The sequence below is a fragment of the Canis lupus genome, chromosome 21 (assembly GCF_011100685.1).
Source record: "Canis lupus familiaris isolate Mischka breed German Shepherd chromosome 21, alternate assembly UU_Cfam_GSD_1.0, whole genome shotgun sequence".
Lineage (NCBI taxonomy): Eukaryota > Metazoa > Chordata > Mammalia > Carnivora > Canidae > Canis > Canis lupus.
Window position 1 is genome coordinate 44,780,455 of NC_049242.1, and position 121,896 is coordinate 44,902,350.

At 40.4% G+C, this 121,896-nt stretch overlaps 1 long non-coding RNA gene across 2 annotated transcripts; it reads left to right on the top strand.

Annotated features, from left to right (window-relative positions):
• The first annotated feature begins 17,158 nt into the window (after window positions 1-17,158).
• LOC102153391 lies at window positions 17,159-119,901 on the top strand. Of its 2 annotated transcripts, XR_005375843.1 has the most exons (5): window positions 17,159-17,307; window positions 18,341-18,506; window positions 39,601-39,779; window positions 113,049-113,194; window positions 114,438-119,901. It is a non-coding gene; the product is annotated as an uncharacterized LOC102153391 (long non-coding RNA). The 2 variants fall into 2 exon arrangements; XR_005375844.1 differs by lacking the exon at window positions 39,601-39,779 and having other exon boundaries at window positions 17,165-17,307.
• Window positions 119,902-121,896: the final 1,995 nt, after the last annotated feature.

Genomic DNA, 121,896 nt, shown 5'->3' on the forward strand with positions numbered 1-121,896 from the left:
ATATTTATTTATAAAATAGGTTGGACCTGCTGACACAATAAAAAATACAACATGTTTTGTTTGTTTTGTTTGTTTTACTGTTAATAGATAATAATGCTTATCACTGTCACCAAAAGAGTAAGGAACAAAATAGAGTCACCTGTAACTCCTTCACCCAGAGATAGCCATTGTTAACATTTCCCTTGTTATATACATTAAGATAAAATAAAAATAGGATAAATTAATCACTATTTGATATCTACTCTTCACGTAGCAACACATCATTAAAAGTGTCTTTCAAGAAATTATTCTTTCATTTTATTTTATTTCATTGTATTGATTTATCCAATCATCTAGGTTACATTTAGCTGGATTAAAGAAAAACTGTTATAAACATTGCTGCTACGAGCATTATGTAGCTGCATTTTGTTCAAGTGTCTAATTATTTCTTGAAAAGATTGTCTCCAGGAAGATGGTACCAACCCATTCATCCACCAGCCCTATGAATGTTTCACCACACCCTCGGCTGCACTGGCTATTATTAAAAACAAACCAAATCCTTACAAAATAGCATACCTTTGCTATTTTAATATACGTTTTCTTCGATTGTGAATGAGCACACACAATTTTGTCCTTCAGGGTCATTATTGGTAATCACTCACAATCGAAAGGAGTAGCTCTTTTATCCATTTAGCTCCTTGAATGCCACTCTGCTGGGCACCCGGAGAGGTCATGGCTAGAGTGACTATTTCACCTTCAAACATTAACTATAGGTGGCAGAGAGCTCGAAGGTACTCGTGTAGTATTTCATATATAATAATTGTACTGAGGGTTTGCATCTCTTAAAACTGAAGCCTCCAAGATAGAAAGCTTCTGCACAGCAAAAGTAACAGTCAACAAAACTACAAGACAACCTACAGGTGGGAGAAGGTATTTGCAAATGACCTATCAGATAAAGGGCTGGTCTATAAAGAACTTATTAAACTCCACATCCAAGAAACAAACAATCCAATCATGAAATGGGCAAAAGACATGAACAGAAATTTCACCAAAGACCTACATATGGCCAACACGCACATGAGAACATGCTCCGCATCCCTGGCCATCAGGGAAATACAAATCAAAACACAATGAGATCCCACGTCACACCAGTGAGAACCGGGAACATTAACAAGGCAGGAAACAGCAAATGTTGGAGCGGATGTGGAGAAAGGGGAACCCTCCTGCACTGTTGGTGGGAAGGTGACCTGGTGCAGCCACTCTGGGAAACTGTGTGGAGGTTCCTCAAAGAGTTAAAGATAGACCTGCCCTATGACCCAGCAATCGCACTGCTGGGGATTTACCCCAAAGATACAGATGCAGTGAAATGGCAGGACACCTGCACCCCGATGTTCACAGCAGCAATGTCCACAATAGCCAGACTGTGGAAGGAGCCTCGGTGTCCCCCGACAGAGGATGGATCAAGAAGCTGTGGGCCACGTATACAGTGGGATATTCCTCAGCCGTCAGACAGGACGGACACCCACCATCTGCTTCGGCGTGGAGGGACCTGGAGGGTCTGATGCTGAGTGAAGGAGGTCGGAGAAGGACAATCATCACCTGGTCTCCGTCATACGGGAATAAAGACATAGTGAAAGGGATCATAGGGAAAGGAGGGGGACTGAGTGGGAAATAGGGAGGAAGACAGAACATGAGCGACTCCTAACTCTGGGAAACAAGGGGTAGTGGAAGGGGAGGTGGGGGGGGGAGGGTAGGGGGAGAGGGGATGACTGGGTGAGGGGCACCGAGGGGGCACCTGGCGGGAGGGATGAGCACTGGGGGTTATACTATATGTTGGCAAATCCAACTCCAATAAAAAAATACAGATAGATAGATAGATAAATAAATAAATAAATAAATAAATAAATAAATAAATAAATAATAAATAATAAATATTTTTTAAAAAGCAAGCCGAGGCCCCCAAAGGTGAGAAGGGTTCCAAGGTGGGTGGCGGCACTGAGGGGAGCTGGTCCCCCCCAGGAGCAGGCCGGTCCCGACCCCGCCCGGGCCCTCGGGCGACCTGCCCTGAGCCCCGTAGGTTCTGTAGCTTCGGGACGGGGGGCGCTGAGCCCCGGCAGGAACCTAAGCCCCGCGGGGACGGCTCCGCGACCCCCACCCCGCGGTTCCCCGGAGGGCGCGGGAGGGCAGGGGAGGGAGGCGGTTGCCTTGGCGACGCGGGTCGCACGTGGCGCGCGGGGGGGAGGGCGGGGGGCGGACCAGGGGGGCGTGGCGGCCGGGCGGGGGCCGCTAAGAGGGGGCTGCCCCCACCCCCGCCCGGGGCAGTGCCCCCCGCCCCCCCCCCCGCGGGAGGCTGGCAGCCCCGTCAGCAACGTCCAGGCCTCCTGCGGGAGGGGATCGGGCCGCAGCCTGCGATGGGGGGCGCCCCGCGGTGGGGGGGCGAGGGGATGCCCCGTGCTGGGGTGGGGGATGGGGGGACTCCGCGATGGGGTGGGGGATGAGGGGGCCCCCCGCGATGGGGGATGAGGGGGGCGCCCTGCGGTGGGGAGGAGGGAGGGGGTGTCCCGCGATCGGAGGGTGAGGGGGGCCCCCGCGATGGATGGGGGATGAGGGGGCGCCCCGCGGTGGGTGGAGGGCGAGGGGATGCCCCGCGCTGGGGTGGGGGGATGAGGGGGTGACCCTGCGATGGGGGGGTGAGGGGCGCCCCGCGGTGGGTGGAGGGCGAGGGGATGCCCCGCGCTGGGGTGGGGGATGGGGAGGGGACCCCGCTATGGAGGGGCGAGGGGCGCCCCGCGGTGGGTGGGGGGCAGGGGGGCCGCAGCCTCGGCGGCTCAGGGCGGCGGGGCGGGCGGAGGCGCGGACGGACTCCCAGGGGCGAGGCGGGGCCTGGGCCTGTGTCTGCCGCCGGGGCCCCCGCCGCGGCCTGGCCTGGGCGCTCCCCTCCCCTCGCGGCTCCCGGGGACCAGGCGCACCCTGGCTTGTGGCCCCAGCGCCTGCGTTATCCTCGGGGCCTTGGGGGTGCAGAGCGGGGCCCCCATGACGGTTTGCTGTATTAACATCAGACTCGGCCCGCTTCAGGCTTTTCATTTTCCACCCACCGGGTGGGGGACACGCAGCCGTGGCAGTTTGAGGGTCTGCACTGCATTTTGGGGTCAGCTGCAAGGCATGTACTTTAGTTCAAGACTGGTATGATTTTTTGGGGGTTTTATTTTTTTTGTTTTTTTTTTTTTTTGTTTTTTTTGACAATTGGGACACCGGGACTTCTGTAATTACAGTGATGTTATGGAAAGGGAAGTCCTTTGGGGGGCAGGAGCTTAGGTGGAAAAGATTATCAAAGACAGGGATGACGTGGGCGGGAGGTATGAAAACGATGACAAAGCACCAACATTTCTCCTGCCTTCAAACTAGGAGCCAAGCTCATGTATAATTCTTATACCTACAGAATCTACGGGCTAGAAAACGGTTCGGTGAGATCATCTTGTCTAGCACTGGTTTTTCAAAGGGAAAAATAAAGAGTTGAGGAGGTCAGGAATTCATTTCCCTGGTTCACAAAGGCCTAGGAATACGGACCTTCTTTTCTGGTTGGGCCACACTAAGTCAAAAAAAGCACTATATGGGATTTTCTACTCCATTCAACCAGGGGTTCTCAAACTTTTCATCTCACACCCCTTCACGGTCAAAAAATTATTAAGGACGCCAGAGAGCTTTTGCTTTTGTGCGTCATATCCATCAATATTTATCATGAGAACTTAGAAGAATAAAAATATTTATTGATCCATTTAAAAATAGAGATAAAAAGAGCACATGTTAACAGTACATTTTTGTGCAAAAGATGAAAGAAAATAGTGGGAGGGCATAGTTTTAACACTTTTTGAAAACTATGATCTGGTTTGCAGTTAACTCACAGCTACTTCTGCGTTCAATCTTTTATGATGTTTTAGTTGGCGTCCATGGAGAAGATCTGGCCTCTCACATTAGGGGGAGTACTTGCTAGGCCGCCTGAGAGAGTTTGGGGAACCCTCAGAAGGGTGCCAGTAAAGATCTTGATTGCCAACTCACGGGGGGGGGGGGGGGGGGGGACACCCAATGTGCATCATTTGCCAATTTTCCTGGTGTAAATATTCTTCACATGGCTGAAAACACAGGGCCGGGAAGAAATGCACGGAGGCATACCAGGGTATGAGGTCTCTTCCATATAAATACGATAGATGGAAATAACCTCAGGAGCCTAGAGATAGTAAAATGTAGTAAAATATTTAGGAAGTGACGGGTTTTGAGTATTTATTACCCTTATTTTAATATAATGTGTTTAATTGTATGTTTTTACCATCTAATTTTAATAATTAGATGGTAATCATTAAAATGATATTTGATGATATCATTTGATATCGTCAGTGATAAGATGATATTTGACAAGGAGTCAGAAAGTTCTCCAAACCTCGGTGTCGGTGAGAGGGGAGAAGCTGCCCTAGCACACCACTGCTTCCAGGAGTCCTCAGACTAGACTTTGGGAATCACTGTAGTGAATAAATGGCACAGAAATGTATTAAGCACTTATTTTGTGCCAGTGTCTGAATATAACACAGATGGCTAATAAATAATCAGCAAATGCATTATTTAGGATAATTTTAAACCCTCTATTAATAACTTAATAACTTATCTGGCTTCTTTAATATCTTCCTCACCCCACTAAATGATACTGCCTTTGCATTTCTTCCGGAAGAAATACATGTCATATTTTACATTTTGTCGTCAGGCTGTCGGCTAAGACACTATTTTCATCTGACAGCTGTGATCTGGACATAAGATCTCTCTAAAGGCAAAATATCATAGAAGTGTATAAAACCACCTGATTTATAAATCTAACCTTCTGTGCCACAGGCAGCAGGATTTGTTCGGTCTTCCTTACACCCATAATGTTTCCAGATTAGAGGAACCGTACTCATGGTAAATGCCTGAAATACGTACTGGCATTTTGGAAAATTAGTCATTCGATGATTATGTATTGATCATCTGCTCTGTGCTAGAAGCTGGGGAGCTTAGCTCTCTAAGTAGCCACTCAGCACTTAAGAATGGCTTGAGCAAGGGAATTTCCCTGAGCACTGGGCCTGGGGTGAGAGAAGTATGGTCCTGAGCACTGTTAGGGCGAAGTGTAGGAGGCATGACCCCTTTTTAGGTACCTGGCCAACTCCCCAGCTGTGCTACCCTGTGAACACACCCCTGAACAGATCCTTGAGTGACAGTTTGATGTCACATCGGCTTTGCAGCATTTTAAATGAGTTACCAATAAAGTGTTTCTGTTGTTGGCTTAAGTGTCATAAGTAAAGGAAAAGTAATTAAATTTTACAAAAGAGCCCTGGCAAGGGGCTTTCCGAAGCCTTTGTTCTGGAAAGACTTGCAGCCTCTACCAAGTGCTGGAAATGCCCGAATGTGACCCCACTTCAGGTGCTGCAGTCTGGATAGCCTGGGGCCTGCCGGGTGTAGCTGGGTGTCAGTCGTCAAGCCTCACCTCTGAAAGACGTGTGACCTAGTTGTCAACTTTGGAAAAATTTCTGCTGTGGTCAGAAAATTAAAGCCCTCAACCTCAACTAGCGTGCCAGGCCTCCTTCACCACCCCATTGCCTCTCGATTTTCTGTTTCTTTGTTTTGTTTTGTTCCTTCCTCGCCATCTGGGGTTTTAGAAAAGAAAGTGCTGGGGATGATGCAGGAGAAAGGAGAGCAATTTCCCGGGATTTCCAGGGCCGTGGTGCCACACCTATTGCCTTAATGGAAGCTCGAGGGCTGTTTCCCAGCTACATGAATAAGGAACTCTGTGACCCGGGCTAAGTCTGCGAGAGATGGGATGAAGTACCCTGGAAGGGGTCCTATAGAAATGACTTCACATGGAGGTGTCTGGCTGGCTCTGTAGGGGGAGTGCGTGCCTCTTGATCATGCCCTTGTGAGGTCAAGCCCCATGTTGGGCTTAGAGCTTACTGAAAAAACAGTTAGGGGTGCCTGGGTGGCTCCATGGGTTAAGTGCAGTGTCCTGATGGAGCCCTCTGTCGGGCTCTCTGCTCAGTGAGGAGTCTGCTTGTCCCTCTCCCTCTACCCCTTCCTCAATTCATGCTTGCTCTCTCTCTTTCTCAAATAAACTTTAAAGATTTTTGTAATAAAATAAGTGTTAAAATCATAAAAAATGAAATATAATGATTTCACTTCAACCATAAGATGCTAGAAAAGTTCACAAAGGCTAGAAGCCCTTCGATATTAAAACTAGCTATCCATGTGACAAGACCACTTAACAAATCTTCGCTGCAGAGGCAGTTTGGTGCAGCGATTCAATTAAGAGCATCAGCTTTGGGGATCCCTGGGTGGCTCAGCGGTTTAGCGCTGCCTTCAGCCCAGGGTGTGATCCTGGAGACCCGGGATTGAGTCCCACGTTGGGCTCCCTGCATGGAGCCTGCTTCTCCCTCTGCCTGTTTCTCTGCCTCTGTGTGTGTGTGTGTGTGTGTGTGTGTGTGTGTGTGTCTCATGAATAAATACTTTTTTTTTTTTTTTAAGAGTATCAGCTTTGACATTGGTGTCGAATGTGAATCCTTTAGCTACTCACTATGTCTGTCACTTTGGGTACTTAACCTTAAGTCTTTAAGACTAAAGTTTCTTCATCTTTCAAATAGGGATTCATTCATGCAACCAAATATTTATTGAGCACCTAGTATGTGCCACTCTTATAGGCATAGGAGACGTCGATAAACAGGCCAGAGGTAGGTCCATCTCTCATGGCCAACAATCTGATGGATAGGTATAGTCAATAAACAATAATGAAAAATATACACTAGAATGTAAGCTGGTAAGGACTTAAGAAGTGGTAAATTCTTGAATGTTCATGGTGATGTAGAATCTAAAATCATACATGAACTTGGCATACCATTGCCATAAAAGCCACCGGTCTGGCACTTCGAATGGAGCTTTCATCTGTTCATGATTTTGTCATATCATGCGTTGCATTGATAATTTGGAAAATATTGGTTCACCGAGTCATGTGCATCTCCCCAGTATTGGCATATTGCATGATATAATTTTTTTTTAAATTCACATTTGTTGATATTACCACAACTTTCATCAGAAAAGTCTTCAGCATTTGGAAGCCTTCAGGCTCCTGATGGCACATAGAAATTTTCTGAAATTCTAATTTTCCTGGAAAACTCAAATTTTATTATTGGCAACAAATATTGTCAGTTGTTTCCTTGAAGTGACAGGCTCACTTTTTTATTTTTTAGAAAATATCTGCCAAACAACCAAGGTTGTTCTTTTGAGTTGAAGTGCTGTTTCATGAAAAACTAGCTAATTCTGTTTCCAGTTCAGTTATACTAGTGCATGTCTTTGAGATAGATAATCATCATACTTTGGTACACATCAAAAGTGCCTTATGAGTACTTCCCATTTCATCACATAAACTATTGAAAGAGCGCATATTGAAGAGTAGAGTTTTAATAAGAATACATTTTACTGCTTCATTAATGATGTTCTTAAGTGACGTTTTTGGTTTTTTTCTTTTCATTTTTTTGTTTCTGTGTCCTGTGACTGCATAGTATGGAAGAGTACAATGACCACTCGTACAGTTTGGTGCCAATGCTTCGATTCATACTAGGACACCAAGGAGCTCATCCACTATTGGTCTTACACCATTAGTGCAAATGTCAATGCAGCAGAGAAAGCACATGACATCTTTGTATTATCCTGAAAATATCATTCTCCTCAGGGAGTCCCTAAAAGGATCTCAGAGATCCCCACAGGACTGCAGAGTACCTTTTGAGAGCAGCCGCTATAAGGAAAATAAGTCAAGAGGAAGAGGTAGAGAGTGACCGGGGCAGGGGTGGGGGCAGACAGCGGCTTTAGCTTGGATAGTCCAGAAAAGCCTCCCTGAGAAGATGAGATTTAAGCTGACACCTGAAGGATGAGAAGGAACCAGCCAAGCAGAGACTTGAAATGAAAAGCATTCAGATGGAGGAAGCAGCTAATTTCAAGAAGCTCCGAGATGGGAAACTCAAAGATAGAAAGGAGGTCATGTTGCTGGGACAAAGGGGCAAAGGGAGATTTCAACAAGATGAGCTTGGCCAGTGGAAATAATTACAATAGCTCAAGTACAGAAGTGGTATTTAAATAAAACAACGCTTGCAGAGTGGTTAGCTTCATGTGTTTTCCCTAATTAGCACCCAAGAAATGGTAGCTGTGTTCCTCAGGCATGTGGTGAATCGAAGTGCTCTATAAACCCCGAGGATGTTTTGCCCTTGCATGCACAGGCCTTGACACATAAAAGAGCAAGATTATGGTCTTCCTTTTTTAGCAAAACAGTGCCAAGGCTGACATGAAACTCACAATATTCTAACATTCAGCTCACAAAATTTACAGTTTCCACAGTTGAGTTAAGGAATATGGTTATTCCTTATCCAAAAGAAAAAATATGGCATCGTTATGTTTCTCGAGGTAAAGGTTTAGCTGAATGAATTTGGAGATATTTGAGATCCCCAAATGCTAGAAACTAGTTGAGGACATAAAAAGAGATATGTTCCAGAAGGAAGAGGGATATTCTCTCGCTTGCTTAGTAGAGATTTTTGTGTGTTACATTATCAGATAATCAGTTCTGCATGGTTGCCTCAGATCCTTACACATTGAATAAGCAGCAAGTAGCCTGTTGGCCATGCTTTGCTCAGCCTCATCTTATGGCAAGATCTGGACCTGATATCATCTCTGTCCATCTGATTATTAATTCATCTAACCATCATTAATTGGTGTCCATTGTGGATTAAAGGTTATTCTAGAAGCTAGCGATACAATGCAAGACATATTTACAAATCAAGGAACTCCCATTCTGGAAGATGAGACATATAAGCAAAGAGAAACCTGTTTTATTTGAGGTGTGAACCTCCCCCATGGTGTGGAAGTTGAGAAGAACGACAATCAAATATTTGCGTGAGAAAGTAGCCTGGAGATCATTAGGAGCTCCTAAAAAAAGCAGACAATTAAGGTGACTCTGAAAGACTCTGTAACAATTACCCAATGCAAAAAAAAAAAATATATATATATATATATATATAATTTTTTTGAGAGTGAAGTTTTTTTTTGTTTGTTTTTATTTTTATTTTTATTTTTTTTTTATTGGTGTTCAATTTACTAACATACAGAATAACACCCAGTGCCCGTCACCCATTCACTCCCTGTTTGTTTTTATTGAAATTTGATTTGCCAACATATAGTATAACACCCAGTGCTCATCCCATCAAGTGGCCTGCTCAGTGCCCGTCACTCAGTCACCCCATATGGACCAGACAAAGTTTAAACAGGCGGATGACTCTTAAAGGCTGTAACAATAAAGGAGAGAGGCCGGAACTCAGTCCCAACTCAACTCCACTGAAACATAGAGTGGCAGAGGTTTTAAGTGGTGTTTGGGGAAGCGAGGGGAAAAGTACTACAAGGCATTCGGGGCAAGTCCCAGGCCCCCGGTGTTTGCTAATTGGCTTAATTGGAAGGAAGAAAAATCTTCCCACATGTTTATGACAGGATGTAGTCTTGCAACTTGTAGCAAGGTGCTCACCAAACTTGGGCACCTACTATCCCCCAGAGACTAGGAGAAACAATCAGAACAGTTTTTTTCCAAAGTGATTGTATCATTTTATATTCCCACAAACTATGGGAGTCATAGTTGCTCCACATCCTCACCAGCACTTAGTACAGTCATTCCTTTAGGTTTTGGTGTCTTTTGTGGGTGCATAATGGCGTCTCATTGTTGGTTAGTTTGCATTTCCCTAATGAACAATTCCTTCCTGTGCCTATGGGCCTCCCTTGTGGTCTATCTATTCAAAGGCCTGTCTATCCCTCCACTGTTTTTTTTTTTTTTTTCTATCATCCTTGATATCAGTCCCCTGGCAGGTAAGTATCTTGGGAAAACCCTCTACTAGACAAGATGGGCTTTCGTTAATACATCACTTCATAAAATCACTATATATATTTTTTAAAGATTTTATTTATTTGAGAGAGAGAAAGAGTGCACAGTGGGGGAGGGAGAGAAGGAGGCTCCCCACTGAGCAGGGAGTCCCTTTGCACGGCTCTATCCCAGGACCCCAGGATCATAACCTGAGCCAAAGGCAGATGCTTAACTGACTGAGCCTCCTAGGTGCCCCTAAAGTACTATCTTCTACTAGGAGATCAGTTAACAAGGACATATCACAGGTTTGAAGATAGACTTTGAAGCAGTTTTTTAAAAAAAAAAAAAAAAAAAAAAACCATTACTACTTTCCCTCTGAAGTCTAGAGTGGTTTTATGGCGCAGGGTAAGTTAGCTTACACCCTGTAGCCCTGGATATACCCTACTGGACCCACATTTGCAGACACATAGTTTCTCAGTTGTTAATTGAAATTGACATCTCTTTTCCCAGTCAGGTCAAGACTTTAGGCTGTTATTTGTCATTACTTTTTATAGGTTCTGTATTCTTACATATTCCTATCACTTGTTTATTTCTTCTAGCTCCTATTTCTAAAGCAGCACAGAAACTTCCAGCCAAAGTTTCTGGAAAAATTATTTATGTCAGGAGAAATGCCAAACATCCCCATAGGTATACATTACAAAAAAATAAAAATATACTCTCTCTCTCAATCTTACCTTGATCATTGCCGCCTTACTCCAGTAATGAAAGCACATTCTGGAAAAATGATTCCATTTCTCTGTGTTAGAAATGTAAGAAATATAAAGAGTTCTTTCTTTATCCTCTCAATCAGTTTTATAGGTGTAATTTTCCCTCCAATTCTCTTTCCTAGCTACAGGAAAATGTTCTGTTTGAGAAAACTATCTTTGCTCATCTCACATATTTAGACCCTTTATGAAATAAGTGGGTTCAGGAGGAGATCTCGTTAGTAACATGGATACTGCTCATTTTTGTTTGTGTTGAGACCTGAAGACTATCTCTCCCATTTCTTCCATTTCTATCAGCAGAACCTGTCGTTTCTCAATAGTTATTTTGCTTCTTCAGCATATATCAAAAGAGAAAATTGTATAGGAAGAAAAAAAGCATAGCTTCCTCATTCTCACATATTTTTAAGAATTGGGAACTTATCAGTTCCTTGATTAAACCTAAAAAGACAGGAAACTCTTTGGTCTCTTCAGTTACCTTTCTTGGCACTCTAGTGAAGTGATTCACACCTTGGCCCTCCCACCAATTGGAAATCAATACACTGGCTAATGGAGCCCCAGTTTAAGCAACTGACTTAGAGAATTGTACTTAGAAAACTGTTAAAATATGGGACACGAGTCCTACCTTACTGGAGTTGTTGGTCTGAAACTGAAGTATTCAAAAACTTTGAATTTCATAAAAAGTATTGTGGAATTTTGGAGTAAAAGATAGAAGACTCTAACCAGGTATGTACTTGCCTGAAGCTACGGGATAGACAGGCTTGGAGAGACTGTTAAGACTTTATTCACTTGGGCTCAGTTGAAGACATTAGTACAAAGTCTCTGGAGCCTCTTGGGGTTCCTCATTGTTCAGAGTCCATGTACTTTTTTTCTCTCAAACTGAGACTCTCTCTAATTGTTTCCAAACTCTATCAAAAGTCTACTGTAGGAACATAATACAGAAAGTTCATGCACTCTCTAAAATAAAAAAAAGGACTTGGTAGATTAGAGACCTCATTTGTTCATTGATTAAATATTTATTGTGTCCCTATAATGTTCCATATGTCCCTGCTCATTGCTGGAGCACACATCTCATGTCTACTGAAAAGTCATAAATATACAAGGTTAGTTAACGGTTTTCTGGATATTAGATATAGAAATGTGCAGAGAGAACTATGGGCACTCACAGAAGATTGACCAATATGCGTGAGTGTGTTGGGGTGCGTGTATGTGTGTGTTACATGGGGTATCAGTAGTAGTTGGGGAAGTTTCCTGGAAAACTTGATATTATCAGATAAATTTTGAAAGGATGGGTAGCAGTTAGCCCGATGAGTAGTGTAGAAGGGGTCTTTATGGTAAGAGGGATGGCATTTGCAATGACGGAGAGACTCGCGAGAATATGGAATACTTAAAGATCAATATCTTAGTCTGATTGGAGTTTAAGTTTCAGTGGAAAAGAATGGAGAGGGATGAAGCTGGAGATGTTTGCCAAATCACGAAAGTTGCAAGATGCTGTGCTAAGGAGTAATGGGTGGACTTTCAAAGAGCAGGGAAATGTCATGATGTTGAGACCTGAGGTTGAGAAATATTTTGGCAGGGAAATGCATGGATCTACAAGTGGCACAATAGGGACAATAAGAGGAAATATTTGATGAGTATTCAGCATGCACTAACATTATTATAATTTTGTGTGTTGATTAGTATTGGTATTCCAGATGAAGAAGCGAAGGAACAGAACACTAAAGTAACTTGCCTCGGTCCACTCAGATAATAAATGGCAGAACAAGAATTCAAACTCATCAGGCTGGCTGTCCAAGCCCTTGCCACTATGTTAGCTTACCCTTCAATAATCACTAACATTTATTGAGAGCTGTCCCTATGCCAGGCAGCAGTCTAAACACGTCATATGAGTCTCCTAAGGCATTTAGAACTACGTTCTGAGGCATGTATTCTTATTATCTTTGTTTTATAGATGATATAACTACAAGGAGAGAGATTAAATGATTTATGCAATATAGCCCAGGGAGTAAGTATTCAGAGCTGGAATTCAAATGATTTGAGATTAGAAATAAGTCTGAAACATCAACCGGAGCTCTCCACCCCTGTGTTGTGTGGATATAGATTGTTGATGAGAGTTGAAATAATCCAAGCAGAAACCACGGTGGCCTGAAAGTAAGAGTGACAACGGAGGGACAGGATATAGATCCAAGGCACAGTAAGGAAGGAGATTTTATAGGATTTTCAATGTTTGTTGAAAGAATGGTGGGGAGTGAGGACAAGAAATTAAGGATGACCTGAGTGATGGTAGCACCAATAATTAAAGTGGAAAATAACAGGAGAAAAACATATTTTGTAAGAAAGTTTATAAGTTCGGTTTTGGACATTTTGACTTTCACATGCTTGTGGGACAAACGGAGATGATCAATGATGAGTCAAGGTTTGAGATACGTCTAGGAATGTGCCTTTGGGAACTATAGAAGTAGAGAAAGGTAGTTATTGATATGGATTTAAGTGTGGTTTTTAAGGGAGAGTGGGAAATCTGAAAAGAGATACATGCCAAGGATGGAACCCTGAGAAACACCCACACTGAGAACATTGGCGTTCCAATCAATTTTTAGCTGGGGAAAAAGTTGTGTAGTAAGTGCAATAAAATTGTATAAAGAATCAATTTATAAGAGAGATCAAGACAGAACTTCTCTGGTTGAGTGGTTCTGACAGTGGCAGAGAAGGGGGCTGTGCGTGGAGGCTGGAGGCTGCGAGCGAGGACCGCGGTGGTAGGAGAGGGAGCGGTGGGTAGTCAGTGAAGCCTATCAGTCAAGTGTCTGTATTAGTTCTCTATTGCTGCGTAACAAGTTACCCCCCAATTTCACAGCATAAAACAATAAACATCTGTTACCTCAGTGTCTCTGGGTCAGGAATCTGGAGAGGCTTAGCTGGGTGCCTCTGGCTCAAGGGTCTCTCAGGTTGTTGGCGACCAAGTTGCTGGTCATGCCTGTGGTCTCACCTGAAGGCTTGACCAAAAGAATGTTTTCTTTCAAGTTCACGCGCCTGGGTTTGGGCAGACCACTGTCTGTCTCTCATCACATGGGCCTCTCTTAGGGTTCACTCATGACCCCGCAGCCAGCTCTTCCGGGTTGAGGAATCCAAGAAAGAGCAAGAGAGGACTCTTTCAAGATGGAAGCCATGGTCTTTTTTGTTTTTTTTTAAGATTTTATTTATTTACTTGAGAGAGCACAAGACAGAGTACAAGCAGGGAGGAGGGGTGGAAGGAGAGGGAGAAGCAGACCTCCTACTGTTTAGGGAGCCTGAAGTGGGGGCTGGATCCCAGGACCCCTGGATCATGACCTGAGCCGAAGGCAGATGCTTCAGGCAGGCACCCCAGCACAATCTTTTTATAGCCTAATCTCAAAGACACGTCACATGTCATCTGCAGCATTCCATTCACTAGAAATGAGTGAGTAAATCCAGTCTGCACTTGAGAGGAAGAGATCATACAAGGATAAATACCATGAGGAACAAGCCACAGGGTTTCATCTTTGAGGCTGCCTATCAAAATTCTTATTACCATCCCATCCCCTTACAACGTGATCATAATGCCCTATTTGAAAATCGCTGATTTAAATTCTAGGCAGAGAAATCAAAAGAGAAACTGGGACATGAGAAACTATAGAGGTAAGAAAGAAACAGGAATGGGGAGAATGTCCTCCAAACCACCAAAACAAAACCAGGATGCTTCAAGAAGGAAGGAGAGGTCAAGATTGTCAAATACGATGTTGGTATCAGAAGCCACGCTCAGATCTATCACTGGCAACACAGGCAGGGGCAATTGCAGTGCATCGTTGTCCAGATTCCTGTGGATAAAAGCGTAGAGTCAAGGAACAAAAAGAGTGAGAAGAAGTGACTTTAAAAAAAAAGGGTATTGTAAAAGGAGGAGAGTGGTTGCTAATTAAAGATGATCTATGCCTAAAGAAGACCTTTTTTTTATGAGTGGGAAATATCAGAAAGGGAGACAGAACATGAGAGACTCCTAACTCTGGGAAATGAACTAGGGGTGGTGGAAGGGGAGGAGGGCCGGGGGTGGGGGTGACTGGGTGACGGGCACTGAGCGGGGCACTTGACGGGATGAGCACTGGGTGTTATTCTATATGTTGGCAAATTGAACACCAATAAAAAAATAAATTTATTTGTAAAAAAAATACTTTTTTTTTTTAATGAAGATGCAACTTATGAAACACTCTATGGTGATTATCTGGCCGTGCAGTATCAGTAGCAAAGAAGGAAATAAGGCGATCTGGGGCACGGTGCCCTCCTGCTTCATCCCAGGGCCCAAGGGCTCTGCAGCCTCCCGCCAGAGTCACGGAGGAGCAGAGCACTGAGGCCCTGACTCAGACTGATCTGGAGATAAAGACGACTAATGAGTCCAAAGAGAAATGCAAGAGTGTTTTCCAACATTTAGTCTCCCCCTCTGATAATTTATGGCAACGTTCTGAGGCACTGCATTGTTGTTCTTTTTTTTTTTTTTTGCATTGTTGTTCTGTAGTAGGGTGTTCATTCTGCATATTTGGATTTTTCGAGACTTGTTAGGGAGGTATGAGGCACATCCTGATGCACCAAATACAATTCAGATTCCTAAGTAAGTGCTGGGAAGAACATTTCTTTAACCATGCTTCCAACCGAGCTTGTTGCCTCCGTTCTTCATCTTCTGCTGTAATAAGAACTCTTCTCCTTAATTTGCTTGGCTTAAGGACGTACCATCTTAGAGAGGCAGCTCTACTGCAGTGGCGGAAGTCACAGACTCTGAAGTTCGACTCCCTGCTTCATTTTCCATCTCTCACAATGATGCGCTGCGTGCCCAGGTCCTTGGGCAAGGCACTTAAGCTCTCTGTGCCTCAGTTTTAAGACTTGCCAAGTGGCAAACAGTTTACCACCTGCAATGTGGTGAAATCTTTCTCGCTGGGGCTGTTATGAGCATTAACGAAGTACCTGCAGCTTGAAGGATGCCTGGCTTGGAGGCAACACTCAACAAATATTTGGTGTTGTTATCGTTGGCAACAGTGTCGCTATCAACCTTTCCTGGAAACCTGCAGTGATGTCATCGGTCCTCTTTCTTCATCCTTCCAAATTTGCCTGGCTATTCAGTCTATGGTACTTTTAAAATAGCTGTTGAACTTGTCTTTATTAGGAAGCTTTTAGCTAGAAAGGTTAGATAACAAAGCTTGCCTACTTGGAGCTGTGACACATTATCCTACCTTCGCCTCAAAAATGGTAAATCACATCGATTACTGTATCCGGTTGAATAGTATTCCCTAAACTTCACGTCCATTGGGAACCTCAAAATGTGATCTTATTTGGAAATACTTTTTTTTTTTTTTTGCAGATGTAATTAGTCAGGGAGAGGTCTTACTGGATTAAGGGGGCCCTAATCCAATGACTGGCGTCCTTATTTTTTTTTATTTTTATTTTTTAATTTAACTTAATTTTTTTTTTGACTGGCATCCTTATAAGAAAAAGAAGCAGAGAAACCAGAGACTCAGAGAGAAGACAGCCATGAAAAATGGGAGTGATCCGGATACAAGCCAAGGAATGCCAAGAACTGCCAGCTAGGAGGAAGCAAGGCCGGATTCTTTCCTAGAGCCCTCAGAGAGATAGATCCTGGCCCTGCCAATACCTTAAATTTGGATGCCGGTCTCTGGAACTGTGAGAGAATAAGTTCCTGTGATTAGAGTTAACCACTTGGTGCTGACTTGTTACAGAAGCCCTCGGAAACGAAGATAGTTAGTAGTAGACGTTTCCAAACACCTTAACTTAACATAGCACGCAGTGATCTGACATTCTGTGCCCTGGCCAGACTCTTCTATGGGCAGCCTTTCCGCCCAGCAGCCAGGCTGGTTGCTCAGCTCAGCAGGCCCGCACTCCATTCCCCATCCCCAGGGGATGGGTTGCATCCCATGCACGCAACCAGGGCTCTTGCTTGGAGGCTCGCATCAGCGGTGCTCTCTGTATTCCATAGTATGTGGCTGTTACCTCTATCACATAGTTTTTTTTTTTTTTATTAAGTTTTACATTTTAATTCTAGCATAGGTAACATACGGTGTCGTATTAGTTTCAGGTGTGCAGTTCTACACATTAGTTGGTGTTCATCATACGTGTACTCTTTAGTCCTCATTACCTATTTCACCCACTCCCCCACCCACGCCCCTCTTCTAGCCCATATTTTATGTCTTTGGGTTTTGTGTTATAGATATGTGTTGATAGGCCTGCCTCTTTTTGTCAGGCTGGAAGTCTCTGTAAATTAGGATATGTGTCTTTTTCATCTCTGTGTCTGAGTCAGTAACGAGCACAGTGTTCTGCTTATCAACATTTATAATGTGTCTGTTAAATGAATATAGGAGTGAGACGGTGACTGATTTGCAGGCAGTGCTCTGGCTTCCGATTTGCTGGCAGACATCCCTCTTCCTTGGTCAATCAATGGTGGTGAATCCAGAAATCCCTCCATCCATGCTTTTTTTTTTTTTTTTTTCTTTTTTTTTAGGTTCATGTGTTTTTCATGGTTCTTGTGACCTCTGCAGAAGCCCCAGCTCTGGAAAGAAAGGAGCTGTTAAATCCAGAACATTTTCCTTAGAATGTATTTATCAAATCAGAGATGAAAAGAAAATGAAGGAACTGGGCCACAAGGAAGAAAAGAAGGTAAGATGACAAGATGACAGTACAGGTTTTTTTGTTTTTTTGTTTTTTTGTTTTTTCCTGCGGGATGAACTTCTTCATGGGGTTTAGACAACCGAGGAGCCAGGAAACAGGCTCCAATCAGATTTTTTTTAAATCACATTTTTAGGGCAGCCCTGGTGGCTCAGCGGTTTAGCACTGCCTTCAGCCCAGGGTGTGATCCTGGAGACCTGGGATCGAGTCCCACGTCGGGCTCCCTGCATGGAGCTTGCTTCTCCCTCTGCCTGGGTCTCTGCCCCCCTCTCTCTCTCATGAATGAATAAATAAATAAAATCTTAAATAAATAAATAAATCACTTTTTTATGCGGGAGGCAGACGACGAATGATGCTTAGTCATTGCGTAGTTGCTGCTGCGTGACAAGCAGCCCCTTTCATGAGTAAGGACATCCTATATCTGAAGGGCTGGGGTTATGCAAATGAGTGACAGGTGGAGGAGGGTCCTCTGGTGTCCAGGTGTGGTCTACACCCCAGTGCATTTGAGTTGGGACCTCCCTCTGTACTGCAGTCCCCTGAGGGAGCTGTTACAGTAGCTTTAAATTCATGTTTTCCCAAGTCCTGTCTATTCTAATTGCACCTCCTGCTCTGGGGGGAAGGGGCACTCCAGCGGGGTCCTGCAATTATTTGGAGGTTTGCTGAGGCAGAGGGTTCCCGAGCTGAGCTGAGCTGAGCTGCTCCTGCTCCCGCAGCTGGCTGGGGGAGCGGCGGGGCTCTCTGTTCTCCATGGGGGTGAGCAGTGCAGCAGGAGGCTTTCTGTAGAGGCTCTTTGACTAAAAAACCAGAGGCCTGTCTGCCCTCACCATTATGTCTGGAACCCTCAAGGCAGTATTTGGAATTCATGCTCCCCACCTGTGTCTACCAATACTCTCCCTGGGGCAGGATGCAAAATTATTCACATGCCAGTGTTCTGGCCTAGACCAAAATGTTATTATGGTTAAAAATTATTTATGTTCCAATTACACTTCATTACTTTTTAACTAAAGATCTCATTTCACTCCAGTGAAGAATCCAATACAATCTGGGTCATTTCAAACCAGCCACAGAGAACCTGCATTTGGGGGACATATTTCAAGGAAGACACAGCCCACCATTTAGAATCCTCCCGAATCTATGAGACAAAGTGCTTCGGTGAAGCTCAGAGACTCAGTTTGGAGTTGCTACCAAAGGTAATTTTTTAAAAAAATTATTAGAGCTTTTGTTAATTTCTGGCAATATCCATATTCAGGAAGCGGTTTACTTTTTTAGTGTTTTTGTTGTTGTTGTTTGCTTTTGGTTTTTGTTTGTTTTTGTTTTGAAACAGGTTTTACTCCTTCCTTTGATACTGTGATTAAATCCAAATAATGTTTCGGTAGACCTTTGCTCCCACAGTGTCTAAGCTATCAGCCTGACTTCTGTGATTCTGTTAGAGAGAAAGAAATTCTACTAGGGCTTCTCCTCTCCCACAGTCAAAATAAATTGTTTCAAAGGAGAGAGATGTCTTGGACGGCTTAACAACAGCCTCAGTGAATTAGTTTCCCCCTCATCTCAGACTGAAATCTCATTTTTTGGCTAAAGCTTTCCCCAAGGAAAAGGAGTACAACATGTCCTTGAGGTTCTCACTGCCAGGGTTTAGCAAGAGAACTGATCTTTTTTTTTTTTCCCTTTTCTTTTCTTTTTTATTTTTTTCTCCCCCCCACACACACCCCCCTTTCCCCCACAGCAGTCTACAGAGTCCTGGTTGAGAAGATCCACCTGAGAAATTGTTTTCCCTCACATTTCTTAAAAGTGTTACTTACCTCTAGCTTTTGTCTTGGTTGGGAAATCTTTAGAGCTTTTCTTAGGGGTGTTTTTTGTTTGTTTGTTTTAATTTTCTGTGGGAAAATGTAGTTTCTGTGGGTGACTTTGTGTTGATTTTCATTTGTGTGGCCAGGTGGGGATGGGCACTTCCGCAGGGTTAGCTTTGTAAAGACCCAGTGAAAGGCCAGAACATCGCAAACGTTTGATCCACTGGTGAAGCTACCCCAGTTTCCCAGGTCCACTATGGACCGTGGCCATCTGTCCCCCCCACCCCCATGGCTGCATCCAGATATGACTGAATGTGACCTTGGAGAAGACCTTTATCTCTTAGGGCTTTGTTCCCTATTTTTTAAACCGCAGACATTGGACCAGAAGTTCTTTCCCTAATTGCTCTGTGGAACACTGTGCTCTTCGTTCGACAAGGCAGTCGGGGCCCCGCACAATACACAAAAACTAAACTAAAATAAAGTAAAAACTTCTGTGGTCAAATACGCGTGAGAAAGTTTTCCAATATATGCCTGCCTTGAAGATTCATATTTTCTATTATTGAACATTTCTGTGCTACAGAAACCTGTATAAATCTGCGTCCTTCAAACACCACTGGCCTTTGCGTCAGTCAGTGTAGACCAGGTTATGCGGATAGAAAAAATACAACCAAATTTCATAGGCTTACAATAGGAAAGTCTCTCTCTCTCTCTCTCTCTCTCTCTCTCTCTCTTCCCCCCCCCTCCCCATACTCTCACTTCTCACTCTCTCATCACATTTGTAGTGTGGTTTAATGGGACTCATGTTCATAGTCACTCAGGGACACCAGCCAATGGAGTAGACATCATCATGAAAATTGCAGATCATTTTGGCAGAAAGAAATGAGGAAGTTTAGGAGGGTCTCAAACCAGCTATTAAATGTTACAGCCCAAATACGACACATCTGATTCCCACTCAAAATTCATTGGCCAGAACTAGTCACACGACCCTAGTCAACTATCTGGAAGGTAGAAACTGCACAGAGGAAAGGAAAGCTGGATTATAGTGAGCAGAACTAATGACTACTCTGACTTTGGAATCCTTTCTTAGTGCAAAAGCTATAACTTAGAAAAACATTCTGGAAAATTCTGTAGTGAATGCATTTTTCTAAAGCCCTTCCAGTTCTGAGAGTCTTTGATTCTATAATGCAGTTGCAGAAAACCTCTCCTTTTTTCTAGTTCGTATGTGTGCTTCTCTGGGAGAAAATACCTTATTTCTTTTTCTTTGTTTATTGGGATAAAATACATATAACACACAAGAAATACCTTTATTTTATAAGCTAAACCTTTAAAAGATGAAATTTTAAGTCGACTGTAGGATCTTTTAGGATAGCTGGTCATGGCGTATCTTCCCTCCAATCACTGAACATTTATATTTTGAATACAATTGCATACCCTTAGATTATTATTATTATTTAGATTTTATTTATTTATTCATGAGAGACACACAGAGAGAGAGAGAGAGAGAGAGAGAGAGGCAGAGACACAGGCAGAGGAGAGAAGCAGGCTCCATACAGGGAGCCTGTGTGGGACCAGATCCCAGGATCCTGGGATCACGACCTGAGCCAAAAGCATATCCTCAACCACTGAGCCCCCCCAGGTACCCCAACATACCCCAACATACCCTTCGATTAAAAGGGAAACTGAGGTCTTCCTGCAACTAAATCCTGCTGAAAACAGAATCTGGACACTCAACCTCTTGGAGGAGGGGTCATTGCGTATTTGTGAGCGCTTTGGTTGGACCCATTTTCTGTTCCACTTTCTGCTGCCTGTTAAAGTCCCAAGCATGGGAAGGGAAAGAATTCACGTTCCAGAAACGCTATAGCGTTTCTGGAATATATATATATAATACATATTCAGTTAATCTGAATGCTCCCTGCAGTTGCTGGGGCTGGAAATGAGATAATGTTCCCACCATTCCTCACCCACCTGTGTTTCCTGCTCTCCACCTATGCCTCATGACTTTTTTTTTTTTTTTTTTTTTTTTGCCTTAATGCTCTTTGTCTTCTAAGGAAATCCTAAGACTACAGTCTTGCAGCAAGGAGAGGCTTGCCTTGAGCATGGTGTAATTCTCTTTAGGGACTGGGGGGTACGATTTATAATATTTGGGTGAGCTGCTGACTTGTCACCAATAAGGGAGGTTCAATCTATCCACAGTTCATTCTGACCGACTGTCTGGCGGGGACCCCAGTGGCCAGGGTGCTATTTAATTTGTCACAGAGCAGCCGGCGGCTGTGATAAATTCATAACCTTCTACTTCCCTTCCCTCCATGTACACACGATTTGCTGATGGGTTTATATACCGCTCTGAGGACGGAGGCAGATTTATAAACATTTTGTGATGCAAAAAGGAGCTGAGCACAGAACGGTGCACAGTCACGGCTTGTGAATTGCTAATAGACCACGAGTCTGGCTTAAATATACATCACATCCTGCGACATTAATCAATTCCTAGAGCTGAACCAACGCAGGGCTTGTCCTTCGGGGACACAAAATGCCTATTTTGAAGAAAGGAATTCTAATAAGGAGCGCAGAGGCATTCTAGACCTTGAGGCTCTTAGCAGCAGCACATCTTTTGTTTCATTTTTGAATGAAAAGCATTTACAAGAAGACACTTGTGTTGGATTCAGTCTGACTTTTTTGAAAAGGATAAATATAGTGGCTTTGCATCTATATGAAATATCCAATTGTTTGGCAACTTACGGGTTCCCAAATCTTCGGCCCTTGGACGGCATAAAAAAAAAAAAAACAAAAACTAATATGTAAAATCTCTCCAAGGCTAAGCCCATCATGAAAAATTAATGGATTTACGAGTGGGAGAAAACAGAATCTTTTTTTTTTTTTTTTCCTCTCTGCTTCACTGTCATATACTGTTAAAACCTGGATGGTTTCTTTTCCTTTGCCTGGAACTCCTAAGGCATAAGATCCTCTCATTATCTGTGTAATTAAAATACGTGTGAAGCCCTTGGCGATGCCACACCTACGTGCACAACACCTTCAAAGTGCTTTGACATATATCCTTTGGCGATGTGACCAGCATCACATGAGACATTTTAGGTCTCATCACATGAGACCATCTTCCGCATTGGAAAGACCTGATGCCTGAGATTTAACTTAAATGACCAGTCAAGGATATTTAGCCTAGAAAATGATTGGATTGGGACTGAAAATCAGATCCTCAGGTTACGAGTCCAGGGCTTTCCAGGACTGTGGTAACTATTCTTACAATCAGTTCTCTGGTTAAGCGCTTTAGTTATCATTTGTTTATGAAGCAACTCCTTAGGCTGAAAGAAAGTAGGAAACCCCTCCATAAGAATATGTTGCAAAAAAAGGAAAATGCATCCGTAAAGGAAACAATTTGTTATAGGGCATATCCCATACCTAGAGGGTGTGATGACTTTCAAAGTGACCTTTTGTGTCTTTGTTCCCAGAGCCAACATTCTGGACAGATGGGCCGGGACCTTGGGTTGCAATGGTCAGGATTTCTCTATGAAACCGCTCCTCCAGGGGAACACTCCTCCCTACCTCGAGATGCTTTCTTTTATGTGGGAGGCACTCGGGGCGTATATACCCTCCCCTGGTCTGCCTCTTGCTGACTCTGACCCTGGAGGAGGAAGAGTGATCTGATTAATACACTTGTGACGAATGAATGAGGCATCAGCAGACTCAGCTCAGCCGCCCTGGTCCAGGTCTTGATGTGGTCTTTCTGCGGGGCTCCTCCGGGCGTTGGCTCTGCCCCCCTGTGGGGCAGGAGGAGGCCGGCCCCTACGCCGTGGGGCTGAACCTGGGCGGACAGCCTGCCTAATTCTCTGTGCACACACGGGCTGGCCCAGCCCAACTTTTATCTGTCAAAATGTCATGCTTGGACATCCATCTGCCGCTCCTTGGCTTTGTTCTTCTTTATTTGTTCGGACCCTAAGGTGATTACAGAGGTGCCATTTACTGAGTGTGCTTGAAGATTTCAATAGCCTTGATCCCTGTTTTTTTTTTTTTTTTTTTTTTTAATTTTTATCTGTGGAACTACATGTTTGTTTTGAACTTTGGAGCAATTGATGGAATAATGGGCTCCTAAAGCCTGAAATATAGTTAATAATAATAATAATAATAGCAATAGTAATAGCAATGGTTGCAGCTGACAGTGTCTGATACTATGCCAAATGCTGTACCTGCTTTATCTCATTTAACCCTCATTGCAATATTTTTGATGAACTTCTAAATTATCTTTAGCTTCGAGATAGACGATTGAGGTGTGGGTCCAGTATCTTTGAATGGGAGTAGCTCCTTTTATTGACACAGGAGGATAAAAACTGTACTTGTCTAAGAGCAGCAAAGGATGCTTGGAGAGGGGAAAGGATTCAGGGCAACGTCTCCAAGGTCCTTCTGTGGGACTGAAGTGTGTCAGCCCCAGAGAAGGATCTCTGGGACTGACACAAGCTCCTAGTCAAGCTGCTAGGAGGCTCCGACTGCCAGCCCTCAGGTGGGAGGCTGGCCCCTTTGGGGGACCAGCAGCGGAAGTCAGGCAGTTTAGGCAGCAGGCTGCTGCTCCTTGCTCTACACAGCGGAAAGCCATGGAAGGCTTTTGCACAAAGCTCTGAGACCATTATTCTCCACCCCATGGCAGATCATGCCAAGCCCATTCTTCCCCTCTTTCAGGTTCAGACCCACGTCTCTTTATTCATTCTTTTGTTCATTCATTTATTTGTTCATGCTCCTTCCTTCCTCCCCTCCCTGCCCCCTCTTTACCTCTCATCTATTATTTATTTGATTAATATCTTGCTGACATTTGTTCTTTGCCTGTTAGTGAAGCCGTCATCCGGATCATTGAGTCTTTCCCCCTTCTGCTCTGACTCGGTCAACAACTGCAGTTTTATTCCCTAGTAAATTAAACCCCGGCCATTATTGGCAGGAAAGCAGCTCTTAAATGGCAGTGTGAGTTATTTCATGGTGGGGCTCCCCCCGACTCCAGCCCCCACGTTGATGAGATAATTGGAAATAAATCTGAGACCATAAAAGATAGAGGGGGTGAAAAAGACACTGAGATAATTTTGCAGCTGACTCTATGGGAATCTCTTAGAACTTTTAACCATCCTGGGTAAATAAACTGAAAAAATGGCCAAATTCCCAAATAAACTTCTTATATTTTAAAAACTATGCTTCTGGGCTGATGGTGTTTGAGAATGAAGTACAACTCACATGGTAAAATACTGTAGACTTTATTGACCTGTCACAATTGGTCCTGATTCAGAAGTAGCACATTCTTAATTATTTGACAATGTCAGAGATTGACATGTTCTGCATAATTCAAAATTCTATTTCCTGAAGCATTACCAAATATTCTATGTACAGATCATCGATTTAAAAGAAGAAGGAAGCTTTGTTAAGATTTATACTGGGGGTGCCTGGGTGGCTCAGTCGGTTAAGTGCCCAACTCCTAATTTCGGCTCAGGTAGTGATCTCAGGGTTGTGACCTTGAGCCCCATGTCTGGCTCCACGCTGGGCATGAGGTCCCCTTGGGGTTCTCTCTCTCTCCCTCTCCCTCCGCCCCTCTTCCCCCTCCCTCGCCCCACTCACATGCACATGCTCTCTCTTTTTTTTACTCTTTGAAAAAAAAGATTTCTACTGAGGAAAAAAATTTTTTTGATGTTTCAAAATTATTCAGCTGGTTTGGAATCCCAGTAGTACCACATCCCTGGGAGTATCTTGAAACTTTGAGGCCTCGTTGACCTCGTCTGTAAAGTGGGAACTAGAGTAATCCCTAAACTCATAGAGTTAGGGGGCAGGGTAATATGCCTAGAGTACTTTCTAGCATATTAAGTGTCGTAGATTTAAAATATGTTTTTTGTTTTGGTTTGGTTTTTTAATTAATTAATTAAGTAAGTAAGTAATTTTTATTCGAGTTCAGTTTGCCAACATATAGCATAACACCCAGTGGTCATCCTGCCAAGTGCCCCCCTCATTGCCCATCACCCAGTCACCCCCACCCCCTGCCCACCTCCCCTTCCACTACCACTTGTTCATGTCCCAGAGTTAGGAATCTCTCATGTTTTGTCACCCTCATTGATACTTTCACTCATTTTCTCTCCTTTCCCTTTATTCCCTTTCACTAATTTTTATATTCCCCGAATGAATGAGACCATATAATGTTTGTCCTTCTCCGACTGACCTACATCACTCAGCATAAGACGCTCCAGTTCCATCCATGTCGAACCAAATGGTGGGTATTTGTCCTTTCTGACAGCTGAGCAATATCCCACTGTATACACAGTCCACAGCTTCTTTATCCATCATCTGTCAATGGACACCGAGGCTCCTTCCACAGTTTGGCTATTGTGGACGTTGCTGCTATAAGCATTGGGGTGCAGGTGTCCTGCCGTTTCACTGCATCTGCATCTTTGGGGTAAATCCCCAGCAGTGCAATTGCTGGGTCGTAGGGCAGATCTATCTTTAACTCTTTGAGGAACCTCCACACAGTTTTCCAGAGTGGCTGCACCAGGTCACATTCCCACCAACAATGCAGAGGGTTCCCCTTTCTCCACATCCTCTCCAACACTGTGGTTTCCTGTCTTGTTAATTTTCGCCATTCTCACTGGTGTGAGGTGGGATCTCATTGTGGATTTAAAATATGTTTACGGAGTTTTTAATACTCCTCCCTTCAAGAGGTAGAGCTCAACTCCACGCCCTTGACAGCTGGCTGGACTTAGTGACTTACCCCCAGTGAATAGATCACAGAGAAAATGATGATGTATCATCTCCCTGATGCTTGGCATGATGTCTTAGTTGCTCCCTTGGATCCTTGGCTCTGGAGGAAGCCAAATGCCATGTTGCTAGGGTACGTAAGCTGCCCAAGGCACAGGTGTGTTGGTGAGGAGCTGAGGCCTTCAGGAAGCAGCCAGCAAGGAGCCAGATCCTCCTTCCATCACCCTGTGAGGGAGGTTTGAAGCAGATCCTCAGCCTTTGGGTGACTGGACTGGTCATCATTCTGACCATAACCTCATAAAAGACTCTGAGCCAGAGCTACCCAGCTGCTGCTCCTGGACTCCTCTCAGCATGTTTTTGCTACCTCATGCCATTGAAGAAGGAAAGATGGGCTCAGAGCCCAGGTTCCAACTGCATCAGGAAGCCCTGTTAGGTAGACTGTTTTGCTAATGAAGTAAGGAACTTAGGCTTGTTCCCCGCGGGAGCTGGTGGTCCTACTTTCTCATGTGTGCAAGCGCACACACATACACATACCCCCACACACGTAGTAAACCACAGTAGAGACCACAAGCCTGATCCCGCTGTGACTACTTTCAAAGGTCTGTGGAAGGTTCTGGGTGAGAAACTGAGGAGGCCAGAGGAGACTACGGATGACTCAGCATCCCTCTCTTCCCTAACACTTCCCAGATCTGCCTGCAGTGATCCAGGGTGTCAGAGCGAATGGAGAGCACAGAGGAAAATGGAAACAGTTCAACACAACACATCCTGGTGTCCATTAAATATAGAGATTTAGTGTTATTTAGCCACATTCTCCGTGAAATAAGATTTCCCATGGATTTTTTTTTTCACTGAACAAGGAGACAAAGTTACAGCCTAAATTTGCATGTATATCTATTTTTAGGAGGAGGAGAGGGGCTCTAATCTGGTTGCTTTTCAATAGCATGGACAACTTAAAAAAAAAAACAGTCTCTCTGTCTACTAAGGAATTTGAATGATCCTTTCTCTAACAAATGACTTGACATTTCAAATTTATGGATTTATTATTTTTTTTAAAACAGTCATCTCAGCCACCATTCACTTAAAGAAAAAGAATTCTGTTACTTCTTACCAAACAGATACTTCTCATAACCAAGATGCTAGTAAAGTTCTAACTACTGCTTAGTCACAGAGGTCTGGTGTCTAACATTCGGCATATGACCCAAAAAAGTAAACCCAGAAGCTAATTATCATATGGCCACATTTCCAGAAATGCTGGTAATCGTTTGAATCAGTTTTAGAATCCTGAAGGACTAGAAGGCCACCACTCAAATGGCTCTTTACTCACTGGTCAGTGTGATCATGAGATACCTTGTTCAAGCAGTAGCATAACCATCTAAGGGGGTAGAAAATGTAGATATTGGCTTCATTTCAAGCATCAGGAAAATTCTGGGGCTAGTTCCAGATAGCTTAACCTTTTTGAGAATTACAAAAGGGAGCATTTGGGAACGGAGTTCAAAATACATATATTATCCAGGGAACAGGGCGTTTGGGAAAACAGAATATTCCCGTTTTATTTCTTGCCTGAGACCTCCAGAAGACGACTTTTGGGTTTGACGACAGAATCTGCCATTAACTTGCTGTTTGACCTTAGATAAGCCGCTTCACCTCTTTGGGGCTTACTATCCTCATCTGCGGGCAGGGTGATAGTAATACCAGTCACATAGGATGTTATGAGGATTTAACAAAATCATACACGTTAAAGTGATTAAAAGGATACCTAGTACTTGTAAATATAAGCGGTTAAGAATAATAACAGCAGTAACATGAACAACTAGTGTCAATTTTTTTAAATGTGAAACCTGATTGTTTTTCAAAAGGAGAGCAGGGTCGATATGTCATCCTTTGCACCTTTGCATTGAGAATGAGAAATACTGTGGGGTGGGGGGCCTGCGACGGAGCAGAAGGGCTGGTGTGCACTTGAGACAGACCCTGTATGGCCCGGGCACCCGATGATGCTGACTTAAGAGGCCTTGCCGGAAGGCTCTGCTGGCCCTGTAGAGCTGGCTCAGGCTGCCATGGGTATGTTCTCAGGCTTTGCCCGGTGTAGCCGCAGAGTGTGCAAATTCATACAGACCGTGGTGAAAGACGGGGTCCCTGCTTGGCACAGGGTCTAGGATGACCCTGATTGGAAATAGACTCCCAGGAGTGCAATGGGAAGCGAGAGCTGACTCAAGTTCCACCACACTTCCCTCTCAGCGACATTTGACATCGCCTGTCATCTTCTTAAGACACTCTTTGCCTTTGGCTCCTGGACCTAATGTCTCTCGGTTCTCTTCTTACCTCACTGATCACCGCTTCTCGAGCTCCTTGGCCGTCTCCCTTCATCGCCTCAACGTCTCATTCCTAGAGCTCCCCGGGACTCTGTCTTGGACCACTCTTTCTCTGTCCATGTTCACTCCTTGGTGATCTCACCTACTCCCCTATGTCTGAAGGTAATTCTATCTCGATCTTTCTAAAATGTATGTCCCCAACTCAGAACTCATTCTGGAATTCCAGGATCTAGCTGAACGGCCTGCGTGACATAACCACTCGATGTATGAGGCCTCGCAGACTTCGTGTCCCAATCGAAACTCCTGAGTGTTCTCACCAACTTACCCCTGCCTCTCCCGTTCGTTCTGCAGCCTTCCCGGGGTGCCAGCTCTAACCTTCCACCTGCTGAGGCCACAAATGCTGTAGTCGGTCACAGCTCTTTGTCCCACTCTGTGCGGGACTCACCTATCGGAAATTCTATCAGCACTAACTTCTAGTAAAAATGGAATCCAACAGCTTCTCATCTCCCCTGCTTCTGCCCAAGACCAACTTACTTGCACTGTTACATGTGGATTGTTTGTAATAGCCTCTCTCTGTGTGTGCTGCCCTGACCATCTCCCGTCTGTTCTCAACTCAGCCGTTTTGTGGGGGGGCATTCCAAGATTTTGACTGAGATCTTGTCACTCATTTCCTTTGGTTCTTCCAGCAGTTTCTCATCATATTCAAAGCCAAGCACTCACAGCGGCCGACAAGGCCCTTGAGATCTCTTTCCTCTTCTCCAACCTCTTCATTTCTCATCCTCTCTGATCCTCTCACATTATTCAACCTCTTTTTCTAGCAAACCAGTCACATTCTCACCACAGGTCCTTTGCACTTGCTGTTCCCTTTAATTGGAACACCCCTCTCTCTCAGCTCAGTTGTCACTGTATATGTGAGGCCATCTCTCTGGACATACAGGACATAATATATAATATCATAAACCTGGACCTACTATATAAAACCATAAACCATCTATCCTTCCACCTTCACCTCAACTACAGTCTCACTCTCTGTATTAATCTGTTTTTGAAATTTTTCCTTCCATAGCTCTTACCACCCCCTGATTTGTTAGGTAAATAGATAAATATATGCATACATATACACTGACGAGTTGTTTATCATCTATTTTCCAGTTTACCAGGAAGTAAACTACATGGATGGCATTTTTTCCACTGTTTTTCTTACTGCTGTATCCCCAGATCTTAGAACAAATGAAAAAAAATCATATATAATAATCAATAAATATTAATTAGATGAAATGTCTCTATTAAACTATAATTACTCCTTTCAGGGGGGCTACTCTTAGAACATGATCAATCATGCTCTTTTTCTCAAGTTGCAAGGGATCTAAGACATTCCGGGTACCCTCCCAATTTAACAACAGATGATACAAAGACCCAGAAAGGGATAAAAATTCGCTCAGGCTTTGCAGTACATTTTTAGTAGAATATTCAGGACCAGATTGTCCGTCTCCTGACTCTTACTCAGTCTGGTGCTCAATTTATATTCTAAAAACATGTCAGAAGTTCCCAAAGAAAATATTGTGGACTTGTCATGGGAAAAATATAGATATTACTAGGACAAGTGCAGGACTTGACAAGAGCTTTGGAACCACCAATGAACAGCTGGGTTCACTGCAAAATTAGGGCAAGAATAATTTAAACAGGAAAGTGACTCAGAGGAGGTCATAGAAGCTGAAGAAAGTTTCCAGGCCTGTTCACTGAGAATTGATTGGTTGGCATATTCATTCATTCACTGCTCATGCTCATGCCAGTTACCATGCCAGGGTAGTTAAGGGACTTAGATAAACTGTGCCAGCCATGCCAGGTGCTGATAGTGTTCTGTGCTGGGTGAGGAGGGTACAGTCAACAAAGTGTGCATTAGGAGTGCTTCCCTGGAGAGGTGATAGCTGAGTCGAGTCTGGAAGAGTAAGTAGCTCTTAGCAGCTAGAGAAGAAATGAGAAGGCGGGAAGATGGAGGGAACAGCATGGGCAATGTCAAGGTGGTATGAAAGTACATATATTCAGGGAATTGGGATTAACCAAAGAGTCTAGAGTGGTAGGTTAGTCGGGGTGGGGGTGGGTAAGAAAGGGAAGGAGGCCTGAGAAGACAGACTGAGGCCAGGTGGTGAATGGACTTATAGGGTGAGCCTATAAACACCTTGTTGCAGGAGGGACATTTTCCCCCTAAATCTCAGGGCTTTTAATGCTATTCTGATATTCCGTGTGCTTTCTTAGATAGCAACTTTTTTAAATTATTATTTTCACCCACAGATTCCACGCTATTTCTCACGGGCTTTTATTCTGGGGAAAAAAAATTTGTATGATTTTTTTTTTCATTAACATCTGTCATAACCACAGATGGATTTTAGTAGAGCCCAAACCTGGTTCTGATGTATGGGCATATTGTGAGCGAAGATAGAAACAATAAAAATATATCCATGTTGTGCCTTCCAAGTTATAATGCTTCTTAGAGAAGAGAAAAAAATATATATATATACTTAAGTCTAAACTCAGAGTTGTATTTATGTAATAAAAATCCCAGATGAGGAGCCTACAGCGTGATTTTAGAGCATTGAAAGGAAGCTGCGAAGTTTACATGGTATAAATTACATCCACGGAAAAGAAAAGTGTTAGATTGATGTAACACTGCTTTCCTTTACATTACCATAAAAACGGAGGAAACAATAAAACTCCCCCCAGATTCTGGAAAGCCGACAATTCTTTTTAATAAAAGATGAATGTTCTGTGATATTGCTGCGATTAATCAAAGAGATAATGTTTTATTTGCATTCGTCTGGTTAGGTGCTGGAATCTTTTTTTTTTTTTTTTGGTTGATGTTTGTAAAGATAGGAACACAAAATAGCCAGGAGCACTGCCTCCTTCCATTTAGTCAACAAATAACCCCGGACAGAACAGTTAGAAATTGGAAGAGCTCAGAGAAAGTGGATGAGCTCTTCCCAGATGATGCACAGAGTCGCCTTAATGGGATTCGGGTCACGTAGTGCACAGCTCAGACCTGCTTTGGTTTAATCAGCTTCCAAACGTTAGAGTCTAGTGCGGCCGTGCTGATGCAGGCCCTACGTGGTAGCCTGTGTCCCCAAATTAGGTCTTTTTGCTTCCCTTTGTGTGACACACTCTGGCAAGCTGCAGCCGCGGCCTGCAGGGTCGGAGCAGGTTACGCGTGTGTCTGGGCAGACTCCGGGTGTTCACACTCCTCCCGGGAGTGTGCAAAGGTGCAGCACCTCCCCCCGGGGCACCCAGGGGGGACAGCACGGCCGTGGAGGAGCCGGATCCCACTTCCTCTATTTGGACACCTTACTAGGGCACCACTTTGCTGAAAGTAGGGCCGCCCTGGCAGGACCGGACAGCTCCCGGGGTGCCCGGACTCAACCCCTCATGGGGTGTGAGTAGGATTAAGTAAGTACTTACTTAAATACTTACTTACTTAAGTACTTACTTACTTAAGCACTTACTTAAGTAAGCACCGAGTCCTTAAGCCCCCGGGGGGACAGGCCGCAAGAAGTGACCAGCACAGCAGAGTCAGAGACGACAGGCCCAAGGATTCTGGACACGCTTCCTTCCCAGGCTTTTCAGAAAATTCTGGCCCAAATCTAATTAATGACTATGCTCCAGCTTTCTGTCTTCCATTGAGAGAGTGAAACCTGGAAGAGTGTAAGGAGGGGAGGGGTCAGCATCACCCCGAATCCAGACCACAGTGTCCTCCGCTGAGGGCAGGTGATGCTCGGCGGCCAGCAACCCCGGGGCAGGGCCACAGCCAGAGCCAACGCCTCAGCTTTTAGCACCCAGTAAGGACACAGAGAGATGGATCTCGTCTGCATCCCATGCACGACTCTCAGTGTGATTAGAATACGGTTCAAATAATAGCTTAAGAAAACTAGGCCTCTTGACCATTCTTTCCAGAGTGGCTACGGGGGGGCCAGTGCTCTTCATATTCTTTACCCACCAACACATCCGGCCTCGCAGTCTTACTTCGCTCGTTCCTGACGTTGTGAAAGAGAAGCTGGTTTTCTGAGGTGATGATATTTATAGTTTGGCATCATCAGAAAGCAATTCCTTGCTTATTTGGGACCCGAAGGCTCACCGGGACTCCCTTGTGACTCACTGTGTCTGCGCTCAGGGCTGCCTGCCTGCCTGCCTGTGCTCTCATGAATCCTTAATTCCATCTGAACCCAGCAATGCCACACTCACTCTCCATCAACCCGCCCGCCCCGCTGGACCGCGCCAGCCTCTTCTGTGCAAAGCCTCACACCCGTTCAAAGATTGATTGGGCGTCGGGCCACCGCAGCAAAGACAAAGGAGGTCAAACTCGGCACCTGCGGTTTGCTCTGAGGCCCGATACCGTCATCCTCCCTTCTGACTTCTGGAGCTGACACTGATGACATTTTCCGGGACTTACTTACATAACCCCGTGTCTCGGTTGAGCCAGCTCTATCCGCACTTCATCACCGATAATAATCCCTGAAATATTAATGATGTGCTACTTGCACCCTCTGACTGCATAGCACACGGTTGAAACCAAAAGGACGTGGTGAGGCTGGAGCAGACCGATGTGTAGCCGGCCCTGCATCGTGGCATCTTTCTCATTCTTCTGCTTTGCTCTTCTCTGGCATGGCTAAAGTGCTGGCCAGATGTCCAACAGGGGGTGCAGCTCGAGGCCCTAGAGACGGCAAGTAAGGCAGGCAGGGTAGCTGCTCCCGGGGGTCAGAAGCATGGGGAAGCAGAGAGCAAGCTCAAACCCAGTCCTTGAGTCCACAAGGCAAGCGCAAAATGAAAGCCTGGTGACCAAGCCAGAGGATCATGTGTAAGAGACGGATATAGACTCAACACAGGAGCAAGGGCAAGGGCAGGGAAGCTGGATCTGAGACAATTACCACCACCCGGGCTGGTGGGAAGGTGCCTTTTATCAACTGGTTGCCCGCAGAGTTGGGTGTATTATTAGCGTTGGCCTAGTTTCGAGGCTCAGCGTAGAGGGTTGGCAATACACAAAATATTGGAAAGGTTGAAAACTTATTTAGAGAGTATTGGATTATTTGAGCTCTCCCCAGTGGGCCTTTAGAAGCTGTGGCTAGAGATAAGTCAGATGTGGTCCCCGCCTTGAGAAGTTCAGCACCTGCCACAGGAGACGGGAATGTAAATAAAAAAATTACAACACTCACAGGATTCCTGGGAAGAAATGGTCTCATTCCGCCAGGAGGGTAATAGTAGTAATCGACATTTTTTGAAAGTTCACCATATACCAACTGCTGCCTAAAATACTTTACAAATATTACCAGTGATTTTTTTTCAGTCTGTTTTATAAAACAGGATAAGTGGAAGCTAACAAAGGTGAAACAATAATCACCCTGGGTTGCAGAGCTATTTTTTTTTTCAGAGCTAATTAATGTTAAAGTCTGATTCTGTGACTTGCAGCCTGACCACTAAACTAGTCTTTTCTGGGAGACATGTTTTAAGATAGATATTGAGGAATATGGAACTTGTCAGGAGAGCAGCAAGGATGTGGAGACAGGAATTCATGATTTATGAGCAAGTCTCCTCTTCTCCTCTTCCAATGGGTCTGATGAGACTCAATCCTGGAGTAACTGATAGACCCTGGGTGGTTCTGCCAATGAACAACAACAAAGTTAAAGCATCCAAAATTGTTTAGCTTAGAGAAGGATTTAACAATCCAAAACTGTTTAGCTTAGAGAAGGAATTTTATAGGTATCTTCACCCATCTGAAGGGCTGTCATGGGGAAGAGAAAAAATAAAATTTGTTCTCTATGATTTTAATGAACGTAACTGAGACCAACGACCAGAAATTCTAGGGGCCAGATTGCAGCCTGAAAAATACTTTTCCCAACCACTAAAGCTGACAAACATAGAAGCTGGTCCCCGGTAGGATGAGATCTTCATCGCTAGAGGTGTTCACGTAGAGGTGGGCCACCTTCTGTTGAGAGTGGTAGTTCTCAAATTGGAGGGTTCAAGAGATTCACTTGCACTGCTTGCTGAAAACTGTTAGTTTCTGGGCTCCACATTCAGAGATCTAATTCGTGGGTCAGTTGTGGGTATCAGGAATCTCTTGTTTTTGATAAAAGTGTACTAGAAGATTCCGATGCAAATGAGAAATATGAATCTGCAGACCATAAGCAGAATTTCCATTTTGACGGAGGTTAGATTACACGACAAAGTTTCCATCCAGCTCTATGTCCTCATCGTGTTGATCTATCTCTACCCAGAATTCAGATTTTTCATATAATCTGCATCACACAATTTAATAGCTAAGGTGCACCTGGGTGGCTCCGGCAGTTGAGCGGCCGACTCTTGATTTCGGCTCAGGTCATGATCATGGGGTCATGGAATCAAGCCCTGCCTCAGGCTCCATGCTGAGTGTGGAGTCTGCCTAAGATTTTATTCTCTCTCCTTTTCCCTCTGCCCCTCCCTGCTCATGTGTTCTCTCTATCTAAAAAACAAAAAACAAAACAAACAAAAAAACCACCTTAGTTAAATGTTGATATTTTATCTTTCTCTTTTAACTAGTTCCTTCATCCAATCAATGTATTCTGAGCATCTGCTATGTGCCAGGCACTGTTCCAGGCATGAGGGAGACAGTAGAACAAGGCAGGCATAGCTCTTTGCCTTTGTGGAGAGGGTAATCCAATGAAGGGAGATAAAGAAGTAAAATCAGTTATTTTGTAAATTCTCCCTCTATATAACCAGGCATGAACTCTTTTGGGGAAGGACTATTTTATTTAGTATTTTGTAGCGTCTAGAACAATGCTATGCAAGAATAGCGACTCAAAAGCATACATATATGTGTTTTAAAGATTTATTTATTTGTTCATGAGAGTCACAGAGAGACGCAGAGACACAGGCAGAGGGAGAAGCAGGGTCCCTGCGGGGAGCCCAATGGGGGCACTCGATCCCAGGACCCCGGGATGATGCCCTGAGCCGAAGGCAGATGCTCAACCACTGAGCCGCCCAGGCGTCCCTCCAAAATATACTTTAAAGCAGCCGTAAGACATCGAAATAAGACTTGATTTGGAGGAAAACTACAGAAACTTATCTTTAGAGGCTAATCTCACTAGTTTAACTGAGGATGGCTTTGTGCCTTGAAATTTTTGTAAGCCAGCAGATTTTTGCTGCATTAGGAGAAAGAATATCCAGAAAGAAGGGACACCTGCTTCTGAAGTTTGGAAGGGTCACAGTCTTGGAGAGGGAAAAACTGACAGGCATCTGGGAAGGAATAAAGATGATGAGGGGACTTGACCTGCCACGGTGTAGGGCAGGGGCAGCCAACTTTTTGTACACATATAAAAAGGACCAGATAATTAAATCTATTTTTGGCTCTGTGGGCCACAAGGTCTCTATCACAACTGACCAATTCTGTCTGCCATTCCTGTGAAAGAATTATGGGAGAAGCTACAGGTAATCCGTAAATAGTTGGACGTGCTCTAATGAAAGTTTATTCACGTGTGTAAGTGGCAGTCTAGAGGTGGCCCTCAATTAAATAATAAAGGTGGCCCTTTTAAAATAACTAAAAAATAAATAAAATAAGCAGAAACTAAAAACTAGGTAAACATAAATTCTATTCTAGCAGGTTGATTTACAGTTTGCAGACCCCTGCTATAGGAGAAACAGTTGAAAGAACCTATACATTCAGTTTGAAGGATACCGAAGAAGAACACCACATCTATTTTCAAATATTCTAATGAATGCCATACAGAAAAGAGATTTAACCTCTATTATATGACCGAGGATCTGTAACCAACACATGGAAGCTTATGTCAACATATTTTTGCCAAGTAAAACAGCATTTTTACTAGAATCCTCGAGGGCAGTAGTGAGTTTACCATCACCGGAGGTGTTCAAGCAAATATCAGATGATGACTTAGGAATGTTCCAGAACAGGCAAAGGACACTGATCAACAATTCGACTAAATGTTCTCTAAGGTCCTTGTCATTCAGGAGATTCCCTAATGGATTTAACGCACGTTGGCAGGGCACAAAGCAGGTTCAGGTGGGCACGGAGCCACAGGGAAACGCACAGGTTACATTTTATCTGTGATAAATCAACTACTGGGTGAGACGCCAACTCTGCTAAACAGTAGGCACGTAGAGTAACAAGCACGTTTAAAATAACTAAAAAATAATAAAATAAAATAAAATAAAATAAAATAAAATAAAATAAAATAAAATAAAATAATAAAATAATAAAATAAAATAAAATAAATAAGCAGAAACTAAAAACTAGTTAAACATAAATTCTAGTCTAGCAGGTTTGATTTACAGGAAGACTTTAAGATCATATCTGGCAAATGGGTCAGTAATTCAAAAACCAAGTGGATGTCTTATGTCTTTCAGTCACACAGATTAAAAAAAAAAAAAAAAAGGGCCTAGAGAATTTCTTTGAATTTTAAAAATCCAGGGGTTTTACATTTCTGATTCTCGTTTTGGACTTTCTATAGAATTCTTTTTTTGTGCCTTCTGATGCTGTGTATTTATAGGGCTGTAAATGCTGAAAACAATGCTCCTCCCACGTGGAGGTGTAGACCCATAAAATTAATACACGGAGTGATTTATTCAGGGCCTATTGTCCCACTGATGAAAATGAGAACCAGAGACAGCGTCTGACGGATGAACATGACAAGGAGCTAAACGGCTTAAAATTTGTGGCCGTCCTTAACATGCTACCCCCACGTGTGCCAAAGAAGCAAATCCTCAAGCAGCCGGGCCTTGGTCCCCACCTCCCAGTGGAGGGTCGGAAGGGGTGAGTGATTCCAATCAATATCCAGTTGTTAGAGTAACAGCCATGTCGGTTCTGGATGGCCGACTGGGCGAAAACATGTTTGTTCTACTTAATGTGACAGTGTCCTGTCAAATTAACAGCCACGGTGGCAGGAGCAAGCTTGCTTAATGGGTTGGAGTCAGTTCCGCAGAGAATTCATCATCAACATGCAACCGAGGGGAACCCCAAACCTCATTACCAGGGTTTATTTGGAGATAATAACTGAAGGTATGCCATGTACTTACAGCAGGATTTGTTTGCTCTCTGGCCACCCCTGTTTCATGTTCTTTATCAAACGCTGCCCTCTTGACTCCCACAAACTCTGTAGGATCATGCTTGGCCCGTGTTTAAATGCACCAAGTGGAGAGGAACGTTTAAGCAACTGGGCCGAGATCTTTTAGCAAGATAAAATGAGGGTCTGGAATAACCAAGTGGTTGATGTCGAGGGCAGCAGAGGAGAGAGACGACCTGGACGGTCGTGTCACCCTGCACTTCATTGTCAGCACTTAAAGGCGTGTTTCCTTTCCAGGTAAGGTGCTGTTCCAAAGCCATCATGACCAACTCTTTGCCAAGAGCTTCCCACAGCTAGTTTGTGTTCGACACGTAGAGTATAAAAAATTCAAACAAAATATCCTGTACCACTTAAAACTGAAAAAAAAAAAAATTCACACACAGTCCTGGATGTCTTCTCTGAATTAAAACCTCAGAGGAAGAGGCAGCGCAAGCCAGCTTTGCACATGGCAGTGGTTGGCTGGAGCTGTGTGGCCGCCTCTTTCGCTGGGCTGAGTGTGCCCTGTGGTGCCCTCGGGCCCTGCTTTGTTCATCCACGTGACCGACGCAGCCCCCCCAAGCCTTGAAGTCTTCCATCCTCAATGTGAAGATTAAGTCTTAATTTGCTTCATCATGAGACTCCTGGGTGGAAGATGCAATATGGGGGCATTGCCGCCCATGGATAACGTCAACACCCTCTTTGCTTCTCTCTTTCTCCAACAGCCCAACCTCCACCAGCGCCTCTCGGTGTCTGAACCAGTGGAAGCCCACTGACAACAGAGGTTGGGTGGGGGAGGTGGGCAGCCCTTCACAGGACAGTATAGGAATGGCAAGGAGAAGATCGGGGAGCGTAAGCTTAGAAACTGGGAGCCAGGACACATGGTTTCTCACCCACTAATTGACTCTGTGATCTTGGGAAAGGGCTTGAACCAACTTGATGCACAGCGTGTTCCATGTGTAAAGTGAAAAATTGAGCAAGATGATCCCTGTGGTGGGGGCTTGGTACACTGGCTGTGCATATCCGTCGGGTGCTCCAGAGATATAGCACCGTACACCTTGAGGCACCTAAGTAGGCTACGTTTGTGAGGCCCTGAGATGTTTTAGGGGAGGCAGAGGATGTAGCTCGGCTGATAATAAAAACATCTCTGGGTAGCTTTATTTAAAAAAAAAAAAAGTGAAGGGAATCTACAAAGGTTGCTTTAGCTGGAGAGCTGCTTGGAATGAGAAGATGACAATGCGATCCCTGGCCCCCAGACTGGCCTGAGGGCTAAGGATGTGGTCCTGAGTGACTGTGACCTTAGCTGCTTTCCTAGTCCTCAGGAACCCGAGGACACCTTTCAAGCGAGAACACTGAACAGACAACAGTGTACTATTTTCATCGTTTAGATCACAAATGGTTTTCCCAGAACGATTGGCTCCAATTTCAGAAGGAATCTGGAAACGGGTCCAACATGCAGTCCAAACTTGCAAGTTCCCCATGAATCATGAACTCATTTCTGCTTGTCTGCTGACACTGAAGTATGGACGTTTGATGGCGAATTCATTTCTCTTTGTGGGGCAGCAACTACGTAATGAATTGGGGGAAAAATGGCAGTGGCTTTTATAGCTTCATTTGCTCCAGACAGGTAAAGATCTTTTAATTCCACCTTGCGAAATGTCACATCACCCGCCAATGACAAAAATCGAAACCTGCGCTTTCACAGGATTTTCTTAAGGAGGGTATCACCTTTGTAAAGGGACAGCAATATTTTAAACAAAAGTGAACACACCCTTAAAAATAGATCCATTATGGGGCCAACTGAGATCACAGTGATTTAGTAATTTTTCTCTCTGAAAATGGGGCATTTCAGAAACAGATCCAGACTCTTCTGTTTGTACCTCATGTGGAACTGACGAGAGGGACCGAGGCTATTTCCTGGCATGTAATGATAGGCCCGACACTGACATTCTTCCAATGAAGTCACTTGCAGTTTCTCTCTGACAGGTATAAAGCCTCAGAAATTAATTGTGGGAGCTCGTCCTGATTCACCCAGGATGGCTCAGCAGCTGCAAGAACACTTTTTTTTTTTTTTTTTTTTTGTCAAAAGCTTAAAGCTGAACCAAGTTTGCTTGTTGAAATGTCCAGCAAATAGGAGAATAAACACGGTCACATATCCCATTTTGAACTGAAAAGTTCAGATGACGTTAGAGCTATTAAGGAAGAATCAAAAGAGAGACTAAAAATGTTAACAGTCTGCAAGAGAACCTGACTTTAATGAATGCATTATTTATTGTTTCAGTAAAACCTTGATTAAGTGGGAGAAGTGAGGAAAAGAGATACCTGAGCAAGGAAAATTTTTGGCTTGGCTGGAAAACCAACTCTTTTTTCTTGTATTTGTAGCCTTCCCATTGGAGATCTTCCCAGAGAGATGATCCTTCTGCCTTCAGTTCAATTGGCCTTTTTGGGGCGCTTCATGCTTGTTGGCCATGACGGTAGGAGGCTAGAGAGGCCACCGAATGAATGCTCCCCCTGCTGTCAAGGGATTCCTAGACTCGAAGTGTCAAGTATATTGAACATCAGTGAGTAGTTTTGACAAGCATTTGTTCCTGGGCCTTCCAGATTGATCGTTTTGTGTTTCTGTTTCCACTGCTTCGTGATGGAGATGGGGAAGGATGGGAGAAGGATCGCTGGATGTGGATAGGAAAGTCTTGAGATGAAATGAAATGAACGAATGCGTGTGAATGTTATTAGCACAGTGTATGCTACTTATAAATGTCAACAACATGTGTGTATTTTTTTTATTGTATCAAAGATAAGAGGAAGACATTATTTAGATTAACTCCTTGGTAAGAGCTTGGAGGTGGGAAGGGAGTTGGATGTCAGTTAATTTCTCTTAGTCAACCAGCCAAACATGTACTGTGTGTATCTACCAGATATGGTGGAGCCATATAAACCAGGCTGCTGCAGGAACACATGGGAGGAGGGACACTAAAACCAAATCTGGGATGCCAGGAACTGACTGGTTAAAGAAACTGATACTTGAAGAATATTGTGATAATTTTTGCAATTTCCAGTAGTTGCGTCTATGAAATAAATGAACTATTGGTTCAGAAACTCAGACAGCTGTCCAGTTTCCTAGATAGCAAAATGCATTTATTCCAAAGTCGAAAGAGAATCCTTCCTTTATATGAAATTTTGTCACAAAATGCTGGAATGAGCTTCTGCAGTGTGCATTTTGTGTGATATGATTGTTGAAGAATGAAATCGTAGCGTCTCTGTCAGTGTTTAGTGGCAATTAATGAGCCTTTAATTTACCAGAAAAATGTACTGAGCTTCTGTTATATTGTTAGAGCTCTCAGGTGAAGAGGAAGTAAAATATATGTATATATATATTTTTTTCTTTTTTTTTTAACAAAAAGTTTTTAAAGTTGTCTCTCTCCTTCAGGAATTCACAATCAACTGGGGAAGATAGATTTGTATAGACATGACTGAAATATTAGGTTTGAAGTAGAATAAGTACAAATCATTGCTATACAGGTGAAATAAAGTAAGGAACCATTATTTTTACTGTATGTTAAGGATTTAGAGACAATTTTATAGTGATGAAACAAACTGTGAAGATGAGCAGTGACATTTAACACTTATTCTCGAATCATCTCTGAGTATTTGAAAATTACCTTATGGAGGAATTGTTTTTATACTCAGAAATATGGATATTGGCCTTCCTCTCTCCCTTTCCATTTGTCTAAACAAGTTTTTTACAATCATAGCTTCTCTGCCCACCTCTTTGCCTATGGGCATTTGTAATCCTAAAAAGGATGTGCATTTTTCAGTGTTCTGTCAGAATTGGATAGCTTAGGATCTTCAACATCGAGAAGTGGGTCTCAGCTCCAGAACGGCTGAGGAAGGCTAACGCACATTTGAGGTGCTCTTCGCCATGGAGGGCATTTAAAAAAAAAATCTATGACTTCAGAAAGAATGAGTATCAAAAATTATTTTCCTATTGTACCTTTCAGAGAAGGGATATTGTGATTCTGGATGAATGTTGGCTTACACCTCTACTGTGGTCTACAACACTCTAGATGGTCTGACTCTCGCCTGACTTTCCATGTGTGTTTATCCCCTACTGCCCTTCATTCACTCTTCTCTGACCACACTGCCTTCCTTCTGTTCCTCAAGAGGCTGATGATTATTTCTTCCCCCCTCTAGGGTCTCTATATTGGCTGTTTCCAAATCCTCTAGGTGACCAGTTGCCTCCTTCTCCTCATTTAGGCTTCGATTCCAATGCCACATTTTCAGAGTGGTCTTACCTGACCACCCAACCATTTGCTTTCAGGTCCAAGTGAAAGAGAATGTGGTTCAAATCCACTTAAACAATAGAAACACACAAAAGGAAATCCTGAATGGGATTGAGTTTCATGTTTCCTTTTCTTCACTCTAGCTTCTACAACATCATCTCTCTCTCTCTTTTTAAAAAAGATTTATTTTAGAGAGAGAGAGAGAGGCTGGGTGGGGTGAAGAGTAGAGGAAGACAGAGAATTCGAAGCAGACTCTGTGCTGAGCACAGAACCCCAGGCAGGGCTCCATCTCACGACCCTGAGATCACAACCTGAGCCAAAACCAAGAGCTGGACGCTTAACTGACTGTGTCACCCAAGCGCCCCAGCATCATCTTCTTTCTAAAGCTGGTTTCTTTCATGATTGTACAATGAGGCCAGGAAACATCTGGGCTATCGGTTTCTTATTAATACCAGAAGGCTACTTATTGCTCACGACTGTTTCTTTAAAATAAAACCAAAACTCTCAAATGCCTGCATCAAAATTGTTTTTCATTCATTGGCTAGAGCTGTGTCACCTGATTATGCTTGACCCAATCATTAATAAGGTGAGTGGGGTGTATTCATAATATTAATAGCCTGAGGTCCCTTCCTCAAATCACATTGTTGCTATTTCTCTAGTGAAGGTGGATTAAGTGCTAGGGAGTCAACCGAAATGTCCACTCTCCTCTCAGGCACAATCCCTTTACCTTTTTAATTTTTTACACTCACAATAATTTTAAGCTATATATTTATATTATTATATATGGTCATTATCTGTTTTCCTCACTGTAATTAAAGCTTCACAAGAGGATGGCCCTTATATTCAATGATGTATTTTTACTTAGGAAAATAGGATAGTTAGTACACAATAAAAAAAAAATATGTGTTGAATCAGTGAGCTACTGCATCTCTTTCTCTTATAGTCTTTTGATTTCATGAGGATGAAAAAATTTTCCAGTTTATAATAAATTGACTTTTTCTTTTTATTACCCAGAGACACTTATTTCTCAGGAGGCCCCAGCTATTGGATAAAATATGAAAATTCCTAAGAAAGTGTTGATTTTATCAGTTTTGGGAATGAGACTTTGAAGAGTGAATAAAATGAAAAGTATGTCAATTATTTAAAAAGAAATAATGGGAAAGGTGTATGGGGAACGGGAACAGTAGCAAGGCAGGATAAAATAGCACAGGGGTGTGCTGAGAAATGAAAGCAATCCAGTGTGGGTGGGACTAGGATGTGTTGAGTGACAAGGGCAGGGGGGCAGGAAGGGAGGCAGTGAGACTGACTTTCTCCAGGTGGTCCTTCTCAGTTATTTCCACCATTGTGATTACCCCCGGTCACTACCTTATTCACTTTAGCCCATTTATCATTTGTTTTACATTAAATTATCTTGCAAATAACCCTATTTCCCTAACCCTGATCCCTTAGGTATATTTTGCTTCTTTACCTAGTTTGTAAATGCACTGATGGCAATGAATAGTTTCACTGTGTGTTAAAATGGAACTGAACTGACCCAGCCATGAGGTAAGCTTCATAAGAGCAAGGACCTTGAGCGACCTTTTCACCACTGTATTCTCAGTGCACATAGAAAGCACACATTAATATTGGTAGAATAATTGAATGAAAGAGGGAATGACTCAGACAACCTGTTTCTTAAATCAGGCTTCGCCTTCACTCATAGGATCTTGAAAGAGAGTCCCTGAATCCCTTTTAAGTCTCGATTTCCTTATCTGTCAAGTGGGGATGCTTCTGATGATAAAGCATAGCTGGGACAGTTAAAGGAGATTGTGAAGTCACTTTGGGAAATGAAATGCTATACTAATGTATATATTGATACTGAATATATCACAGTACTGGGCATTATTCTGAAATCAATAGCTACACTCTAGGAACAGAGATGGGAACAGGAACAAGAGAGATCATCAATTTGGCCTCCAGATGAGAAAAAGTAACACATCCTTTGGCCTTTCTCGAAGATTTCAAGTTACCTCTACACTATTGTTTAAAAGTTGCATATTTCACAATAAGAAATGGAGGTAGACAATCAGCTGAATAAATAGCTGTAGAGATCCAAGCCTAAAAACTTCTGGAATATCAAGATGTTGTGTTAAGTAAATGTTCTTGAGTTGGAATGGGCCCCTTCGTAAGCAGATATCGCTGGGATTCATGGCCTATGTCAGATGGCACTTCCGTTCCTCCTCTCACTCTCACCTGAGAAGGAACGAAGAAATTTTCTCACCTTGATGTAGAAAAATGATCACTGCATCAGGGGCCAGGACATGAATTATAGTACCAGATGTCCACTAATTTCTTATGTAACCTTATAGTAACTTGCGTACCAGTCTTTCCTCTATAAGATGAAGGAACTGTGTGAGATAAACTCCGAGGTTCTTCTATACTCTAAAATGTTATCATCGCTAAGCATTCAGAGGAAATAACGTTTCTGATCCCAGGCAACTTTTCACGATCACTCAGCTTCCTGAGTCCCTTCTTCTACCCATATCTGCCCCCTTCTGCACATATTTCTACAGGATACTTTCATTCTGGCTTTAAGAGGCTTACTTTGGGGAGTCATTCTGCTGGCTAATTTAGGTCATTTCCTGTTATCCAGCTGGATGATAATAATAATAATAACTACCACTTACATAAGTTACATATAAGGCACTATTAAGAGCTTTCATATATTAGCTCATGTATTCCTCATAATAGCTTTATGAGGTAGATGTTATTGTGATCCTTACCTTATATATGAGTAAATTGAGGCAAAAGTAGGCTAGGTAATTTGTCCAAAGTCATACTACTACTACTAAGTACCAAAGTAGCAATTCAGATCCAGACTGCTTTATATCCAGACTGTGTGCTAAAGTAATAAACTATACTTAATATGGAGGATAGGAGGAAGGCTCGCAAGAGAGGGTCGACAGCTAGGAAGCACAGAGCCAGGCTTCGAGACACTTCAATGTGTCACGTACGCGGGACAGGTAAACTATCCAAACCAAGGAGGGAAAGCAACCAAAAGTCTGAGATCTATCCCACAGGCCACTTTGCCCCCCAAATTTTGTCTTTGGGATTGCCTGCCAAAAATGTGACTTTAAATATAAAACTAACAAAATGAAATCACTTCTTGGAGAGCATTTCTGTGGTTCACTACGGAATGCCAAGTTAAGAATATCTGTCTTACATTTTCAAGCACATGTGTTGTAGTAATTTTATGGGGTAATGAGTTGGCTTCCATTAAAGATATTTTATTTTTACGGGGGCTGGGGCTGGAGAAATGTTATGTGGCAAGCAGTGAAATACCTTACTTTTTCAGATGGCTTTAGCTAATCACCTACAGGTGAATTTTCTAGGAACTCTGGTTTTAACCATTTGACTGCTCTAGGTTTCAGTGGGTTGTGACTGAAGACTTTAGACATAATGGCATGGGACTCAACAGTGAGCGATGGAGGAGTTCAGGATGTGAGGGAAGTGATCAGGGTTTTGTGGAAGAAATACAGGATTTTTGTCTCAACTTTAAAACTTAAATGAGACTTAAAGATCATTCATTGGATTCAATAGAAAATAATTCAAAATGTGACCATAGCCAGTAAATGGAGACAGATGTAATTTATAAAGCTTGCATAGTCTCCACTTCCCAGTTTATCATGTGGCAGATGTTGCTAGTTATCTGCACAATATCCATTCCCTCCTTCCTTGCTATCAGAAGCCAAATTTTGCAACAAAAACATTTTATGCCCCAGACGATCTCACAACTGGAGGTGGCCATGTGACACTGTTACGTGATAAAAATAAGAGAGGATGATGGCTGGGGTACCTGGGTGGCTCAGCTGGTTCAGCATCGGACTCTGGATTTCAGCTCAGGTCATGATCTCAAGGTCATGGAATCAGCCCCATCTCTGGCTCTGTGCTCAGCCGGGGTCTGCTGGAGATTCTCTCTCTCTCAAATAAATAAATCTTAAAAACAAAAAGAGTGGATGGTGGCCAAGAGAATCAGCAGCTATCTTGTAACTATGAGGCAGGAGAAACGAGTGGTACAGAAATGATGGTGATATGGAGAGATGGAAAGACTTGGATTCTTGATTCTGTGTGGAGCTGATGCAGCCTGCCCTGGACTGCTTAGGCATGGTATTCTTGTCTTCTGACAGTGAATTACATCTTCTTGACATGTAAGCAGTTGTCTAATTCTGCAGTTAAGGGACATACTCCTTCTGTCCTTCTTCCTCATACCCACTCCTTTCCAGTGCCCCAACTTTTAGGACTGACATCTGTTTGCACCTCATCATGTCTGTGGGCAGGGGGGTGGTGACATAGGGTCACATGGCATTTCTTCCCTTGTGACTGTTATTCCTGAATAGGGCAAACTACTCTTGGGGTTCTCTGAGGAATAAAAGGGTCTGACCCAAGATGAGATCAGTGGTACTGATATGCTGAATTTCAACATAACAAACCTATTAGTCAGTGGAGTAACACAATCTAATGAGCATTCTACCAGGAACAAGAAAGAGTTTGGTACCACAGCAGGGTATGGAAATATCACCCAAGAGTCGTTGTGCCCTCCTGATAGAGAAAAAGTGGCAAAAGGCTGGTGGCAGATTTCAATGTTCATTTCAAATGGGGCCTGAAGTGGAGCCCCATTGAGTAGGATTCCTCTGAGGCTAAGAGCTATTGGGTCCGTAAATGCTGTTAAGGAAATTTTAAAGAACATTAAGGGGAAGAGTTCAAGAGTTACTGGAGAGTTAAATGGGCGCTGTTGGTGTAATTCATCTGATGTTCCCAAGAAAACACAAGCTTGAGGCAAAAGTCTGCAAGTTAAGGATGGCAGCTTAGAAAGAACTTTGATATCATCATTACACTTAAACTAACTGGCCTGGGGGCTTCTTTTCATATGAGCCCAATAAATCCTTACTTTTTAAAACTGTTTGTTGGGTTTTCTTTTCTTTACAATTGAACGTATTTCACACTGACACATCCCTTCTCCTTCTTTTCACTGGGTGAGGTGACCCACATATATTTAATAAGGTGGAGAAAGATATCGGGGTGAAAGACCTCATGTTAGAAGACTTTGCTTATGATTATGTAGGCCTCTGTGAGGTGATTGGGATTTTTTTTTGAGAGAGAGAGAGGAATTTAGGCTCAATCTATGTGGATGAGTTCCATGAATATCAGTTTTTTTACAATTTGAGGTGGGTCGAGATCTTCCAAAGAACTGTGGGCATTTTGATTTTCTGAAGACAGTTTAAGAAATGCAGGATGGAATACAGGAAGAAGGAAGGGGAGCAAAGAAAAGAAATAGGCGGGAGGTGAGCTCCTAAAATGTGCCTGTTATGATACAAGTCATTATGTCATCTTATTTATTCCTCAGCACTGTTCTTCAGGCATATTTTGCTGAAACCATTTTTACAAAATCAGCAATCTGAAACTCAAAGTGAGCAGAATACCTTACAAATCAGTGGGAAACCAGATATCTTCCTCAGATGTTTTGACCGAGCATCCAGATTTTCTGTGACCTTTGCCCAGGAAGGAGACATCTCTTTCAGTATAGTGGACAGTTACCAAACCTGACTGTTGGTCTGAATGGAGACACTATCTCTATCTTCCAAGACCATACAAATATCCTCCAAGAGAAAACATGGAACTAGGGCAAGCAGCCTAGTTTTGTCTTTGCTTGCAAACAGTGCAAAAATAAGAAAGGTCCATAAAGTATTATCTCCCCAAACCTTCTACCATCATGGTCCTCTTCCCTACTCTCTCTGACACCCCTCACCACAGTTTCACCCCAGTGTCCCATTCCCTTGGGGGCTTCAGGGTTTTCAAGCTCTTTACTCCCGCCTATCACCAAAGAGAAGTTTAAAAAACACATTTTAGGCAATAAAATATTCAGAACATATTCTAAGGGGTTTTTCCCCATGATCTTTTCAGGCAACAAAAGCATAAGCATTAATTCATTAGCTCATTTATTTATTTTATGTTTATTGCATAACTACTATGGAGCAGGCACTAAGAGCTTTCATTAGAGAGAAGACAGGTTTTAATAAATAAACAAATTAGCCATTCAGACCGGAGATTCTTAGTGAAGAAGAAAACACTAAGATGTATGAATTTCCTGGGGGGTGAGGTTCAGTGCTTTTACACTGAATGTTTCAAGAAGGCCTCTGTAAAGAAGTGAAATTGGAGCTAAGAACTCAAAGATAAGAAAGAGCCGGTTATGAAAAGAATCTGAAAAACAACGTTTCATTCAAAAAGTATTTGTAACAGCAAAGACCTGACAACCAAGGCCCAGATGTCTCTGGATGAACCAGGTGCAGCTGCGAATGCTGCACATGCAAACAGGCAAATCTTGGAAATCTTGGGTAGTTTGACCTGTGCTAGCAGGAAAGTAGTCAAGAATGTTGTGTGTTGCTGAGTATTCATTTACTTAATATCACTGAAAATAAGTTTGAAAATTCTACAACGTGTTACTAACTTTGAAATTAATTCAATGCACACAAGTGCAAACACTGTACTTTTCTGAGGGTTTCTTTATTAATCAATAGGTTAAAAGTTTCAAGAAAATTGCTGAACTATTTGCAAGAACTCTGAGAAACCATAGACAAACGTGAATGCAATTTTAGAGCACAGATCAAATGACCTCTTAGACCCGAATGACTTGAGTTTAACTCTACAAGAAAATCATTTCAGATTAAAAGAAGAGAAAGCAGGAGGAAAAACACAAGTTTTTTGGATATCCACAAATTTTAGTCACCATGAAAGAGTTTAACAGAGAATACGAGGGTTTTTTAAAAAGATTTTATTTATTTATTCATGAGAGACACAGAGAGAGAGGCAGAGACACAGGTAGAGGGAGAAGCAGGCTCCATGCAGAGAGCCCGACGTGGCACTCGATCCCAGAACCCCAGGATCACAACCTGAGCCAAAGGCAGGTGCTCAACCGCTGAGCTCCCCAGGCGTCCTGAGAATTTGAGTTTTAATTGTGCGTTCTATGAGGTAGAACGTTAGAAATAAATAAAATATTTCACTAATAGCTGGTAAATTATGTTATGCAGTATCTGTACTTTGTTGAAAATGTGTATTTGCCTCTAGGGACAGTTATTTCCCGAGACCTTGTGTGGTGGTAATTGGCCTTACCCATGTGAGTAAGCCTCATCCAACCCTTCGGATGTCTCGATAGAACAAAAAAGAGTAAAGGACAATCCCCTCTCTTTACCTGACTGTTTTCTGGTTGGGACAGCAGTGTTCTCTTGCACTCAGATCACACCTTGCATCACTGGCTCTCCTGAGTCTAGGGCCTTCGTTGAACTGAAACTATGCCACTAGCTGTCGTCGGTTTCCAGCTCGTAAATGGCAGGTCCTGGGACTCAGCAGCTTCCATGATTGTGTGATCCAACTCCTTATAATAAATCTGTGTCATTGTGTGTACACACATGCGCACGCACGCGCACACACATACACACTCACATACAAGTTCTGCTTCTCTGGAGAACCCTAACACTTTGTGCTAGTGATTTAACATGTCACTTTTATCAGGAATGCTGTCGTTAAAAACATAATGGTGGGATTTTCCGAGGCAGCATTTTACAATAGGAACAGCCTCTGTAAGGTAGCCCTTCAATTATAGAAACTAAAATAAACCCTTGAGTAATTAAGAGATGAACTTGAATCTGAACCTTGGCTCCGGTAAGTAATTGCCGCTCTATGAGAAAGTAGCTCAGCTTAGTGTCTTCATCTGTAAAATAGGAATAACAGTATCTCAGAGAACTGTCCATCTTAGAGAAGTGTCACAAGGATTAGGTCAACTCATGAATAGAAGTTTTCCAGCAGAAGTCTAACACGTGGTAATCATTAAATGTTAACAAGTATCATTGCTGTTGTTATCATCTATATAAAGTTGATTCTGTTTGAAATTATTCTAATAGCTTCTGATATGCTCAAAGATTAATAAGATTAATAAAAAATGGGGGGGGGAGCGGGCAGGGGCAGAAGCTGTTTAGGTAGAGGAAGTAGCATTATCCTTTAGATAAAAAAGGGTAAGAGGTCTCACATTTCCACAGCCAGCCAGCATCAAGTGGAGCAAATGCCCAGCAGCTCCCACAGCAAATCGTAATGGAAGTTGGTGACCCCTGGGCTAGATCACTGAAGGAGGCTCCATTCAACTGAGTTCCAAGAGGATAGGGCTCAGCTCATTTTTTGGTTTGTTTGTTTTTTTCCCTCTGTTCTTAGTGTCTGCCAAGACAGAGGCACTGGCTCACACACTTCTCGCAGGTTTGCTCAGAATAACCCGATGAGGTGTATATTATTATTGCCCCCATTGTACAGATGAGAAAACTGAAGCACGCATGGAGTTAGAGGCTCCTTCCAAGTCAAACATGGTAACTGGGGAGCCAAGTCTGGAATCAAAGGCCACGTTCTCCACCACCAAGCGGGACTGCCTCTCATTGCCCGTTGAGTGCATCTACACGTGTGGTATAAAGGAGGCTTCAGAAGGGAATCTTACTCTTTTTGCAACTTTAAATCTAACCATTTATTCCAGAATGGAGAAGAAAAGAGATTACTGACCTCATAAACGCATTCTCAGACCTGATCATCCAACTTACACTCATTGAACACGTATGGGTCCCATGTCAGTGACTCTTGAGCACACCAACTCCTCTGAGAATTGAGGAAAACTATGAACACTCTATACACAAAAATTCTGTTGCACTTTTAAGGACTTCACAGTCAGCCCGAAGGCGGTTCAAATATCTCAGGTTGTGAACCCCCCGTGGTATCTCACCTCGTTCTCAGAATAATCCTGAGGAAGAGTCATGCCTATACCCATATACCAGTGAAGAAATTAAGATTAGAGATTGAACGTCATTTGCTCAAAGAGACATCATTGATGAGGAGCAACACGGAAACTAAACCCAGATCAATCTGGGTCCAAATTTGATCTCTTTAACTTATAACTTATATAACTCCCTAAATTATAGCCTACAGCTATAACTAGTGATTTTTTTTTTCTTTTTCGATTTTCTCTATCACTTGGCTTATCTCCATTTTTTTCTTTCAATTTAGAGAAATTAAAAGAGAAAAAGATCGTATTCCTCTGGTTGTCGTGTGGCAATTAGGATTTGAACTTTGAAACCTGGAGTATAAAAATGAAATGATTAAAAATGTCTGTCTACTAGGAGGTTTTGACTTTAGGGAAAAAATGCCTCATTAGCTGACACAGGAAGGCATTCTTACTGCATGTCTTACTTTGATTTTGCACACTGGGCACTGGTGTTATGGTTTGATATAGCTCTGGGGTCACAGGGTTTATGGTAAGTTAATTTAGTTCAGAGTTTGGCCTAAGACAGGAACTGGCTTTAGATGCAGAAGTTTATCCAAACTGTACGGAATTTTAAGCAACGACATACAAATCAGAAGGTACAATTAAGTTACTAGCATAAAGTTGGAAATGACTTTTGGCTTGGGAAGTGGGTCCAGGTCCAAAGGGATTGTGAAGACTCCGGGCTTTGAGAAAGCATCATAGCGACATTAACATTTCCACAGATGCTTGAAAAATTCTGATTGAAAACGGGAATATCAATCAAAGAACAAAGAACATCTCATTGTTTATTGTTTTTCCCATAAGGGGAAAAGTCTGGAAGAAAAATTCATAAATGAATTCAGCCATCAACAGGCAATTTACAACTAATTGACATCTTACCTATAGTATGATTTCTATGTGGCCTTGATCTTTAATAAAAATGAGAATGGTATGTTGTATTTTGCTCCTAATTGGCTGTTGGGGAAAAAAAATGTTTGACAACATCCTTTTAAAATTTTGAAAGAAATTAACTTTGTGGTCTTGAATCAAAACCAAACAGTGCTGAAAAAAGATTGTTAGAAAGTCATATTAGAAAGTCACCTCGGATTATGTTTGAGTTCTCCTGAGAACCAATGTCTTATTGTCAATAGCTCATTTCAGAGTTGTTTTCTAATGACCAGAAATACTTGTAAAATAAACTTAATCATTTCCATAAAGGAATATGACCTACGAGGGAGGAGAAAGTGTTAGGATTCATGGGTTAACTCTATCATGACTTGCTATACTATTTCTTTTTTTCTTTTTTTTTCTTTACTATTTCTTTTCTTAATGTCCCCCCCTCATAGCTTTATTAGGCTGAATTTATATAACGTAAAATTCACTCACCTAAGTAGACAATTCAATGATTGTTGATACATTTATAGTTATACAACCATCACCATAATCTAGTTTTCAAACATTTCTATTATTCCCAAAAGTTCCTTTGTGTTCCTTTGCAGTTTTTAATCTCCCAATTCCATACCCAGCCTCAGGCAATCATCTATTTATTTTTTTGTCTTTATAGCTTTGTCTTTTCTGGATATTTCACATCAATGTAATCCCATAATTTGCGTGTGTGCACGCATGTGTGTGTGTGTGTGAGTCTGGTTGCATTTAGAGGTTTTCGAGGTTCATCCATGCTGTGGCAGGTCAGTAGTGTGTTCCTTTTTCATCGCTAAGTATTATTCCATTGGATGGATAGATTATGTTTTGTTTATCCACTCACCAGTTCATGAACATTAGAATGGTGTCATGTTTATGTCCCTTACGAGTGACACTACTATGAATATTCACATACAAGTCTTTGTGTAAACACATATTTTCATTTCTTTTTGGTGGATAAATAGGGGTGGGATTGCCAGATTGTGTGCTACATGTTATAGACTGAATTGCGTTCCTTTCAACTTTATATGTGACTCTACTTGGGGAGAGAGCCTTTAAGGAAATAATTAAGGTGAAATGAGATTGTAAAGGTGGAGCCCTAATCCAATTTGATTAGTGTCTTTATAAGAAGAGAAAGAGACCCCAGAGCTCCTCAAGTGTAGGGGAAAGACCACATAAGTGCACAATGAGAATGCAGCCATCTGCATGTCAAGGAGAGGGGCCTTGAGAGAAACCAAACCTGCCAACACCTTAGTCTTGGACTTTCAGCCTCCAGATCTTCAAGAAAACGCATTTCTGTTGGTTAAGCTTCCCAGTCTGTGGTAATTTTTTAATGGAGGCCCTAGGAGACTATTTCAGAAAGTTTAACTTTTTTAGTAACCTGCCAAACTGTTTTCTATGCTAACTGTACCACTTTGACATTCCCACCAGCAATATATGGGAGTTCTGTTTCCTCCACATCCTCACCAACACCTGATGCCAGTCGCCTTTTTGATTTTCAACATTCTGGTGGGTGTAAAGTGTATGGTGTGGTCGTTTTGATTTGCATTCCCCTAATGGCTCATAATATGGAGCATCTATTCACATACTAAGCCATCTACCTTCTTTATTTTCTTTCATAAATATCCGCTCATGCCTTTGACCATTTTAAATTGTGCTATGTTTTCATATTGAGTCAAAAGAGTTCTTTATATAGTCCGGACAAAAGTCCTTTGTCAATACATGATTTACAGATATCTGTGGGCAGCAGACACCTTATCTTTTCCTTTTCTAATGATACATTTTGAAGCATAAAATAAATTAAATTTTAATGAAGTCCAATATGTACATTTTCTTTTTATGGATTTTGCTGTGGTTTTCCTACCTGAGATTCTTGGCCTAACCCAGGTTTTTCTCCTGTGTTTTCTTCTGGAAGGTGTATAGTTTTAGCTCTTATGTTTAGGTCTGTGATCTATTTTGAGTTAATTTTTGTATATTATGTGAGATAAGGTTCTAAATTCATGCTATTTCATATAACTATCTAACTGTCCCAGCAAAATATCCTCCACTGAGTAGCCTTGGCACTTTTGTTGAACATTAATTGATCATACAGATAAAGGTTACTTTTTATATTTTCAATTTATATATAATATAATATAATATAATATAATATAATATAATAATATAATATAATATAAATTTGTATATTTTCAATCCATTCATTAGGATTGCTTATCCTTATTTTTAAATTACACTATCTTAACTACTGTACCACCTTTATAGTACATTTTGAAACTGGGTAGTTTAAGTCCTCCAAATTTGTTCATTTTTTAAAATTGTTTTGGTTGGGGCACCTGGGCAGCTCAGTTGGTTAAGCATCTGCCTTTGGCTCAGGTCATGAGCTTGTGGTCCTTTGATGGAGCCCCACATCAGGCTGCTCAGCGCGGAGTCTGCTTCTCTCTCTCCCTCTGCCTCTCCCCCTGCACTCAAATACATAAATAAAATCTTTAAAAAAATTGTTTTGTTTATTCAGGACCATTTGTATTCCCTTACAAGTTTTAGGTCCAATTTGTCAATTCTTACAAAATTCCTGCTAAGATTTTGATTGGGGTTATTTTGAAACTGTAGATCAATTTAGAGAATTTTATCCCTACTAATGTTGAGTCTTTCAATCTATCTTTTATTCATGTAGATCTCTCTGTCTCTTTCTTTTTTTTTTTTTTTTTTTGAATGGGAAATAGGGGTGGGAGGGGCAGAGGAAGAAGGAAAAAGAAAGAATCATGAGCAGGTGCCACACCCAGGGGGACTTAGGGCTTGATCTCAGACCCTAAGATCATGAACTTGAGCTGAAATCAAGAGTCGGATACTTAATGACTGAGCCATCCAGACACCTCTAGCACCCCTAGATCTCCTTCAATTTCTTTCAGCAACGTTTGTAATTTTCAGTATGTAAGTCTTTTGCTTCCTTTGTCAAATTTATTCCTATGTATTTTTTTGTTTTTGATGTTACTGTAAATGAAATTGTTTTCTAATTTCATTTTCAGACTGTTCATTGTCAGTATATAGAAATAGAGACAATTTATGTATATTGATCTTATATTTTGAAACCTTGATGAACTATTTATGAGTTCTTATATTTTAAAAAATATTCCCTTAATATATTCTATATGTAGAACAATTTTATCCGTCTTAAAGACAATTTCACTTTTTATCCTCCAATCTGGATGCCTTTAATTTCTTCCTCCTTTCCTCTTCCCTTCTCCTTCCCTTCTTCCCTTCCTTTCTCCCTCTATTGTTGTCAATGGCTAGCATGTACACTACAATGCTAATAGCATGCTTTTTATCTGATTTTAAGGAAAGCATTCAATCTAAACATTGTGTGTATTCTATTTTTGATTTTCTTTTTTTATTACATTCATGTTTTTATCTTGTCCTGATGCCACATGGTTTTATTTTTATTTTTGCCACATGGTTTTAAAGTGTGAATTACTCTAGTTTTATAAATAATATTGATGTCTAGTAGTCTGATAGAATGATTCCTATTGCCTTCCCGCCTGAATATTGGACTTGACTTTTCTAGGTTCATTACTTTTCCATGTAAATATGTGATCAACTTTTTAAACACTTTGTTGGAATTTGACTGAAATAGCATTGAATTCATAGATTGATAAGGAAAATAGACATATTTAGAAAATTAAATCACTACATCCATGTGCATGGTATCTCTTTACACAATTTGATCTTACATTTTGCTTTTAAGTAAACTTTTACAATTGCCTCAATTAAGTCATGTATTATATTGATAGATAATTCTTAAGTAACTTTTAGTTTTGAGGTTATTATGAAGGGATTTCTATCTGTCACTATATCTCATTGGTTATTGATAAGTTTTGAGAAAGCTACTCACTTTTTTTCTATTAATTTATTGGCCAGCCACCTTGATGATTTCCCTTCTTATTTCTAGGAGAATTCTAACTTCCTTTTGGTTCTTTTTGCTATAAAACATCATCTGACCTGTGATTATTCCTTTCTGGCTTTCTAATTGTTTTACCACCTATTTATTTCTTTATTCTCTTATTGCACTATAGAATTAACATTACAACTTTAAAAGAAACAGCAAAACAGCTCTCAGGTTGGTTACTGACTCTAAAGGGACTTTGGAAGTTTCATCACTAAGAAGGATGTGTTTTTTTATGCATGGCCTCCTGACCACTAGGATTAAGCATAGTCTTATAAATAAAATTGACTTATAACTTTTTTCTCATGCTTTTCAGAGTAAATACCAAGCATGTGCAAATTTATAAAATGAATTCAAGTTTTCTTTTTCTTTAAGATTTTATTTATTTATTTATTTATTTATTTATTTATTTATTTGAGAGAGAGAGAGCCCGAGCATGAGTAGGGTGGAGGTTGGGTGGTGGGGTGCAGTGAGAGGGACAAGCAGACTCTGTGCTGAGCATGGAGTCCAACTCCAGGCTTGATCCCACAATTCCGGAGACAACAACCTGAATGGAACCAAGAGATGGACACTCAACTGACTCAGCCACCCAGGCACCCTGTGAATTAAGGTTTTCTTTGTTTCAACTTTATTCTTTTTAACAGGACAAAATAATATGAAGTAGTAACTGCCAGTTATTTGAAAGTTTGCTAAAACTCACTTCTGTAACCCTCTGGGCTTGATAACTTTTTTTGTGAGTGAATTTCTGGTTACTGATTTAGTTTCTTTAATAATTCAGAGGTCCATTTGAATTGCCATTTCCTTCTGGAGTGAATTTTGATAAGAATTTTTTTTTTTAAATAGGGGTATCTGGGTGGCTCAGTGACTTAATTATCTGCCTTCTTCTCTGGTTATGATCCCAGAATCCTGGGATGAGCCTCAGGCTCCTTGTTTTGCAGGGAGTCTGGTTCTCCCTTTGCCCCACCCCCTGCTCATGCTCTCATGCTCTCTCTTTCTGAAGTGAATAAAATCTTTAAAGAAAAAGAATTTTCAAAAAAAAGTTCTTAAATTTTCAAGTAATTTCTTCTAAATTTTATTTTATCAGCAGCCTCTTAAATTCATTTATGTGCCTTTCCCTCATCTTGTTCTACTATGATTACAACTACCATCACCACCACCATACTACTACTGGTCCGCCAAAAATTTATCTAACTTTATTAAGTGTTTTCAAAGAAACAGATTTGGGATTTGTTGAGATCTTTTATATCCTTAATAATTTTTTGTTGAATTGATTTAGCAATTTTGACAGAGGCTTCTTAATCCTCATCTTATTGAGGATATTATTCCATCGCCTTCTGACTTCTTGCTGCTGAAAAATCGAATTATTATTTCTTTTAAGGTAATCTAGTGTTTCTCTTTGGTTGCTTCTATGATATTCTCTTTGAATTCAGGGTTCTGCAATAGTTGTTGTTTTAAGGTTTATTTATTTGAGAGAGAGAGAGAGAGAGAGAGAGCCAGCCTGGAGGAAGGGGCAGAGGGAAAAGAAGAGAGAGCATCTTCAGCAGACTCCCTGCTGAGCACATAAGCTCCATCTCAGGACCCTGAGATCATGACCTGAGCCAAAACCAAGAGTCAGATGCTTGGCCAACCAGGTGCCCCAAGGTTCTGCAGTTGTGTGATAACATGTCTATGCAGGAACTTATTTGTATTTGCCCTAGTTCTGCCCTAATGTGATTTGTAAATATAAGGATTATGCTTCTCATCAATTGTGAAATAACCTCAATCATTGTCTTCTTGACTATTAATTATCTCCCATTCCTTTTATTCACCCTTCAAGGACCTGTATGAAATCTATATTGAACCCAAACCCCTTCTACTAAATTTCTTTTAACCAAAGTTTTATTTTTGGTGGAAGACATTCTTTTCCACTCAAAGGCAAACATCTTGCCTTTCTCTTGACTGGGAGTGTTTTAGTCTCACACAGGTGAAGGAGGTCGCTACAATTACATCCATGCCCTATGCCAGGCCCTCAGTTCCAGCCTAAAGCTGCTGCTCTTCTGCCCCTCGGTAAGGAATAAATGTTAGATCTTGGATTAAAGGACCTATTTCAGGGTTTTCTCTCTTACAGAATGTTACAGGCTAAAGCAGTTGCTTACCTTTTTTCAATATGAGTTCTCTTATTCTTTTCTGGAATCTAAGATTTCCATTATTTCTTCTGAGTTCGGCCATTTATGTATTTGTTTATTTACTTATCTTTATTAAATTCTACGTAACATTACTATGCCATTTTGAGGAGAAGACCCTATATTAGATCAGTTATTCATATTGCCAAAATCACAAGTCTCCTTTCACATGTTCTTATATATTTCATTTTGTGCATAATTAGCTTCCATTGCAATGGGCTTTCCATGGATAATCATTGAAAACTCAATGGCTAATGTTATTACAATCAGCTCACTTATCTCGTACTAAATTTATAATCTACCATCCCCATTTACCATTTAGAGTCATATTATTGTGGAATCCCCTCCTTTAAACGATTAAAAAATAATAATTTCTTTAATAATAATAAAAATATATAATTCCTTTAATAAAAAAATATAATTCCTTTAATAATAATTTCTGGGACGAGCCAGAATTTTTCTAAACAGATGAAGAGCCCTAAATTAGATTTAAATCAGCTTAAAGAATGTGGTAGAAATAATTGTTGCTTTCCCATCGTTATATCAATGTCTTCTTTGACAAATTTTTAAGGTTCCACTGAATTTTAGTTATTTGCTCCTAGGTCCCTGAGCACTGCTAATAAGTAGGAAAAAAGTAAAGAGTGAATATAAGAAGGAAACTCAAGTCATAAATATGCCAACTGCATATAAGCAGCATTAATTAGAGGCACTTGTGAATGACAGAAAATTAAAATACCCTTCTACAAGTTGCTTGAGTTTTAAGCCTCCACTTGCTCTTTTATTAAAATACTTCACTGTGTACTTTGGCAAGAGCTGCATGACATTACTCAAGGTACCTAGAGCTGGAACACCAGATTCAGGAGTCCAACCCTCAACCTTCTTATATACTGTGGTCCATTGGGAGACTGCTGTTTCTCTCATGGATTTTATTGAGGCCAAATGGCAGGGGATAGTTAAACTGAAATTTTCTCAAGCTTTTATATTTTGCTGGAAATGGTCATTATGGATTTATATTATACCACACATATGCCTAAATACATGCAGAATAAATGATTTATTTAACTTAAGTCGAACTTTAGGCAGATAATCCTCATTGTATAAGATTTCTTGGGAGTGAGAGAATTATGTGTGGTCGGCAGAAAGAATATGTGGTGGAGTTGGAAAGACAGGAGCTTTGTCATTCATCACTAGATGCCCTTTGTGTGTCCTGTTATAGAGACTATCAGCTTCCTTACTTGGAGAACAGAGAAGGAATCTTCCTCACAGGGTTGTTGTGAGAATTTAAAAAATAAAATAGGTGCACATCATTGCACTAGCCCTAGGTGCTCAATAAATGTCAATTTCCTTCTTTGCTTTCCTAAAAATTTGAATTAAGTGTTCCAGTTAAAAGACAAAGACTTTTTTAGATGGAATTTAAGAAATACCCATTGTGGGCTGTTTACAAGAAAAAGACAGGAAACATGGTTTCAAAAAGATTGAAAATAAAAGAATAAAAAAAAAGATATGCCATGGAAATAGAAAATTGGTGTCGTTTTCATGAGACAAGTACATTTTCAGATAGAAAGCATTGTATTAGAGTGGACCACTTCATGATAGAAGGTTGAACTCGCTAGAAAAGATAATAATTCTTTGCAATAAAATTGCAGTTCCTGTAAGCTTTTACAAATCTGTGATTTGTGTGGTTGCTTATCTCATTCTAAGTAAACTGGTTTTTGTACCTGAGAATTTTTGAATTAATTCATAAAATTTTGCACCTGGAAATCTGAAAAGAACCCTTAGAGGTGTTCTTTTCCAGCACTTGTTAACTGGTGTGGAAGCTAGGACATACAGAGGAGAGCACATTGGCGCAAAATTACCTCCTGGACCCACTTCTGATTCCATCCTGCGTATGTCACCAAACCTAATGGCTTTGTGCTTTCTCTATTGTTGTTTAATACAAAGGAAATTTGTGTTAGCCCTGTGAAATCAGAGGATGTCTTTTCCTGTCAGATTTAAAATAATATCACTTGCCCTTTGTGATGCTGCTCGTGTCTCGTCTGCACTCTCCCCCTCTCTGTGCACTGCTCTGTTGTGCGGCTAGCTACCTCAGAGACTCACCTCCAGTCCCTCACCTCAGCCCAGGTACAAAGGATTCTGTGGATGGAAGTTCAACCCCTCCCCCATGCACAGCCAATACACAACCTTCTGCTCTGAGGAAACAGCCAGAACTATAGACTCCAAGGGACAGATAAAATAAAAAGACAAAAAACAAAAGGGGGAGAAGGTTCTGCAAAAGGTCAGATTTCCACAGACGCTCAGGGAGAAAATGTCTTTCTTTCTCTATGGGGACATGAATGAGCTTTTTATCTAAACCAAGCTCCGGAGATGGAATAGCTGCAAAATGAAGAGCATTAATAATGTCTTCTTTTAGAGGTGTGACTGTAAAATTAAAGAATGAGTCATATTCTACTGTTTAGTCTATGAAACTAAGAACTGGTTTTTCCTTTGTTTCTTTTTCTCTTCCCCTCCTCAAAGGAACACACAGATGATTTAAACAGACTTGAATTACAACATACCTAAAATAATAAAGCATTTGAGGGGGGAAAAATCAGCTGAAGGTGTAAACCCCCTCCAGGCTGAATGACTGCGGCATATTTCATCCTCTCATTCTAAATCAAGGCTAAGCAAAGCACAGAAATGTTTACCTTTGTCTGATCTCTAATTCCCTAAATTTATGTGGAATCATGCACAGATGCGCTGGAAACCAGCCTGGAAAAGCCTGGCATTTTAATTGATCCCAGAGCTTCTTGCCTCATGGCTCCTGCTGGGATGAAGACTCCTACTTGTTCCAAAGATTCTCCGCCCGGTTGCCTAGCCACCGGCAGCTGGCCAATCAAGGTGTCCACCAGCCGTGGAGGAAGTAACCAATCAATTTTTTAATTTCCTTCTGTAAACGGGAGTGAATCAGGATGGATTTGAAATCTCATTAGTCAAAAGTAAGACGTGTAGTGTGCATTTTAACATATGTATTAGTTGAACACGTTTGGCGTTTAGTCGGAAATTCTGATGAGTATCTGAAAGCCCATTTCAGAGAAGCTTGAACCTTGCGTTACTAACTTGTTTTGTTTTGTTTCAGATCAGTTTTATATTCTTACTAGCCCAGTCTATGCGCACAATTTCAATAGACTTTTCCTAATTAACACCCGCCTCTTTGATAACCGGCTTCTTTTCAATTCTGACCAATTCTCACGTATTTCCTTCTAGACACAATGGCATTTTTTATTCCCACATCATCCAAATTCAGTATATTAGAGCCATAGTCAACTAACTTTTTGTCTTCATCCCCCAGTGCACCCAGTCATCTGTTTTTGCTTTTGGTTCCTGCCTCCACCTCTATTTTGACCCTGTGTCTCTATCCTCATGACCCATATAGTCTGGTCTACAGCCCAGATTTCTTCACATTTGGATTCAGAAACCGCCTTTGGCTCTAGTTCCTTGAATGCATTCTATCAGCCATCATCAGCTGTCATCACTTCAATCTTCTTCTGGAAAACCTTTCCTGAAATACAGGCAGACATGAGTTGAAGTCAGTACTTCATGATCGGCATTTTCCGGTAAGTTGCCTTGCCTCTCTGTGCCTGTTTCCTCATCTGTAAACATGGAGATAATTAGGTTGAAGGAGATAATGTCTGTGCTTAATCTGGCTCATGTTGCATATATATTATATTTATTGTATAATTATATATACACATATATCTTTTTTTTAGAGAGAGAGAGAGAGAGAATGTGTGCATGGGGTGGCAGAGGAGCAGAGGGAGAGGGAAAGAGAGAGAATCTTAAGCAGGATCCACACCCAGGGGGACTTGGGGCTCAATCTCACGACCCTGAGATCATGACTTGAGCTGAAATCAAGAGTCTGATGTGCTTAACTGACTGAGCCACTCAGGCACCCCAACACATATATCTGCTACTTAATTTTCACTACTATTATTTAATGGCTCCTGTTTTGTTAACCTTTTCCTTGTATTTTCAAGGTCCTTCATAATCTGGCCTCCATCCCATCCATCTGTCCACCCTTATTTCTAATATCATCCTTCCCACACCTCTCTGCTCCCTACCATGTGTGCATCACTTTAATCAGACAGTCTCCTCGCTGAGCCTCACACTCACCATGTCACTCTCCTTGGGGCCATCCTCTAACTTCTGTTTGTTCTTCGGATCTCAAAGTCAAGTACCGCTTCCTAGGGAAAGGTTCCTTTATTATATGCTTTCAAAAGGCCATGTTCATTGACTTGCTAAGACTTTTCTCAGTTTGTAATCATACGTCACCAGTACCGCTATTTAATTAATTAATATTTGCCTCTGCTCCTTTTCAGACATCTGTGAATACAGATATTTGTGTTAAGTTTTTGTTTACCACTCTATTCCTAGTGCCTAATACGGTAACTGTGGTATAAATATTTGTATGAGAATGTTGTTGAGTCCCTATTAGCTGAAATGGCCTCTATCTCTCCCTTCAGATCTCAAAAATCTTATATTTTGAAGCCCTATATGAATTTCATTAGAGGGACCAACATTCAAATTCATATTAATTGTAAAAATTCTGTGTGCCCTATATTATGTGGGGCAATACAGAGGGATTATTTTCCCAGAGTTCATGAAGCGATTGAGATACAGTAGAATGGGAGGTGAATATAAGTAAGGAGTAGAATGAAACCATGTCGTCTAGTGGCAAAAGAACAACGGATTGAGAATTAAGAATCCTGCCATTTGATTATTTGATCCCGGAAAAACATAATTCACTTCTCTATGCCTCATTCCTTTGTCTGAACACTTCGGACCAGTATTCTTTAAAATATCTTCGGGCTCTGGAGGTCAAAACACAACATGTGATGGGATTAACAAATCAACTGTCTTTTTTTCTTGTAATTCCTTTCAGTCTGAGTTTGTAGAGATGAACGCATGTATTTAATAATCTGGAGTTAGATACTATGGTGGGATTTTCTCTTGAATATAGTAACATAGGGATGTCTGGGGGGCTCAGTGGTTGAGCATCTGCCTTCAGCTCAGGTCGTGATCCTGGGGTCCTGGGATCGAGTCCCACATCGGGCTCCCTGCATGGAGCCTGCTTCTCCCTCTGCCTGTGTCTCTGCCTCTCTCTGTGTTGTTTCTCATGAATAAATAAATAATGTCTTAAAAAAATAGAGTAACATAAGCATTTCTCATGGTGCTACAATAGATTCTACAACCTTTATTTTTGTATGTTTTTATCATTCAATCAATACATACTGAGCAAGGACTTTGTGATAGGCATCGTGTGAGGTACTGGATGTAAAATGCAGAATGGGAGAGTTGTAGTCTTAGTCCGTAGGGAGCTGCTAGGGTGGGCGATATCCAGGGAGTATGCATTGTATATTGGAGTCACCCTTTTTTAGAGTTACAATTTTATACATGTCAGTATGTGAATATTCATAATTTTTTATTGGTCTTGGTTGTAATTTATGTGCAAGTATTGTATTCCCATCAAAGTTATAAATTTCTTAGAAGCTACATTGTGTAGGAGTGTTCTTAAATCTCAGAATTTCCATGTCAATTTTGATATTCAATATTTTATTTTGTTACTATAAATGCATTTAAGATTTGTCAGACAACGTATCCTAATATATGTTTAGAAAACTTAGCCCTTGGGGCACCTTGGTGGCTCAGTGGTTGAGCATCTGCCTTGGGCTCAGGTTGTGATCCCGGAGTCCTGGGATCAAGTCCCACATGGGGATCCCTGCAGGGAGCCTGCTTCTCTCTTTGTCTCCTATGTCTCCCTCTTCCTGTGTGTCTCTCATGAATAAATAAATAAAATCTTAAAAAAACAGAGAAATACTAAATATTCTGAGTTGTTTTGGTAGCCTTTGGTGAATCAATCATACCCCTCAGAAAGGAGTCTGAAAGTCCAGCTGGCTCTCTCAATCTTAAAAGTGAGTTTTTTTTCTACAGTAAGCTTTTTTGCTAAAGGGTTAATCTGGGAGGTGAATCCCAAGACTGAGAGTTTGTAAACTTCCTATGAAGATAAAAAACTCAGAGGACAAATATGCATGAGGAAATTTTTTGTTTGTATCTCAGAAACACGAAGATGACTGCGTGAGAGATATCTGGGAAGCAAGAAGGCAGATATGAAGGACGGGGTGGGGATGTGATGGTATCTAGGGATTACTAGAGTGCCTGCTTCTTCACAGGTATTTGCTAAATCCCTAATGAATTAATAAGCACATAAAGGGATGAATGGATGAATGAATGGATGAGTGAATGAATGAATGAGTCATGTCTTCTCAAACTTGGTAAGGAAAGGTTAAAGAAGAAAACTTTAAAGAAAAGCTTGCTGAGGAATTTAAACAAAAGGAATAAGACAGAGAGACTTTATGACCAGGGGACTCCAACTGTCAAGAGATTAGCTCGACTACTCCCTGGTAGTGCTGCTGACCGTGCCTTTGGTCAGGCCAAGAGGCCAAACTGACGCTAGCCCTCCAGCCAGTGCCCACCCCAGCCAGAGCCTGCAGAGGCACATATAGGTGTAAGTGCTCCTGGCACAATTCCTCCAACAACCCTGCGACTAAGTCTCCCCAGCTCAGCGGGCCTTCCCCTTGTGTGCCTTAGAGGAGAGCAGCGTGGAGCCCCCCAAACCCTTGATCTTTTTGGTTTGAATTGACCAACCCACTTTTAGCCTAGGAACCCCAAAGCACTCTCCTCCCAGACCCTCCTAAGGGCAGGTGCCCGGGGCCTGGCTCTTGCTCTGTGTGTGCTCTGCTCTGACCTCTGACCCCGTGTGGTCCCTCGAGGCATGCCCCGTACTTCCCGCAGAACCTACGAGCAATAAGCTGCTCTATTGCAATTTCCCTCGCAGTCTTTTCTTGAACCATGGCTCTCCATTTGGCATCCTGTGCTCCACTTAATAAATGTGAATTTAACAAAGTCATAACAGTAACATTATTCGGACACTTCAAGTGTTTGGCAGGGTTAGCAAGAATTTAAAGATTCCCAGTCAGGACAGCACCTTTTAGGCCAAAGGTGGCAACGCTGAATGTCGCAGGGCACTGGATGGACAGAGCCGCCAGTGGATGTAGCAGGTCAAAAGGATGAACGTGGGTGGAAAGTGCACAAAATCTACAAGACATAGACAAACGTTGGAATTATCTACCATGATCAATTCCCTCCCCAACTTGCAGTCCATTCAAGTCTTATTTGAACCTTCCTTTCCATCTTCACATCCTATTGCTTTCTCTCAATGAACTGATTATCCTAGATTATTTGTTCTTTCCCCAAACTGCATATAAATGTGAATGTTATGTCTTCTACCTGGAATGCACTTCTCACCCTCTTTTCCTCCTTTCCTGAAAACTCCTCCTTGTTCCTTAGGACTCAACTGAAATGTCTTCAACGTGTCTTTCATTTCTATTCCTGACCATCGAGCAGAAACAACTTTTTTCTCCAACATAGTCCCCACTGTCATGTTACTACTCTAACCATGTTGTTTCATAATTACATTCACATCTTGTTCTACTCAATTAAGAATTCTTTGATGGCCATTAGGTCATATTCATATTTGACTCCCTAACATCTACCATAATGTCTGGCATCCAATGTGTGATAAATCAACGAATGGATGCTTTGAAGGATGAATGATGAGTAAGTACCTTTGAATCACTCTCACGCACTCTCTAGTCACTCATTAATTCAGTCAATCATGCATGCGTTTAGTTGGCCACAAAATAGGTATCAAATACCTCCTATGTTATTGTTTAGAAGTCCTATTTATATCATTAGACCATATTTTTTTTCTAGAAGTATTCTTTACATCATATCATTGAGAGGACTCATTTTTTCAGACATTCAATACTCACAACCCTCCTCCAGATCATCTCTGGCATCGTGCGCTATTCAGTCTCCTGGTCCACGGTCTCAAAGAGCTTTCTCCCCTGCTCCCTTTACCCTGGTGACTATTCTGCTGCACAGCTTGGTAGCTGAGTTCTCCAGGGAACTTGTTTCCGGTTTTGATTTGTGCCTGAGTGAAACCCCTGTAGCCACTTGGAGGTAAGGTCAATAGTTCGGTGAGTGTTTCTGCTCTTTTGATACTGTGAAGGGCCAGCTTATGAGCAACATGGCAAACTGGACCTAATAGAAGCTAATGAAGCCAGCACACATTTCCCTGGCAAGCACTCTAGACCCTGTTCTCCATCTATCTGAGCTACGTTGCCTCCTGCTAACCTAATGTGGCTCAGATGAGAGAACACTGCCTGCTGGATATGAAACAACTGGGGGCAGAACCAACGAGTGCCAAGCACTCTGTGAGTGCACTTCATGACGATGTAAACATCCCTGAACATCACAGTAGCCCTCAGCAGTAAGGATGAGGATGCCCTGTTTACAGAGAATGAAAATGAGGTACCAAGAGACCGAGCCACGTAAGTGAGACCACTACTAGTTAGTGAGGGAGTCGGGGGTTAAGGCCAAACCTCGTTGGTTTCAAGGTCCAAGGGTGCACTATTTTTTTTTTTCTGTACAATCACCAACCCCTCTGGGAAAGCTGATCTCAACTCCATGTGAAGCAAGGCTTTAAAAATTAAAGCTATTGGATAAATAAACGTCTTCAAAACATAGTGAATTCACTAAGCAAAATTCAACCAGAGGTCAGAGGAAAGGAAATTACCTTATTTGTTGGAATTCCAGTTTATGGATTTCCCTCTTTGCCTAAAATTTATGACTATTTATCAATTAAAGAGAGACTACACACACTCATGCACACATACACCCCAAGTCCTCATGGTGATGAGGTAACATAACAAGCTTAAAACTATGTGTGCCCAAAATACAAATATACCTAATAATTATAATACGTATGATAATATTAGGTAATATTAATTGAACTTCTAAGCCATACCAGTCACACGTGTCATATAGTATTTTGTTTAATTGGCATTATTATAATAGTAGTCACCTTAAATGACTATTATAAGAATTAAATTAATATACATAAAATGCTTAAAACATTGCCTGGAACATAGTAAATGTCAATTGTTCTTGTTCTTGCTATTATTCCTTGCAGCAAAGAATAATATAACACCAATAAGCCACAAGTGCTGGAGACTACAATTCAGTTAGGAAGCAGGGAAAGGGAATGAGAAGAAAAGAGAGCAATATTCCTATATTTATTTAATAGGAGTAAAGCAAATTGGTATTTTTAAGGCAATATGTAGCGATAATTGGTATTTTAAAGCAATATGTCCAGAATAAGTAGCTTAGGCAGGCGTCTTAATATTACAAAGCTTCATTTTCTTCACCCTTAAAAAAGGAATAGTTATAGCACCTACCTCATCGGGTTATCTTGAAGTTTACACAGTATTATGCACCCAGAGCACTTAAGATTGGCACTTGGAAAATAGATGCCTTTAGAAAATTCTCCAGATGTTTAAAATAATTGAGATTCACTAGTATAAAATATCTTTCTGGGTTTTTTTCTTTCCGTTCTGTTTCCTTTCCCTCCTACACACCATTCCATGGAATCTGATATGGCTTAATGGAGAAAAACAAAGATACATGTGGTGTTCCAAAATAAACTTTCAAGATCCTTCTAAAAATATAATCCAATAAGAATTTATTGGGCATTTATTGTGTTACAAGAATAATTATATTTTGTGCAGTGATGTGAAGGAAACAAGGGTAAATGGAAAAGTAAAGCATGGGAAAGGCTTAGCATGACATAATGGTCAGAACCTGGCGTAGAATCCCACATATACCTTGCACCATCTATGGGATTTCAGGCCAGTGTTTCAACTACTCTAGGCCTCACTTTTCCCATTCATTAAGTGGGGATGACAGTAGTATTCATCACATATAAAGTAGTTGTGAGGTTTTGATAAAGTAATCCGCAATAAGCGCTGGGGCTCGTAAGAAGCATTCCACATACACTAGTCACTGTGTACAGTTCACGTAAGGACAAACATTTTTTTAAAGATTTTATTTATTTATGAGAGACACACAGAGAGAGGCAAACACCACCAAGACATCCTGAATATTTAGTATTTCATTGTGCATAGGCCACTTTCTGAGAAATCCCAATTCTCTGCTCACTCCAACCTGCAATTACATGCATCTTCTTTTAGACTACAGGTTATTTATTGAGAAATGCATTTTGCATATCTAGCATTATCTTTCCATGAAAATGAACGTTAATGATGGAAAATAAAGTAAAATTTTAAATGGTTAAAAAAAAAAGTCCAAACATTCCACTGAATGTTGAATGATTCAAGAGCATTAAAAAATGTAAGGTATTTACTGTGGAGATTAATTTTGGAAAACAAAATGGATGCTAGTATATAAAAATCTTATAAACCCTACTTTTTCTGAAAGTACTTAAACCGTTGTTTATCACTGTTTTGCAAATATGGAGAATATATGACCAAATTTATTTCCCTTGTGCAGGATGCTCATTCACATGTTTAACGTGATGCTCATGTCCTCTACTTTTTCAAGGTAGATGCACAGCTGGTCACTCATTAGTTTATCAACTGAATTCACTAGACAGCTCCAGTTGGAATGTGATTAGCTTGGAAAACACCAGTACCTCCTGATTATGTTAGAACACACTATTATTATATTTTTATAATTGGCAAATATATAAATTTAATGAGTAAAATACTATTCCACATTTTTACATATTCAGGGGGGAAGTACAATTTATCTAAGATTGAGTACTTCATCAAGAGTGTAAATCACTTCAGATTTGTCCAATTACTGCTATGGATTTGAACAAAATAATGAAAAGTTTCAAAATAATTTACTTTATCACAGTCCATGTTTGACAGCACCATGCATAGCAGTTAACGGTCTCCCATTTAATAATCGTTTTCAGAAATGTTTTGTGTGTATGACATTAAAATATCTTTTCTGCAATTTGCCATAAGAACATCAACAATACTTAACACTTGTCAACTTACTATAATATTTACTTACTGTAATTCACAACCTAGAATGCTAATAAATATACTGTAATTCTGTATATTTTTTATATTTCACACGAGTGTTTTCTAATTCATTAACCCCACATCTGGGTATTTCAGAATTTAACAGCAATGGGGGCCCCCACCAAAGACCAAAGCATCTATTATTATTGAATAATGTGATCTTAGGTGGTGTTTATAACTGCATCTAATAAAATAAGATCTTTATTTAGTGGTATTTATTTTTACGCACACGAACACTATAAGGTGTTAATTTTTATCAGCTCTATATGGCATGGATTAGTGAAGATGTCAAATACCCAATTTAATGGCAAAATTCACAGGCAAAAATTGAAAACACAAGTCCAGGTTAATGGACTGACATCACCTCGTTACCAAAATGGAGTTTTATGATATCTTTTAGATTTTTATTTTGTATTATTTCATTTATCTTTTTTTTTCAGTTTAGTTTTTATTTGCCTGGGTTCCATATACTTTACTTATAATTCTCATCCCCTCCCCAAAAGAACTGCAATGACAATCATGGGAGGCAACACATAGAAATGTATGTTAGGGATTATAAAATTCTACAGGTTATAGAACTGTGATTCTTCCTCATTCGCCAAAAACATTTAGTAAATACATCTGATTTGTTAATAAGTAATATATTTGTCTCTGCAGCACCAAAGGAGATTAGCCATTACTGTAGATAATACATATAGTTTCTTCTAAATAATTCAGTTTACAGAGCTGATGTTGACAAAATAAGAAATTATAAGTAAAACACATATTTAAAGAGAAAGGGTTTTAAAATTCATAATTGTAATAATCTGTTATTCTCTATCTTTGGTCTTTATTACGAGAATATCTTTTAAAAGCACCAGTAAAAGCGTTTTTGTAGTTTTTGGCCTGAAAGGAACAAGTCCCATAGTGATCACAACGTGCTCGAGCCCTTCCTGCTCTGTGAGTTTTACAATCCTGAGTTAAATAGAATACAGATGTCTGCAGATGAAAAGAAAACATATGAAATTCTCACTCTCAAGCCAGGAGAATTCAAGCCAATCCAAGTGTGAAGGCTAATGTCACAGCTGAAATAGAAGTCAAGAGGGTAGCTTTGAATATAATTAAGATATGACAGTTTCACTCAGATCCAAAACCCAGGCACCTAAAAGCAGAATTTTCTCAAAAGGTGTGAAGGTGAAAATAAAATGTTTCTGGGAATTGGGCTGTGATCCAAAACTAATGAATTTCCCACCGAGTTACTAATCATCTAGAGCCATGGTCATCAGACAAGAGGCCAGGGAGATGACAATCCTCATTTTAGAATTTTTTGAATCTCTTCTCTCTTTGAGGCCTGCAGAAAGTATTCCTCTGGTAAAGAGATAAAACCAGAGGATCAACAAGAACAGAATTCAGATCTTGTCACTTTCACGCCATCTCTAACTTCTAGGCATACCGTTTGGGTTGACTATTTGTCAAGCCTGCCAGTTGTCATCCGGAGGATACCAGCACAGTTAAATAGTCACATCGTATAACCAGGATACGGATCTTTTGTTCTACCATAAGCTACTCTTTCCCAGATTTCAACGTTTTAAGGGTTACACAGAAAGTAAAACTAAATCAAATGAACTGAAGATCTTTATTTCATGGTATTTATTTTTAGACACACAGACATATAAGGTGTTAATTTTTATCAGCTCTTAAAGCACAGAAAAGATTAGTTATTTAACAGAAGCCAGGCCATACAAACAACAACAACAACGACAACAAAATGTTGGAGAGAAAAATAGGTAGCAGGATGGGAAAGGAAATGGAAGAAAACAGAAAGGAAGTGAAAGAAACCAAGAGAAAGAAAAAAGAACCTGGAACACAAAAAAAGAAAGAAAGCAGGAAGAAAAGCAGAGAAAGAGAAAAGGATGAAACTTGGGTTTTGGGGGGAGGTTTTGTTTTGTTTTGTTTTTAACCTGATCCTTAAAGTTAACTGTGTGGAACCAATGAACAGATTAGACTCCAACTAGGTGCCGACGACTCTATGTTAGAGACCCAGGTGAATGAGACCTGGTGCCCGTCTCAAGGGGTTTACCATCTGCTGAAATGCTGAGCTGTAAACGAAGGCCAACCAGTGTTTATAAGAGCCACGCAAGTCCAGGCACAGTGACAGGTGCTGTAAATACGTCGTTTTATCCACGCACAGTCAGCATTACATTCCACTTTTACAGTGTAGAAACCAAGGCTCAAAGAGCCCCTGTTCCATGATGGAAACAAGAATAAAACAGCTTTATTTGATGACAAAGCCCATGCTCTTTCCACTGTATCTTGCTTGCAAAATGATAAGTACTATAATCGAGCTATGACCACGATGCTTGTGGGGAGCAGAGAAGAGAACAATTTATCCTATCTTGAAAATGTCAGTAGCCATTCATTTCAACTCTTATTTCTCCAGGCGTCATGACCAGAATTTAGAGCAGTGTTGACTAACAAATATTTTGCAAAGTTCTAACTCTTCAATTTATTGGCCGATGAGAGGTTCAATGGTCAACAAACATATAGGAAACTCTGCAACTCATATACTTCTTTTGAAAATCCTCCTTGTCTGTTGGTCTCTTAAGCCTCTAAGATCTCTTGTTAAATATTATTGATTGATTAAGATCCAAGATTAAGTTAGTCCTGGACTTTTGGAAATGCTGCGTTAGAGGCCAAGTCTTGAGCGAGAAAATTAGAACATCTCACAACGGTGTGCTGTCAGCTATGACCAGAATTAAAATTCAAGTGATTATTTTTCTTTTTCCCCCTGAATTAGTCTTTATGCAAAAAATGATAGATTATTGGTATAGTAAGCCAACAATTAATGAGCATTATTATAGTAAATGATTGGCTTGCCACAAATCAATGATTACCGTTCTTGCATTTGCATCATCCAGGGGTGTTTCCAACTGTGTCAGAGAGTTTCTAAATCATAGAAATCATAATTCATTATCATAAAAATAAACCCAGTTGATATTCATTAACCAAATAGTTCTGTTGGGACAGTCTCAACTCCACACTCTCTACTTAGTCCCTGTGTCCTGATTTTTTATTAAAATATATGGTCTTAATTTCAAACTAGCCACTTACTGTTCACTTTTCATTAATTTATATACTTTTATTATTGAAGAAATGCATGTTCATGGTAAAAAGGAAGTCAACAATGAGAGAACAGAAGAGAACAAGATGAAAAATTTTAAAGGGTCCTTTCTCTACCCTCCAACACTACTTCCTTTCTTTAGATGTCAACTACCTATTACTTGCTTATATTTTTAGAAAGGCACACGCATATGCATATAGACAGTTTTTTTAAACAAATAGATCATTTTATACATATTATTCCACAATGATTTTGACATTTGATTCTATATCTTGATTATCTTCCAATAATCAAAACATATTAGTTTACCTTATTTTGAAATCAATTTTATTGGGATATAATTTACCATAAAATTCACCAGTTTTAAGTGCACATTTTGACGTTTTTTTAAAAAAAAAGATTTTATTTATTTATTTGAGAGAGAGAGAGAGCATGAGGCAGAGGGAGAGGGTGAAACAGACTGCCCACTGAGCAGGGAGCCTGATGTAGGGGTTGATCTCAGGGCCCTGAGATGATGACCCGAGCCAAGGGCAGCTGCATAACCAACGAGCCACCCAGGCGCCCCCACATATGTGCACAGTTCATATAGTCACTGACATAATCATATTTACATTACTACAGAAGTTTCCCTGTGTAAAGTGGCAACCAAGCTCCTTCTAGTCTTTTGGAAACCATTGATCTGCTTTCCATTTCTATTGGTTTTACCTTATTTAGCAATTCAAATTAAAAAATGAAATCATTCAGCTAGTAATCTTCTGTGGCTAGTTTTTTTTCCCCCTCAGCAAAATGCCCTTGAGGTTCATCCAAGTTACTGTATGTATTAATAGTTAATTCTCTTTTATTGCCAAATATTATTACATTGTGTAGATATGCCAGACGTGTCTATCCATTCATCATCTGATGGACATTTGGACGCTGCCCAGCTTTTGGCTATCGTAAATAGAGCTACTGTGAACATTCACATTCCACACCAGTCTTTGTGGAAATATGTTTTCATTTCTTGGGTAAACACCTAGACATGGAAGCTGGTGTGTGTTGATGAGAAACTGCCACACTGTCTTCCACCAAGCTATTCTTCCAACTGTACATGAAGGATCCAGTTAATCTATATCCTTGTCAAACCTGGTGATTTTAGCTATTTTAGTGGCTACGTAGTGATACCTCATCGTGATATTTTTATTTTGCATTCCTCTAATGACTAATGATGTTGAGCACCTTTTTATCTGCTTATTTGCCATTCGTATATTTTCTTGGTGCGATGTTTCTTCAAAATTTTTGCCCATTTTTAATTGGGTTATTTTTATTCTTGTTATTGATTGGTAAGAACCCTTTATATATTCTAAAGACAAATTCTTTATCAGATAAAATACAGGTTTTGCAAATATTACTCCCAGTCTGTGGCTTGCCTTTTGATTCTCATAACAATATGTCTTGAAAGGCAAATTGTTTTTATTTATTTATTTATTTTTAAAGATTTTATTTATTTATTCATGAGAGAGAGAGAGAGAGAGAGAGAGGCAAAGACACAGGCAGAGGGAGAAGCAGGCTCCATGCAGGGAGCGGGATGCAGAACTCAATCCCGGGACACCAGAATCATGCCCTGGGCTGAAGGCAGGCGCTAAACTGCTGAGCCACCCAGGGATCCCCTGTTTTTATTTTAATGTGATCTGATTTATCGTCTAGGGCTTTTTGTGCCCTAGATATCTTATTCAACTGAAGATCACAAAGATTTTCTCCTGTATTTTCTTCTACAAGTTTTGTACGTGTGATTCTTGCATTTAGGTTTATTACCCAATTCAAATACCTTTTGTATGTGCCATGAAGTAAGAGTGACATTTCATTTCTCATGAGGTAAGAGTGAAGAAGAGTGTGTTGTTATCCAATTGTTCCAACACAGTTTGTTGAAAAGATTATATCTCGTATTGCTTTGGTGACTTTGTTGAAAATCAATAGGTGACATAAAAGGGGGCCTATTTCTGGACTATCTCCTCTGTTCCATCTATGTATAGTCTATCTTTACATCTTTCCATTAGTACCACCCGGTCTTGATTACTGTAGCTTTATATGAAGTCTTGAAATCCAGCAATGATATTTACTTAATTCTTTTTCAAACTTATTTCTTTATGCTCTTCACATTTTCATATAAATTTCAAATTCAGCTTGTTAATTCCTACCCAAAAAAAAAGGCTGCTGAGATTTTTAATTGGTATTGTGTAGGTCAATTTGGAGAAAACTGACTTCTTCGCAATATTGAATCTTCTGGCCCTTGAGTATAGTGTTTCTTCCTTTATTTAGATCTCTAGTTTCTTTCAGTAATATTTAATAGTTTTAAGTGTATAGCTTTTGCACATATTTTCTTAAATGTATACCCAAATGTGTCCTAATTTTGCTATTTATTTATTGTTATTGTATTCATAAATGTTTAAATTTAAATTCAATTAATTAACATACAATGTATTATTAGTTTCAGAGGTAGATCTCAGTGATTCATCAGTCTTATATAATAACCCGTGTTGTATTTTAATGTCAAGTTCTGCTTTTTGCTAGTAAAGAGAAATACAATTGATTTTTGTATATACACTTTATATCCAGTAACATTAAACTCGCTCATTAATTCTGGTAACTTTTTTCTTTTAGGTTCCATAGGGTTTTCTATGTGAATATTTATGTCAATTGGATACAATACAATTTTGTATGTTCCTCTTGTCTTAGACTTCTAATACAATGTTGGATAAAAGTTGAGAGAACAACCTTGTCTTGTTCCTAATCTTAGAGAAAAAACATTCATTCTTTCACCATTAATAATTATATTAGTTATGGATTTTCATAGATCTCTTTTTTTGGGGGGGGGAGGATCTTAAGCAGGCTCCACGCCCAGCACAGGGCTCAATCTCACAACCATGAGAACATGACCTGAGCCCAAATTGAGGCCATGCTTAACCAATTTAGCTACCCAGGGACCCCTCATAGATATGGTTTATCAGATTGAAGACGTTTCTTTTTATTCCTAGCTTGCTGAGAGGGTTTTAAAAAATTTTTTAACTATCAATGGATATTGAGTTTTGTTAAATAGTATTTCTGAATTTGTTAAGATTATCATATAGTTTTTACTTTGAATCTGCTAATATGATGGTTAGAGTGATTTACATAGGTATGTACTATAAAAATGTTTAATATAATTCATACACTTTATATATATTCTATAACTCGTTTCTGACATTTGTGTAAATTAATTTTTTTCTTAAGCAGTATTACTAGAACTAGAGTTCCTGGGTCCAAGCATATGTGCATTTAGTGTTTTGGCAGATATTGACAAATTGCCTTCCAAAAAAGGATTCAGTAAACATTCCTACCTATAATTATTAAAAATATTTTTACTTTCACCAATACCGCAGACATTTAAATCCTTGCCAGTGTGACAGGCATTGTAGTTCCTTGTTTTAAGACTGACCGTGCCTTTCTTTATGAATGATGAAGAATGATATTATGGTATCAAACAAGTGCTGATTTGCTATTCCAGCTCCAGAAGGTTGGATGTGAGGACTGTATGCACAAGAATAATAACAGCCATCACTTGAGAAGAATTTACCATGTGCCAGACACTGCCCTCAGCACTTTTCTCATATCATACCATTTAATTGTCACCACAACTCTAGGACATAGGTAACGGATGGTGGAAATAAGATACCTGCCTAATCTCCCTGTGTTAGGAAGAGGCTGCTCATATTTCCCACATGTTGAAACCAATCAACCAACAACCAAAGTAAAATGCCAGTCCCAGCTAATGGGATAGGAATTGAAACTTCGACTTGAAATCTTCCTAAAGACAAATTAAGGAGTCAGCTAAATCATGTCTTGAACAACACCCTGTTTCTTAGGGCAGGCACATGTGCTCATTTTTTTTCTAAATATGGGAGGTAATACCTCCAACGGCTGATTTCTATGTTTTATTCCAAAGCTTTCACAACAAGTGTTCGATTCAATGTTGAATAAGGGTGTTGCAGTGACAAACGGTTTCACTTACAGGCCTCGGTACTTCCCCAACCCAACTCATTAGGTTTCGAGTGCTACAATTAGAGTGGCATGGGGGATGGTCTGGTAATGGGAAGACCAGAGAGCTCACAGGAATTGCAATTTTAATTTTAATTTGTGGTCCTTCACTTCCGATTTCTTCTCTTTTCACTTTCAATCAGAGCCACAAACTACTCCTTACACGCTTTCTGCAGCCTTCTCGGAGGTCCCCGAGGGACGTACACTTGTTTTCCTCTCCATTCATGTGAGATTTCTCCTCCCATTGCATTGTGCACAGCTACAGAGGTGATGTAATTGAAAGCGCCCCTTTCTTTTCACGCTGGTAAATAAGGAGATCTTTTTTCATGCTGACAGTGGGGTCTCAGAGGCCGGATTCTGTTTGTACCAGAAACTTGCTTTTCTAAACCTCAAAACACTTCACCATATGTTCAGCTCACATGTTCTCCTGGCTGGTTAATTTAACCCATGCAAGGTTCCTCTCTGCTTGGGGTGAGCACCGGAGACATAGGCTGCTTGTGAATTATTATTTATGGGGATGTCAATTCACAGGTCATTTGTGACGACCCCTGGGTGCTTCACTGGACTGTGAAAGACACCTATGAGGAGTGATTACAGATGCAAGGTTTCTGGAATTTAAAGATGAAACATAATATCCAGGCCTGACACCTAGAGTTTTATTTAGTCCATCTTCAGTTCACAAATTTCAAGCAAAACAGACTACTTTAAAACATTTTCAATTTGCCGTGTACTCTGGTGACATCCAACCTGCTGCAACATGTCAGTTTACATACATACATATAATGTCACTGGGCAAAATAAATATGAGACAAAAGAATAGGAATATTCTTTTGAAATTTTGAAAAAATAGAAAAATTCAAGAACAAAAATGAGTTCTTCCCCGAGTCTATGCCGTACGATCTTACATCACTGCTGGAAGTAGGTCATATACTCAACTCTAAGCTTCCTGGTAGCCACAGCAAAGACTTAAAGTAAATTTCAAAATTCACTGTAGACGTGAGATACAAACTGCCCAGTTTCTCAGCAGTATATTGTCGCCAGCATCAAGTTCCAAGATGCATTTTTCCTGGAGCTGCACATGAAGAGGTCTCTGTAAGGGGGTCTTCGGTAAGATGTACAGCGATCAGCGTCCTCGTGCACACTCCTAGAATCAATATTATGACTGATTCCTTAATATCCCTCCGAAAAGTTTAATCTCTTTAATACCAATCACAATTTTGTAAAAAGCCATATTGTTATGAAGAGGGGTCAAGACACTACAGTCCAGGTACTCGTCTCTCTGATGCCCTCTGTTCATTCAGGAATGAAATGTCAACCATCTGTTGGGAAGAAACGAGGGAAATACTAGTAAGGCAGTCCTCTGTCCCCAGTTGCCTCTGACAAACTGGGGTCCATTGTCACTGGTAAGCCAAGAGGTCCAGGTCATACATGGACTCAGTGCAGCTATGTTTTGGTAATCCCCTAAATCGAGGGTGAAGGGTGGAGCTGCTATTTTAAAAGACTGTCATGAAGAATGGTGCTGTTTATGTTGGCCTTCGGTGATTGCTTCCAGGCCCGAAGCTACAGTGGAGCGGGAACGAGCCTCCGTGCTGCTCAAGCTGTGAAAAGCCAAGTTGCAGAAGAGGCTGAGGAGATGTGGCGGGGGTCCCAACAGGGGCCGCTGGCGCTGCACGGCCCCGAGGCCCTAACTCACGCCTGTGCAACTCTACCCAGGGGTGAGCCTGGCAGAGAGCCACTCTCACGGGGCCTCTCCTCCTTGTCATAAATTGGAACATTCGAGGATGCTTAAAGAGATTAAAGCAATACCTGCAACTCCAAACTTCTTTTGAATCTACTCTCCAAAAAAAAAAAAAAGAAAAAAGAATCTACTCTCCCCAAGGAACGCCAAGAGTAGAAAATAAATCTTATTGTATCAGGCCTTTTCGTAAGTCATGGACACTTCGAGACCCTGAGGAAAGCCGTGAACCCTCTTTCCTTCTCCCCGAGCCAGCGTGCTCAGGACTCCCAACACCCCTAGGCTGGATTTTGTGCAATTCTGGAGGGTCTACGTAACCTCTCATGACTAGAACCCGGGTTTTAAAGACTTTGCCATGGACAAGGAAGTCTAGACTCTTTAAGTGGCCTACACCTTCCCCCAGGTAGACCGTGCCTCTGTTGCTGTCTCTCCCATGGCTCAGCGCCTGCCCTGGCTCCTACCCCAAGACCCCAGAGAAGGCTGCCTGGTAAAGCTGGCCATGCTGATGCCAGGCTCAGGGTTTTCAGTTGTGCCCTTCTCATCTCCATCTTCTGGTGAATTCTCACAGAGCCTTAAGAAATAACTGTGAAAATGGAGTTCTTCCTAGTCTCTCCTCATTTTCCCATAATCGCTGGCCTACCTCTTTGCCCACAGTCTCCTGTACAGACTTCTGCATGGCATTGGTCGCTCTCTGCTGCAGTTACCTGTTGACCTGTGGGTCTCCAACATTAGAAAGTGACTTTTAGGGGTGCCTGTGGGGCTCCATCAGTCAAACATCTGCCTTCTGCTCAGGTCATGATCTCTGGGGGTCCTGGGATGGAAGCCTCCCCTTGGGCTCTCTGCTCCATGGAGAGTCTGTTTCTCCCTCTCCCTCTGCCCCTCCCCCTTCTCAAGCTCTCTCTCTCTCTCTCTCTCTCAAATAAATAAATAAATAAATAATTTTTTTAAAGTGACTTTTGAGAACATTAATCATTTCTTTAGTCACCCCGGGCATCCTTTGAATAGAGTGTAATTCCTAAAACATAGTTGTTTAGGAAGCTTTTTAGTTTCTTAGAAACTATCCAGAGTCTAAAAATCTTCCTGTTGGTTATGGACGCAGAGCCTCACAGAGGCATTTGTGGCATCAAATGCTGTTAGAGATTCTAGGACTGCAAAGATTTATGGTATTTTGGAGCATGTTCCTGTGCAGAAAATTGGTTTGGCCAAACGTCTCAATGTGTTAAAGAGGAATATTTACAAGGAATCTGATTTAATTAAGGTACATTCCCCATGATTAACTGCTAGACACCGTAATTACTGACTTGGAAGTGTTACAAGAATGTCTAATACCATAAGATTTTGTAGAATGGCTTTTCTCCCTCATTTTCAAAATACGCAATCATCAGTCAAATTAGTTGGAATATTTTACAAGTGGATCATAGATTGATACCTTTATATGCTTCCAGACGTGAAGAAAGAGTCTTTGCTAGAAATGTTGCATTGTGCTGCATTGTATGACAGAAAAAGAAGGGCTTAATCCTAGCCTGTCACCTGGTGGATGTTTTTAACCTCTTTGAGGTCCTCAGATATGGAATGGGCTCAGATGAATGGCGAGGGCTAAATGAGGTAAGAGGCAGGGAGAGGAATGGGATGCTTGGCAGGCCCAGTCCGTGGAGAGGCATTCATAGAGCAGCCTGTGCTGGATGCATGGAGCACGCTGGGAGCAAAGCGACCTGCCATGGGCAAGATCGAGACGATGGCCCTGGAGGAGGATGAAACCTGAGGCTGGCCTAGGAGAGCAGAACAGCCTCTCATCATTTTTTACAAAATTACTCCACTGCTTTAAGATCTTTCTGGAATAGTTAAACAGCTGGAGGGAATCAATAGCACAGAGTGAATAGAACACTGCTATGTATGGCTTTAGTCCCTGACTCTGCCTCACATGCGTATTTACCATTTTGAATCTTTATAAGATGGTAGACACAGCGCACACGTGTATACGGTTTGATTTCACTCTTAAAACAACCTCATAGAAGCCAAGAAATTGTTTTGTTGCTATTATTATTCCCATTCCATTCACAGCTCCGTAGACTGAGTTTTAGAAAGAAAGGTTAAACAAGTTGGTCAAAGTAAGGCAGTCATAAGTGGCACCTGAATGCAAACCCAGGTCATTTAGGACATGACCGTGTCACGCTACTGCCACTTGAGCTTGCAGAGTTTTCGATCCCTTGCCACTGAAATGTAGGTCATGGTTTCTCCTCCCGATCTTGCCATAAGATTTAAATGAGATATCGTAGGTCCCTCATGATACCTGCAGGATCTGTGTAGCTTGTTAAAAATAAAGGTTGATCTCACAGGAGGGTGTGTGCGTGTGTGCTTGCGTGTGTGTGCTTGGTGCAGTCTGAGGAGTGGGATATTATTCTGCTCACATGGAGGTGCTGTGAGAAGTTGGCTGGCAGTCAGCAGGCAGTCCCGGGTTTATGACTCTGGCTCAGGGCTCTGACGCTGGCCAGTGTGCAAATCAGTCAGACCCTGAGGTAGGTAGGAGGGATCGAAGGTCAGGATGGCGATGTGATGAAGTAGTTTGCACCTACTGTGTGTGCCTTTTAAGTACCTTCCAAAGAAAGAAACAGTCTTGTACCCATGGCCTGAATTTACACCTTGGAGACCTGAGGAATGGGACAAAGGAACTGGGCTGGAATAAAGGATTGATTTATTTATTTTTCTCCTTCATGAGCAGCGAAGGCCAAGGTGTCCTTGCAGCTTCCCCTCCCCGACCAAACATTCTTGTTTGGAAAGACAGCAGAGGTAGGAAAGCAATTGTATGTCTATTATTTAGGCATAAACACTTCAAGGATTCTAAGTAGTGAGACACACACACACACACACACACAGGATTGCTACAGAATAATTAAGATACAAATTCCACACTACGCCTCAGACATAGTAAGAATTTAATTAGCCTTCCGGGGTTACATGTTTGGAAGCTTAGAGATTTAGTGACCACACAGACCTAGTGTAAAATCCCGGTTCCACCACACATGACATTTGGTCCACTCCCAAATCTCACCAAGCCTTGATTTTGCACATCTATAAAATAGGACTAATGATATCTGCTTTGCCAAGTTGGTTCATGAATAAGTGACATGGAAAACATAATGCAACTAGAGCAGCGCCTGTATCAACAAATGTGGGGTGCTTTTTCCCAATAACAGGGATTCCAGTAGATTCCTTGACAATTTTGACTTTGTGGACCATCACTACTGCTCCATCACCTACCACCAACCGTTCTTCTGTAATTTTTTTTCCAGGATGTAGCACTTCCTCTGCCCATAGAGGGAGGAAATTCCTTTTCTGAATTCTTACTTTAACTGCACCCATAATATCCATTTGATAATCTCACTTTTGACTGACACGAGCAAAGAAAATGGGCTGTGTGCATGGCAGAGAATTGGTGATGCCTTTTGAATGTCCTTCTCCCTGCCCCAGAAATCTTGCTCAGTATGAACAGGGATTACCTGCTGCACGTGGACATCTGATTCCCTGAATCCCTAACTTGACTGTTGCATGTGCACTACATTTTCTTAAATTCTCTGGTTACCAATTTTTCATTTCTCTATTGTTTCATTGTCGCTTTATTCTTTTGCTCCCAATATGTTGCCACCTCTCTGGGTTGTCAATCTTGACCATCCTTCTGATTAAACAACACCTTTTCCCCGGAATTGATGGATCAGTAGATTAACACTCCAGATAAAGGGAATCAAGGTGTCACATCTGGGACCTGGGGTCAAGCATAAAGCTGAAACCATCCAACAGGCTGTTTTTCAGTCAAATGACATAGCAAGTGGGATTTTCCATATCAGTTGGCATCAGAAGGAGAATGATTTTCAGAGGAAATCAGGGCATGAAGCTAAGCATTGCAGGGTCTCTCTGGAGACCCATTAAAAATGGAAAGTAAAGATATTTCAGAGAATGGGAGGTGCAGACTAGAACAATTCTTTCCCAATGGAAGCAGTGGTTTTTCTGGGGTTCCTGTGGCCTTCAAATGGTTAGGAATGAAGCAATTAAAGAAATAATGTGTGTAGAAGGCACCCATGGTTTTTTTGATCAATACTACATTTTTAGGAATCACTTCTCCTCCCAAATTTGTATTTGCAGTGGCAGCAGCTATACTTTATTTTTTTCCTGTCCATTGGCCACTATTATTTGACCTGGAGAGGGAAGCCGACCCAAACTGGGCCAAAGAACTTCTTCGGGGCTCTTGGACTTGAGATTTGAGGTATACAAAAAATGATCAGGGTCTTTCCTGGACATGTCCAAGAAGAAATAAGCCAATCTTTTGAGAAAGAGAAGAATGGATTACAAAATATGGTGAAATTGAGGAAAAGATCTGACAAAATTGGAATCTTGAGACGTCCCTTATGTTTATAATAAGCTATTTCTATTTAAGGCGGTCATGCTAACTTTGGTCACTGTAATAAAAAACTGCCCAACTAAACACGCCAAGCAAATTGTCATCATCACAGTCATTCTCCTGACTGGGACTGCGTCCTTTGTCTACACCTATTGCCATCTGCCCATTTAAGTCTCCTCCTCTGAGAAGCCCCCTGACCATGTCTGATGTCAGTTTTCTGGGCTCTCCCTTACATGGGTTGCTTGATGAAACTATTCATGGGTTGGATATAAAAAGGCTTTTCTGTATTCTGGGTTTTCTTTACTTTGAGTCTGGCCAATCCTTCATCTTCCCTGTGCAATTTTTACACCTTTAACTTGAAAACAGATTAGTTATGCATTAAAGCCCAAGAATTCTCTAACGGAAAAATCATCCTTCAATGTCTCATAGTTGAGATTTCCATTATCGAAGTATAAAGTAGCAGAACATTCTATTAGAAATATTTCCACTGAGCGTGTGAGGTGATACTCCCTGACACTCTGCTTTTGGTCCAGTGTGGGCCCAGGTTTGTGTTTTTGGAAGGTAAGAGTAAAGCAGAACTCAAATAATCTGCTGGTCTAAGTATTTAAATGAGGCTCAAAGAAATGTATTTGGATTTTCAATTCCATATTTAGCAGTATTCAAGGAGGCCCTGTGGTCCCAGCCCAGATTTTAACACGAATAAAAGCACTGGCCCAAGAAAGAGAAGACTCTTGGATGCGTACACACATATATACACACACAGGTATGCACGTGTGGGTGGGTGCATCCAGCTCTGGCTGTGTCCGTGGCAGCATCACGTGTGCATGCAGCTGCTGGGCCCACTCGTGAGGACTGACAATAGGAGAGGCGACACAGCAGACGGTCAGCACATTCGCCCAAATGTCAGGCAGTCGCATCATTAACATAGTGCAGTGTCCAATAACTCTGAGCTCCCCACAGTGTGGACTCTGCAGGAATAATTACTTGGACATCACATGTACTTCATCACTTCCAAATTAGATTTTACTAATCCACCGCTTTATTTTCAGTGTAATCTCATTACTACAATGGCGGTTTCTTTTTCTTTCTTTTTTTTTTTTTTTCAATGTCTCAGAAGATTTATTGCTTTAAACCAGTAACAAGATTTAGCGATTGCCAGAGGACATATTATTTTAAGATTTAGACTGATGTGAGTTTGGCTGTGGAAATCCATTCCTCCTTCTCTTCCATCCCCCACACTCTAGGAAAGATTATAGAGTGAAAAACTAATTATAGCTCCATACCTTGATTTTTTTTCCTTTTACGGTAATAAAAATAAAACCATATTAAAGAATGCAGGTGATTATCTAGAACAAACAATAAGGGTCAAGTGGATCATTGCATATAATCTTTCCTTGTAAAATTACACCTATGAAACAACGTCGTGTATTCTCAGTGGAAATTTTCTCATGTATACTTTATTTTTTCTCCACTAATAATTGGATAAAATGAATGTTCTTGGTGCTTTTTCCCATTAATGTTGACCCTGAGAAGATGAAGTTGGAGAATGCTGAATGATTTCTTCCTCCAAGACACTGTGGTATCTAAGGAGCTGCAAATTTTAGGCCATGCCAGACAGGAATTCTTTTGATCTCTCACAGTTTTAATCCCACATAGCCTGGTTATTTTAATTGACCAAAAAGATTTCAAAATATCACAGAAAACAGACAAATAATGATGAAAAATTACCAAAACCAATGTCCTGCTCTTAGATTTATTTTATTAATTGCCCTCGGGGTATTTTCTTAGTCATACACATTCTTACATAATCTCATAAATCATCTAATTTCCATGTTAGGGAATCAAAATGTATATATATATGTATATATACATATACATAGTTATAATTATAATAATTAGCTGTATTCCCTTTATAGGGAGGTTTTTCACTACAGAAGCTTTTAAATTAGCTGCAGAAAGAAAAGTAAAATGTTTGCCCCTGATATGGGACAGAAACTGCTAGGCATTGGCATTAGAAAAAGAATCAAGATTAACATGTTTTCTGTCCCTACCCTCCCCGCCCCCCCACCCTCGCCCCTCCCCTCCCCCTGCACCCAGGGCACATACAAAATAATGGAAAAACCAGATAATTGGATGCATTGTAATTGTTTAACATGATGAGTGAAGTAAGGGGTGAATAGACAAATTCTTCTTCATTGTATGAACAGGGCTGATGGTGAACAAGGAGAAGGATGAGGATGAGGAGGAGGAGGCGGAGGAGGAGACTGACTGGGTACTTGATGTCTTCCATTCTTCTTTCCATAACCCAGCCTAATCTTTAGGACTGTGTCCTTTCTGTCCGAATCTAGGGATTTGCTGAAAATTACCGTCATAAGCCCTATATTCAGGGTGTTATCTAGTACCTTTTCTGCTGAAGGAAGGACTATAAAGTGTTGGAAGACCCAACCTTTGTTCCTGGGTTTGGCAGTCATTGATGCTCCATTTTTGGGAAGAGCTCACGGTGTATGTAGGCTTCAGTTTCCATGTCTATATGGTGAAGATTTGAACTACACATCCCTAAGAATGTTTAGAGTTCTACAAAGCTCACGAACTTAGTCATCTTATTTCCCCTGCATCTTTATAGGGTATATTTGAAGACCAGCAAGACCCATGAAAAGAAGAAAGGGAAGAGGAAAATTAACAATAACTGAACCTGTTATGTGGCATTGATACTTTATAAAAAATCTAGAAGTAGAGATTATGTCCCAGGAATACTCTGCAAGATTTACTAACCTGCACACAGCATGTGTATATATTTGTGATAGAGCTGAGATTGATTGAAACAAAATGCCTAAGCATTAGTGAGGACGTTCCAGGTACCTAGACATAAAATTAGGAACAGTAATTCAGGATAGAGAAGGCTTCCTGGAATCTGTGGAAAAGGCAGCTTTTTAAAGGCTAACTCTCCTTTGAGAAAAGCCTTTGGTTGAGGATGCCCCCTTCCGGAAGGTGATCTTTTTACTCCTAAAGTATACCTCCTAAGGTATGCTAACTCTTTGTATCTCTAAGATAACACTGTCCTCCACCTGAGAAACGTCATACAGACAGCATGGTACACAATCAGAGGACTGGCTGGGGTCTGGTGGGGAAGGAGGACCATTCAAATGGCCTTGATGATCCCACACTCTTCTGATATTTTGTAGTCTCAATGGCAAAGCTGACTACATGTTTTCACTTGTATCTGGTTGCTATGGTAATACAGCTCAGCTCCTTTCTAAATTTCTACCCTTAGTAAAATATGTTACATAAAAAAGGGTTGTTTTTGCCCAACCTTGTGGGAGGTGGTGGCAACTATTTGAGCTGTCAGCACCCTAAGCAGGAGTGGCAAAACCAGAACTAGGAAAGAGGTCAGAGTTCTTTGAGAGGTAGGAAGCATGTCTGGTCTTGGTATCCGACTTAGGTGTCAGAACTAGGGTAGACTAAACAAGGGTTGGGACCAAAAACTAGGGTCCATGAGCCGGAAGCCTAAACATACTTGAGAGTTCAGTATTCTGTTCAGCTGAGGAATACTTCCAATGACTCTAACTCTCTAAATGCACTACGATTGGGGCACGTGGGTGCCTCAGTTGGTTAAACATCTGCCTTTGGCTCAGGTCAGGATCCCAAGGTCCTGGAGTCCATGTTGGGCTCCGTGCTCAGTGGGGAGTCTGCTTCTCCCTTTGCCCACCACCCCCCCTTGCTCATGCTCTCTCTGAAATAAATAAAATCTCAAAAAAAAAAATGCACCATGACTTTTCTTGAAGGCATAGTAGTTTTACTTAGAAATAAAATTTTTATTTTGGAATGATTTCAGGATTATACAACAGCTGCAAAGATAGTCCACAGAGCTCTTATATACGTTTTAAATTAGTTTTCTGTAGGTGTTGTAACAAATTACCACAAGCAACACAATTTACAATTCTGGAGTCAGAAGTCCCGAATCAAGTTCAGTGGGTAAAATGGAGGTGCTGGCAAGACTGTGCTCCTCATGAGAGTTCTAGAGAAAAACCCCTCTCCTTGCCTTCTCCGTTCTTGGAGGACTTGCCATGTGTCTTTGAGGTGTAGCCCCTTTCCGTCTTCAAAGTCGGTAATGAACAATCAAGTCTTTCTCCTACTGTATCACCTGGACATTGAATTCTTTTACCTCTCTTTCCCTCATTTAGGGACTCTTGCAATTGCATGTGCCACCTGCATAATCCAGGATTATCTCCTTAATAGAAAATCAACTGATTAGCAAAATTAATTCCACCTGCTGCCTTAATTCCCCTTTGCCATATACATTGAGCTTATTTCACAGGTTCCAGAATTTTGGACATGGGCATTTTTGGAAAACCTTCATTCTGCCTACCACACCCTTTTTCCAGTTCCCCCAACCTTTAACATCCTACATTACCCTTTCTAGTATATTTTTCAAAACTGAGAGACTGACATTGGTACATAACTAAAAACTAAACCTGTAATTAATTTGGATTTCACCAATGTTTCCATTAGTGTCTTTTTCCTATTCCGAGGTCTGATCCAGTATACCACAATGTATTTAGTTGTCATGTGTCCCCAGCCTCCTCTAATCTGTGACAATTCCTCAGTCTTTCTTGATCTTTATGGTTTTAAGAATGCCAAATGACAGTGTTTTTGACTGTTTGCCACTACTCAGTATGCATCGCATTTATTATTACAGCCCATAAACAAAGTCAGAGAAGCAAAATCTTTTCTTAATTTGCCGTGGCATCATATTGCAGCTCTGCAAGCGTTCCAGAGAAAACGTGCCAATATGAATGGGCTCTTTCAAAGCAGTGTTCAATTATTGGCTCCAGAGGAGAAATAGAGCTCAGTGGCCAAAACCAAGACTTTGTGGATTTTTCTCCATTCATTATAAAAATACATAGATTTACCATTAATGATGTAGCGTGGTATAACACAGAGAGAACAGGGCTTGGGATCAGAATGTATAAGATGTTTTGTTCTGTTATTTTTGCTGCTGTTCTCATTATATATTTCTCATTACTATATTTAAAGAGTTTATTAAAGAAAATGGGGAAATAGAAGTAAGAAAAAAGATTTAAAACTAAACACAAACCATCTAGAAATAATCCTGTTATCTTGCTGTATATTGTTTCTGAAAATAATTTGAAAATTATGATCATATAATACTTAAGGTTTGATCTTTTTCACTTATCACCTCAAATTTCTAGCTGCATTTAGATGTACTTTGATTTATTGAAAGTTTAGTTTCTCTCCAAGTTCAGTGTCATGAAGATAAAGTCAGCTAAAATTTTGTGAACATACTTAACTATTTCTTTGGGATAAATTCTTAGTGGAAAAATTTCTGATATATTACATTATATTGAGTTAACAGCAACTCAAAATACCAGAGGCTTAAGTCAGCGGTCCATGATAATGGTTCTTTGGCAGTTACTTGGGCTCTGCTCCATGTCACCTTCACTCTGGACCAAGCCATCAGAGTAGACCTTATCTCAGACATTGCTGGTTATGGAGGCAGGGAGGGGAGAGTAGTGAAGCACTTGTTGGCTTTCCAAGTTTCTCTGTAACTCACAAAAATTAATTGGCCCAATCAAGTCACATTGGTTAAATGTGACTTCAAGGAGGTAGAAAAATATAATCATCCCATAGAGAGAAATACCTTGCCAAATGGCCCTTCTGACTGGTTGTACCAGTTTACATTTCCACCACAGCACATGAAAGTAGTGATTTCCACATAGCTTTATAAATATTGCACATTATCATGTTCTTATATGTGGCAATTTGACAGGAGAAAGCTGTATGTTGTTTTTTTTTTAATTATACCTAATTTTTTTAAAAAATAAAAATATTTTATCTAGCTTTTTATTAATAAAGAAGAGCTCAGTTGAGGTTTAGTTTTGCATTTAATGGATGTGAATCCTTGGGGAAGTTAATTGTCCTCTTTAGCCTCTTTACTTATCTGTGTAATGGGAAGAGGAAAAATTTCTGTCTCACTGAATTGTGGTAAAGATTAAAAATGATAATATATGGAATTATTTGGTAAACTGAAATGTTTTAAAAGGAAGAATGCATTTCATAATCATCTATACAATATTGAATACCTAATCTAGTATAAGAATAAAAATAAGAATAGGAAATAAAATAACATCATGTGTTGAAGACTGAGGTGTAGAAGTATGATTAGGGCATTGCATTCAAGAAAATTCTGGTCTTGTGCGTACCAGTCATAATTTATCAAACTTTTAAAGGATGATAATATCTTTTTGCATAATTACTGTGAGGATTCAATGATAAATTATGTAGAGTATGTAAAAATATTGGAAAATATTTATCATTAATGGAAATATAGTATTTAATAAATATTTAATGAGTGAATTGCATCATCATTACCATTTGAAAACAATTATTAAACTAAAAAAATCGATGTTCCAAGTTCTAAAGTTTTTAAATTTATCTTTGTCTTTTGTAGACTTCTCTTCATCTTGGTTGGAAACTGTTAAGCACGTTTTTATAGCTTTGCTTAAAGTAGCACGTGTTAAGCATTAGAGCCAACATATCTTTGAAGAACACAAAAAGTTGATATTAACTGGAGACCTTTTATCCATTAAATGTGTCACCTAGTGAAAAGAGAATTATTGAATTCTTCATGCATAATTTGTCCATGTAACTTTCCACTGCAGTGTACAAGGACATATTATTCATTATAACTTTTCTGATTTTTCCTTCTTTTGCCATTTTAATAAGTGTTGGTACAAATCAGAGATGTCAAGGATAGAGAAGAAAATGGAATCTGTTGACTTTTTAAAATAGTTTATGTGTTTACTCATTCATTCAGATCATGCATACCAAGCACTGTTTCTCTGCCAGTCTCTGTACTAAACCTTCTACATGAATTATTGTATGGAATCCTCTGACATAAATGCATAAAATAGGTATTATGAGTGTTTCAATTATTTACAAAATATGAAACAAATTTAGTGAGTTTAAGTAATTTGACAAAGTGCAAGTAGGGAATTGGCCGGCTCAAAGCTAAAACTGAGATCACGTGCCTTCAGAAAGCATGCTCTTAAACATTATGCTAGGCTACCCCAAGCCAAAGACATTTTGGGAATAATAGTAAGTAGGATATTTGCAAAAGCTACATTTATAGAGTAAGAAAGAGAGTTAAATATTATTCAGAGTGTTTGACCCTGGATAACCTGAAAGATATGTATTATTGAACTGAATTCATATCACCCAAGGCAAATGTTTACTTTGTTTCATTTTTCTAGATGTGATCAAGGCAACCATTATGGTTACATTCTACCTTTATTTTGTCCTAAATATCTGAATAAAAATATTTTTTTAAAAACCAGTTTTTATACCATTTAATAGATTGATATAAATACAAGTCTGATGGAGACTCCATACATGAAATTAATTGAATAAATTCATTATTAACCCAAATTTACAGAGGCACCTAGTACCACAATGTCAAGGTCCTTGGATGACAATTTTAAGCAGTACAAAACCCAGGAATGTGTTTTCTTTATTACTCTTCATTTGAACTTTTATATTAATGTCTTGAGATTTCTGGATCATACAGATGACTACCATTCTGCCACTGAAAAAAGGAAACTACATATTTTTCTCTGTGACAGAAACACGATATGAAGCGGAGTACTAAGGAGTGTCCTAGAAAGCAATGGGTCACACATACACATTCTAATTATGTTCAGAAAAGAATGCCTTAGGATTCCAAAACTAAAATAATTTTTATGGCAGAAATCTCCCAATATTTACTTCACTTACCTTTAACAGCTTGATGCATCAGGTCAAATCTCTCAGCTACCAAGGAAGTACATTTAGCAATTTAGCAATTAATTTAACTCTAAGAGATTGCCAGGAAGTTGCTCTATTGTGAATTTTTTTATGGCTGTGGTGAGTGATTAGTAACACCTGTTTCAAAAAATTTCCAGTTGTGATTAATAGCGTAGAACATTGAACCTTGGCTACAGATTTATTTCTGTGTTAGAGTAAAGCCAAATCTGTTTCCTAAGGAAAATTTGGTCCTAACCCTTAGGTATTCCTTTGAACCTCTGTTTAGAATCATGATGGCCAAATAGCCAAATGTGCTAGGTAAGCTCCTCAACTTTTCATATTGTATGTAAATCTTACTCTATTCTAGAGTCTTTGGAAATATATGGAATTGCTAGCAATTAAAAATCTAAATTGTCTAATTTAGACAATTAAATTAAATTAATTTAAATCTAATTGTATTCCTGGCCCTTGCTAGAAGGTTTTACCTCAGACTTACTGCCATCCATCGCTTACTTACAGCCCAATTAAAATAATTAACATCCATGGAAGATCATCTGAAAGATATTTAGTCTAATTTCTCTGAATGTTCTAAATTATCTCCTAGATTCTTGGATCAAGACAGAGTCTGAGAGGGCTGTGTAGCTGAATGGCATTGTTTCACCCCATCACCGAGTTGTTCTTACTAAATTGCCACTGGTTATGATGGTAACACTCTGCATTGTGGGACATTTGAATAGACTGATTCTTTACCAAGGGGATGTATTGAGCATGATGTTGCTGACTTTGGTTTGAAACACTAGGAAAAAGATGTATTAGAAAACCCAGAGTTGAATTGCCAGGTAACTATGGCCACTAATGCGGACCTCATGATTTACACACTGTACACGGGCATTCTCTCTACTTTCCTGCTCTCATTCTCCTTTTGACCTGACTCTTTCAGCCTTTAATTTTGCTATATTTTATAGAATCATAAAAATGTATTCATTTAAATACATTATTTACTATATTAACCATACACACTGAAAAAAGTACAGCTTGGTGATATTTATAAGTGAATACACATATTTGTCAACCACCTAGATGAAGAAATGCCTTAGCAGCACTGAGAAAGCATCTCTTGAGCCTCTTCTCAAGCATTAATCCCCATTTTAGTTTTCTCAGGTTTTGAGCTTTACCTATACGGAATCATATAGTATGTATTCTTTGGTGTCTGGCTTTTAAACCTTCAGTTTTACATGTTTGTAAGATTCATCCATATTGTTTCTTTGTGTAGTGGTGGTCTGAATGTTTTCATTGATCTAAAGTATTCCACTGTATGAATATGCCACAATTTACTTAACCATTCAAGGGTTGATTGACATTTTGGGTGTTTTCAGCTTGAGCCATTCAAATTATACTTCTATAAACATTCCAACATGTGTCTTTCTATTGGAGATATACATAGTATGCATATGAAGTCTGCTTAAAAATAATTTTAAGAAAGAATGAGTATACCTACAAATATATTGTGGAATGTGGATGAACTTCTAAATTAAATATCTGAACTGTTTGAATAAGGGAAGTAAAAAGGAAAAGCCTGAGTGGCCCAGTGGTTGAGCGTCTGCCTTTGGCTAAAGGTCAGGATCCTGGGGTCCTGGGATCAAGTCCCATATTAGGCCCCCCGCAAGGATGCTGCATCTCCCTCTGCCTGTGTCTCTGTGCCTCTCTCTGTGCCTCTCATGAATAAATAGATAAAATCTTTTTTAAAAAGTAAAATGATCAGAAATAAATTTTTCAGCAAAATAATATAGAAAATGGGTTGACATGGAAAAACAAATTAATTAGGTGACAATTGAAATGACCCAAATGGAAGGTGATGGGAGCTTCCGCTAGGGGGAGTAAAAGGGAAAGATTGAATCAAGAAATACTTGAGCTAGAATCTGTGGGACAGGGTGATTGGCTACGGGAAGGTCAGGGGATGGAGACAGTCATGATGAAGGACTCCAGCAGCTGCGTGGCTAGTAAGACAGTATCAAGAGATGAAATATTAGAAGAAGAGAAAACTTATTGGGATGGGGAAAAGAGCTGAAACCATGAGTTCTTCCTTGGATATCTTGAGATTGAGAAAACGTCCTAAAAAGGGGATGAATCTGAATGTGGAAACACCAGTAGAAACTGAACCAGAGGAGGAAATAGTAAGTATCATCATCATGTGAGGAGGAGAGGCTGCCTATGTATAATGTCAGTGTGTGTTTTGATGCAAGAGGTGACCCAGTAATCAACTCACCCAACTGGAGTGGCAGTTATATAGGGCAGTAAAGTGAAAAATAATTTATTGTATTAATATTGTACTTGGTTTCAAAAATCACTAAATAAATCCTCTTTTCTTTCTCATACTTTCTTTTCTCACTGCCAAAACTCCTTTTTCAAGACTTCAGAATCATGAAACTATATTTTTCAAAAGGGCCATAGAGGTTATTTCTTCTAATTTCTTAGATTTTATGATGAGAAATTGAGACTGAAAGAGGCTAAGTGACATGTCCAAAGCACGTAAATAGACAGAGAGGGAGCCAGGAACTGCGCCCTGGTCTCATTTCTCCTTGACACCATCCCTTAAGTATCTACATTGGCTTTTCTCAGCTCGTCTCACCATTTCAATCTCTCCTTTTTTCAGTCTGTGTTACCTAAGGTTATGGAAATTTCGAAAATATCAATCTCTGTTTAAAAGCTCTCAATCTTTTCTCAATGCCTGCAAAATAAATCCGAACTCTTGATGTTAGTATTCAAGGCCCAACTACAAAATAATCTCATCTCTCCTTCCTATAATCCGATTGAACTGAATAATTTTCCCTTCCCAAAATAGATCCAGGAACTGATATCTCCAGGTCTTTATCCTTGCCTGGCAAAAATCTCACTTCTGAAGCCTGTTCTAAATACCAACCACCCCATGAAGAATTTCTTTATGCTCCTGAATTATATTCCTCTATGAACATGTTTCCTCATCAGGTAAATGGGCATATTAATATCAAACACACAGACTTGTGCTAGAGTAACTCCTCTTTCGTGTCTCCCCTTTTGGACCTTTATAGTTGTGTATCTGTTCCTTTCTTGCACCCCGGTATTTTGTATTTTTAGAAATTTTATGATTTACTCCTCTGGCTACATAGCAAATATTTTAGGGAACATAAAGCCCTTAGGGTTGGGACCATGCCTCATTTTCCTCTGTATCCCCTAGCTCTCTGCCCAGCAGTAGCGAGGTGCTTCATACATTCTTGAAGAACTAATTTAGATCCATGAATTCCCCAGAATAAGCTGTCTTCTCAGCATCCAGTCCTGAACCACTGACCATTGCTGGAGAAAAAATTACACAGTGGAGGAGTTCTGGGGCTGCAAGCATCAATCCCTCGCACAGCCCTGCTAGCTTGCCATATGCCCGTGGGCAGCGCTCCATCCCTTTCCCCACGGTAGCTCTTGAAACCCTCTCAGCTCTTTCCAAACTCTCTGTTTCTGTCTCCTCCCTCCCTTTACCCATCATCCATGATGTGTGACGTGCCTTCCCATTTCACAACAAAAATAGAAACCCAGGTTTTTGCAACCCCATCCACCAATTTATTTGCATTCCCCTGCCAACACAGCCTTGCCCCGCATTCTTACTTCCATTTTTGCTCTCCCAATGGACTAGTCATCCCTCCTATGAAAGTCTAATTTCTTCAATTGGGTTTTTGATTTCAAAACTTGTCCCCTTCCGCAGGTGTTTCCCTACTACTTATTTTCCTTTTCTCTCTCTTCTCTGCTGACAATACTTGACGATATTTAGTTATCTCTAACCTTAAAAAAACTAAGTCATCCCTTGATGCTAAAGATTCTCAGATGCCATATCATATGCTCCCTATCTTGAGTCGGCCGCATTCACTGCTCCTTGTCTCTCGTGTACCTCACAACTTACCTACCTGGAGTCTCCTTTTGCCACAATGACTCAAATGAAAATGTTCAGGCAGAGAGTGCCAGTGGTGTCTTGACTGCCAGATTTGACAGGTTCTTTCTCTACCATTGCTCCCCTCATTATCACCCCATCACTCGACGGCCACCTTCACAGTCTCGTCTGCCCTGGCCTGTTCCATTACATCTCTGTGGCCTCAGATCGTCGGCCCTCTGCTTTCCCTTCTCTCCGTGATCCTACCGTTCCATATGTAATGACTCTACTATCTGTAATTCTAGAGCTGATCTCTCTTTCCACCTCCACACCTGCCTCTCCACCCAGGCATGACACCTCAGACCCACAATGTGCCTAACGGTGAAGTCTGTATCTTCTTCTTGGGTCCTTATAGCTCATCCTCCTCCTTCTCTTAGGGAAAAGCACCACCAGCAACCCAGGGAGCTGAATCAGAGTTTGTGGGTTCACCATTGGCACCTCCTTTCCCTCACCCTCCTTCTCAGCACACTGAATGACTCGCCCCGTTGTGTTAACTCTGTCTCCATTGCTAAATCTCAACCCTGTGTGCAAAGCCATCATGCCTTTTTATTTGCGTTGTTTGTATATCAGTTTGCCAAGGATGCTGTAACAAACTACCACAGACTGGATGACTTAAACCATGGAAATTTATTTGTTTGCAGTCCTGAAAGCTAGGAGTTCAAGGCGAAGTGCCAGCAAGGTTGGTTTCTCCTGGGGCTCCTTTCCTTGGGTTGCAGATGGCTGCCTTTTCACTGTGTCCTCACATGGTCTTTCCTCCATGTGTATACATGCCTCTGGGGTCTCTTTGTGTTGACATTTCCTCTAATAAGGGCACCAGGCAGTTGGGATTAGGACCCACCCTAACAGCCTCACTTTAACCTAATCACCTCTTTGCAGGCCCTATCTCCAAATACAGTCATGTTCTGAGGTACTGTGCATTCAGGCCTCAACACCTAAACCAAGGGGGACATACAATGCATAACCCTGTAATTGCTTCTGTATTAGTTTCCTACGGCTTCCATTAAAAGTGACCATCAACTGGCTTAGAATAACAGAAATTTATTGTCTCACAGTTCTGGGAGCTGGAAGTCTGAAATCAAGGTGTTAGCTGAGCCATGATCTCTCCAAAGGCCCTAGGAATGATCCTTCCTTACCCTTTCTTAGCTTCCGGGGATTGCCATCAACCTTGGCATTCCCTGACTTACAAACACATCACTCTAATCTCTGCCTATGGAGTCACATGATATTTTTCCTTATCCGTGTCTTTGTATATATTTCTTTCATTTTATAAGGACACTAGTCATTGGATTAGAGCCCAAACTAATCCAGTATGACCTCATTCTAACTTGATCGTATCTCAAAGATCTTACTACCAAATAAGGCCACATTAACAAGTACCGCGGTTTTGACCTCAACATGACTCTTTGGGAGACACAATTTAATTCACAACAGCTTCTTAACTGGCTGAACCATCTCCCCAGATCAGCTTCATTCCCTTCTTCCTTGTACAGTTTGCCAAAGAGGGACCTACAGTAGCATAATCCCTTGAACTACATAGTTTACCTTAGTGTTCAATTCTTGATGTTGTATATTCCTTGGTTTGGGACAAATATATAAGGACACATGTCCATCATTTTAAACATCATACAGAGTGTCTTCCCTGCCCTAAAAATCCTTTCACTCTGCCTTTCATTCCTCTCTGCCATCTAGTCCTGGTGCAACTATTGAACTCTTTATTGCCTCCATAGCTCTTGCCTTTTCCAGAACGTCATGCAGTTGGAATCCTACAGATTGGCTCCTTTTACTTAATAATATGCACTTAAGGTTCCTGCATGGTTTTCTATGGTTTGATAGCTCATTTCCTTTTAGCACGAGATAATATGTCTTTGTCTATGCGTAGCACAGTTTATTTTTCCATTCACCTACTGAAGAACGTTTTGATTGCTTCCAAGTTTAGGCAATTATGAATAAAGCCAAACTTTTGCATCAACAGATTTTTGTGTGTGCAGATTTTGGGGCGAAAGTAAGTTTTCAACCCCTTTGGGTTAATACCAAGAAGTGCAACCACAGGATCATATGGTAACGGTGTGTTAAGTTTCGTAAGAAACACCCAAACTATTTTCCAAAGTGGCTGTACCATTTTGCGTTCCCATTGGCAATGTTTGAGAGTTCCTGTCTCTCCACATCCTTGTGAGCATTTGGTGTCATTGCCAGTGTTCCAGATGTTGGTCATTTTAATAGGCATGTGGTAGTATGTATTGTTTTAATTTGCATTTCTCTTAGAAACATTTGTTTATGGGCCATCTGAACACATTCTTTGGTGAAATGTCTGTTAAGGTCTTTGGTCCATTTTAAAATTAGGTTGTTTGTTTTCTTATTGTTGAGTTTCAGGAGCTCTTAGTACATTTTGGATAACAGCCTTTTATCACAAGTGGCCTTTGGAAATGTTTTCTCCTAGTTTAGAGTTTGTCTTCTCATTCCCTTGAAATTGCCTTTTGCTGAGCAAAACATTTTAATTTTAATGAGACCCAGCCTATCAATTATTTCTTCCATGGGTTGTGTCTTGGTGTTGTATCTAAAAAGACAGGGATGATTATGTTTTCTACGTTTTCCAAAAATATTTCCAAAAACAATTTCAGGTTGAAATGTTGAGAAAAAGATTTGTGTTGGGAAATTTCAAAACAAAATTTTGTCTGTGAGTTTCAGTGACTTACCCTGTGCATTTCTTTTACCTAGTCTTCCTGTCTTTGGTAACTTCTTATGCAAGTTTTATCATCATAGGAAGTATTAATATTTAAAATCATGGTTATTTGTAGAGTAAGGAGAATCGGGGAAGTTAAATGTAATGGCATTAGGCTCTCATTTTCCTTCTGCAGAACACATTCATCTTTAGGAGATATAATTATTCTCCTTTATATTCGTTCTTTTCTTAACAAAATTAATGACCCTATAATCCAAAACCTTTTTCTTTGACTTAGATGAGAACAGCATGAGGACTCAAATAGCCTTCTGACTTTTAGTCAGTTGTGTAAAAAGGGGAAAAGATGGCATTTTAATAGGTCGGATCACATTAAAAGAATCTCTAAGTAACCATTCGCATTCTTTGTATAGAAATGCAATTGATCTTGGTATATTCACCTGATGGACGGCTTCCTTGACTCCTATGAATTCTAAGTGTTCAATGTGGGATCCTTTGACTTACTTATGAAGTAAGCACTCATTATTTGTGGCTAATGACAAGTTTTTTCTTTCCATTTTTAAAACCTCTAATTTTTTTTTTCAATCATTAACACACTGTCTGGAACAGTGATAGTGAACAAATGTGTTTTCTATGCAAATTTAAAAAGAAAGCTTCTACACTTGTATTATTAAAAACGATGTTTGCTGAAAATTTATTGAACACGACTGTTATCAGATTAAGGAAATTACTTGTTATTCCTTGTCTACTAACAGTCTTTATCAGAAATAAGCACTTAATTTTATCAAAGGCTTTTTCTTCATCTGTTGAGCATGCTCATATGTTTTATCCTTTAATCAGTCAATGTTGTGGATTATATATTATTTTCTATGAAAGTCTCTGAATGTATATTTTTGTATTGTTGACAGTTACTTAAAGCCTTTTGGTTCATTTCTAACTAGTATATCTTTTATTATCCTTGGAATCTTAACCTTTTCATGTCCTTACTTTTTAGATGCATTCCTTGTAAATAGAATATTCAGCAGTTACTTACTGACTGTCCTCAGGAAGCTAGATTCATGTTTCGGCACTGGAGATGCCATGGAGAATAAGACATATAAGTTCCCTGACCTCATGGAATGTTCAGGACATGGGGGAAATAAAATAAATATGTACACAAATAATAAACAACTAAATGGTTGTAAATTATGCTCAGTCCTATGAGGAACCAGAAGCAAGTGCTAGGATAGGGATTAATGGATGCAGACAATTTTAGGTAGTATGTGTAGGAGGATAGTTAAAAGAAGGCAAAGCTTAAGCTGAGACCTGAAAGATGAGAAGAAACCAACCTTGTGAGAAGCTAGGAAATCACACATACTTGAGGGGAAAATGCATATATCCTGTGCCAGTATAAATATAGCATGCTCTAGGAATCTGCAGAACAGCTTTCTACCTTGAACGTTCTGAGCAAGGAGTTGGAAGGTCCTAAGAAGATATTAGAAAGAGAGCAGAGGGAGAGAAGATACAGAACATTTGTGTTATAATAAAGATTTTGTATTTAAGTATAATGGAAAAACACTGAAAGTTTTTACAGAGGGGTGCAACATTTCTGACTTACGTTTCTAAAAGTTCCCAACGTTTTTCATGTAGAAACTGGATCTGATGGGTGGAGAGATAGGGAGAGGAAAGACAGACGCAAGACAGGATACTGTTGCAGTGAGTGATATGGTGGCTTGGATTAAGTTGGGGAGAGTGGACAGATTTGGAATACATTGTGGATGTAAAACTAACACATCTTGTAGGTATTTTGGACATGGGGGATGAGAAACCAAAGAGTCAGGTAGGCTTCTCATGGTCATGTCTCAGATTGGTAATTTTAACTGAAATGAAAGAGATAATAGGGCTATAGAGAGAACAGAATATTTGCTTGGGGGTATATCTATGTGACCCTAGGGAATGGTTGTGGATATAAAGAGATCAATTTGAGACATATTATCACTGAGATGCCTTTGAGACATCCAAGAGAAAATGTCAAGTTAATAGTTATATATACAAACCTTCAACTTAGAGGAAATGTATAGATTAGAGATACAAATTTGGGAATTGCCATCATATAGAATAGGAGTCAAAAGTATGGTTTTGAATCAAGACTGCTTGAGTTTATCTGGCTTCGGTAGCCGTGTCATCTTGAGCATGTTATCTGTAGTTCAGATTTGTCATCTATAAAACCATAATAATGATGCTAGCAATTACCTTATGTAAATAAATTGATACATGTATAGAATCTAGAAAAATTTCTGCTTGTGTTAAGCTTAAATAAGTGCTGGTTGCTAGCATCATCATCACCATACGACCACCACCATCATGATCATGATCATCATCAACAGCTTGATGGGTTACCTTTCTTGGGTAAATTTTTATTTTTGACTAAAGTACCCTGAAAATACTACTTTACTGCCAAGATAATGACTCTGTAATAAAATTTAAGGTGAAGGCAAATATTCTATGGAAATTTTTTTTAAGATTTTACTCCTTTGAGAGAGAGAGAGAGAGCAAGCAGTGGGAAGGGGCAAAGGGAAAGAGAGAAGGAGACTCCCTACTGAGTAGGAAGTCCAATGTGGGGCTCAATCCCAGGACCCAGAGATCATGACTGGAGCCAAGGCAGACACTCAGCCAACTAAGCCACCCAGGCACACACCCCCACCCCAGCCATGGAAAATTACTATAGAAAAAATACTCTTGGAAATAGGATATTTTGTAGCCTTCCATCAGAATGCTGAGTTAATAATCTAAGCCACCCTAGAATCCACTCTGTGCAGTGTCTGGCACATAGTAGGGGCTAAAAGAATATTTGTGGACTGAACTAACATTAAAATATATTGACCACAGTCTGGATTTTTTAAATTGTGTCTTCCCTAGAGTGTTCTAGGAATTTGCAGAACACTGCTGGCTCACCGACATGTCAAAAGGATCTTTTGCCAAATTTCATACCAGGATTGCGTGTATTTCAAGCTGTTCTGTTACATTTGCCAAACAGACTACCTTCTCCACTTCCAGTACAAACTTATAATTCAAAATACACACACCAAGAAGAGCGATTCATTACCATTTTGGTCACTGGATGAAGTCATAATCTTTGTTTGATTCAAACGACTGTTGTTGTTGTTGTTGTTGTTGTTGTTGTTTTCCCCCTATCAGCCAGGGGTCCTGGTCTAGTGTAATCTCTCAAACACATGTAAATGTTTATGTGATAGAATTGTCAAATAGCAAGAAAGGATAAGAATCCATACTCAAACCACAGTCACTGAGCTCTCCATGCTGGTAGTAAATATTCTGGTGCACTCTAGTGGTGGAAGGAGATAGACTGGGGAACTTGGAGGTGCAAGAGGATTAGGAATCGTGATTATCACTTTGAAAAATGTGCCTCCAGTTGTGGGTCTCAATCCATGACCAAAGTAATGTTTCACATAAAAGCTAGAATTGACATAGGAACTTTGTTCTTTCCCACCCAGAAAATACCGGGAGGAGAATGACTACCTGGCTTTAATAATAGAGCACCTCCGTTTAAATAGAAATACAATATGTATTGCTGAAGGCATCCTGTGTTTTGTGATCATTTTATTTCTGACCGAGTGGAGTTCATTGTTATCTTCCCATTGGGAGAGTAAGATGTATTTTTCAATAAAAAGCTGCCAGGGACTAGGGTATGTGCATGCAAATAGGACAACAGTGGTCATAAATGTAAATTATACATTTGTACACACATTGAAAAAATGTTCATTCTAGATGATTTTGTAGTTTCTTCCTATCTCCCCATCATGCCCCTGGCTTTTCCTCTCTGTAATCAACTCTAACTCCCAGATCTCTGATTATTCACTCCTTGGCTCACAAAAACCTCCTTCGGGTGCCTCTTATTTTATTTCCTTGCTGCTGCTAATCCCTTTTTCTGATCATTTGTATCTCCACAGATTGTAAATTTCTGGTAGACTCAGCTGTGCTTGATCATCCCTGCCACATCCCCCAACACCCTGCACAGTGCTTGGTGCATAATGGGCATTTGGTAATATCTGATGAGTGAACAAATTTATGAACATCCTGACCTGCTGTTTTAGAGACTCATTATAATGATGGATTATATTCATAAGCCTGCATCCTCTGAAGTCCCCAGCTCAGTCCCAAAAGCTAGATGGCAGGGAGGTTGGACCTCTTCGCAGTTTTTACCCTTTGAGAACCAGGTGGCATGCCAACAAGAGTTAATTTCACACTGATTCCTTTCCTTCTAAGGGACCAGCAGGATCTTCTAACTTTGGATACCTTAAGGGGGAAGGGGAAATTCACTCAGACAACTTGGTGTCCAAATTACCTTATAAAATTTAAAAGTATGTGTGTGAGTATATGCATAATCAAGGGTGAGAGGGGCACAACACCCACCTCTATGTTGTCCAGTAGAAAAAGCCTAGGTTTAGGAATCTAGAGAACTGATGTGGATGCTCTACAACCAACTCACCGCATGGTCTAAGACAAGTAATGGTTCATCCATAGGTCCCAGGTATGTTATTTATCAAAGTAGAACCGTAATACACATACTCTAATGAAACAACAGATGTGAAGTGTTTGGCAGAGAAAACAGGGCTCTAAGAGCTAACTTTTGTTTTAACCATCTGGCTTTTGGGGGTATCATGCATGATACAACCTTAGAGGAAACATTTGAATTCATTCATTCACTTAATTGACAAATATTTTGTGGATCATCTATTACGTGCCAGGCACTTTTCTTGGCATGGGAAATAAATATAATGTGAGCAAAACACACACTCCTCTGCCTTCATAGAACTTGTATTTTGGTGAGAGAAAATAATAGCAAATAAACAAATAACATATATGAACATAACAAATTCAGTGTTGTGAAGAAAACTAAGGCAGGAGAGAGAATGATAGGAGATGCAATTTTATAAAAGGTGGCCAGGTAAATACTCTCTACAGAGGTGACATTTACAGCAAGCTCTGAGTGAAGCAAGGAAGTGAGCTATGTGAATACCTAGAGGAGAAGCATCTGAGGCAAAGGAAACAGAGCATCAGCCCTGAGGTAGGAGAATGCATGTATGGGATCAAGGAAAATCAAGAATGTCATTGTAGCTGAAGTGAGTTAGCAAAATAGAGAGCAAAAGGAAATAGGGTATAGAGGGGTAGCCAGGGGGGTCATATTAGGCGATGTCTTGAAGGCCATGAAGAGCTTTTCAAAATAACTTTTTTACAATAGCTTTAAATTCTAGAAAAGATGCAAAGAGAGTATGAATAGCTTCCCATACACGCCCCACACCTGGTTTCCCTTATTATTAACATCATACATTAGTATGTGTGTTTGTCATAACTAATATACCAATATTAATATATTATTACTAACTAGAGTCCACATTTTTTTATATAACAATAATTTCTTCTGTATCAGAATCTTATTCAAGATACAACATTACATTTAGGCATTGTGTCTCCTTAGGATTCTTTTTGACCCTGTATGACCATTTTTGAGATTTTCTCTGTTGTTTTTTTTTTTTATGGTGATTTTGAGAGTTTAGGGAAGTATTGGCCACATATTTTATGGAATGTCCCTCCACTTCAGTTTGCTTTGTTTATAATGCGGTTATGGATTCTTGAGTGGAAAATCACAGAAGTAAAGTGCCCCTCTCCTCCTATCATATCATAGGTACATGTTATTAACACGACTTATCACTGATTTTGCTATAACCTTTCACCTAAGGTAATTTTGCCAAATTTCCATCACTATTTCCCCCGCCCCCATTTTCATATAGTACTCTTCCTTAGAAGGGCATAAATATCAGCATCCCAGACTTAAGGGGTGGGAAGTTATGTTCCATCTTCTTGGGGGGATAATATCTACATAACTTATTTGAAACTTGTCTGCATAGGAGAGTTGCCTATTCTTCTCTATTTATTCTTCATTCATTCATTTAATCAACCATGTATTTATATCAGTGTGGACTTGTGGATACTGATTTTATATTGTGCGTTATAATCCAATACTACATAATTTATCCATTGCTCAGCTTGTTTTAAGTGTAGCCATTGGGAGCTCTTTCAGTGGGTTCTCATGTCCCTTTGACCTAGCCCATTATTTTATCTGAGCTATAGAGAGACAGACTCACCGTAATGGAAGCCATTGAAGAGTTTTGGGAGTCCCACCTGCATTTTAGGAGTCCCATGGCTATAGTGTAGAAAATAAATCACATGGTGGCAAGCACAGAAGGAAGGAGTTTGTAGGGTAGCTCTTACTCTAGTGTGGGTGAGCCATGACGGTGGCTTGGAAAAAAAGGTGCAAGAGTAGAGATGGAATGGAATAGGATTTCAGATATAACTTGTACATTGAGTTACAGTATTTCCTGGTGGATTGAATGTGGAGTGTGACATAAAGAAGAGTCAAGGCCAGGGTTTTTGTTCTGAGTATTTGAATAACTGGTGATACTACTTACTCCTATGGTGAACGCTGGAGAGAGGGCAGTTTTGGAATTCCAATGCATACAGTATACATATATCAGATCCACACTAAATCAAGCTCTACTTAAAAGAGCAATTGCCTTGAAAACCTTGTTTTGACTGGGTTTTCTGAGGGAAAGTAGCAGCATGATTCAAACACAGGCTCTTGGGCCAAGAGAGGCAGATGGTAGCTGTTCCTCAGGCTTAGGCTTAAGGGAAGAGTTTCCATTTATTTTTCTGAATATAGTTCCCAGTATCTTAGTTTATAAATATTTCTCTCTGACTGTGAATCTGGGCCTGCTTTGTCTGTATACATTCAACTCTCGTAGCCTTGGGCGAAGCTAGTCATTTGGAAATCTGAGCGCTCACCATAAAAAGCAAATCGAGGCAGCCCTTAAAAAGGTAAAATTGTTCCTTCCAAGGAGTAAGAATACTGAAAATGAGACTTGATTTTGAGAGACTTGGGTTCTGGATGAAGATATTTATATAAGTTCTCTGAATGAGTCTATGAGTAATTCTATTAACCAGCAGATATCGGCTATGGGCCTATTGCGTGCTATCCTTTGCCTATGGTACCAGGGCAAGAGTTGAAGTTCACTGACCACCCAGGGGATTAGAGATACCGCGCAGGAGTCTAGCATAGGGTGGGATCCACTGGGTGTCCCATCAATGGGGTATATTGTCATACTCCGTATCATGTACTTTACTCCTCTGGACCATCGTACATGCTGCTTTCTCCATCCGGATGATACTTCTCTTCCATCTCTGCCACTTCCACTTATGCCACTATTAATGGTACAATTTGCATTACATTGACTCATTATTTTTACTTAATTCAACTTCGCTTTTGCAATAATGCTTGTAAAATCCAATTAAAAAACCTATTGTATTATTCAACTCATGAAAACCAGTATATACTAGTAACATAAAAATAATGTTTTTGTTTCAAATACAATAAAAAATCATTTCTCATAACACCATTAAAGTGTACACCATTCAAGACCTATTGGGTTATGTTTCACTATACACCTATTGTCAATAGATTGCCAAGTCTCAATTGCCAAATCCTGATTGCCTACCCTCCCTTTATCCATACCCTCTGCCCTGCATCTTTGTAGTGCTCTCCCACTGTGGACAAGGTGCACATCCCTGCCCTTTGGGATGTTAGCAGACAGACTGCAAGTGAATGGTTTCAATCCTGTATTTTGAGCCCATCAAGGAGAAAGACTGTGTTAAAAGTTTGCTCAGCTGGGGCCTAGCACTCAGGAGATGCTAGCAGAAGCTTGTTAAGTACCGACTGATGCTATTACCATGAATGTGATTGTCAGCAAAAGCTATTACAAGTTTCCACTCCAAGGTATTTCACTTGCCATTCCCTTTCCCTGGGAAACTTTCCCCTCAATACGCACAGAGCTCCCTCTCTGACCTTCTTCACTTTTCTGCTAAAATGCTATTTTAGCAGAGGCCTTCCCTGGGATAGGCAATCTATCCACATTATCACCACCCAGTCACTGTCATCCCTCTGCCTGTGATGCTTGTCCTGGGATACAGGGGCCCCTCCTGAACGGTCCTGAGCAGGGACTGCCAGTCCTTTGAAATCATGCATAAAATTGTGAATGGGATACAAATGTTCATTTTTCTCGTGAAAAATTCCATAGCTTTCAACCGTTTAACAGCACCAGGGCACCAAAAGAGGTTAAGGACCACTGTAAGTTCATGGAGTTTTGTTTTTGGTCAGAGAACTATGACCTTCTCACATGTTTATGTGCTCGGCATCTGTCTCCTCGCAGACGTGGTAGGCAAGGACATTACACTGGCCAATTAGTTCCTACTTTCTAAAGTTTTGGTTATTCAATTCTATAATTAACCATTACAAAATTGGGTGACCTTTATGGTAAACCTGCAGCGCAGCAGAGATCATTTCACCTGGGAGGTGCTTGTAACTTCCTTCAAGGTAGTGAAGCATCTTCCTACAAACTATGCATCCCAAGCAGAAAGAAACCCTATGGAGCAAACATCTTCCTCGGCCATTCATAAACATCCCACTTTGTGAGTTGCCTTTTGTGCAAAGAAAGTCACTGTCTTTGTAGCTATCAAAAACTGTGCTATGACTCATATTCCTCTCTGAATGTCTGCTCTCTGGGTTTATAGAACAAGTGGCTTGATTTACATTCTGGCTCTGGCTACTGAGTGCAAAGCTGAGAGAAGGCGCTTACCTTCTGTTGGTCTCCATTTCTCTTTTGAAGTTAGAATAAAAATAGTATTTACGGCATGGAATTATTCGGAGTTTTATGTGACTTAATGGCTATGAGGTGAATAGGCAGTTCATAGCATATATGAGCATTCAGTAAATGTCCAGTTATAATTGTTGCTAGTGGTTATACCTTCATTGAGTTTCTCAGCCTGCCAGGGAAAGGGATATATTCATAATTACCTTTCAAGATCCAACAAGATTGTGTGTGTGTGTGTGTGTGTATGCGTGTGTGTTTCCATTTGGGGTCATCACCAGAGCTTTTGATACAGCTGCATTTATGACAGTGTCTAATCACAGTGTTTAAAGTCAGGAAGACGTTCCTATAATGATTTATGAAAGTTCTTCTTGGACTTTTACATACTGTTTGGTGCCAGGACTGCCATGAATAGCGTGATCATAGTACGCTGTATACGCATAATGTCATTCAGCACCGACGACTTTATGAAGTAGGGGTGACCTCATTTTGCAATAGAGAAAAATGAGACTCATAGAGGCTATAATTTTAAAAGATGGCACAACCAACAAACACCAGCCCCACCTTGACCTATTTCGTTCTCCAGTAGTACGTTGTCTCTTCAATACCGCCTATAATTCCACTACTCCAACACAGCAACCATTTCTCTATTTCTGTGCTCTTTCATCATGCATATCTTCTTATTTTGGCATAAATATAATTTTCTATCCTACTCCTCACCTAGTATTACATTATAAATAATATTATTAAAGTTGTTAACAATTTTCAACCTTCTTGGCCGACGAAACCACTGAATGACTTTCCCCTGGTTTTAGGTGTTAATGCAGTCTCCAATTTCTTTGCACTAACAGATGATACCAACATAAGCATGTTTCTACGTTTTCTACTTCCTTTGAAAAATTTCTTTGGAAAAATTAACACAAGATTAGTCACCTTAATTATATAAAATATTTTACAGTCGATTGATACTAATGAATTATTTTTTTAATGTTATATCAATCTATTCTATGACCAGTGGTGAATGTACAGGTTTCCCACCATTTTGTGACATTAAATATTATTATTCTTTGTTAAAATAATTTGTTAAAAGATTTTCTTTCTCTATTTATTTGGGAGAGAGTGAGAGAGCACAGATGCATGAGAGAGGGGAGTGCACGAGTCGGGGGAGGGGAAGGGCAGAGGGAGAGCCTGGCAAGGCAATGTGGGACTGTATCTCAGGACCCCAAGATCATGACCTGAGCCTAAGGCAGGTGCTGAACCTATTGAGCCACCCAGGTGCCCCTCAACTTGCATTTTTGATTGTTTATTAAGGATGTTTACACATTCTTATTTAATATTTATTTAACATTTCCACATTTTTGAATTATTTATGTGTGCTCATTATCCATCTATCCACTATAATCTTGACTTTTTTTTCCTTTATTGATTTGTATTTTTCCAACAAAACACTTTTTTTTCTGATTTGAGTTTGTGTAAACAATTCCATAAGTTGTTACTTCTGTTTTTCTTTTGCAAAATTTAAAAGATTATGTTACAAATTAAATTATTCCTATAGGAGGAAGAGGTACCTGTAATTATTTGGGGGGAATAATATTTTCCAGATAAAATATTTTACATGTACACATCAAAGAAGTTGTACTTGGTTATGGGGCATATTCTCTAAATGTGCCTCAATGAGTTCTCTTGTGCCATATTTTCCTCAAGTGGCACTAGTTATTTATGAAATTCTCTGAAATTCATGAATAAAATGAAATATACTGGCACCTAACTGGTTTAAATATTGCTTGAAAAGGACATTAAAAAATTTTAAATCCATGGATATTTTTAGAAAGTTATTCATTTATTGGATTGAATAAACAGCATTGAGTTACAAATTTCATGGTTAAGCAATTCTTTTTCTAGAAGAGGAATGCTAATCTCTGAGTTATTATTCACATTGTTCTTTAAAAACCTGTGATTTTTCATTTCATCTCAAGCTAGACCCATCTCCCACGAATCTCTTTATAGATACTATATGACAGCTTCAAAGGTGTCATGGCAGCAATTAAGTATCTCATAACTTATAATAATACCAATCCTTTCCTAAAACCTTGGATTTGAATGTTAATTAAGCAATTAGAGGCACAGGGGACAACCACCAGATGATGCTTCCTCAGAGTTTAGTCAGCAGACAAAAATGATGAATTCTATTAAGATTGTGTTCAAAATTAAAAACAAATCTCAAGCAACCTCAAATAAAACCCAAAATAACAATTATAAAAGCAATCTGAGAAATAAGGGGCTATTTTGTTGTTGGGGGGGGGAGCTTTTTTCATTTTAATGGCAAATTCCATTAATAAAACATGAACAGGAATTCTTCATCCAAGCTTTTCCCTTGTGAATCATTTTTGAACTGTTGATTTGAGCAAATCCTTCAAAATGGAGCACGATATTAAAACCAAATCCACAAGGTACAGATGGAAAGGCAAGCTTTTAGCATATGTTTGGATTTTATGGATGACCGGTTCATTCTGATGTGCCCTACCTATTAATGAATTTCCTCATCTTCATACAATCCAGACTAGATCAGCAAGTTCAAAGTATTCTTTTGCTGCAATTGCTCACCCTCCCTTTATCTACCTCCTCTCAACACTCCCCCTCCAAACCTAACCCAAGGAAGGGCCCTGGCACAATGATGTCACCATGTGGGGCTCCAGATCCCCATTTGCCAAGACTGTGGATAAAATCTTTCTTTAGAGGGGTGAAAGCAGTAAGAGAGCTACCTGAATAAAACTTAAATATGAATTTATAAAAGGTACCATGTTTTGAGATTAGCTGATTAGCTAACACTCAAATTTATGATTTTAGAAAGATAATGACTCCACCCAAGGTGATTTTGTTACTAACCCAAAGAGACTGAGATTTGAATTTTTTAAATTTTTTTAAATTATTATTTATTTATGATAGTCACAGAGAGAGAGAGAGAGAGAGAGAGAGGCAGAGACATAAGCAGGCTCCATGCACCGGGAGCCGGACATGGGATTCGATTCCAGATCTCCAGGATCGCGCCCTGGGCCAAAGGCAGGCGCTAAACTGCTGTGCCACCCAGGGATCCCTGAGATTTGAATTCTTAAATGGAGGTCATTCAGGTTCTCTTGGAGTTTTACTCTCCCCTCCCCCCGCCCCTCTTGGTTTTATTTTTCTCTTTTCCTTTCTTTTCTTTTTGGTACTTTTTAGGAAAGTTCAACTAACAGTCACTGGTTTCAAGCAGCCCATTAAGCTTGACTACTTCTACAATGCTCGATTGTTTTTTAGGGGTCTAAATCTCCATGTAACTTAGCCACTCTTGGACTTTTGCCCTCTAGCTCACTGGAAACGTCAGTGTCTTTCGGAACCAAACATTTGAACATTGATCGAACTTTGCATTTCCACAGATGAGGACCATGAAACTCAATATATGCAAACAAGGATAGCAGCAATAGGGGAGAGTGCCTAAAAACACGTATTGTGGTGATAAAATCAACTCCACCAGACTAAAACAGGACATAACAGAAATCAATGCAGAAAAAAAAAATGTCACAGTGCATCTCATGTAGTTAGGGTATGCACTGTATTGGGATTTCTTTTTTCATTTAGACATCTTAAGTAAACTTAAGATCCTGTCAAATTGGGATCCCAAGTGTGCATTGCTCTATATTGTACATAAGCATGTACAATAGTTCAGTTCAATAAACATTTAGGAAATGCCATATCCTAGACACTATGGTAGACACTGGGCACAGAGAGATGATAAGGCACAAGTTTGCTTATTGAGTGGATGAATCAATGGTAAGACACTTTGAATTGTGTAAGAAAGGATATGGGCTCTTGATGCACCTGAAGTGAGGACAAGGGGAGGCAAGAGGATTTCCATCGTCATTATCATCATCACCACAGACCACCCTCATAGAATACTTACTCTGAGCCAGACCTTAAAACCTGACATGTGTTAAGTCATTTAGTCCTCAAAAAGATCCTATGAGGTTGAATTACTCTCACTTTAGAGATGAGAAAAACGAGGTGTAAAGAGGTGAAATAATATGTTCCAGGTCTCATAGCTAATAGGGTAGAGCAGAGATCGGAGCCCAACAGTCTAGCTCCAAAGTCGACTCTTCATCACTATGTCATTCTTCTTCTCACTACAAGAGACAGAGAAAGTGTTGAGACAGTTTTCCAGTGTTTTATCTCCTCTCCCACCTCCCCAAGGCTGAGGACAGAAACCCCTCCACTTTCTTCCAGAGGAGCTGTGAATGCGAACTTAGCTGTCTTGATCACCAACACTTTCCACCCCACGCGGCCTTACTGCCAGCTCCATCTTGTGAATAATGAGGAGGAATTGGAAGCGAGTCCTGGAAGCTTCCCTCATTCTCTGACTTCCCAGGAAGATGCTAATTTTGTGCTAGTTGGCTCCTATTTTATCTGATTGCTATATCTTTAGCATATCACTGTGTTTTGAAGTTGGCAAACTACCTGAAAACTTTCAGAAAAAAAAGAAAGAAGAAAAAAGAAAGAAAGAAAGAAAGAAAGAAAGAAAGAAAGAAAGAGAAAGAAGAAAGAAAGAAGAAAGAAAGAAAGAAAGAAAGAAAGAAAGAAAGAAAGAAAGAAAGGAAGAAAAAGAAAGAAAGAGAAAGAAAGAAAGAGAACCAGCCATTGTCCATTATCTTTTCTTCTGTTTTGTGTTTTCTTTCCCTTCCCTGGAAACTTGCCTTCAAGATTCTAATGTTTGGAAAAATATTCAGAAAGAATGAAGAACAATGGAAATCCTACATACATGAACCAAGAAAATGAAGTGTGAGTTTGGGAGAATTGAGTGTTATTGCCTGGGAGTATTCCTCTGGGATGGGGCCTGGGCTTCTAAATCTACAGACGAATCATGCCTTCTTCTTTTCTCCTCATACACAGGTTTTCCTGAGTACTTGGCTCAGAAATCAAACAGCTGCTCCACTAATTGCTTTAGGCCTCTAGTGTTAGTTGTTAAAAATACCTCCCTGAAAGGAGTACTGCCCTCACTGGTTAGTACTGGGCACAGGAGTAGGCAAGACAATTTCTTGAGTTCTACGATTTGATGGCAATTAGAAAGCCAACACCCCAGCCCACACACAGCTAAGCTAAAACAAATCTCTGCCCTGCTACACCTACTTTTCTCTGTCTCTACTGGCACAGTGCTATGTCTGCTGGGGCCTCTTTGACTCTCTTTCCAGAAGCAATACCTCAATTTCTGAGTCAGTATTAGGGCTAGTAGAGTGATCAATAATAATTAAATTTGAGCATCTACACTGTGTCAATGGTGTGTTAAACACTACTCATCAAGTAAATATGATCTGCTTTCTTTTTGCAGATGAGAAAAATAAAGCAGGAAATAGTTAATAGCGTCAGAAGCAGGTAGGACTGAAAAATTAAGCTATCACTACGATGACCATACATCTTGGTTTACAAAGATTGCCCCCTGTGACACTCACTGTCTTCATATTATTCTTAATAACCCCCCTCTCCTGCACTCTCAAATGTTAGTCATATGATGACCCTGGTGATCATCCTTGTTTGAATTGGAATTCTGTGGCCCCAGTAATTCTGCTGGGTTCTAGTGTCCTTTTTAATCTCCCATCTAGAGTCTTATTTACTTCCAGTGAGGCAGGAAATCTAGTACAGAAATGGTATAGGGTCTAAATGTCCCCTTTAGACACCAAATTGCGTTTTTTTCCTAATTCTGATTTGGGCCAACTTTGAAACTTGAGTTTTGACTAGGTTGCGCCTCCTGTCAGTTAGTTTAGTATTCAGACCTTCTATAGGGCTAAGGACCTGTCTTTAAGTAGTTAGGATTCTAGCAGAGTTGATTAATACTGGCCAAACCCTGGACCAAAACTAGCTTCTTATTGCTTCTAAAAGATTGGGGAAATCTCCTATATGTACAAGACAAGGCCCTTGATGCTTTTGGTTACAGTCTGGTTGGTGTCAGCTCCTATGCCTGGATTAAAAAACCAAAAACAAAAATGGGGGGTAGGGTAAGGGTGAAGCTATACCAGCACCACTGGAGGAAAAATCTTTCTGCAGATCAATAGGGTCATGCAGGGTGTTGTGACTACCAGAGGTCCTGAGCTACATTAAACTAATCATAATATATATCTAAGTAAGAAATGCAACAGATCCATTCTATGGTTTGCTGGTCAAAACAATCCTGGGCAACTCTCTTCTCTTAAAGAGAAGAGCTCCTTGGTTGTTAAGATGATCAAGCCCATGACCTATGAGGAATTCTTTCATTCATTTATTCAACAACTATTTATTGAATGCCTATTATGTACGAGGTGGGGCATGTGCCAGTGTTGGGGATCCAGAGTTCTCTGCCCTATAGAGCATGGAGTCCACTGGGGGGCACAGACATTTACCGAACAGTCGCACAGATATAAAATTACTGACTGTAACAAAAGCAATGAAGATGTGCTGTGTGCTTTAAATAGGCATAACTGGGGATCTGTGGGCAGTGTATGACACTGCTTCTCTGAAGAAGCAACAGTTAGGCTGAGCTCCGAGGACGAGTTAACAGTTAACTGGGTAAATGATGAGGGAACATGCAGGGCTGGGAAAGGGCATGCACTAAACTCTTGCATCAGGAAGGAGGAGCCCATTCCTGGACTAAAAGAAATGCGAACCCAGAGAAGTCTTATGCTTAATTTCAATAGCAGATGGCAATGGTGGGATGAAAGTGGGGTAGACTTGGGCAGTGTGAGAGCTTTCCAGATACCCTGTCTTCTAGAAGGGGAACTGGCCTGCTACAGTACCATTGGGTGGAGGTATAGAAAACTATTTTAGTTTAAAATAAAAAAGAACTTCCTGTGTCAATGTTTTGAAGGCAACCAGTTTCTGTCTTTGGAGCTATGTAAGTGTAAGCTAGATCACACTTTGGATAGAATCTTGCAGAGATGTTAAAAGGGTATTGGAGATGTTGAATATTTAAGTCCATTTCAATGAAAGGACTTTGTGAATGACATACTTTCAATTAAAAACAAACGGGGGCGCCTGGATGGCTCAGTTGGTTGAGCATCTGACTCTTGATTTTAAGTCAAGTCATGATCTCAGGTTGTGAGATGGAGCCCGGGGTGGAGCTCCGTGCCAGACATGGAGGCTGCTTGGGATTCTCTCTCTCCTTCACCCTCTGCCCCTCCCTCTTTAAAACAAAACAACACAGAACAAAAGAAAACAAATAAGAGCAAAGCAAACTAGTCCTCCACAGAGGCAAAGTTCTGATGAAAGGATGCCATTACAAGTTGCCCAAGGAAAAAGCAAAGTTTTAGTGATTTCTTTCTGATGACATAATAGTAAGATTTTCAGAAGTCTCAGTCCTGGCTAAAGTTAGTTATAATGTCCTGGAAGTACAGCATTTACATTTTAAGAAAGTTGTTTTTTATCTTGTTTTCCTGTTCCTCACCACACCCCCACCCACCCCTAGAGATGTCAAAATGTTGAAAATGCTGACTCCCTATTGCTGATTGTGGCTAGTGAAGTAACCTGAATGCAGCTGAAGTGTGAAGAGTGAGAAAACAAGAGTATGAGCAGATAGTACCAATTTTTTACCTCCAAAATTGTAAACTTTGACTCAACTGTTGAATAAAAACTATAAATGGACAAAGGTGCTTGTAAGGCAGCTATCTTCTGATAAACCCATTCTTTTCTTCTAATTCCTTCTGGTTTTGTATTTTTGAATTATCTGGAATTTCTATATTTTCTTTGTGTACAGCGTACTGTATAGTCGTCATTGCTAGATGGCCCACTCAGTCATTTTTGTATAAGAGAGTTCTTTCTCTTGCAAAACAACAAGGAAAAGAAGTAATATTCTTCATATCTGTTTCTTATCGTAAACTAGAATTGATATGAAGTACCTTAATCAGTGGTTTTGGACAATTATGAAGAACCCTTTTTTTTAAGGCAGACATACTTTGGTTAACTCTATGCAAAAGCCCTGTGTGCCTTTTATAGACTCTCATAAAAATGTCTTCAAGCCAGACATTGAGTTTTACAGAAATAACACTTTCTAGTTGTCTCTCAACCACACACACCTGAAACACACACACACGGACGCACACACACACACACACACACACACACAGTAGGCTGAGGATGTCCCTAGTTTATCATGTCCTTTTTTATGGATAAGCCATTCACCTCAAAATGACTATGGGATTTTTTTTCCCTGACTCTCATATCATAGAAGTCATTGGTCTAGATTTTTTTGAAGGACAAAGAAAGTGCCATCATCCCCCTTTAATGCCAATGTTTCTCATTTTCATGTGTTTTTCCTATGTATCTTTTACCAGGAGAGCATCTTTAAATTTTCAGATACCTTGGAATTCTCTAAGCCTTGTTGGTAAACATGCCACAGCATCTAAAGCCCCTAAGAGGGCCTTCCAGTAACTTGAATCTTTTCTATAAGCCAGTATTTGCTTCAAGCTCCAGATAAAAGGTAAGCTTTCCTTTAATTAGAAAAAATCTTTCTAAAAACTGCCTATTGTATTTCCAGGAATGTGGTAGGTACTGAAGTTATAATGATGAATGCAATTTTGTTGTTTTGAGGTGGCTTACAGTAAGGAGAACCTGGCAAAGAAGTAATGATATACAGTGATAAACGCTAATAGAAGTATGAACATTTTGCATGTCAGGATTCTCAATCCTTTTTGGGTCATGGACCCTTCCGAGAACATAATGGTCTGAATTAGTTATCTGCTTTATACAATAAATATTTGCCTGAATGCTTAGCAGGTTAAAATAACATTATCTCATGCATTTACTAAAGGTCAAGAATTTGGAAGTAGCTTAGCTGGACAGTTCTGGTTTAATGGTATGTCATGACTTTGCAGTCCAGCTTTCTGTTGGGGCTGCTGCCAGCTGAAAGTCTGACTGGGGCTGGAGGCTCTACTTTCAATATGGCTCATTTCACACTATGGCTATTGGAAGGAGACCTCTAGGAGTTCTCTATAGGCCATGTCAGAAAAACTCCATTCCCAGCCATACGAGCCTCTTTATTGGATTGATCATGACATGGCCGTTGGCTCTTCTCAGAGCAAGTGATCCACGAAAGAGGCAGAAAAGAAAGCCACGATGTTTCTTGTGACCTAGCATCAGAAGTGACATACCATCACTCATGCAGTATCCTACTGGTCTGTAGACCAAGCTTAACAAAAATTGGAAGAAGACTACAAAAAGACCTGAGTACCAGGAGGCAGAGAGTTTGGGGGCCATCTTCAGAGGTGACTATCACATTCTCTGTGAACCTCTTCCCAGAAAATACACCATAAACTTTGAACTAAGAAATGCTATACTAATAGGGGGCCAAATATATCACTGTGCCTAGAGAAGCCAGAAAGCTTTTGCAAAAGGTATGAGTTTAATTACAGCCTTACAGAGTGATAATTTTATCAGTGGGTAAGATAGAGAGGCAGGTGGTTATACAAATAGATTAAGCAGGAAAAGCATAGTTACATGACAAAATTCACCCCGTATTTGGGAAATCATAAGAGAGCCAATATGGCTGAAGCATAGGAAAAATGAGAGACAGAAGCCTGGGTCAGATCACAGAAGACCTTGAAAGCTATGCCAGTGAGGATGACTTTTATTGTTCATTGTGGAGAACCTGTGAAGTCATGTAAGGACCTGATTTTAAAACCCAATTTATATCTTAGAAATATTTTTCTGTCCATTAACTACAGATGGAAAGCTGAGAACTCAGTTGGGAAGCTATCACACCGGTATGGAGACAAGACACAATAATGACATGAGCTGGGCATGAACCGAGGGAATGGAATGGAGAGTTCACTTCCAAGGGTGTGTTTGGAGATAAAATGTATAGGAATTGGTAACCAACGGATGTGAGAGATTAAAGAAAATAAGACATGAATGAAGCTTATGAGCTTTCACTCTGGAAAACTGTCAAAAAAAGGCTATATCTGGGGAGGTGATAAAGCATAAATATGAGTTTGGGATATCTGATAATTATTTTTCAATATGTATGTCCTGGAAAACCACACACATGAAAACTTCAAAAAATCAGTTTCCACAGATGAGTAGGTTTAGAAAATACTATGAATCTTATGCCATTGGAGATTTACAATGCGCATCGATGTATTAAAGATCAAAGTTTTCTGGTTTTTTTTTTTTCCAAAAGAGACCCATATATTTTCAGGGTAACAGTTCCCAAAAATATTTGACAATAGAACCTTTTGCTCAACCTCCATGAACATTGCAAACCTAGCATTCTGGGTAACAATTGACACTTCATAACAACTTACAAGTTGCTCAACCCATCAGTAAATACCCAACAAAAACTGCCGAAAATGGCATTGCAACAAGGTAGTCACCAATTTCTTGAGCCTCACATGAGACACAGCAAAGTCTTTAAGAGCCAATACTTCTTGGAATTTATAAAAAAAAAAAAATCAAAATGAGCTTCATTCTTTTGGCTCTTTCGGCATTTGTAGTTCCTTCTATCAGAGCTAATACATAATAAGGTCTTTTAAACTACGCCAAGAAAATTTGTACCCTGGGGAATAAAAATGTTTCCTAGCTGAAAAATTTACCAACTTTTTAGCCTAATACAAGAGTTACCTGTTGCTATAGAACAAATGTTTGCCCCTCCCCCAAAGCACTGTCCTATGTCGAGATTTTGAAATGAAAAAGACATCAGGGACCAGATGATAAGTGGTGTGTCAGCCAATATTTCTTAAGTGAGTGCTGCTTATAAGAACCTGACAACAGGCTGACATCACATGATCTTCCCTGGATTCTGAATCCCCATTTGGAAAGTGAGGAGAATTTTTAGTAAAGCTCACTGCGGAGCTGGAAATCCTCGATGGTTCCTGAAGCTGAACAGAAGGGGTTTCTGCACTTATAAACGCAGACACTGAAAATCACCCAAGGAGACATAATTTGCTTCCAACATATTGTGTTTTTTCGGCTTCAAATTTCCAAGTGGGACCCCGAATTGACCAGCATGTTAGCTGGAGAAGGAAGAGTACAGCAGTTGAGACCAAGACTTAAGTGGGGTGAATCCTAATTCTGCTCTTTATCACCATGAAACTAACGAAGTTACGTAAACTTGTTTTCCTTGTTCCCTCGGCTCTAATAATGCCTAGATCTAGGGTTTTGTGAAAATTCAAAGGCTAACTCACAGAAGCCTGAATTAAGAGGAGCTATGATTGTCAGCGCAAAGGCAATGTCTGCATATAACCTGGATGGCCCTGATACAGAAAACATTGATAGATTTCACAGGGGTGACAAAATAATGACAATACCTTAGATTTGAATAGTGTTTGAGAGCATATGAGTGAGCGATCCCACATCTCTAAGCCCATTCGATAATAAAGCACACTTCTCAATAGAATCGTGTTAGCAGAGCTGCGTCCAGCGGCTGGTGGGAAGCGGAGAAGCACAGCGAGCCAGGCAAGCCCAGCACCGACAGCCATTAGTGAGAAATAACAGATGGTGTCTCATTTTTTGCTATAGGCAAAGATCCAAATGACATGACTAAATAGAAAGACAGCCCCATAGGACTGCATTTGGGCTCCTACTGAGCACGGAGCCTGAAAGGCAGGGACATTTTTAATAACCTTTCTTTGACAAGCTTAAAGCCATTTAATGTCTAAACCTGTCATACACATCCAGCCAGGAGAACAGACCTCCAGAGAAAACCCCAGAGCACAGTCTCACCTCCCTGTGAAAAAATAAAAAATGCACGCACACTTTACAAAAAAAAAAAAAAATTAGACAGCAAGGTCACAAAATGCTAACTTTCCATTTAAATAAAAACAGTCATTGCCCTTCTCACGGCAACCTTCTAGACTTGCTTTCCATTCTGCCCTGGATGAAAAGTTGAGTTTCCATCCAGTCATTATTTAAATAAAACAATAGAGGACTCATGGCAGCTTTGGCTGAAATCTTAGTTCAGTCTAATTAGAAGGAAATGCATTATAAATTATTATGTGTTGAAAGTCTGCACCAGGAAAAAGAAAGAAAATGAACTCATAATTCTTTATATATTGGATTTCACTTTTTCATCAATCCCAATGAAACAACAAGTAATTGCTTCTTTTTTAACAGCTTCTGAAGTAAATGGCAAAAAAAAAAATCGGTAATCAACATGATTAAAAACTTTATTATTTTGTCTATTGCTATAATATTCAGTAGCGGTGCACCAGTGCTTCTGCAAAAACATTCACTATAGAAAATTTATCTAATAAATTGTATTTGTTTTGCAACGCATCAGCTAGTAGGAGCATTCGTGTGGACATGAATTTGATTTTCCCTGGAGTCCATGGCTTCATTTTGCCCCAGCTGTTTCATTTTCTTCTCATCACCAAATCATTTTATTATAACAACTTCCCAGGCCTTACTCTCCTATAGTTTTATGTGGCTGCAAACACAGAAGAGCTGCCTGAATTCTGAGTAGTTGGTTGAAGGTTTACGTTTAAATTCTGCCTTAAATGTACATTTGTCTGGAGGAGGAAGGCTGATAGGGAAAAAAAAATAGCTAGAAACGTACATTTTATCATTACTTAACTATACCACGTGAACACTTACTTACAAGATCTGCAATGAGGAAAAAAATCACTTTAGTGAAAACAGGAATAATATCATCTGTTCTACAGTTTAACGAATTAAACTCAAATAAAAGAGGCTTACTTATTGCTGCCTGTAGACAGACCTGGCGTTACTATCCATATCTCCCTGATAAATCTCTCATGCCAAAAGCAGTATTTCAAGCTTGAGATGTGTGTTTACTTGCCAATTCGGTAACACTGTTAAGTCCATGAAAGAGGCCCTTTTCCTTGTTTGCCACCGTATTTCCATGCCATGCATGTAGGGTAGGTTTTTAAGGACTATTTGTTGAATATGTAATGTAATTAGCAGCACAAGGATGGATAGGACTCCCAAAGCGCAGTGAAACAGAAGCAAGCTGGAACACATTTCACCCTGACCACGCCAGAGGAAGTTAGCAGGTGAAAACTGTGGGTCCCAGTGATGGAAGGGAAAAATGTTCAAGCTCATTCCTTCATCAGGGCCATTTCCTAAACCCCTAGCCTTTGCCTTCTCTCCTCCATCCCTCCTTTTCAAAGGACGTCTACGCTCTTCCGCAGCTCCACATAACCTCGCATGTCCATGGGTATCTGGATGCTTCACCTCTGATGGCCACTCTTCTCACTCTGGTGAACCAAAGACTCGTTGCATTCCTGTCCCCTCTTTCTGCAGCGAGCTCTCTCTCCTGACCATCACGCTTACGTTGCTGCTTCTGGTGGAGGCCACCTAGCAAATCCTCAGAAAATGAGTCCAGACACAAGGCCGCGATTGGAGATGGTTGGAATCACAATTTTCAACTTTATGATGGTGCAAAAGCCAATGCACTCGGTAGTAGCCGTTCTTTGAATTTTGGATTTTGGCCCCTTGCTGGTCTAGAGGGTACGCGTGTGGCAGGCCGCAGCCTGTGCTGCTGGGCAGGGCGGCCAGCGCAGCTCCCCGTCTGCCACATGGTCACAGGGATAGACAATGACACATTTAGAATCATTCTGGACCCATTCAACCAATCTCTCTCACTTTCAGTTCGGTATTCGATGGATTACCTGAGCTACTCAGCACTTTATTATAAAATAGGCTTTGTGTTAGAGGATTTCACCCAACTGTGGGCCAACAGCTGAGTGTCCTAAGCCCGCTTAAGGGAGGCGAGGCTCAGCTGTGACGTGCCTTGCTCAGGGTGTTAAGTGCATTTTCAACTTGTAATATTTTCAACTGATGATGGATTTATCTGGACATAACCCCGTTGTAAGCTGAGGAAGCTCTGTAGCGAGCAAATGGGTGTATTGCTTTTATAGTCAGAAATTCTAATGTTACTGTTTTTTTTTTTTTTTTTTACAAAAAATTCATTCGCATTGTGAATCTTGACAAAACCATTGTTAAAGAGCTTGCAGCCAATATGGGCTATGAACACCTGGTTTATTTCTCTGTACAAGAACATAAATATCTCAACATTAACAACATGAACTTCAAACATGTCGTTCCAGGAAAATACAAATGACACATCCCATTTCAAGGGTTTGAAGACATACGTGACCTCTCAGTGCTAAATGCCTGGAGGATAGGGGCACCTGGGTGGCGCTGTTGATTTGTGGCTGAGTCTAGACCCTCAAGTGGCTGAGTCTTGATTTCGCTTCAGGTCATGATCTCAGGGTGGTGAGATCAAGCCCTACCTGGGGCTCCCCACTGGGCATAGAGCCTGCTTAAGATTCCCTCCCTCTCCCTTGGCCCCCCATTCCTCTCTAAAAATATAAAGCATTAAAAAAAAAAAAAAAACCCTTGAGGGTTGTCTTCTCCATATCAGTATAACTGCTCAGCACTGAGAAAGAATTATTTTACTTAAAATAATGTAAAAATAATAGGCATAAAAATAAATGTTTTTTTCCTTGTTCCTTCTCTGATGTTCAAAATCCTAGTTTCTCTCTAGGCTACCTTTAATTCTTTATATAAAAATATTCTTCTTCTTAAGAATCCTATAGCATCTAAATAGATTGTTTTTCATGGTTTAACCGGCAATGCTTTCTCTCAAACTGGATTTTAAGTTCCCCGAGGGCAGACAAGGCCTATGTGTGTTCATCTTTATATCTCTAGGTTTAGCACAATAGCCAGTCAAGAGTATTTTAAAAGGTGTGTTTATTGAGAGTCAAACAAAAACCAGTCCGTTGTTTTTCCCAGTCTGTGGAGGGACTCGAGGACTAATATGTGTACAGCAAGCTCCTCCAATGTTTGCTTAAAATACATCGGGCTTATAGATCAATTTTCCATATAGACAATTTCTCCAATCAACATAACAACATTGTTATTACTGATAAAACATCATTGGGGTGGGTACATATATTAAATCATCACAGTGTACTCTTTAAATATCTTACAATTCCATTTGTCAATTATATGTCAATAAAGCTGGGGAAAGAATTTAATAAAAGAAGGCTGGTTTTAAAAGGAAAAAAAATGGCTTTATTCATGAAAGATAGTATTTATCATCTGACTCTTGCCTAAAGCTCCTCTGGAGAAGTGCTCAAATCCATCCTATAAGCCTGGATTAAAGCTTAAGTGATATCTGAATATAATAATGCAAAAAATCACTTGTAATAAAACCTCGTGTATATATGTGTGTTTTCTTATCATTACAAAGCTAATTCATGTCTATTCTTCAGCATAACCCTTTAAATTCTTTTATTTAATCAAGTAAATATTTGAGGCTTCACTGTGCCAGGTATTGTACCAAGTGTTGTAGATACAAGGATAATCACAAAGAAAAATGTCGGTCCTCACAGAATTCATGACTCATTGGGGGAAGCAGAGGGGGTGTGGATTAGTTAACAAATATTTATGAAGCAGCAAATTAAGTGCTATAGATTTGGAATTACACAATGCTAAAGGAGTATATTTAAGAGTCTTTAATCCAAAAAAAAAAAAAAACAAGAATATCTATCTATACTCATTTTCTATTGAAAAAATTTGTGTGGTTATTTTCTGTTACCGGTTTGTTTGAGCTCATTTTAAAACTGTTCCGGCATTAAGGATACCCTCCCTTTCGTCCCTTGGGATCTTTTAAATGGGAGTATTCAAGCTTGTATTAATGATTAAATAAAATAACACATATAAAGCACTGAGAAGAGTACCCAAAACAGGGTAAAAGTTCTTACTGGCTTTTGATGTGCCACACAGTCTCCTAGGTACAGTAATAATGGCAATTAGTTGAGTCCATACAACAGCCCGATAAGTTGAATGTTATCATTATCATTCCCATTTTAAAGATTAGAACACTGAGGCTCAGAGTTCAAGTAACTGGTCTCAGATCACCAGAGACTAGCGGTGGTGCAGTCAAGACCTGAACCTTGGTCAGCCTGAATTAATCAAGTACATGCCTGCCTTTTCTGTTGCACTGTGCGACCCTCAAGATCTCCTTGGCAACCTAGATATTCCTAGATACTCACTTTTATTTCTGTCTGGATGTTTCAAGGGCCTGTAAATCTGATCACTATACTTGCCATGCTTTCCTTTGCTGCATCTCCCTTGATACCTCGAACCTTGCCTGTATTCTCTCTACCTCCACTACCTTTCCAGCGACCCCAGTACACCTTCTTATCACTGTAACCCCTTTCCCCTGACTAATGTTAGGACACAAAGTTTGATCGGGGTACTGGAGGGACCTACAAGAACAGTGCAGATGCAACTTTTTGGATTCAGATCAGTATAAATTCAAATCTCATGCCTTGAGTGTCTTTCTGAAATTCTCCTTCTTTGGGGTCTTTTGGGCTCTGCAAAATGAGGATAATATAATCATTGTGAGAATTAAATTAGGTAATGTTTCTAAGTGCCTGGCATGTGACTGGTACATAGTTAAGGGTTCGATAAATGGCACACCCGGTAAAGATCATCATTCAGATATTTTTAATGGAATAGAATAAGCTTCTTCATAGTGAAAAAATATTCAATGAAAATAGTATTACCTCATCGTTACCACAATACAGATAAGACAGTGACAAGATTTGCTGAAGGCCCATGCCACCAATTACAGGTCTCTTGCGTCACATTTTCATAACTCTGAATTTGGCTAACATTAGTAGTCAGCAATAGATAACAAGCCATTTTCCAAACTTGTGGAGAGGTTAGCAAATAGGGTAGCTAGCCTCCTAAGCCTCTAGTGAGCCTTACTTCCCTGTGTTCACACCTTTCTGTAGTTCTGCTCCGCATAAATCAAGGCTGGCATGTGTGATCCATGGGATACAACAACTGTAAGGTGAGGGACTTTCAAGGCTAGGTCGTATAAAGAATAGCTCCTGCCTTGGGATTCTGTCTGTTGGAATTCCACTCTGCTGACACGTTGTTATGAGGACACTGACGAGTCCCGCAGAGATCCTGCAAAGGATACACAGTGACCTCCTGCCAACAGCCCGCGCTAACCGGCCAAGCACTGGATAACCCACCTCGGAAGTGGATCTCCCAGCTACCAAATCTTTAGATCCTGCAGCCCCAGCTGACATCTGACTATAATCTCATGGCAGACCCTTACCCAGACCTGACCAATTGAGCTGCTCCCAAATTTGTCACCCACAGAAACTGCAAGATAAATAAATGATTATTGTTGCTTTCAGGTAC